The sequence below is a fragment of the Haemaphysalis longicornis genome, unplaced genomic scaffold (assembly GCF_048455015.1).
Source record: "Haemaphysalis longicornis isolate Haplotype H1 unplaced genomic scaffold, Haemaphysalis longicornis Haplotype H1 scaffold_7, whole genome shotgun sequence".
In the NCBI taxonomy this organism is placed as follows: domain Eukaryota; kingdom Metazoa; phylum Arthropoda; class Arachnida; order Ixodida; family Ixodidae; genus Haemaphysalis; species Haemaphysalis longicornis.
The window spans coordinates 72221824-72343913 of record NW_027526422.1 but is presented as its reverse complement, the minus strand read 5'-3'; the positions used below and the strand labels follow the sequence as shown (position 1 = coordinate 72343913).

Sequence of the window (122090 nt, the reverse complement as noted above, 5' to 3'; positions counted from 1 at the left end):
CGTGAGAAATTTTCCGCGGTTTTCTTAACTTTCTATTAGGAATGGATGGTAAGGCTTTTTGTTCGGTTTTCTGTTAATAAATTTTATTATCCATTCGGTGACAGCGTATCCTGAGCGTATGCAGTACGTGGTAAATGACAATTTACCACAATTGGCACAACCAGCAGCCTCGAGAGAAAGCGAGAGGCGAGTTGCTCGTGTACTGAGGCGTCCACGACACTGTCAAGATATAAAATGTCGAGGAAGATCGACAAAACGCACGCTACGTATACGTTAAATAAAGCACAGGAAGCTATCTCTCCACGACGAGAACGCAGGAGCTAAATAAAGGAAGCAGGAGCATTCAAACTTTTGTTCCTTTGCACGTGCAGTCGGTATCATATGGCTGTCATTGCACTGACCATTCTTTACTAAATCGGAGGATTATTATACATTATTATTATACATTATACATTATTATTATTATTATTATACATTATGCCACTCCGGCCACACACCGAAGAAAAAAAAAATAACACCGCCTTGCGTCGTCTGCTCCGTTTCAACCTGATTCTCAACGGTGGTGTCAACAGAGGTGTTATTAATCGCACTCAAATTGGAGTCGAGGCATTAAGAGCTTGGAATGTCCAACCCATATCATGTGCTTAGCACGGACAAGTACCGCCATCCCACAGAGCCCGACGTAACCAGCGACGGCCCATTCACATGGTTGCCTGCATGCGTGCCTCGCTATTGAATACAGGCTGTACGCTTGGCTTGACGACCGTGCGCTCGAGGCACGCGTGCAAAGCGCTCGAAATTTTCATGGTATTCTTCATAGAGTTTCATACTAATATATACTAGAGGGAAATCTGGCGCTGCATTCGCGTGCCGCCGTGGGCGGCGCCATTGCAGCTAGCGACGTTCCTCGCCTCCTTGGCTTGGTTAGCCACATGGCTTCTTTTTCGTCTTGAAGCCAAATCAACAAAAACTGGTAACATTGCTTTTTTTTTATTCAGTTTGTATGAACCTTCCAAATAATCCCTGACAAATACATCTTTCTGGACGTTTAATTTTAGAATACTAAAACAAATTCGATTCATCTTCTGCCGTAATATTGTTGCATTTTTGCAGCCAGAGGCGACTTTTCAGCCTGTTCGTGAGCCATGCCAAAGACAAGTGGAACGTGCCTGCCCGGTACATGACGGCACGCTCGCCGAAGCGCGGCTCCCCTAGACGGTGGCGCCACATTTCCCTCTAGTGTATATTAGTATGAAACTCTATGGTATTCTTAACTGCGGACACCATACACAAACTATTTGCTGAACAGCTTCGCTGTTAAAAAACTTTTGCCGGTCTGCAACTACCGGAAACCTAATTAACCCACGCACTACGGTTCCCACGGCGGAAATCATTACCACTGTGCCACGACTCCTTGTTGATGTGACGATGAACTCATGTTTTTTATGGAAGGTTTTATGACGTGTTATCAGCTTTAGGGGTGGACTTCGTGGCTTCTAAATTTTGACTAAACTAGAAATAGTCACGCAAAAAAAGAGACGTGTCTTTTCAGCCGCAAAACCAGGACCACGTACTCACACATGGCAATTACCCGTAGGATTGGCCACAAATGGCAAGATGAACCCATTTCTAGAAGTATCTGAAAGTCAGCCTGCTCCAGCCCCATACCCCCATATGCACAAATTACCCATGTAGGAAATCAAACTATACGGGTCGGCGTTATTCGGACCCCGACTTGTTTCCATGCCTACTATCGCGGAAGGCTCATTATTCGAATGTCATGCGACGACATTATCAGGTAAAGGTCAGCTGGGATCATTATGCCGGTAAACTAAGAACGTAATCATGTGACTTGTGGGCTCTGCGTTGACGTCAGCAAGGCTTTCGACAGCATTTGTCATGACCTGTTGCCATAGAGATCACCGTACCCCTGCCTGTTGCTAAATAAACTTTCCATACTTCGCTTCCGTGGTGCCTTCTTCTTGTTACTTCAAAATTTCCTTTAGGGCAGATACCAGTCGGTTAAGATCGGAGGATGCCTTATCGTTCCTGCATTAATAAAAGCCTAAGCTCCTCAAGGTTCTCTTTTACGCCCGTTACTGTTTAATATTTATCTGAACGATGTTATCCACCGAGTGCATCATTTTTCTTGTATCAGTTCGCCGATGATGCCGTTCTTCTTGCTTCAGCTAAAGAGTACAAGGATTCGGTGGTGCTACTTCAAAAGGCAGCAATAAGTATAATGGATTGGTTTAGAGATAGCTCAATTATAGTTGATGCGGCTAAGACGCGATTAGTTTGCTTTCATAATCCTATTAAAAAAGTGAGCCTTGATTATCTATTTTTATTACACACATCTGGTCTCTTCCGTTGTAAAATATCGAATGTTTGCCCGCTGTAGAGTGTCTCGAACAATAAATTGACAGTGACCTGTCCTGGAATTCGCTCCTTTCACGTGTGGGCAAAAAACTTCGAGCTGGGTCCGCTGTGCTTCGTAATATTAAATACTGCATGCCAATATCAGTACGAAAAGTTGTCACGCATGCCTTAGCTTACAGCATTTTGCGCTACAGAATAACAGTGTACGGCCAGTGTTCACTTTTGGAAGAATAGAATTAACGGAATTCTGCGATTTATTAAAAAAAATGTTGCGTATGATATACGCCATGAAAATAAGGCAGACATTTTTAAACTACTGTTATTACCAAATTTCGATCACTTAATAATGGAAACTGTCGTAAAACGTTTTCGGACTAGTGTATTCAAGCAGCAGGATATACCTGTTCGTTGCTTAAGACCGAAAGACCTTTACTGCATTTCTTCATTCCAAACTATAGATGCGGTAGAAGAGTGCATAATAAGTATTCCCCTTTCTATTTTAACAAACTGCCTTCCAGTATTTTTTCTGTAAAAACAAATCGCACATAAAAAAAGGATTGCGTCATGTTAGCACGCCAATTGATTTCTAGGTTGGGGTTTTATTGAAATTGTGTTCATCGTTTCGAGCACCTTTATAGCCTTGCACGCACTCTCTTGTACTTTTCTGTCCGCACAGTTAATTTTACATTCTACTTCTCGGCTTTTTTTTTCCTGTTGTTTTCGTTATCAGCTGTGAGCACTGGACGTTTCGTCAAAACATATCAAGCTGTGTGTGTTAAGCTGAGACAAGTTTAGTGAACAAGCCCATAGTTTCTATCTGGATTATTTTCCTTATGTCGATTGTAACCCAAGTGTTGTCCGCAGACCTGTTTTCTATTTTTTAAACGCTTAAAGGGGCCATGCAGACAAAACACAAGTTCGGTTCATTCGAGAGATTGCTCGTTAGAATCCTACTGACACCACTTTTAACACACACTTCGCTCAAATAAGCTACATAAATAGGAAAAAAAAAAGGGAATGGCCATGCGACCCACTACTTCATTTTCCGCGACAGAACCTATGATGTCATACCAGCCAGCTCTGCGATTGGCGGAGGCCGGCAAAAACAAACGCAAATTAGGCGGGGCTTATATGCATGATGAACGAGCTATTTGCGCTTAAATGGAATGCATAATCATTTTACAGCAGTAAGAATGGTGCGGTAAACAATGAAAGTTGCGAAAGTACACTTAAAGTACCGGTGCGCACTGCGGTTGGACTGGGTGCAGTATGCTTTTTTTAGCAGCACAGCACTCCGCCGCTCTGGAGTTGGCTTGCCCGATTGGCCGATTGGCGTAAGCGACGTTGTCTTACGTGACCCTGTTTGTCAAGTATACCCTATGTTTCACGAAACGATTACTTTCCTTTCTACAGCAAGAAAAACTAGCGAGGTGCAAAAACGGTCAAAAACAAAGCAACGACGGACAACGATCCGTGGATGAGTATGGTAGCGCCATCTGGGAGGACTGGCGGAAAGCAAGGCTGCAAAGCCGAAAGACGCAGTGGAAGTTCGTTTGAATACGCGCACTTATGACTTCATTGCTGACGTCCCGAAAACACACGATTTGGTGGGAGAATCAAAATTTTAATCTAAATGGATTAATTTCTCAGTGAATACGGCATCATTTGCTGCCGGACCAGCGCTGGGTACTATAAAACACGACATCTTTCCAATAAAACAAACTTGTATTTTGTCTGCATGGCGCCATGCAGACAAAATACATAAGTGTTCCACATAAGTGTTCCGCAATGAGTGTTCCACAAATAAGTGTTCCACAATGAGTTTCTTTGCACATGTTACAGTGTTTTTATCAAATTTGCCGTTTTAGTTGGCTGCTGGCCACTGCCGTTCAAGCCCAATGCGGCTTCGGCAGGCCGGCCTACCTGTACTGCCTTAGGTTTTGTGGAATAAATTATTATTAATATTATTATTATTATTGTTGTTGTTGTTGTTGCTGTTACAATTGGACGCGGAAAGACAGTGTTGGATTTCACCGCGAGTGCAGCGCGCCTGGAACACACTGCGACAGCAAGAAACACACACTGAAACTCACTGAGACTGATTATAGTGAAAGCCGAGTTCTAAGCTAAGCCCGTGATTTCCGCTGATGTCGCTACGCCTACCTGTCCGTCGTTCATTCACGTGACGTCAGAAAGTCTAGCAAGAGGCCATATCAGTGCCAAAGCAAGCATTTTGAAAGCTCACTGGCTGGAATAGTTTTCGGTATACTGTAGTGGGCGCTATCAGAGTGCTTCGATGCCCGCGCCGCCGTACAGGGCGGAGACACCCTTTGAATGCTCCCGTGGCGCCGCAATTGGGTCAACGTGCTCAACGCGCTGTTCTTTTTCTTTTTTTCGTTTTTCACGAGACCCAGCAACGCGAAAGAGATACGATGATTCAAACTTCGCCAGTAAACCATGGCGGCGTCAACGCGTATACGTGTCTCCACCCTGTACGGACGCTTGTGAATCGAGGCACCCTATAGGCGCTAAGCTTTGAAGCGACGCCAGCAGCACCCGGTCAGCCTATGCGTCTATAAAGGCTGATTCACACGACGAAGAAAGGTGTTTTGTGGGTCCGCGGCGGCTTTTCAAGTGACCAGCTTTAAGCCCCGACCTCTTGCGCGGGGAGCCCGCGGTTTTCTTTTTTATATTTATTTAGAAATTTTGTCCTATGGCGTAATGCAACACGGTTCTCAGGTACACGAACAAGTCGACTTCGTGTATAAAGTCCAAGTGTTTACGACGAAATGGTCCTCGAACCCAGCGCTGCAGGTCTAGAGGGCGGCCAGGGTGGAGGAAGCGTGTTGCACGAAGGGGCCGTAGACAGATTTGATGCAGTCCCGGGAAAGTCCACAGCAGGTGCTGCACATGCACTTCCTGTATGGCGAAGTTACAGAATAGACCCGTGGAGCCGTATGCATGGGCCGCGGTACTGCGATGGCCATAAGGCAGTCACAGACGTCGTAAGAACCATGCGTAGCCTCCGCAGCCCAACCTCCTCTTGCGAATTAGGTCACCTGGGAGGTCTGAGCCCCACGGTGGTATGAGAGCTGGCGTCGGAGAATTTCCTTCAGACGGGCCGGGTTCCCAATTGTATCTTTAGGGAAAGGCGGTCGCATCACGGTGTATACGGGTGACTAGCAATGTAGCAATGTGTACCTACCCACCGCCAGGTGCAGTTGAACTGTGTGCTCGTTATATGCGAATCTGCAGTAGAGTACTTCTTGTTAGGTAATGAATGTCATTTGCGAAACGATGTGGCCTGCGCCACGCGACGGGTATCGTGGATGGCTTGCGTAGAGTCGGTTCGTACAATTCGTGTATACTACCCTGCGTGGACAATAGGCAGTATTGCAGCCGTCCCATCGCGTGTATTGCCCTAGTTCAGCGAGATACGCTGGCGGTAACTGATTAGCCGCAGATAAGAGCAGGTTTGGTCAACCTCCGGTAGCTGGGGCAGACGAGTGCAGTGGGCACCATGCGATTGTTTACCATCTACACATGCAATTGCCGTTTCCGTGTCTGTGCGAGAAACTTGGGCCGTGGTCTGGCCAGCGGATGCTACGAGCCAGAATGCCGGCGTCTTTTTCTCGCGCGGACATGCCCGAATTTTCACCGAATCCGCGGTGGCCTACGGGGCGGGGCGGTGGCTGAAGTGACATTAGCGGCGGCAGGAATAGAGAGGCGTCTCGCTCCCTCCGCCCTGTTGCCTGCTATACTCGGGTATTCTAGGTACAGTGAACTGGAAGCTTTATTCTAGGAGCTGTTTCTTCGTATGTGTGGTTGCGCCACTGAGCGGTCACCGATCATCCGGTGACGTTTTGAAACGGCTAACATCCGTCCGCCTTTGGCGGCCTCTTCGAACGTCGTGGGAACACCGCAACTCGCCACAACCGGAAGTGACGCCATTGCCGCTGGCGCCGGTGCGTTGCGGTTATGCAGAAGTTTGCGCGGAACTAGTGGATGGTGCGGCTGAAGGCGACGGAAAAGAGCAGGGAAGGCAGGACAAACACTCAATAAGCGGTCTACTTTGGAAAGAAAGATCTGGCTCAACTTTTAATGCACCCTCGGAAACTTCTGGCGGTCGTTTTATAATCTCATTATTGTTGTTTTAAGGGTAACATTAATTATCTGGAACATATTCCACTGTTAGTTTGGTGGTACAACTAGGAAATACAAGATTTATATGGTGTTAATTGCTGGCCAGGATACATAACACAAAATTACCCTGGTTTCTAGGCAACGGCTGAATTGGAAACAATGGTTTGTGCCAGCACTAGTACTACTACGAAGAAAAGTTTGACATTCACCTCAATGCCGCCGTACGGCTACAAAGGAAAGCTGTACAGCTCTCTCAGAAACATCGCAGTTGAAAAATTTGTCCTGGTCCAGGATTCGAACCCGGCACCACCTCTTATTAACCGGAGCAGTCACCCTACCAACTGAGCTAACCAGGAGGCTAGCAGTTTGTGGCGCGAGAGCGAATTGATCAACAACTCGAACTGATCGACAGGTGTTCATCGACCAGACTTAGGGGAAATAACCTAGGTGGAGTAAGTTCAACTGCGAAGTAAGTTCAATTGCGAGTAAGTTCAACTGCGAAGTTTCTGAGAAAGCTGTACAGCTTTCCTTTGTAGCCGTACGGCTGCATTGAGGTAGATGTGAAACTTTCCTTCGTAGAACTTACTTCACCTAGGGAACTTGCCCTAAATCTTGTCGATTAACACCTGGCCATCACTTCGAGTTGTTGATCAATCCGCTCTCGCGCAACAAACGACTGGCCTCCTGGTTAGCTCAGTTGGTAGAGCGACTGCTTCGGTTAAGCGGTGGTCCAGGATTCGAATCCTGGACCAGGACGAATTTTTCAACTGCGAAGCTTCTGAGAAAGCTTTCCTTAGCCGTACGGCTGCATTGAGGTAGATGTGAAACTTTCCTTCGTAGAAACTTACTCCACCTTGGGAATTTCCCCTAAATCTGGTCCACTAATACTAGTGTGGTCCACGTGAGCAAGCCGTTGAATTCAGAACAGTGGTCTCCTGATGGTGCTGCGTGCGCGCGTTCTTCGATAAATCGTGATTTTCGGAGCGCAGTGCGACTGTATGACATGTAGCTCATTTAGTGGCTCATAGGTCACACCATGCCGTATTTTTCGAGACGTCGCTGAGCTGTATAGCTTTTCCGGCGAAGTTGCCTAAAATGCATGATTTCCCCTTCTCCATTTCAGCTGCAGCTCGTTTATGCCAAGGAGAAGCCCGATGGCCGGACTGCTTTGAACACCGAGGATGGCGTTGCCATTATTGCGACGCTATACGAGGTAATGTGGCGTCTTTTTCCGCAGGCTGTCATGTATACGAGGAATCAAATGAGCGCAGAGTACGGACAAAGTTTGGCTGGAAATGTTACCTTGGTCGGAATAACCAGCCCACCGTACATTTATTCTTCACCGTGGAACCGGGTAAAATGCAGTACGTCAGTACACAACGCAGTACGCAACGAGTGAGAATTGGGTGGGCTGCCCGATACCAGAAGTTCCGTGTTTTCAGAGAACCCTTCCTTACTTTAAAGCTTTTAGTGTATTTCAAAGCTGATAATTTTAAAGCTTTTAATGTAATTTTAGATCTTTTAATTTTAAAAGCATGTAATTTTAGGTATTCAATAATTTTTAATCTTTTAATAAAGCTTCTAATGCAATGTAACGCTTTCAGTTTAATGCTTTTAATGCACGCTGTGTACAGTAACGAGGATCATCTCGACGCGCTTACCCTCTCGATCTTTCCTCGACCACGTGACGTAGGATGCCGTCAATTGCCCTTTGATACCGAAGGTTGGGTTGCCCTATATCATCATCACCATCACGCACATACAAATACACAGAATAAACTTTGCTGGCCTGTATAACCAAGTGAGGATCACCCGAGTTGCTTCCGCGACACAAGCCTAGTGCCCTTTCGACATCCGGTGAAGTCGCTGTAAAGTTAAACGATCGAGTGTCTATGTATAGGGCCGGAAACGGTGAGATGAGGTATAAGTGGCTGAGGTCGATTGCAAAGCCACGCGTGCATCAGTGGTTGTACAGATGAGTGATATGTATGCATGAGAATTCCTCCCAGGCATGCAGGCATAGCTTGATCGTAAGTCTGAGTGGTGAAACACGCGTGCGGAAAACGACGCGTTTCACAACCGCTGGTTTTTTTTTAAAGACGATAGTCTTTCTTGGGCTACTTAAAGGGGCCCTAAATAGGCTTCCGAATGTCGCCATTTCAATCGCGCAATCGCTAGAGTACCCCTTCACGACAACGTGTACCAAATATTACACCTCTGCGTAAAGCAGGGGCCGCACAAACACGAAAAAAAGATTTCACTTCCTCCCCTGGCTCACCAACCATACCTTGCCGCCACACTTGCGCGCTCTGACGCAGTTCTTTCCGGCTCTGACGCGCCTCTATGACGCACGAGACACTGCCCAGTGCGGCGCCGCGAACGCGAACCACAGCGACAGCGCTCACCGTGCAACCGGAATCTGGTGGGCGGAGCATGCGCGTCGAGTGCTAAAAAAAAAAAGCGCGCGCAGGGCTTGGCGCAGCCAATGACGGCACGTACATCAAGGAGGGTGATGGATTGCCCTGTTTCTCTCGGTGGTCTTGCGCCGGGTCGATGACGTCGCGGCTTCCGCAGTGCTTCGGAGGAGCTACTAGAGGAGGAGAACCCCAGGCCTTATGGGTGGCCCCTTTTAATGAGCGATAACTCGGCTAATACTTAACGCATTTAAACAATTTTTGCGGGATGACGTTCCTTGGATAGTACTCCAGTGACCGCGCACACAAAATCGTAACATTTGGCAGCCTATTTAGGGCCCCTTTAAACCCAGAAATTTTGTTCTGTCTCTCTGTCTGTACGTCTGACTGTCTGTCTGTCTGTGATTCGATTCAGCCACCCGGCCAAAGTGATAAAGGTCTCCGCAATAGTCTTATATACTCACAACCAAATCTGAACGGTTAAGTCCGGTGTCAATGTTCATACCTGTCAGCATAGCTGAACAAGAACAAGACATTACGCAAATATAAGGCAGCAAATCAATACGTAAGGAATATTTGCAGTGTTCCTTTATAAAAAAAATCAGGGATTCTCGGTTTTTGCAATAGCGAATGAAATATCACATAAACTACAGAAAATTGTCGTCTGCTGTTGCCCGCGCCACCTCCTGGCGGCATTAAAGAAATCAAAGGGCAATAGAAGCGAAAGGTTCCACTAGATAGTATCCGCATTCCGCTTGGAACGCTCGTAGAGTAGGACAACGAGGTTCTATAAACGTTGAAGTAGGGCATTTCGATTCACGCGCGTCTTTGCCGTACGGCAGCGCTGGCATCGAGGCACCTGGCCTGGAGCAGTGGAACGCGGTAAATTTAAATTGACTTGAGCAAACTTTTTGCACATTTACCTTGGGAAGAGCGTGACGGAAGAGGAACAGCATGAGAGGTAAGCGGGAAAGGGAAGGCAGGCACTTACTTGGCAAATTTCGATAAAGACTATCGTCTTTTGTCGACATTTGCGACGAAAGGAGCAGATACGCGGCCAATTTTTTTCATCCGTAACCGGGTCCGGCAGCAGCCTTCCTGCGGGTTCATAACGGCTGCTGGAGCGTTGGGTAGCTCAGATTCTGCGGTGAAAGAAGCCATCGTCTCTCGGGAAACCGAAGTCAATGGGGGCCACCCTCGCCCGGTTACCACACATCCCCTGAATTCGCCCTTGCGGCAATAAAAGCTCTCTCTCTCTCTCTCTCTCTCTCTCTCTCTCTCTCTCTCTCTCTCTCTCTCTCTCTCTCTCTCTCTCTCTCTCTCTCTCTTTGTACCGGTTTCTTATTGAGGGAATTCGCGTGCGGGAACGCGTCGCTTTCCGCACGTCTGTTTCAAATGCGTTTCTTTTAACACGAAAGTGTTTTATGCCGGGATACACCAAGATTTGAATGACGTCATATCCGTCACAAAAATGGCATCGCCTGAAAAACGAGGCCACGCCAGGATTCGAGCCGGGTGCTCCGCCGCCGCAACGGGAGAGGTGCCACGTGCTTTACCGACCTCGCTACGAGCTGAAGCGCGAACAGCCGTATGAACGCGGCTTATATCTTTCCTATAACCTTCTCTATTTCGATAGTGCTGCCGTCTAAGAGAGGCGAAGCGAAGTAGTGCATCACGATGCTAATGAGCGCCGACAGTTGGCGCCAGCTGAGCTCGTCGCAACGCAACCGTCTGCCGTACACTCCACGGAGCAGGCACGCTGTGGTCGCACATATGCGAAAGCGACGCGCCAGCAGGTTGTCGCTCGCCAAGCACATCCACAAAACAGTCCCGCAAATCATGCTCTTTCGCTGCAGCGGACCGTGAGTTCACCGAACGATTCGTTGGCAACTCGTTCGGTTTCGTTTGCATGGTTTGCGAGCGCGTGTGGTTGCATTCGGATTTACGCAGTGCTCCGGTGCGTGCAATACAGTGTCTAATGTTGATAAGTCTGGCGGTGCCATACCGACGAAATATAAATAGCGATGTGCAAGTTCATATCGATGCAGTATAAACATTCAACCGATCCTGTGAAGGCACATTTCACTTTCGTGTTTTACCGATTACTATGAAAGCGGGATCAACCACAATTTTTTTCATCTTGCAACGACCCTGCGTTAATTTATGTGTCGGGCTGAGTAGTGCCCACAAATATAGCGCATAACTAATCAGCACTTCCTGCTCAGTGCACCAGCCATCGCGTGAACGGCAGCATAAAATGGTCGTGCCTAGAAACAGATAGTTGGAAACTCCCGTATATGAGTCAAATGAAAGAGAGCCCAACGGGTTCACCACGGTGTCCTGGTTGGCTGACGACGCAGGTGTCGTACGCGCCCTTCAACTCGGTGCTGGCGATGCGCCAGGTCGTGTCGGCGCTGGAGGCCAGGAAGAAGCGTCCGAGGTCCCTGCGGCGTCTGCTTCCGTGGATGGCGCGCCGGCAGCCGTCCGACAAACTGAACTTGTCGCTGGAGCATCTCCTTCCAGAGCGACGCGACGAGTTCTACGCGTACCAGGGCTCGCTCACCATGCCGCCCTGCACGGAGCCCGTCCACTGGATAGTCTTCAACAGGCGCGCCTACGTCACCGAGGCACAGGTACGCTTTGGCAAACTCGTAATCTTATCGGCGCTGTGACGATCTGGACGCCTTGCAAGCGTACAGTTCCTCCAGCCTTCACGCTTGAAGCGATCACATCCAGAACGTTCCTTTATTTCGCCGCAGTACACATCTACCAGTAAAGGCCGTTCTACATAGCGCGAATTTACCCGCGAATTCGTATCTGCAGCGCCGCTCATGCGGCGAAACGAAAAGCACGGACACGCAGTGGCTATAGGGAAGACTAGAAGGCTAACGATGATCTATGGAAAGAACAGTGGAGAATTCAAAACAGCCAAGGTAACCAAAACAGAGTCAAGGCAGATAGAAACGAATAAATGGGGAGCACTCTTAATAAAAAAGGTCGTAAAAAGGTAGTAACGGCCGTATTTACTAACTCCTTACGAACCTTACTACCCCGCGGTTTCGTACGTAGGCTCTGGCACTAACAACGGCATGGTTAGTAAATTAACTGAGTGTAGGAAGTGGTAGCACTAGATTAAGGTCGTGCTTATGACTAGGCTGTACATGGCCAGTTAGTAAACGCGTGTAGCTCAGAAAAGTGCTATCGCTGGGACTTTACTAGTGGGGGTAGTGGTGCTTACTGCCTGCTTCGGTTAGTAATTTTGACAAGTGCTACATTTACTACCTCCAGTTACTAAGTACCTAGTGTATACTGGGACAAGTAACTTGTTAGTATTCCATTAGTGAATGCTCCGACCTTTTTTTTTAAGAGTGAGAAAAAATGGAAGCTAAACCATCGTTAGAGATGTACAGGGCTGAGAAATTGGACAACAGAAAGGAAAATTTCTACGATAATTCCCAGGGCAGTGCTTTGCTTTTTGAGGCTAGATCAGGTTGCTTGCGAACTAAGAGCATTGTGGGGAAGTATTCCCAAAATGATGGGGTATGCGTGGTCTGCGGGAAAGAAACAAACTACGCGGCACATAGTGTTAGAATGCGAGGGTATCCATCCAAATCTACACAAGGGAAATACTCGGCTTCCAGAAGCCCTATAGGATTTAAGGGTAGCATAGAGGGAGTTAACTTCAAGGCTGTAGAGACGACGAAAAGATTAGAATGCTGGTGGACGAAAAGCAGAGAGGGGAATGAATTCGCAGGTAAATTCGCACCATGTAGAACGGGCTTATTAAGGTGTTGCAACTTTCACTATGGGGTGAGCGTATCAATCCAACAAATCAGCTTCACTGCCAGGTGGGCAGGTTTAGCGATATCTCGCTATAATGGCTCTTTTGTGAGGCTCTTAGAAGTCAAATTCAGGGCAGTGATGACTTTGGTTCCTTTTTTTTTTGTTGTTTTTTACATGACTGTATACAAGCCAATACTAGCCAAATTTCTGAACTAAAATTTCAGCTCTGTAAACTATTCTTCTGAAGCCAAGTTTCGTTATATAAACGGCCTCTTTGTCAGGCGTATGTCATTCTCAATGGCTGATGGCGTATTTACGAATAAAGGTGGTGCGAAATTATTTGAATTCGCTGGTCCAATGATGGTCCCGCGACGCTGAACATCATTTCATCGCAGCACCACAATTCAATTGGCACATTATTATGTGCCAATTGAACTGTGGTGCTTTCGCAGGCATTCACAGGCGTGCCATTCGTCCTCACGCCTTCGGGAGACCGATCTCGAAACCCTTAATTCTTCTCAAGAGGGGACCATGCCATGGGCTCAAGTTTCACGTCAAGCGGCCGACATAGATATGAAATCATTGTCTGCGCCGTGAACACTTAACACAAGCAGATGGTATGCTCGAACTCGCAGATGCCGCGCGTACGAACGAAGTGACGAACGTAGCTGACGACGGTCATGAAAGATCCTGGCAGAAGTGACGCTAAGAAAAAAAGTGACAGCAGGCGTTGAGTTGCTTCCTTGTCGCGATCCACGCTATGATTTCCGCTATTGGTGTTCTCCTGACAGGTATTGCGAGCACATGTTCTGGAAGGAATGGTAGCTTTCGAGCTGTTTCGGAAATCTTTTTTGCCCTTTTTTTTCAGAGGACCTGACAACACTGTTCACTGCTTCTTAATAATCTAGCGGATTCCAGCCTTCCAATCTTCACCGCCGCGTTAGTTACAATTCCTGCTTTAATACTTTAAAGTTCGAATTGTAGGTGTTTAACGCGACGAAGCTCCACCCGGGCTATGAGGCGCGCCGTAGTGGACGGTTCCGGATTAATTTTGACCACCTAGGGATCTTTGACGTCCATGATTTGAAGCGCAACAAAAACACACGGACGAAGAACAGAGTATACGTCCGTGTGTTTTTGTTAATCATGGCATCTATTCACCAACTAGCCCAGGAAGAAGTTATTCTAAGCTAGATCTTAAACGTGCGCCGAAATCTTGACACACGGCGTTTTAGCTTTTCGCCTCCGTCTGAAAAGCGGGCTCCGCGGCCGGACGGTATCGAACCCGCGTCCTTGTGCTCTGCAGCACAACGCTGAGCCACCATGGCGGGCCCTGCTTTAATCTGGCGTTTGAGTCGTATAACTACAATAATAGCTAATGACGACATTGACCGCGCATGTTCGCACCGAGCTAGCGGAAACTGTCTGCTGAGAGCAGGAACGATGGTGGCCTCAATCGCACGCGATCGGCGTCACATGAAGACGATTCTGACGCAAGCGCTTTCCTGTTTCGGTGTGTTGGTGCAGCTGTCCGAGTTCCGCCGGGTTCCAGGCTGGACGAAGATCGGGCTCCTCTCGGACAACTACCGGCCACCGCAGAGGCTCAACGGCCGCCCAATCTTCTCCTCATTCCCAACCTTTTGACCACTTCCATTACGCGCAATCACCCCAGCCTTTTTTGCCGCTACTTGATATATACTACGTGATGCAATAACGAAAGAAAGATGCCTACTCGCAGAACCCATGACATCATAGTGCTTGTTATATAGTATGGACAGAGCTTGAAAATGTGAACCACAACACAAGGAAGTGGATTTCGCGCCGGTCAAATATCCGCGCAGTTCTGGTATGTAAAGTGCTATCGGTGCCCTTCGTTCCTGCGAGTAATCCATGCGAAAAAAATCGGCTTGAAAAAAAGAAAAGCGCGTAATCTGTGTGTTACGTTTATGGTTGTATCGACTAATTACTTAGGCTGGCCTGCAATGTTCTTTGGAGCAAAGCTTTCTACCCTTACCAGCCAACGGTTCTTTCGCTGCGTGGGGGCAATAAACTTTCAACGCGGTGAAGGCGGCGGCGGGGTGGGGGGTCACTCACGGAGCACACTGTAGATGGTGCGGCGAATTTGCCCGGCGTTCCCCGCGCGGAGGTGCCTGCTCACACCGGCGGGTGCGTTGGAGGAATGGCTTTGTCGTCTGCTTTAGTGATGGTTGTTTTTGGCCTGTTCTGGCCTGCTTCGCGTCCATTGCGCGCTTCCTTCGCACGGCTTGATTAACTTGTTGGACAGCACCTGCTGGGTATGTAACCCGGACCCGACGGAATTAAGTGGTCGTACGGCGAAGATAAGTTAAGGATTGGTTTGCAGGGCGGGAAAACAAAATGTAGAGACCACATACAGACATCTGGCCGCTAGACAAACACTACCTTTTGCGCACTGCTTGCCACGAATGGGACTCCGTTCTATAAATTGGTGAATACCAATTCGGTTGCGTTTTAATAGGTATTACAAAATGCGAAAGGAGCAACTGGTCTAAAAAATAGCGATTATATAACTTCCCTCAGCTTTCTCGCAATTCTCAAACTTACTAAACTAACTAGTTTAAATCGGTATAAATGGAAATCACTAAGCTCACATGCCGAATTGTTTCGGTGTCTACGCTTGTGTCAGGCGGTGGTGCAGCCCCAAGCTATCACACCAGGACGGCTAGGCTCGAAAGACGCTCCTCTCCGTTTTCTTTCTGCCGATGCACGGCCGGGCGACGGCGGCGGCGTCCACTTCTCTAGCAGGCCGTGACCGAGGCTGCTGCGATTGGGACGCCGCCCCCGCGAATTCCAGGTAACGGCTGGCAGAATCTCTGGTTTCACCCTTTGTAGAGCCACGTGTGTGAATTCAAGTGATGTCGCATGGGCAATAGTTGTGAGCTTTGCTTTCCAATCACCTCCACAGCGTAGATTGGAGCCGATTTTTTGGTTCGTTTTTGTAGTGCTGGTACCGGCTGTCGACCATAGACGGGCTAGAAAGGCGCGACCCGCCGCGGGTGGAAACGATTTTAGATGCGAAGCAGCTTATGGTCGAGCCTGTTCCCTCCGCCGTTGTGTGGGCGCCGTTGTGCGGCGTCCACACCCACACTGCGCATGCCTGGCCAGGCACCGCTCATGATGATTGGGGCAGGATGCCCCTAGGGATTGGCCAACCAAAGAATCCATCACGAGATAGCTTCGCGTTCAACAACCATCGTCATCTTCCCGTTTGGGAACCCTGAGTAGTATGCGAGGCATTCCTCCGCTCCTCTCCGACGCTCCTCTCCTCTCCGGGATTGCGCAACGAATGGCAAAAATTGCGGCTCCGCGTACGATAATGCGAAGCAGCTTAGGGTTAGATACGTGACGGTAGCCGCTGCATACTCCGCTGAGGGTGCCACTGTAGCTCCGCGGTATAAATGACGCACGCGCGCGCTCCGCTCCCCTCATTCTCCTCCCGCAACGCCGCGATCTAACTGAAAACTAATATAAACTTGAGTCGACTTCGACCCCGTGGCTGCTTCGCATACTACTCTGGGTTGCCCTACGGGAAGATGGTGAATTTTTTTCGAATGAAGTTGTTTTTGTTCTTTTGGGGGGGCCGCCGCGGACACCGCATAACGTTTCTGCAGTGGCGAAGAGCCGTTTTGCTCGCATTCTCTAAAGCATGCAGCGAGGCAAGGGCTGTTTTATTTGTTTCATTCTAAAGATTTCGTGTTTTGTAGAGCCCCCGGCGCTTGTCCGGAAGCAAACGATGCTGTATTCACTGAGAAATGAACCAATTTAAGCTAAAATTTTGATTCTTCCGCCAAATCGTTTTTTTTCCCTGACGGTTGCAAGTACATCACAGGAGCAGATTTTCAAGCAAAGCTAGTGTGCTGCGGCACGGCCTCCGCGATCGGCGGCCGGCGGGCTGCGGAGTCTTTTTACCGTTAGTCAACCTAGATGGCGCCACCATACCACGACGGGCCATTTTCTGCCTTTGCGTTGTTTTTGACCGTGTTTGTACCTGCCTTGTTTTTGTTAAGATAGAAAATAATCGTTTCGTGAAACATAGGGCATGCTCGACAAACAGTGTCGCGTAAGACAAATGTCGCTTACGCCAATCGGCCAGTGTCGTCTGAGAAAACGCCGCAGTGCTGTCAGAGCTGTGTCGCTAAAACAAGCATCGTGCACGTAGTACTGACAGAATTATGAGCTCCGCCTTTTGGCTGCCGTGTGGCCTCCGGAATTGTTCATTATGTGCCCCCCCCCCCTCCCCTGTCTCTTTGGTTCCGCCTTCCTCGGACTAAACTTAGTTCACCTTTGTTCATCTTAGTTATTACTCTCGATTTATCCCGAAAATCCCGAATTTATGAATGGTATTACAAAAAAAAACCCGATTTCTCCCCGATTATGAGTTTAAAGATAACACCCGATTTTTACCCCCGATTTTTTTTTAATATTAAACCCGAAAACGACCACCCTATAAATAAACTGGGCCTGACCAGGACATTGGGACGTCTGTCCTTCTACGGTGGAAGGAGTGGCAAACCAAGTCCGCTTGAGGATGCTGGCCACACTCGCGCATAGCGAGAGTGTGTTCGTACTCTATGTTTGTAAAAGAAGCCCGGCTTTCCCTGCAAAGTTCTCATACTTGTCGGTGTCTCCATGCTGTCAGGTATATAATGAACCATTTAGTCTTCCCTCTTCTACTTATGCTTCACTGATCACCAGGAACAACTCGTTCACGAGCGTCAGCTCACGCTGCTCAAAGTACCGAAATCAACTTCGGAACAATGTATATACAGCAAACCCTCGGTCTAACGAAAACGCTTTATGCAAACTTTCGCTTTGTTTGGAGTTTTTCACTGTCCCAAATGCAGTGCAGGAAGAGCAGATCATCCCCGCTTTTAACGAAATATCGCTTATAACGAAGGCAATTTACTATCCCAAGGACTTTGTTATGACAACAACGGTTTACTATATACTGTTACAGCCCTCGCTTTGTGGACACACGTAAATTGGTTAGGTCGGTGCTTGCAGCGCGCACGTGCACATTAGCATGTGCTGTGATGCCACTCCTAGCAACAGTGGCAGAGAATCTCTTGCACTGTTGTGAATCCGGATTCGGGAGTCAATTTCGGTAGCGTGACAGGTGTTCTGGAGAGATCGGGTATAGGAACAAATGGTCCCGGAACCTATGGCTCCGGAACCTATGGTCCCGGAACAAATGGTCCCAACCCGAAAGTAGGAGAAAATGGTCCCGGGAACTTATGGTCCTGGAACTTATGGCACCGGAACAAATGGTCCCAGGCACCTCTCCGGGCAAAACGATTCTATAAAATGCCACGTGGGTTCTCTGTTTAAATTTGTTGTATCTTGCTGGATTGCAGTTTATAATTTCTTTATTTTTGTTTTCCTTGTCTTTTTGTAGATTCTGTTAAACGGGCTATCTCAATTTACGCTATTATAACAATTAAACGCGTTATTTCTGCCAACCATGAATTTTTGTGCGGTGCAGGGCATTACCGACTATTGGCCCGTTTTGGGAATTTTTTTATTCGTATTTCCGCCGTTCTTCTCCGGCCTTTTTTATTTTAGTCTTCGTGTGGTTTATACAACACGTTGGTTTATACGTTGAAGATTAATGTTCTTATTTAGTACTTCTCTCTCTCTCTCTTTCGTTATTTTTTTAATATTTTCATTTTTTCTGTTTTGACTTTTTGGTTTATCAAAATATCGTTATGTAACGAATGAATGTGCTACTTGCAAACACAGGGGAAAAAAGAATCCACGTGGGAAACATGCGTCTCTATGATGTAAAGAATACGCAGAGGCAAGCCTCAGAGAGAAGCGCAATCTTGTGAGCAAGCACTTCACGGGTGCGTGCGTGGTGAGTTCTCCGTCCCCTGACCCCCCTCCCTCCCCTTCGGAAGTTTTCTCAGTCACCGCAACTATTTCCAGGCACGGCCAGACTCCCCGCTCCCTACCCCGTTTAAGAAGACAGTTTGCGAGTCCGCCAGTGTTACGGGAAGCCGCACCTACAGCCGCCGCACCTATCGCGAGACGCCGCGGTTGGTGACAGGCACAGTCTCGAGACATGCCGACGTCTGATCGCGAACATCGGCTGAGCCACTGGTCGAGCCAGGCTGTCACGACAGTCAGCACCATGGCCAATTTCTTCTAAAGAGGGCAATGAGGGCCATCTCAAGCAAAGAAAGATGCTACCGAAGCGAGTGCGCTAACCCCCCCCCCCCCCCCCCCCCCTTCCCCATCACCTTCTTCCTGTTTTAACCTTTGCTTTTTATGGGGCGTCGCCAAGGGGCTGGTCTGCCGGCGGTGGTGCATCAACCTGCAGCAGTCGTCTGCTTTTCATTGAACCTTACCGTGTGACTGTCTTTGGTTCTGGTATTTTTTGGCAGCGTAAAGCCGACAGCAAGACCAGCAAAAGCAAAAGCATGTTTATGTGTTTGCACGAATGAACTGCATATATTTGTGCTCAAATGCAGTTGCGAACGATAATGTTTGTTGTCGATGGTGGGGGACAAACTTCGAGTATGAGCTCACCTGCTGCCCTAAAACACGACCTCACGCTCCCGGAACACGGCGACAAAATGAACAAAGCGTGTTAGCCAGCAGTCTTCTAAACCTGGCACCATAAGAGAAGGCGTGATAATAGCTAAGTATTGCCTATTTTCGGAGAAAAACAAAAGTTTCTAAGCTGCAAGATGCAAAATTATCGAGGTCCAAAATGTCGATTAGTGTCGCTCCGCTAAAATTATGGCAGCTCGTTATTGTCTCCGCTTGCTGCCCAGTACACACAGATTTTGAATGAAATGTCTGCCACTGGTTTGCCTGGTATTCGAAAAAAAAAAAAAAAAAACGGCGAGCAAAGGAAGCATGTGAGGGCGTACACGTGAGACAAAAAATTTGTATACTGCATTTAACTCAAGTTAAAATTGCATTGGCGGCAAGAGCAAACTAACACGCGGACAGTAGCGCCTTGTCTCGTCGGTGTTTTTGTTTTCTTCTCTAGTCCCCGTATTATTTTGCGCTTACCGCCAATCCAATGTATTACCAACTCGCTCAAGCTTCCGCTCTTGCAACTCAAGTAAATTCAGCCTCAGCAAATATATGTGAACCGATGCAAAATACATTGTGCACACATAAATACATTGACCCCCTACCTTCCCTCATGCGCTCATGCATAGGTGCAGTAGTGGTGGGACCATTTTTTCCTAGTTTGAAGTTGGGAGCATTTGTTCCAGGACCATTTGTTCTGGCACCTTTAGTTCCGAGACCATTTGTTACGGGACCATTTATGAAGGGTGTTTGGATGTTTGGACCGATGAAGGAGGTTTCGATGATCTGTCTCGAATCGAATCGCACAACGAGCAACGCTCGGCGGCGCATAACACCGCCTTTTTGTTCACAGCAAGAGTCGCTATGGAATTCAACTCCAAAATTCTGGTCCAGTCAGGAACCCGTGGTTCAAAACACATTGGCTGCGCTCACGTTCGAAGCCCGCCGGAATCCTTGTCCACGTGACCACGAGGGCGAGAAGTCGTTGGCGCTGCTCAGACGGGGGGACCTTTTGTCCGAGCACGGTGCACACCTGAGTTCCTGAGCCACATATCTCGCCGATTACCGATTTCATGGCCCGCGCTGTCGAAGTCGCCTCCTTTGTCGGGCCCCCGTCGTCTTTCGTTCAAGAGTTGCACGTGCGGGGTTGACCCAGGGTTGACTGTTTGTTAAGCTGTTAGGAGCACCGCCGGCTACCAGCGTAGATGAGGGGGGTGTCACTTGTGCTTATCCATTGTGTAAACTGGACGTCGAAAACTTGAAGACGACTGTCGCAGCTCTCGTCAAACCAGCCTATTCAGTTTTTTTTCTTCTTAAAATGGAAGAAAGCGAGGTATGTCTGGGATGTCCATGGTATGCGCGACTTGAAGAGTTATTTGCCGGGGGGGTGACCGAAGGCGAAGCAAGAGGGATTCGTATGACCGCGATAGAGCCACTAGATAAGCTTAGCGTAGCTTATTTAGTGGTTCTAGACCTCCACGCGCGGAAGGGTGTATCCAGCAAGCTTGTTACTGGATGGGGGCGACAGGTGCCAACGATACTGGTCATTGTGTCCTCGGCGGCTTTTCGGGAGGCTTTTTGTTGCGCATTAGAGAAGATTCCATTGGTGAATGTAGCGTTTTTTTTCTTGCATCAATGCGGTGACGCTTCGGATGCCTGCGAGGTTTTCAGGGGATACTAAAATAATATGAGCGAAAAAGAAATCTACGGGAGCTGGTGGGGAGGGTTTGGGTTGGGGACTTGGGGCTTGGACAAAGAAATAAAATGAGAAGAGAGTACGCGCGCAAACATAAAACGGGGGTTGGTTTACCCGAATACGGGAATGAGTGGTATTTGTACGCGCAACCCGTACCAGCTTTATCAGCATTGAGCTCTTTTCAAAAAGGCCCGTTCTTCCTCCACGTGTTAGCTAGCGACAACAGTGATTGCAAATTCATTTTAGCGTGACAGCGCAGCTGTCACGCTACATAAATCTACATAAATCTTTTCATGAGATTTTCTGCATTTTTCGAGGCAACCCAATGTTTGTACAGCTGTTTTCTTCGGATGAGTGTGCCTTTCATTTAGAGAAAATTACATGAAAATGCATTACACCATCGTAAACACCGGCTAATTTGGTGGTTTGCGTTCCGCAAAAAAGAGCGAATATAAAGTAACGCCTTGTCGTAAATTTAAAAAAAGAAATGTGCAAAAGAATTCAATCACTGGGCTGCACAACAGCTGCCGGCGTGAGGGCCACCCCCAAGCGAAGTCGTCGGAGCAGGACCTCATCTAAGCGGGACGACTAGGTGTTGCCTGAACAAGGTATAGTAAACAAAAATATACAAATGTTCCATTTCTAACAATGACTTGCAAGAATCAAACACGGCATCAATGTAAAGATGCAATCACTGCGCTAGATTATCGTTCATTACTCAGGTTACGCGGTATTAAAAATATAACGGCTGTTGCAAGCAAGCAAGCATCGATAATTCAGTCGCCGAAAGTTTGCTCACCGAAATGTCCGCGCACCGAAATGTCCGTACACCGATGGTATAGTGCCTGGAATATACCGATGGTCCCGGAACAAATGGTCCCGGAACAAATGGTCCCGGAACTTATGGTTCCGGAACTTATGGCCCCGGAACAAATGGTCCCAGGCACCTGTTCAGGCAACATGTTTCTATAAAACTCCCCGTGGATTCTGTTTAAATTTGTTTTATTTTGCTGGAGTGCAGTTTGTAATTTCTTAGGTTTTTTTATGTTTGTTTTCTTTTTTTTAGATTTCGTTAAACCGGTTAGCTCAATTTCGGCGATTAGAACGATTAAACACGGTATTTCTGCCAACCACGCATTTTTCTGAAAGTGCAGGGCATTCATTACACGATTGGCCCGTTTTCGGAATTTTTTATGCGTATTTTATCCGGCCTTTTTATTTTAGTCGTCGCGTTTTTTATACGTTCAAGACGAACATTCTTATTTATTACTTCCCTCTCTCTTTCGGTATTTGATTTTTGTAACATTTTTCTTTTTTAGGTTTTCCACGTTTTGATTGTTTGTGAGTCCGGTCGTGTTCTAGGAAGCCGCACGTGTCGCGAGACGCGCTAGTAAGCGAGGGGGGTGACAGGCACAGTGTCGAGACATGTGGACGTAGTCAAAGCCCTCAGAAATATTACTTATTTTTATATATTTATTGCCAGAGACAGCATAAAACATAAAATAGCTGAAAATATTGTTTCTTTGCTAAATTTGAGGAAATTAGTGTGCAGATACAAAACGTACATACAAAAAGCTTTTCTTTCCCCTCAAGGGACACTACAAAACCGAAACCGAAACAAGACCTGCCTTTACTTATTCTCTCATCCGAGAGGGAGCAGCACGGTACTGGCCGTGGCTACTATTTTAAACCTAAGTGATCTTCTCTTAATATTTAACCGGTTTAATGCTGTTTGACATTATTTGTAAACACACTGTGAGTAAGGGGCCATTTGAATGCGTTATATCACGCTCTCTACATACTTTTGATGGTGAGACGAACCGCAAGAGGAGCAGCACACAAAGCGCTTTGAAATCGTCGTAGCAGACGACGCAAACCTTTGTCTTCGACATGTGCGTACACCACGTGCTTATTTCGCAAAGGTAGGTGTTCTTGAAACTTAAATTGGCGCGACTACCAGACGTACACCCGGCAGCAAAAGATTCCGGGGCGCAATTTCAACATTTGAAGTCAATTTCTCTGCTTACTGACGGCTTAGCCTTTCATGTGCTTTGCTCTAGAGAACATTTTGCAATTCTTGGATTGTGCGCATGGCTACATCTGTATGCGTGGTCATGTACGTTTTTTTTTTCTCTTTTTTGTTGCTAGGCGCTTTGTGGTTCCTCGGCATCAATCGCTCAACTTTTTACTCAACTTAATTTATTTAGAGCTTTATTTCTTGCATTTCGTTGGGTGTAATTTTTTATTTCTTTTCTCTTACACCTCACTGCATTGTAATCATCCTCATCTGGCGTATAAGGCACTGCCGCTAGTAGAGCTGACCTCTAGATCTCCAGCCAATATTAAAGAGTTCTCTCTCTCTCTAAGTGAAGCATATAATACTTCGTGGAGTTTTTTGAAGGACTCTGGTAGTATCATGGCCGTACACAATGTTAGTGCACTGCACGGGCCCGGGCCGGCCCGAAAGCCCGAGCCCGGCCCGGCCCGCGGGCCGGGCTCGGGCCGGGTAGCACATATTTTCTCGGGCCCGGGCCGGGCTCGGGCTTGAACGAAAAAGGTTTCGGGCCTTGCCGGCCCGAGCCGGCCCGAGTAGTGCCTGAGGCATGGCAGTGGTGTGACGCTAATTCTAAATTGTTGATAGCAAGACGTTTTCCCATTGATATTTGAGGTTAAGTGAAAAGAAAAAAAAAAAGCGAAGTGCAATGTCAATATGCCACCGTTAAAAAACATTATTTTTTTCTCTATGATTCCGCTCAGAAAGCCTGCACATCAATTATAAAACAGACAGTCTGGGCAGCATAGTGGGAGAGAGCAGGCCAGACGAGGGCACTCCAGACACACAATACAACATGACTGTCTTTTATTTCTGCTTTTTGAACTAAACCAAACAGAACAAAGGCGACATAGGCTTCGCACTGTTTACTGTTGCCACCTCCGTGGTAGCAAGCGGCTCCTCGGTCACGATGCTTGGCCCTGCATTCCAAGCGCCTGGGCCTCCACAAAAAGCGGGAGACTGAAGAATGGGAGTACAGCTCTTTGAGTGCACACGTCGAATACACTGCTGTGTACAGGGTGGGGGTTGGTGGAATAGGCACGAGAGAGGAGACGCGGGGAGAAGCAGTCATTCACAAAACAACGCAAACACATCCCCTGAGGCTGGGAGCCCTACAGATTCCGTCGCCGGGGTCCGCCTCACAGAAGTTCCACGAAGGGTCGTGCGGCCCGCGTCGTCGCTTTGTCTCGAACGGTTGCCGGAACCCCCCCCTCCCGGGGGTGGCGGGCTGGCTCGAAGTCGTGGTCGAACAAAATAAATGGATCAGTCACTGCGCACATGCGCGGCCACAGCGTCGTCGGGATGCTACGGGTCCGTGGAGGGCGAAACCAAACCCTACTGAAGCGGTTCCTCCACTTCGGAAAGCAAGCTGTCACCCAAAAATGCCGAGGCAAGGCAGACAAGATTTGTTGCCATCAGCTGCTGCCTTCAAGGTCCGCATATCCCCATTCTTTTGCCGAAAGTAGGAACGCCGGACGCCCACATGTTTTCGTATGGGCGGTAGTCTCAACCGTGCATAGTTTCGGGGACCAATATTCGAAGCAGAGCCAATGTTTCGGACAAAAAGTTTTAAAACCATGATTCAAGGCAGAAAAGAAAACAAACGCAGACAAAATAATGATGCCTTCATCACTGAAGGGAAAGACAGAAATGAAGTCATGAAAGGGGACACGTCTTCTGCTCAAATTTCAGGTGCGTTCGTGTATGTACCCGAATTGAACCCGTGGCGCAATCTCTGAGTTCCTTTAGCAACAGATAGTAAAAGCAAAATGCTGTCAAATATTCCAGCAGTAAATGTACGTAAACGTAGTCCGTTGAGTCAACACTAACAAAATCCAAATTATATTATTGTGATCACAGTATTTCCCATTCATTGCTTTATGTAGTCGCTTTATGCTTACGCCTTTAGATTAAAAACAGCAAACGTTTTCGGGCTCATGTTTATAGCCTTTTGGACTCGGGCTGATACTTAGAAAGTCTGGCGGGCGCAGGCTTATTTCATTTAAATTCTACCGGACTCGGGTCGGGCTAGGTCTGATATTTTAATTTTTTGTCGGGCTCGGGCCGGGCTCGGGCTCACATTTTAAAAATTTGTCGGGCTCGGGCCGGGCTCGGGCTCCCGTTTTGAAAACTTGTCGGGCCCGGGCCAGGCCCGGGCCGTGTTTCTACCGGGCCGGGTCGGGCCTAGAAATTCCGGCCCGTGCAGTGCTCTAGTACACATGGCAGGAGCCACCAGGCCGCAGAGAAATTGACTTCGGTTTTCCGGAAAGTTTTGACGTCGGGTGTAGATACGCTTGTTTTCCTTTGCAAAAATGGCATGCATTCGTTACACCATACCAGCCATTTCATCGCCACGGTTCTGTCTTTAGCGTTTCGTGGAATATGTCTCTTACGGAGCCCGACGAGAATACCCGAGCGCGGCACGTCAAAATGACCACTTTATAACTGAACGATCCTTTGTTAAAGGAAGGCGCTTAGATGCACCTAACGATAATAGCAGTAGGATAGGACTGTGCGCACGTGGGGTAAAAAAAACCCGCGACACAAAATGTTGTCAGTTCTTTCTTGAATGAACGTCCGCCGTTCATGAATGTTCGCATGAAGATAACCCCTGAGCAGGCAAACGGCTTTTCGTGAATGGAGCAGAGGGAAAACGCAGCCGCCTCCGAAGCGGGGTCCCCTTTCATTGCGCTCCCACCATGCGTGCGCCTAAAGATTCCGCTCCCATACTTGGGCCTGCATTGAGCGCGCAGCGACAAAAGAGGAAGTACGCGCAAGATTCACGGTGCGCGAAGTGGCGCCTTGTCACGGCTCAGAGGAGAGAGGTGCGGAAGCGCCTAAGGCTCCCGCCTTCTCCGTTCTCGGAGCCCGAACCGTGCAGTGGGAAAAAAAGAAAGTGATAAGGGGTACGCTAAATATAATAGCCAAAACGCCCAAAGTTCCCCTCCGCAACAGCGTACGGTACCCTCGCCCGGGGCTGCTCGAACGCCGAGGAGGCGCGAACATTGAACCCTCGGCAGACGGAAAAGGGTCGCAACCACCGCTCGGAGACCCCGAACCAAGTCGGGTGCGCGCTCCCCCCTCGTCGGATGTTCTCGCGAATTATGACTCTCCAACTGGTTCATTCCCCTAACCACGCACGAAAAACAACTTGTTTGAATTCTCCGAAAATAAGGCAGGCCCCCCTCCGCCGCCGAAGAGCAGGTCTCCGCCGTGGCCCGCGAGCGGCTCTTTCGCCCGAGGGCCAATGCCCTGCTCTGCGACGGCCGCGAGCGCGCAGCGGCCGCTCCGATTGGCTGCCGCCGCCCGTAGCGTCGCCGAGGTCGCTGTTTGTTGCCTGCGCCGAACGGGCCGCTTTTGACACGCATCTGCGCAATCGCTCGCGCAAGGAACAGCTGGTTGTCGCCTCGCGACCAAAACAACGCAGTGTCTCCCGCAGAAAACTGCCTTTGTCAGTGCCCAAATCGTCCGGATACGCCGTTTCTCCCAGCAACCGCCCATGGATTTACACTCAGACAAGCTGCTGGTAAGCGACGGGCCGTTGCGGAGCCGAGCGGGCTCTGTTTATGCCCGGATCGAGCCCCTGCGAGCGGGTCTTTGTTTGGTTTCGCGGGGTTGACCTTTGTCTCGTCGATTCAACCAGCGTCTTCGGCGATCGCGGCCAGCATTGGAGTTTCCACGGGGACCTCGCGACTGCCTTTGTGCGGCTCGGATCGAGACGGTTGAGGCCATGATCGTTCGAAACTGGCGAGGCGAAACCGTTATTGCGAGAATAGCCATTTGCATCTTGGCGTTTTCTTTGTTTAGTAACGTCTGCAGCGGTTCTACTGTGTTGTGTTCGGTGCCGAGACAGTGTGTAGCGATCGCCTAAATCGTCGGTGTGCTACGAAGCTCCCGTATACACTGCTGCTTACCGCGCGAAGTGCTTTGTTGCGGTTCCGGATATCTGCGTAGTATGCAAACGTGATTACGCCCGTGCCGCGACGGCTGTCGCAGCCCCGATTTTCCGACGCACTGCCCCCGTATTTCGGACCTTCCAGCGAAGCTGCACTTCCGCATCGTAAAGTCCGATCTAATTTTGGGTCTTCGTTCGAGGATATATATAAATAAGAAGAGAGAACTGGCGTCTCGTCGCTGTCGCCTTTGTACTACGCACATCGGCGGGAGCGATCGCAATCCCCGTTCGCCAAAAACCCACTACGCACTTCATTATCTTGCTCGGAAATAGCACGAACGCTCCTGCTTTCTGGCCGACATTTCCCTCGCGATAAGGCAGCAGATCGCGATTTCCCAGAAGTTACAAAACTTCCCCTCCCGCGCGCTTCTGGCGCCTGCCTGCTGCTTTGTTGCTAAGTGCCTTCCTCACGTTTAAAACGAGCCGGTTTGGCTGATGTTGGCGAATAGCGCCGTGGCTGGACGATTTATGGCTCGAGCCCAAAGTCTCTCTGCTTATGGGTCTTCAAGGAGAGCCCATTTGGGATCGCTCATGTGGAAGCGGGAACGGATAAACCCGTCCATCAGCTGGCGTGCCGCGGTCGTCTGCGCAGTGTTCCGACGTGCGAAGACGTTCGTCCCGTGTCAACAGCGGCCTATACCTGTACGAGAAGCTGTTTGGAGGTGACAGAATAAACACAGGAAGTACACCTTAACGACGCCCGAGGAGAGCGACGTAGCGTGAAGTTCGGATACGCGTTTGTTATCGGCGATGTCGAGCTTCGCTTCCCGCTTGGCGGGCGATAAACTCCGCGTCGCAGTTTTTGCCGTCCACGAAGCACGACTGCGGTGGTAGCCCCCGCAACGTCCCAAAAACGGCTGGCTGCAGCACCGAATAAAGAAAACCAGCATGCTCCCACACCGTAACTGTTTTTTTTTTCTTTATTTTAATTTCGGGGCTTGCGCCTAGGCCTAATGAATTCACCGCCAGTTCGTGCAGCCGTGGTGGTGGTAGTAGTAGTACCTGTTTCGGTTTTCGCTTCGTCGTGCGCCTGACTGGGACCGTTACACAATCCCGCTCTAAGAATCGCGCCGCCTGCGATGTAATCTCACCCCGCGCGAGGCTTTCTTTTGTTGCACATTTTTCGCAGTTGCTAGCGGACAGCGCAAACTGCCGAGGCGCGCACTGCTGGCGCAAACCGTGACTGGTGGTGATGCAAGCACGCGAGCACTGGCAAATCGTGTTGCACACGGTTTGTTGCAGAAGCCAGAGGGTTGCCACCCCGTCTGTTGCGCCCCTTTGATGAAAGGGCGCCCCCGCTAGACTGTACCAGAGTCCTTAAAAAGTTCTTTAAAAGTCCCTTAAAAGGCCGTGCTCGTTCTTTAATTGCGACGAAAATCTCAAGACGCACCGCTAGCGACCGACGGTCGGGGCGCGGGGCACCCAGACGACGACCCCACAGAACAGGACGACCCCTTTGTTGCTGGCGATACGCGCGCGCTCCTAGCACGTGGTCTAGGGGAGAAGCTCGTAGCAACGCAAATCTTGTGCAATGGTTGGCCGTGTAGCTGCGCGCGCGTGTCTAGGCACGTGTGCATGGGGCGGCCAGCAACCGTGGCGGCGGCGTCGCCGCGCAGGCGAGCCCCGGGTCGGCCGCCGCGTTTCCTGGGAACGGCGTCGCGTGCCCCTTGTTTACTTTGGGGTCGTTGCGTCGTGCACGGAAACTCGTGTGTCTGCAATGAGCTCATGTCGTGCCTCGTGTGGGGGCCGCCGGATGCTTTGGCCGCGAGCGCAGTTAAAATTAAAATGTCGACCTTCGGTTGTTTTGTCTGTTCTTTGTTTTGTTTGGCGGGTGAGGGTGTTTACCGCGGTGATTCAAAGCAGGAGGGTGGCGAGTCAGTTCGCGGACAGAATAACTAGAGCAGCAGCAGTTTAAACTTATGATTCAGTACAGCAAAGGTAGCATTTCGGCTGGCGTACCACCGTAAGTAGTTACTAAAAATCTGAAAGCAACGATCGACATGAAACGTCATGCGAACGTGCTTTACACCTCACTAAAAAAGAGACATCCATGACTTCATAAGCCAATTAATGGAACCTATTTGCCCTCCACATTAAGGCCGTGCGAAAGGTCGTAATCACTGGCTCGACGATTGTCGGTGCTCGTATTGCGATTGATCAGAGTGGGGCTGATATTCTATCTGTAGGCAATAAAGTGAGCAAACACTCCTAACATTGGGAACTGACATTTGGCATCAGGTGTGCGTTCACTTCTGTTAGCTGCTATCTCTTTGCCATTCTGTTCTGCTCATCTCTCAATGTCGTGGTGTAGGTGAGCCAATAGCGCTACTGTTGTAGCCAGCTCGTTTCCATGTTGAGGGCGGTCTCGTATAAGCCAGAAGGCCTGACACATTTTTGTTGTGTATGTTTCCTTCCTTCCTGTTTCCTTGCCAGCTGGTCATCGTCACATGCCTGAGGGGCAGCGCAGAAAAGGCCTTGACGTGCGCTCACTTCAAAAACAAAGGCAATGCTTGTTGGTTCAGAGCCGGGCTTTGAGGGAGAGTGCCCTATTTATATTTCCACCATGTTTTCGCAAAGCTGGTCTCTGGTTCTGGTTCACTTATTTTGAATGTTTATAACTGACGGTTCTTTCCCATTCAAATGTCCATTAAATATCAGGCAAGCACACGAATGTAGTTAGGTCTTCATCAGTAGTGCGATACTAATGGCTAAAGTTGGCAGTGACGTCAATCAAGGAACATTGGAATTACGGCCTAGAAAAATAGAGTACGTGGTTCAGAGCCCTTGAGCATTTGTGTCTACACGAGGGAATCGAGCCCAGGGAAACTTACTGCCGACTCTGGTCGAGGTAAATAGAAAAAGCAAACCCATTTTACGGACATGTTGGAGAGTCATTACAAATAGTTGACCCAGATGAAGAAATAAGTTAGTCTGGAAGAAGACGCATCTCCAAGTTGCAAATTCAGGTGTTTTTTGCAGTGGAATCTCTTTGTTAGCATGAGTCGGCAAATGGTGGTGGTGTGTCTCCTGACTGGTTCTTTTGATAGTGCTTCACATGGGATGCAGTCGGCCCACATGAGTTCTACTCAACAGTCAAAAAAAGTCAAATTTAGAACTAGAAATTAGAAGTTTAGCCCACTCAGGGACCTTCAAAGGCACACTCAGGGCTGAATAACTTTATTTTAACATAAAGATCATGTCTTCTGTAGTTAATTTGGCCTTGGTTTCATGATAAGTGATGCTATGCTTGTTTAACAAGAAATAACTAAACTGCCATTTCTTTCCCTGATTTTTTTTTTGTAATGTAAAATTGCATGTCGCAAAGCGTAGTGACCAGAGCTGAAAAGGGAACATGTAAACTATAAAACCGACTCAGTACTTGGTTACCGTATCACTTCCACTAACTATATCCTACTCTGGTCGCTCGCTGTTGTAGATAGGTGGAATTCACCAGCAGTGAGAATGGATGAATATGAAACAGCTTGCTTTTACAACTTTAGTGTTGCCCCCAAACACTTTAGGGTTTTTAATCTTGTCGGTAGTGGCCACCGCTGGGAATTGAACCTGCAAACTTGTACCGGTAAGCTCGGTGTAAAATTGTTCCAACATCTGATTTGGGAAAGTCCAGTAGTTTTCGGAAAGCTGATTTATCATATCGAAATTTGTGGTTTAAACTGGGGCTCTGGGGCATCAGTGGGGTGGGGGATATAAATAATTTTAAATAAATGAATACACCAATAGAAAAGTCCATTCACTCCTGCCAATTCTAGGCATCTATCTGAGTTGCTTGCTCTCAACGATTCTCTTAAAGCTCTTCCAACCTTCCTCAGTAGCGTCTGGCATTTCATAACATTCAAGAAGTTAAAAAAGGCCTTGTTGAAGTATTCAACCTTAGAAACTTTCGTTAGTTGCTAAGGCTCACAGGGTATATTGTCTTCTCTTGTTGTAGTGAAGTATTGCAAGTTTCATGTTTTATTAACAAAAATTTCAGTTTCTTTTTCTCTGTACACTCACCTTTAATGCATTTCTCTCTACTTGGGTGACCGATTGTGCGCTTTCCAGACGTTTGTTTTCGGTTGCCGGCACACATTTTTATTCTCTCTCTAGTAGGTTACGTATCCCTTCTGACTCATCTCTAATGCTATTGTCTGCGTTCTCCATTGTTTGAATAGTACATCACACTCATTTCTGTTTTATTGCTTTTTTTATGCCGGGTTTCAGAACAAAAAAGAAAGTCTTGCATTTTTTTTTTTTTTTTGCTTTTGCAAAACTGTTTTGGGGCAGCTGACATTGCAAGTATTGGAGAGTAAAAATGCCAGAATGGGTGCTTAGTTCTGTTGAGCGGCATCGGACTGAATACCAAGCTCTGCTCAAGCTGCAGTTGTACGAGATAAATTGCCAGTTTCCTGCGTGTGCAAGTTTTCTCTCCCTGTCTTTTAAAGACGATAGTCTTTCTTGGGCTACTTGAAGGGGAAAATTTTGGTCTGTCTGTCTGTCTGTCACTCGATTCAGCCAGCCGGCCCAAGTGAAATGGATGCTGCGCAATAGTCTTTATATACTCGCAGCCAAATCTAAACGTCTAAGTCTGGTGTCAGTGTTCATACTTGTCAGTATTGTTGAACGAGAACAAGGCATTACGCAAATATGAGACAGGAAATCAATACGTGAGTGATATTTGTGGGGTTCCTTTATTAAAAGAAATTGCGGATGCCTGCTTTTTGCGATAGCAAATAAAATACTACATCAACTGCAAAAACCCTTGCCTAAGCTGTTACCCGCACTACCTCCTGGCGGAATTTAAAAAAATCGAACGGCAACAGCAACGAACGGTTCCACTAGATAGTGGAACGTTCCGCTTGGAATGCTCGTGGAGTAAGGCAACATAGTGGAACGCTTGGCGTTCCGCTTGGGACGCACGTGGAGTAAGGGCAACGTGGTTCTATAAACGTTGAAGTAGGGTGCCTCGATTCACGCGCATCTCTGCTGTACGGCAGCGCTGGCATCGAGGCACCCGACGTGGAGCAGTGGATGGTGGTAAATTTAAACTGAGTTCAGCAAACCTGTAGCGTGTTATCTTGGGAGGAAGGAGACGGGAGAGGAACAGCATGAGAGGTGAGCGGGACAGAGAAGGGAGGCATTTACTTGCCAGAGGCGCCAGTTGACCATCGTCTTGCGTCGACATTTGCAACGAAAGGAGCAGATACGCGGCCAGTTTTTTGTGAGCACACACTAGGAGGGTCAACGGCAACAAATCTGTGCTCGTACTCTGCAGCCTGTGCGACAAGTGAAGGGATGCAGAAGATGAATGGAAGGCCATACAGTGGGAGCACCAAGGGAGGGAGAAGGAATGAGAGGGCAGTAGAGAACCCAAGGGGATGCGTTGTTCCCGCGGGGAGTGAAAAAGTGACGTGGGAATTTCGTGCCTGACTTGGTGCGTGGGCTGTGTGTGTGTATGCGGAAAGAAGGATAGGCGCAGGAAGAAAACAGTAACACGGCAAATCTGATGCCATTCGAAGTGAATGACATTAGCTGGTAATGACATTTGGTTCGACCATGCGGGTCTACGCGGCGAAACAAATGTCATTCGATTGTGATAGCGGTGACGATTAGCGAGCTCGCAAAACCGCAAAAATATATTTCAAGCGCATCCAGAATGTTTTCACACATTTTTAAAAAACATAACAAAGGATTATTTCTTAAAAATAAAAATAAGAAAATCACCGGTTTTGGTGACATGTGTACACATCACAAGCCGAGACAACTCTGCAAGAAATCCGTATTAGGGTAGCGCGCGCACTGGGGCGAGATTTTCTTTTTTGTTAGTACTTGTTTGTCTTTATTTATTTGAACAATGCGAAGAGGAAAATATAGGTTTTCTGACAGTCTTTAGAAACAGTATTCTTTGGTTTATAACTCAACTTTCTTCTCTACTGATGCGCCACTGCTGTCGAGGCAACTCATTTGGCCGCAGGACCTCAGTTAGCCGCTAAATGTCATTCACCTCAAATGTCATTCGGTATTCTCGTGTAGCGCTGAATTAAATGACATTTGCTCTAAATGTCATTGGATCTGCTTTGTGACAGGGGTATTATGCACACATATCACATGGCACAAGCAAGAACCATTTGGACCCACTTGGTGGTACAAGTGAACCAATTACAAGGCGTGCTCGCGCACCTAGAACGAATCTGTGTCAGATTGTTCCGAAACTTTTTTTTAAGTATGTCAAGTTATTATCACAAAAAACAAACTGTACCAGCGTAAGCAGGCATTCGTTCGCTCAAAATTATTACAAACGTGGGGCCCTTGCTAAATATAAATGGCTTGAACAGCTTTTGTCTTAAACAAAAAAACTATGTCCTCAGAGTAGCTTGGTTTTGTTTATGGAAATTCTCAGTAATCTCAATGTATTCTTTGCTTTCTTCAAATGTTTCTTAGGGAGGTCACGCTACATATGGAATAGAGTGAAACATGCAACTCTATGCACCGTATAACACTTAACGTGTGAATGCCATTCACTATACTGTTAATGTTCTATGTATGCGCTGAGCACTCTAGTAATACTGTACAAAGAGCTTTGTTCTTGTGGCTATTACTAAGATTAGAACTTTACTAAGATTTTTACTAAGATTTACTAAGAAATTACTAAGATTAGACTCAGCTGCCCTATTACTCATTCCTTCTGGCACGCATTTGTGTTGCGCAGTTGTAGGGGCTTTTTTTTTTCTAACACTAGAAGTATCACTGGCTTACTTTTATAAGATTTATGGTCCGTGTTGTCTTGAGTTATAAATTTTGCGTAGCTTCCAATCTCAATCTGCAGTAAATGTAAAACCAGAGCATGAATGCAGCCCTAGATGTTCTCAATTAAACAATAATCTCGCTTTAGCCACTTTGGATAAAAAAAAAAAGGATAGATCAAGAAACGGCATATCCTAGCAGGCCTTCTATAGAGTTTGTGTAATAGCCAGGGCATTCGTACTGATCTCAATTTTTTTAGAACACTATAAGGATACTACTTTTGCTGGATCTGCGATCATTTTGTCCTTAAAACTCTTTTTGCATCCCCTTCCTCAGCCTGACTTTGATGCCTCCTAAGCTTTGACAGTCGGTTTCGTAACAAGTTTTGCTAGTGCTTTACTGAAATAACGATTTCTTGCTTGCTTAAATTTAGTTGGCAAACTCTCGTAAATTGAACGAACTAGGTGGAAGGGATTTTGTTATTAATTCCGAAGTGCTTAACTTTACCACGTCGAAATTGTTTGAATGGTTTGTTTAGTTCCCAGGAGGCACCAATGATTAGTAGCCCCAGTTGCCTCTTGTTCGACAGTTTGTTTGCACGCACTTATCTTGCATGGATCGACTTGTCGCATTGCTCCATTTCGGGAGGGTGTGCGTGTGGGAACGCCTCTGTGAGCAGGGTCATGTGTTCGGAACAACGCGGCATGTGCGCTTTGTCTTGTGATGCGCAAACAGCGGATGAAAAGGAGGAGGTTCTTCTCCCGAACCTTGGAGTTGCTTAATCTGGCTTTACTGATGGGGCCTTCGCATTATCTCTTGGCTTGTCGACCAGCCAACTCTGGCTCCCCAAAGCTTTTTCTCGCTCCCACGAGGCAGTGGGAGGGTCACTATTTAAGAGGGCTTGGCTCCGAGCACATGGCCAGCAGAATACGCTGCTTCGTGATCTTGCAGTCACCCAAATGGTTCTTCCCGGGAATCGTGCTGAGGGTGGACAGGTTTATTTGCTGAGTGTGAGTCGGAATAATTATGAAACCTTTGTGCTGTCGAATGAAGGCTCCTTTTTTGCGGGCAGTTTTGTGGCATTGCATTTGTTGCTGTGTGAACTAGAGTTTAGGGTGCAGAGGGGATCCGTGGAGTTTGGAAAGCTTTCAGTGTCGGAACGTCGCTTCGTCCCCAGACGTAGCCGTTTGTTCGAATAGCGATTGCTGCAACTTGGAAGATTTTTACTTGTTGTTTCTAGTTAAGGGAGGACCACGTAGTGTTAAGCCAATTACATGGCGAGTTCACGTGACGTTTTTGTCCTAACTTGATTTGGATTTGAACGAAACAGGTCAGGCTTGTTGCCGTAAATTGTGGATCATTCTTTCCTGATTTTGTTGCTCCTTGTTTTAAAAGTTCCTAGACCAGATTGCGGCTTTGCCTCAAATGTACTTGAATAGTTTAACCGGTGCTGGAAAGCCAGCCTTTGGTCATTCGGATCCAATTTGCCAACAAGCAGCTACAGTCAGGCTCTAAAGAGGCAGCACTTGTTTAATTCTGGACTCACCCTTGCTTTCCCCCGCTATGTTGAGGAGGGTGCAAGCTGCTTCAGTTAGCTTGCACGCTGAGAGCCAGATACACAGTTTATGGCATCGTCAGTGCTTGCGTACAGTTTCGCTTTTTGATTCTTGCGCGCGGCGACTCTCACTGCATGAGAAAGTGTAACTGCGCTCCCAATTCTTTCATGGACTCTTGGTTGTCTGGATTGGAAGTGCATCCCTTGCAGTTGTCATAGGGTGGTTTTAGTAGTTTTAGCATCCTAAATCACAAATTTGAGTCGGGATGCGGCCCGTAGTGAGAGCGACCCCGTACCGTTTGCCCCATTGCAGCAACAGTAGCCCCGGGGTGGCCCCTGCCGCGGTTCTGCAGAGCCCTGGCCGTGGGACAGTGCACCACTAGCAGCAGCAGCAGCGTCCCGCCGCAGCAGGGCAGGAGGAGGAGGAGAAGGAGGAGGAGGGGAGTTGTCGGCTGGCGGCAGCAGCAGCGGGAGGAGGGAGGAGGAGGAGGAGGAGGGTGGTGGGAGGAGGAGAGCCTTGCGGAGGAGTGCCTGTGCAGCTGACTGGGGGCAGCATGGTGAAGACTTTCCAGGCCTACCTGCCCACCTGCCACCGCACCTACAGCTGCATCCACTGCCGGGCACACCTGGCCAACCACGACGAGCTCATCTCCAAGGTGCGCCCCTGTTCCCGCTGCTGTTCGGCTTGAGTGCCTGGACCGCGGCTTGTCTGGCCCGGCCCAGTTCCACTGGGAAGCTTGAGGGAATAGTACTGGAAATGGCTCCAAAATTATGCCTGGCGGTTAGTGTGCTGCACCTCTGCGCTGTGGCTGTGTTTTGGAATTTTTAATTTGCACACCCTAGTATTTGGTTTATGTCAGCATTACAGAAATAGGAGCTTTAGACAATGACTATTATACAGCTTTATTGTTGTGCACAGCTGCTGGTATGACGTAGCCTTTTCTTTCTTGTCGTAAACAGTAATGATAAGGTCAGCTCCAGGTTATGCACTTAAAAAGGTACATATACACGCACATTTGTGTGTGTAAATGTGTGCATGGGGGGGGGGGGTAGAGAGAAGCTCGCGCTGTTGATAACTGGGCAAAAGAAGAGTCATCGACACAAAACAAAGCCAACAAAGTGGGTTGTTTGGTAGGAGTACGAAAACAAGAGAGAAGGGTAGGAAGTGGGGCTGTAGAAATTCGTTGCAAAGTCATTTGGTGTGCAAAGCATTCTTACCGCGCGCTTCTACAGGGAGATATATGCGAAGGGAGAAGAAAAAAAGCAAGAAGTTTGCATTACTATGCAACAGCCTTCACAGCAGTAGTGATAGGGGACACCCTACATCTGTCCAGCCGCGGAATTACTTTGGTTTTTTTCTTCAGGCGCCAGTGCGGGCGTGTTTACCAGTGCAGCGTTTCAGTGTACACTGTGCGCATCATCATTCAAAGGGCACGCTGTGCCCAGGTACGGGTGTTCTGCCGGCAGAGAGCGCATTACACTTGCAAAGTAGCCCCCAAGAGAGACAGAGAAACCTTGCTACGGTCAAGAACAAAGGGGCCAGAGGAAAAAGCCTGTCGGGCGGGCGGGCCTTTAGGAGAGCCGGAACAGGTTTCTCAATGGGTCAGCGGCTTTGAAGGGGAGGACTGCTGCCCGCCCCTTCTTCTGCTGCTGCCTCTAATCTCATCGGGGGCTGAGTGCACAGCGAGCGCGCCTCTTCTCTCCTCTGCACTCCTGCACGTACAGGAAGTGGAGATTGGGGCACTGGCTGATGATTGCTTTCCTCCTCTTTATTCTTCCTTTCTTTCTTTTTTACCCGTGCCTACCTCGTAGTGGTGGTGGTGGCAATTTATGGGCCAATTAGAGGGGAGAAAATGGGGGCCTATAATTAATCACGTCGGGGCTTCCTGCTTTTTCTATGTGGGGTTACATAATTGCACTCAATGGCGGGGCATTATGACTTGCGACATTGCGCAAATCGACGTACTATTTTGTGTTTTGGGAAAGGGGGGAAGCTGGACGGGCTTTTTATGGAAAAGAGCTGTGGGGCTGGGGTAGACGTGTCACTTACATGTGGTGATTGTAGTTAACTCAGTGCATTGCTGAGATATGCTGGTGGGTTTCTTTTTTTTTTTTTTTTTTGATGGTTTGGAGATTAGTGGGTTCTTTAGTTTGTAGATCACTGTAGGTGCATTTTAATGTTTGCTTACATGAATGTGTATATTGACAGCTGTTTGTTTGTCATAAAGAAGGTTGGTGGTAAAAGTTGAGTTTCCCCTTTTAGAAGGCTGCATTATGTGCCTATGCGATAGGTGATGAACTCCCATCATCTCGCTTTCAATTTACCTTTCAGTGGTAGCTAAAACTTGTAAAAGCAAAAAAAAAAATGTATTAGTGCAGTGCTTAACTCATTATTTAGCTTCTAAAGTAGCTTTTTCCAGAGTTCCCAAATCTTTGTCTTCAAAAGAGCGCAGTTCTTTGGTATAAAAAACTTGTGCTTCCTGGTGCAAAAAGCAAACTTCATAACGATGATTTCAGTTAGAGCAGTTGCACTGTCTGTAATGGTGTTGCAAGTAGGTTTCCTGTGTGCAGTTGTGCAGCCATCGTGAGGCAACAGGTTTTAAAAAGTGAAACAAGGCAAGTGCATAGTATGCTTAATGTTTGTGCTTACACTGAAATGTCATGCACTCTGTCCTCAACCTTTGAGGGCTGCCCACAAGCTTGCCTGCGAGTTTCGAATGATTGATACCACCAATAATAATAAAAAAATGTATTCACCAAACTTCTTTATGTCAAATGCTGTTCTAGTATCTCTCTCTCTCTCTCTCTCTCTCTCTCTCTCTCTCTCTATATATATATATATATATATATATATATATATATATATATATATATATATATATATATATATATATATATATATATATATATATGTATGTAGTTATGCATGCATCTCTCTCTCTCTCTCTCTCATGCTCCTGTGCTTCAGTTGAGGTATGAAAGGTACATGGCTGTCAACTTGCCATTTACTCCATCATACTTTGTCAATGGGCCTGTGTTTCCTTTCTTAGCCCTTGGCCCAGGCAGCCGGAATTAAGGTCAAGTGCAAGTGGATTGTTAGTGGGGCCTCAATTAAGGTCAAGTGCCACTTTGGAGCAGATCACTCGTGGGGGCTTTCCAGGGGTGCTGTGCTGGGAGGGAAAGGGGGGAGGGGAACTTGGCCAAAGCATACAGAAGACAGAATCGCTGCTTCCGCCATCTCGGCGAGGAGCATCAGCCAAAGGTCACGGAAGGGGCCGCCTCCGAACTGATAGGCGTGGGGTAACAAGGGTCGTGTTTTCCTCTGCTGTACACGAGTCAAACCTTTGTTGGGTGGGCTACAAGTGAGGGCCTCTGTGCGAAGCAGTGTGTGCTTTTCTGGCAGCTGTCTGTCGAGACATAAGGAAGGGGCCTTATCAGTGCTGCAGTCTTTGCAGTCTTTGTTATCAGTTCGGTGCGGTGGAAGCGTCGTGCTTCTCACTGCATTTGTACTTTGTTGTGAATTGGGCTCTGTGCTTTGGTGTAATGGGAAAAGGTGGGAACGTGGAAGAATGGAGGTGATTCATGGGAGACTCACTGCCTGCCATATACGTGAATGGCTCTTCTGTGTGCGTCATTGTTTAGAGAGAGAGAGAGAGAGAGAGCTGATGGTGGCGTGTTTGGCATGCAAGGGAACTGAAGTCATCACACCGTAATGTTTGAAGTATGACTGTAGCTTGCATTGTTCACTTGTAAGCCTTTCTGTGTGCTTCGCAGGAACAACACGAAATTACGAAGTTTAGTATCTTCGAAAGGGGTGGGGAAGCATAAAGATGCGTACTCAATACTTATTGTCAATTGTTCCATGCATGTGGTATTGCTTTCTTTATTTTATCATTATTATTTAGTTTTTTTTTTTTGGGTTCCCAGTTTTTTTTTGTTTCTATGGCATCGTATTTTTCGTTGGCGTAAAGTTCGTAATGGTAGCAGGTTCTATAATGTTTTGGGTGGTTTCAACTGCTGCATTGACAAAGTTGTGGCAGGGTGGTAATGACAGGTGACATCAAATCAACGTTTGCTTGCTAGATTTGCATACAAATGAGCAGCATTAGGAAAACTGCAGTCGTACTAGATCTCGTCTTGCAGCAGCTCCAGTGCCCCGTTCCTTGGTAATGATAGTGAGCAGAAGGGTGCAAACTGTCATACTGAGCCTTGTCTTGCGGTACCCCAAAATGTTAATTTTCTGTTCGGAGGGATCAATTTGTGACGCATTGATTCAAAAGCTTGTATGTTTCCCTTGTATATTGTATATTGTGCCTCGCTGTTTAGCAGACTAGGCCTTAACAAGAAGATATGTTACTAGGTAATGCTAACATTACACAGGATGAGAAGTCTGCAGTCGAAAACACCTTTTTCAATGCTGGGAAACATTTGGCAAGCGTGAACTTGTCAGTTTCGTAAATGAGGGGTTTGCGAGTTACTTTTTTTGTTTTCTGGCCATAATTGATGTCTTTGTTTCCCTTGCAGTCATTCCAAGGAAGCCAAGGGAGGGCTTACCTCTTTAACTCAGTGTGAGTGCCTTCTGCTGAATACGTACCGTGAAAACTGGGTTGTGCGTCAGTGACAAGCAGTGGCAAAAGAAACGGAACGAAAACTCCTTCTTTGGCAGCTACAAATGATAGTGCTATTGTCAGCAATGAATTTGTTTTAGTATGATGTAAAGTGAATGATAAAAAGTGAAATTTATTTGCATTGATGAGCATGTTTTAGAATGTCGCTAAACACTGTCGTTGATCTTCAGAACTCGTGTTTGATGAGGAGTGCTTCTCGCTGTCGGTGCTATCACAGGGCGTTGGCCTTTGTGGTGTTGATTGCATTGTTTGTGCCTCACTTACTGAACCACTTAACCATCCTTCAGCTGATAACGAGATTATAATTCATTTTTATTTTAACAAGTGATTTCATTGTTGAAATATACGGAGTAAAGCAGCAGCAGCTGCGCATCAACAAGATAGTCATAGCTTTTGTAGCTGGGACTGGTGTACTAGTGAAAGTAGACCTTTCACTTGTAAAGAATTCTGCCTGCATTCCTGCCTTAGCGACAGTTAAAAGCTGCACTACCCCCTTTTTGTTTGCTTTGAGCTGAAGCCCCAAGCTAGACTTTATGCTAGCGTGAAGCTAGCACCATAGGCCTGTTTGCTTTGCTGCAGTTGATGTTCTCTTGCATTAGTGGTTCCACCGGTTAAATATATTTTTTTGTAATATCCGTTACCTTTTTCTATTAAAGGGACACTGAAGTCAAAATACAAGGCACTCTAGATTGATAGATTAGCTCACTGAGAGCACAAGTGTACCACCCTAACACATAGTTTTTATTTAAAGCAAGGTCGAAAATAGTGAAAGCGTGAAGACTGGTGCTGCCGCCACATTCAACTTGGACCGGAAGTGCTTCTATCCTTGTGAGCAACGTCTTTCCTGGCTGCCGCTGGATGGCGCTACTTGTCCATGTTTGGGGCGGCGGTATTGCTTTTTGAAGAAGCGTAGGAGCTACACACAGGCTGTTGGTTCATCGCCAACATCCGTGGGTCCCCAAAAAGGCAATATGTTTTTCTTCAACAAGGCGTCAATGCTGATCACGGGTCCCATGAAGGATGAAGGAACATTTTGCTTTGGGGTCCGAACCTGCAAAAGGCGTGAGAGTTTGGGAAAGCACGACTGATTTAACCGAAACTGACCAAACTGCTCGGTACATGGTAGCGTTGTATTCGGTTGCTTCTATGCTGCTATCAGCTATACATCACCGCTGCCTCGCTTGCTTCCGGTTGATCATGACGCAAACAGTGACGCAGTTGCTGTTTGCGTCACGTTTGATTGGCAATTTCTCAGCGATTAAGGCGTCTTTCGACACCGAATCATTGCTAAGATGGCTACAGGAACGTCCGACTTTCGTTTTAAACAAATTTACTGGTTGCCTTCAGTGTCCCTGTAACAGACTCTTAGCTTTCTTTTGTGTTCTCATGTCTATGCCGTTTGGCTAGCCGTGTTCGGTATGCATTTAAAGCCTGTCTGCTGCTATTTTCGCAAAATTTGAGCTTTTGTCTTGCTTTTCTGCCCTTGCTTGATGATGCATGCACTGGATAACAACGTCCCCTGAGAGGGTGGCGCAACACTCTTTGCAAAACGTTCTTTCCTCTACAATGCAGGGTGAATGTCGGGTGTGGTCCGGCGGAGGAGCGCTACCTACTCACGGGTCTCCATGCGGTGGCCGACATATACTGTGAATGCTGTAAAACCACCCTGGGCTGGAAATATGTGAGTGGCGCTCGAATCGTGGGCCATCGTGGTTATCGCGGTTGCTTGGAATAATGATCTTTGCTGCCTGTGATAACCCCTCTTAATAAAGGGGCCATGAAGGCAAAATGCAGCTTTGTATAATTTGAAAGACGTAGTAAAGCGGCCCATAGCTGTGCGCATAGTTGAAGCTTTTTCTGCCAAATTCGGCTGATTTTGCACCGTCCTCATGGCGTGTGCCCCCCTTCCTCTGTGATTGCAGGAGCACGCCTTCGAGTCCAGCCAGAAGTACAAGGAGGGCAAGTACATCATCGAGCTGGCGCACATGATCAAGGAGAATGGGTGGGATTGACAACACGCCCCCCCCGCGGCGGTGGAAGAGGAAGAGGATGCGGCTGCCTCTTCCTCGGCCCCCTCCTCCCCCGTGGTGGCCCCCCTCCTAGAGCGCAACGGCCACCCTCAGCACTTCCCCCCCTTCTGAGGAGGAGGGGAGGGGGAGGAGAACCACCACCAGCTGGCCCTTTCCCGGCACGCCCACTTTGGACCGCGCTGCACAAACTCGGGGGGGCTCAAAATTGGCGCCCCGTTTACATTTGGCGCTGGTTAGTTCAGGGCACGCTTTGCCCAGGTTGCTTGTTGACTCCAGCTTACATGTTTGTTGGCTTCCCTTTGTTTTTGTTTTCTTGGTGCTTTTTTAATAGCATAGTATCGGCTCGAGCAGCATGGAAAATTTAGGGGGACACTGCAGTTCTCGTATTTGTTGCTCAGCGCTGCGAGCTGGACTTGATCCAACCTAATGTTGTCATTTGAAGCTAATGCTGGAGGCTTTGAAAAAAATAAAAGCGTGACCACACGCCCTTGTCACGGGTTAGGTGAAGGGAACATTTTTAGCAGTTTTAATGGCACGTGGTGAGTAGCATAGATCAAGGAGTCACGCTTCGAAGTGGACTTTTTTGTATGCCAGGCCTGCTTGGATTAACTTAATTTTTTTTAATATTGAATGCAAAGCACACCAACATGCTGGTTACGAAGTACTTCGTCGGAGAAGGTTTCAGCTCGTTCTAAGCAAGCATTCAATGCTTCAACGAGCAGTGAGCACTGTTTTAGAACCTGGCAGCTCACGGAGGCCTGCGATTTCTATCTCGGCCATGTTTCAAACGAGAGCGGGAAGCTAATTACGACCCTAAATTACGCATTGCTAGTAATCTTGCTGACAGATGTTAGCGTTGGTACCAAAGTGACGGGGTGTGTCGGGGAAAGGGCTTCGAGGAGAAGCCTGCCTGCAAAGTTTTGACGAACCACGAAGCGCCGGAACTACGAAGCGCCGGAAGGACCTTGTGCTATGTTGCGGGACTTGGACGCAGTGTTTGTGACAAGATCGCCGCAAGAACTGTGTGGAACCTCTTGTCGTCATGTGATCACTCCAAGAACACGGGGAGGCCTTTCTTTTCCCAAAGGGTCGGTTGGGAAGGCGTCGGGGACACGTGCAGTGACAGACTGGTTTTGCAGTGTGCCGGTGGTGTAAGGAAAACAGCGGTATCACTTTTTTTTTTTCTTTTTAGCCAACCAGGCTTGGTCGGGTACCGTGGGACCTAGGGCTAACTGTTGTCATTTTTTTTTTTCCCCGTTACTCATTATTTTCCCCGAGATTTTATCGAGTGTGTGCGAGTTGCCTTACAAGGCTGGGGGTGGGGAGCGAGAAAAGGTTATACAGGTGTTTTGTATATTTGTGTGTCTGTGTGTGTGTGTGTGGGCTTGGGAGTAATTTAAGCCACTGTCCTCAAAATGTTGTGAATGGGTGCGTGGTTGGGTGTGTAATTTAAACCATTATCTCTGAATGGGTGTGCAAGGGGGCAGATGTGAGTTTTTCGCCTTGAATGTGGCTAGACTGAGCTGTATGTGTGTGAGCTTTGTTGAAGACTATGCTTGGGGTCACAAGATGTCCTTGCTGCGTGTGTAACGTTTTCTATGTGTTGACTGCAAGTGTGGAGTTGTGCCTTTCAGTTAACTTTTCTCCTGAGGGCTTTGTTTTAGCAGTGCTTGCGTATTTTTCTGTGTGCGCATTTGCCCAGTGGTCTCTTTTTGTTGGGCGTTAATTTTTTTGTCTTCGCTCTCTGCATCTTCTAGTCTGCAGTTGTTTTTGTTTTTGTTTATCTCTCGGCATTTGCTGCAAGTGCTCCTTGTGAAACAGCAACAAAGTTTTATCTGTGATTTAAGTCCTTCTTTTGTGTACGCTGTAATTGTCGCGTTGTGGGAGGATGAGTTTGCGGAACGCGTGGTTCGCTGTTTGTGAAAAACTGTACAGTAGCATCGAGGATTATTATTGCACAGGTTATTTCACCATTTTTGTCTTTCTCCATTAGCTCGAGGTCACCAAAGGCTGCAATTGACCTTGCCACAGTGGGAATCTTATCGTTTTTGTTTTTTATGTGATTTATTTTGTCGCCCTACTTAACTTTTTTTGTGTGATTGTATCGACTGCTCACCTCATTCGTTGGTATCAGACGGCGGCGTTGGTTGATGATGCAGCTAGGCCGTGAAAGCGAGGATATTCAATGCGTTACTTTTTCAAGGTTGCTGACGGCCTTTGCCATCGTAAGCGAGGCAGTTTTCGACAATCCTTTTGCTCGTAAAATCCAAGGTGCTCGTAAAATCTCGGTATGATCGGCAATTTGGCTTCCGAACGTCGCTGGCATTCTCTTAATCGGAAGGAGCTCTGTATTGACAGTATTGAAGGGCACATTGTCTTTGAAGTGGAGGTAGTGCTTGCTTGTTTGGTCTTTGGGCAGTCAGGGTATTGAGTAAGTAATCAACATCGCCCTTAGTGGCTAATATAGCTGTGTGGAGTGAAGGGCTTGCACCATTGAGGAGCTATGAGCGTTGTGGAGACGCCTTGTTGTCAGGGTTGGTGGTTTCTTTACTTTGGCGGTACTGTTCTGACAGCCGGTTTTGCACCCCGGTATTTGTTTTGCGTTGTTGCCTGGACAAAACCCGAGTTTTCTTGTTGTTTAGAGATCAGTGTCTTTAAGTTGTTGTAGGGCTGTGGAAGTAAGGAAGGCATTTGGGATGGGCAGAAAGGAATGTCGAAACAAAGGAGCGTCTATTGCGTTTGGGCATGCTCAAAAACAACCGTCCATTTTATTCATTACGACAGCCGAGGAAGGCAAGCTGTTAACTGCAACTTGTGAGAGTAGCAGTGCTTAAAAAAAAAAAAATTTTTTGTCGCTGCTGTGCAAGTGGAGCGTAACATCACTGTACAAAGGGGGGGGTGGAAACAAGAGAACTTGTGAACAGCCCTGGTGGTGAAAGCATTGAAATTCCACACATTCTCCTCTGCTTTTGCACTTCCCAGAATTCAAAAACTTAAGGGAATGCAGCTCAACAACTGAATTCACCCTGGCAAAGTCGGTGCAACGACAGGTACTTACGCACGGTATTGGTGCATGCAGGAAGAAAAAAAACAATCGCTTAACTTTGTTGCGTGCAGTGCTCATTCATATCGGCGTTGTTCAAAAAAATAAAGCATGGCCTTGCAGTGGGAGTGTGAAGCCTATCTGTTGTGCATCTAAATGAGAGAAAGGTTGTTCTTGCTTTTAAAGCCTTGTGAAGACTTGCTGCATTGTTAAAGCTGTATTACCGGTTGAGATGCTAAAGACAGCAGCATTTGCTAAGACATTGGCACGTCTCGCACCCGTGTGTTTTTTCGTACAACTCCAGGACGCACTCTCATTCGGCATGGAAGTCTTGCACTAGCGCCAAAAAATTGTCGACGCAATCACTTTTTGCAGTGAACTGCTTCTGCCATCTGGCTGTTTGGTTAAGTTCGGGCTAAAGTTCTTAATAGCTACAGAACATACTGTCCTTTGGAGGACTCTGTTTAGTTTTTTTTTTTTTTAACATTGATTTTGTACATTTACAGTTTGCTCAGACATACAGCAGGTTTGCTGCTGCAGGAGGATTCCTTTTCTTGGTGAATGAAAGAGTGACTTGTGCTACGTACGGCCAATTTTCATCTTAGAGTAAATAGTTTCGGTTATGCGAAGTTCTTTTCAGTGTCGCAGAAAACTAGTTGGATTTGTTGAATGTTTTTCGTATTGAATGAACTAGCTGCTAAGCTGTGGCAGCTCTAGCAAAAAAAGAAGCCTTTGGTGAAGCAGTAATACGGAAAGCATTGTCGGTAGTTGCTAGTGGGGGGGTGTTCTGCTGAGCTTTGATAGGCATTCCGTTTTTTTTTTTTTTTGTTTTTAGCTTGCTTTTCACGTACTTGCTGTTCCTTGGTGGGACGCGCTCTTCGTCCTCTTCAAGGTGGTTTGAGAGCACGCCGTCCAGCGATGAGCTATGGAGATTGTTGAGTTGCAAGAGTTAAATGATGGGTCAGTTTTGTTCCTTTCTTTTTCTTTTTTGCATATCAAGGCCTCTGAGGAAAACTAAGAAGTGTGAGAGGTACGGTATTTTGTATGGTCAGTTGCAATTGAGACATTCCATGGAAGGAAGCATTGCGTGAAGGCTGTGTCGTGGTGGATTCTCCTCGCTCTTTTTTCGTGAGACAAGTATCATTGGTACACTCTGTTATTCGTATCTTGAGTTTTTTGCACAACGCAGCAGTTTCTTTCATGGCCATGTGCTGGCAAGTTGGTCGCTACCTTTCAGAGTTTCAGCCTTCCTTTATGTTCTCTAGATTCTAGTTTGATGAAACGGTACTTGTAATAGCTGTTTTCACTGGTTGAATTGCTGACATTTGTGCCTCAATCCCTCAGCTTATGTAGCCTTCCTTTCTTTGCCCCCTTTAAACAAAACTTCTTTTACAACAAGAAGCTATAAAAAAATTTGGAACTAAACTTGTTAATTGCTGTTTAGGAAAACCGAAAATTTCGGCCTGTCGTTTGTGTCTGCACTCTATTGTATCAACATGTAGAGGCTGGCATTGATGTGTAAACTGAATGTGATCATTTTTTAGCTCCTCGGTATTTCATTTTTTTTTTTTTTTTTGCTCACTGACCCACTTTTTGACTGAGTGTTAGAGTTAATGGTACTCCTTTAAAACACCGTCTCTCTCTCTCGAAGGGTTTTGTTTTTTAAGGTGTAGTGGACCTATACCGTTCTATGTTACAAGCTGTAGCTGGCTACAAATCTGCGCGTTTGCTGTTTGTTGACTTAACTTGTGGTTATAATAATTATCCACTGTTACTGCTGGCTGTGTATCCCAGCCAAACTGCATCTTATTATCAGAGGTCATGCTGACGCGAAGTGATGATGAACTCAACTTTTTGGTCAACATTGCCAAAGTACGCATCAGTTGTTAGGACAAATTTCGCTTTAAACGAGGGCCAATGCTTTGTAGTTTGCGCTATTTTAGCAGGAAAAAAAAATTTATCTTCTGCTTCCCTCAACTAAATTCTCGCAGTCAACTGGACCATTGGTACCAGTCTAAATTCAGTCGTTAGCGAGCTTTCACCGTCAATTTCATCATGCATGGAAGCTTGTTTTGTTTCTCTGATATGTTTCATTTTTGATGACTGAACAGTGAGCATTGGTCCAGGAAGGTCAAATTGCTTGAATTTGCTGGGTGATCTAACGCCGTATTCATTTAATGTTTGCACTTACGTTTAGCATGCATAGCTGCACACAATTTCAGCAGTGTCATATGCACTGATACCTGTCAAAGGCCAAACTGTGGAGAGAGAGAGAGAGAGATTAAGAGAATGGCTTTGTCTCCAAACGTCTGCAGTGGGGGAGTTGCAAGTTGCCATGCAAGTTCCATCATCGTATCTAACTTTCTTTCATTTCGCTGAAAGTGCACTGCAGCTGCTGAGTTAGCACGTGTAGTCCAAAGGAAACCACACTGAATCTCTCCCTCACCTCTATCCCCGACGCGTGTTTGTTGTGTGCGTGCAGAACTTGCATCACTATGTCGCCCGAGGGCTCATGATCATCATCATCATCTCCTTGCCACGCTTCGAGTTCGTAGGGCGCCCAACCGTTGCACCGGTGACAGCACGAGTTCACAAAAACTTCGTCACTGGAAATGGAATTGGGGAGTGCTGCTTTGGAAGGACCCCAGTCTTGGCGGGGTGTTGTGCATTCCTCGAGAGTGCGGACAAGAAATCGACCGGAATCTCCCCATTCGTGCGGAGAAGAAATGCTACCCGTGAACGGTGTCTGTAGAGCTGGTTTGTTGATCGTAGGAGCTGTTCTAATTAAAAAAAAAAAAACTGTGGTACATCTAGCACAGCAAGGCGACGCTCTAGCATAGTGTGCGCAATTTGTCACGTGTTGTCTGTTGTGTCAATAACGCCGACGGTGTGGTCGTGCGGTGAAAAGCAAGTGCGTGTAGTTGCTCCGGAACTATTTGTACACACGAGCGTTTGAAGCCCGCTCGTTCATTTCACCTTTTGTTTTTCCTGCCCTGTGGGGAGTGATCGCGCTTTTGTGTTTTCAATCCCGTGAAGCTTGGTGTTATTCACTACCGCTGTAACGTGTGCAAGACGTGCATATTTTATATAGACACATCAACCGAGTCATCCGTGCTTTGTTTACTCCATACCAATGTGTCACGTCATCTGCTCTACAAATGAGTTGCCTTCAGCCATCGTCACTGTCGTTGAGAAATCGTACGTGTGTATACACTTAGCGGAAGACCAGATGAAGAGAGTGTTTGAGCCTCGAGTACTATGGCTAAGCGTATTCTGCTGTTCAAGTCATGTCTTCAACTTTTTTTGCATAAAGCAGAGCTGCTCTCCCTGTACTTGCTTGCCTTCTCTCATTCATATGCATGGTTTGGGGAGTGGTGGTAGTGGTTGGGGCTACCGCCTAGGGGCTGGCCACGGCCCTGTGCATTTGTAAAAGGTCATCAGCAAGCTTCTGGTAACAGATATCCTTGATTAGCCATGAAAGCTGTTGGGTGTAAAGCTAGTGGAATCTTCGAAGGAATGGCATTGGTTGGCATAATTTACGTGAGAAATTTTGGCGTTCCTGCATTTTGGTTAGCCTTGTTGCAGTGCTTGCGTCATGAGTCAAGGAAGGACGGCTCGGAAAAAGACTGAAGGAAAACCTGAAATTTGGCAAAAACACTTTTGGTTAGGCTTGAATAACTGATTTGAAACGTGATTTATTTGTGATCTTGGTTTATATTCAAATAAAAAGCGAAATGTGTTTGCACTGGGTCAGTCAGGTTCGATGAAAGCTGCACTAGCGCGGTCGGAAACGCTGCAGGGTTTCTGCTTGTCGGCCACACTCTGCTTGACCTGCTTGTCGGAATCTTTACAACAGAGTTTAAAGGTCGGAGAAATTCTTCATTACTTGGTGGTAACCGGAGCGGGGTAGCACTCGGAACATTGTTTAGCTTTAAATGCGACAATTCACACCGGGGAGGGGAGGGGAAAGGTAGCTGATGAGGAATCGTTATTTTTGAACGCGGGAGTGGAGGAAGGAAAAGGTTAACGCAGGCGCTGCAATGACTTTTACAGTATTTCTTTCTCTATGCTTTTACTCAACGTGCACGTTGTAGCGTGGGAGGGATTCGTTCCACATTTACCAGGACGGCTGTGGAACTGTAAAAAAGCATGCACAGTATTCGCGCAAACAATAAACTCAGCCTGAGTGCGCTTACTACATCAATAAACCCGCATTAAGTTTTAAAATCAGCGGGCTTGCAGTGCTTTTACAAAAAAAAATATAAAACAACAAGCTCGCACTGCAGCTTATGTGCTAAACAATTTTAACATAAGGGACCGGATGTGATCCTCACTAAAAATAAACTATAAGCTATATTATGTTGACATAAACGTCGCGTTGAAAGCTTTGTGTTTGCGTGCTTAAAAAAAAAAAATCTTGCCGGATTGCAGCGCCGCGTGTCGGGACGTCTCCGGGTTTCGGAGCTTGCGCAGCGCCGGCAGCAACAGCAACTACACAAGCAATAATCGGGAGTGTTTCTTCAGGGGCGTATATGCACTATTTGCGAGAAAGTGTGCAAGCGATTTCGTGCATTGAAGAGCCGCTTCATTGCCCAAGCAGCCCCGCCAGCTATCCAGTATCCAGGCTGGTTGATTATGGTGCCGTCGGCCCAGTGAAAACCGCGCCGATTCACGTAGGAATCGCCGAAAGAGGGGAGCTCCATTACGCCTAAATCACGCTCTTTTCGGTAAGTCGCCCCCTCACCTTCGACGTTACCTCACAATTAAAGCGACGATTGCGGCCTTACACGTAACCGGTATCTTTACCTGACGTTTGCAATAACAAATCCTTCCTTTTGCTTTTACAGAATACTGTGCACCGCTACTTTAGCCAATCATGACTGACGCAAAGTACTTCACAACGACCAAGAAAGGTTAGCTTGGGCACTTTCTCGCCTCGTTTTCAATCCATGCGGACTCTGAAAAGTGCGAATGGTTCGTAGAGGAGGCCGTATAATATTATAATAGGCCAGTGTGACTTACGAGTTAAACCGCAGCATTTTAAATGTCGTTCCGAAGGGGGCGGCAACGCAAGCCGGCTCGTGTTCCCGGCCGTAACAGCAGGTTTACGTTTCCCCAGCCGTCGGCTGACCGTTCTTCTCCGATTCCAGGTGAAATCTTCGAGCTGAAGAGTGAACTGAACAGCGATAAAAAAGAGAAGAAACGTGAAGCCGTCAAGAAAGTAATTGCTTCGATGACAGTCGGAAAGGATGTCAGGTGGGTTCGTAGCTCGATGACCTTTGCGGTTTCACGGTGCACGCGGATGAACGCCGGCGTGCTTGTAATTACACGTGCAGGTGCGAGCGGTTTTTCGCTTAGCTCGAAGTCAAGATCGCAGTTCACCGATGATTTGTAATCTGCATGTGGTGAGCCCACGGTAGGCTGCCCGGTCGTAACCGTGGCAAGTGTCGAGAGGATCGAGCGAGTATGTATTGACGTTCGCGTATTCTCTGCGCTGTGCCGTGTTCGTTGATCGAGGAAGACTGCGTCAGTCGGCTAGGTACATCGCAGTGAACTGAAGCGGCCTTCCAAAAAAAAAGCTGAGTAACGTTCGTTCACCGGCTACTACACGTTCTGTTCACCCCAAATAAAATCTTCTACTACTATTCCCATTCGTACGGGGTTATGGAACGGAGTGCTTTGCAGTAGTTGTGTGAAATGCTTCAGATATAAATACTGAGAACAACCTTCAACACTTTCAGATACAGTGGTGAGCTCGCTTAGGGTGAAGACGGGAGCGCGTGGCTGCTGATACTATGAGCAGAACTACCGGGGGCTGCGCGAAACATTACACATGCGCTGGGCCTGTCGAGCTAGAACTTGCCTTCAGCGCGCGCATCGCGTCATCCGAGCGCCTGCTCGTGTTCTGCTGTGTTGCCCGTCGTCTGCTAATGATGTCTCGCTTTGAACCTCGAATCCTCGATAATTGTATGAACATGCCTAACAAACATCGCAAAGGTGCTTTTCGACTGTAAATTGAATCGAGGCTGTAGTGCCCGAGCTCACTTGAAGCTCTCACCTTATTCCTGATAAACGTTGTTTATGCGCTCCTTCGGTTTCCGTGGCAATCACTTACAAAAAGTGAAGTGCTGTTAAAATGAGCGTCATCTCTCTATAGAGTCTGCTTGAAGCAAGCTGGCAAGTTGCGATGTGACGAACCGATTGCATTGTATCAAGCTAATGAAGCTGCTCCCCCAGAAACATTTTCCTTGCAGATTCCAGTTTCCAGTTATACAGCGGCCGATTACTCCACCACTACAAGCAAGATAAAGTTAGCAGACGACGTTCAGACTCTCCGATGACGCGGTGCGCGTACTGAAAGCATAGCCTCGCGCGACACACACAGCGCATGCGTGCCGTTTCGCGCATACCACGGTAGGCTGCTCTGATAGTACCTGTGGCCACACGCTCCTGTGTTCACCCTAAGCGAGCTCACCACTGTACATTGGCTTTGAGCTTTGTCGGAGCGCTAGTTTACGGATAGCTTTCTCGCATGATGCTCTCAATAGTCGCGGTGCTTAAGACATTAATTTTTCAGATCCCTCCCTGCATTCATCTAGTGCATGCACGCAGTTCAAAGGGGCTTCCTATCCGATCCTTGTAACCTGAGCTTGTTCTGGTTCTCTGTCCATAACTGTAAATTCTATGCTCTATTTCAGTGCCCTGTTTCCAGATGTGGTCAACTGTATGCAGACAGACAACTTGGAACTGAAGAAGCTTGTTTATCTCTACCTGATGAACTACGCTAAGAGTCAACCTGATATGGCTATAATGGCTGTGAATACATTTGTAAAAGTGAGTGGCCTTAATCCAGCATATTTCCGGTCCTTCTATGCTACTATAATGCGGCCTGTTCAGTTCAGTAATCTTGGGACGTGCTACTAAATGTAAATTGCTGTTGAAAAGTGAAGGCTGATTAAAAAAAAGCTGTTGTGCTGCAGTGGTAAAAGCCGACTGTGCAATACATATTCGTCCTGCACAAGTGTACTAGTTTGATTTTTGAAGATCCCACTCCTGTTGCTTTTTATAACGTCATATTCTGGAAGCAAAAGAGCGGCTTTGCCACAAAGAAGGTGTAAATTTTTAGATGCAGAGCATCTGATTCACTCGCCTTGTCCCTCCGGCGTCGTCGTCGTCGGCGTTGTCCACCCCTCCCCCATTCTCCTCGACGCGCCAGCTGCGCTCTCCGCCGCTCACCCCCTCTCCTCTCCGTTAGCGAACACACTCTCGCGAGGGGCATTGGATTGGATTGGCTTGGCTTGGATTGGGTTTGCATTGGATTGGATTAAAGTGGATTGTGTTGCGTCATAGCCGCGGCACGTTGCGTCATAGCCGCGGCAGACGCGCTGGGGCCGGCGCATGTGCAGTACTCTCTTTTCCGCGGTTTCCTCTCCTTCGGGCGCGCTGCGCATATAACCGGTGTGCCGTTCTCCGGCGAAGCAACATCCACGCTTGGCTCAAACACCTAGAGTCCACGCAGTGCGCGCTATAAAACGCGGTCCCTTCGCCGCTCCGCCTATGCGTCGCATCTACACAGGGGTTCCCGCGAGGGGAGGTGGGAGTTTCTTTTTTCTGCTTGAAATGGCCCTTAAGTTGGCTTTCCCACATGAATGTAAAAATTGTGAAAAGAAGCGAGACTTTTGCAGTGCAAGGAGTCTTCAGGTGTAAGAGAAATTGATCACTGTTGTGATAGCTTGGCTGATGAATTACTCCTCCTCCTCCCCCCAGGACTGTGAGGACGGCAACCCCCTGATCCGGGCACTGGCCGTGCGCACCATGGGCTGCATCCGCGTGGACAAGATAACGGAGTACCTATGCGAACCCCTGCGGAAGTGCTTGAAGGACGAGGACCCGTACGTGCGAAAGACGGCTGCCGTGTGCGTCGCCAAGTTGCATGACATCAACGCGCCCCTGGTGGAGGACCAGGGCTTTCTGGATCAGCTGCGAGACCTGCTCTCTGACTCCAACCCCATGGTGGTGGCCAACGCGGTGGCCGCCCTGTCCGAGATGAACGAGGCGTCGAGCAGCGGCCAGCCGCTGTCCGAGATGAGTGGCCCCACCATCAACAAGCTGTTGACGGCCCTGAACGAGTGCACCGAGTGGGGCCAGGTGTTCATCCTCGACTCGCTGGCCAACTACACGCCCAAGGACGAACGCGAGGCCCAGAGCATTTGCGAGCGGGTGACGCCGCGCCTGGCGCACGCCAACGCCGCCGTCGTGCTCTCGGCCGTCAAGGTGCTGATGAAGTTCATGGAGATGATGAGCACGGACTCCGACTTTGTCACCACCCTGACCAAGAAGCTGGCCCCGCCCCTGGTCACTCTGCTCTCCAGCGAGCCCGAGGTGCAGTACGTCGCCCTCCGCAACATCAACCTCATCGTGCAGAAGAGGTGAGCATCCCTCTCCCTCCCTCCCTGGGGCTCACTACGGGGGGAACGAAGGCGGCATCACCACCTCGGTGCTTGCCATAAGTCGCTGCGGTGCTCAGCATAAATCATTGCTGCGCTCGTTGTGTAAAGTGCTACAGTGCTCTTTATAAATCGTCATGGTGCTTGTTATAAATCGTCGGGGTGCTCGTTATAAATCACCGCAGTGCTCTCCATAAATCTGTTCTCAGCACAGTGCTCCCATAAATTGCTGTGGTTCTCGCCGTAAATTGCTGCGGTGCTTGCCCTAACATCAATTGCCACACTGCTGCCATATATCGCCAAAATTCTCACACATAAATTGAAGTTGTGCTTGCCCTAAATTTCTGCGGTTCCCACCACGGTGCTACCATGAACTGCTGTGGTTCTCGCCATGAATTGCTGTGGTTCTTGCCATAAATTGCCATGGTGCTTGCCCTAACATAAATGGCCCTGATGCTCCCATATATCTCCATGATTCTTGCCATAAATTGCCATTGCTCTCGCCATAAATCGTTGCAGTGCTCGCCACAAATTGCTGTGGTTTTTGCCATAAATTGCCGTGGTGCTTGCTCTAAGATCAATGCCCTAGGGCTGCTGTATATTAACAATTCTCGCCATAAATGGCCATCGCTCTCACCATAAATTGCTGTGGTTCTCGGCATAAATTGCCGTGGTGCTCCCATAAATTGCTGCAGTTCTTGCCACAAATCTGTGGTGCTCATCATAAATGTTGGTGGGAAATTGTAGCAGTTGGTGTCACAGCGAAAGTGAGTTGTCCTCTAATAAAGGAAGCGAGTGGCACCTGTCAGCTGTGCTCCTGGCACTGCACCCCATGTCACCTACCGAAATTGTGTAGCAAGTAATAGCCATGATGCAGGCGTTGATAGTACTGCAGATGAGCCACACTTGTTTTTTGTATGTTTTTAGAGCGTAGGTCCTATAACATGCTTTTAAATGGAATGTTGGGAAGGCTGTGTTTGCAAAAACATTTTAACAGTGCGGGAACAAATTGCTGTGCAGAGTTTTGCTACCACAGTAAGTCTTTTGTCATGTGGCTGTTTTTGTGAAAGAGAAATTTTCACTTCTTTTTTTTTTCTGTGTGCCAGGCCTGACATTCTGAAGCACGAGATGAAGGTGTTCTTTGTCAAGTACAATGACCCCATCTACGTGAAGCTGGAGAAGCTGGACATCATGATTCGTCTTGCGTCGCAGGCGAACATTGCCCAAGTCTTGGCGGAACTGAAGGAGTGGGTTTCGGGGCTTCCTGCTCCTTTTCTTACTTTGCATCCAGCATTGGGCTGCACTCTGTTTTGATGTGCTTGCTTGTGTATTTGGAATGCGAGGAATTAATGATTGCGATGATGTCGTGGGATTTTTCGCTTGTTCGTTTTTGCGTAATACTTAGTAGGGTGGGTGCTAAGTATCTGGCACCCACCCTGCAACACCGTGTGCAGTAGTCAACGTTTAAAAAATATGCCTCCTGAAGGTGCGCTAAGCTTGAAATTCACAACTGCTTTAGAGTATGAAGAGATTCTCATCATTAGAGAGTTTTAGCTGACCGTTTCTGACGGTCCGCTCCGCTCCGATAGCAAGCGGGAACGCCATTGCGCATGCGTGGCACGCTAGCGCGCTACCGGCGATACCAGAGCGGGGCCCCACTCCGCTAACCGGGGCCTCTTAGCGGACCGTCGCGGCAGCTTACGCTACCGTGCGGAATAACAACATGGCTGCCCCTGCGATGCGAGCCCGCTACGGCGAACTTCGCTTCTTAAGTTGAAACACGACCGACGAAGCCGCGAAAGCGCTTCCGAATAGGCAATGGTGCCACACACCTGAAAGATCTTTAGAACGGAAGCGAAAAACGTCGACCGAAGCGCGGGGCTGTTTCTATGCAGCGCCGAGAAAGACAGCCTTGGCTTGGCTATGCCAAAATTCATCGGCTTGTTTATAGTTATTTAGAAAAATTATACCATGTCAGCGACTACATTATTCAAAAAAAAGGTTAAATGAGGCCAAGAAACACGGTATTTTGCTTTGTTTGGGCAACCAAATACGAATTCTTGTTTCCTTTAGGATGAAGTTTCAGTTTTCATGTGCGCGCGAAACGACCAGTCACGCGAATCATTCCCTGTCGAGGGAGATACGGTTATCGCTTAGCTAAAAGCCTTTCGGCTGCTGACGCTCCGGTTGTGCTGAGCGGAACGTCGGAAGCATAGCGGAGCGTCAAAAACGGTCAGCTAAAACTCTCTATTGTTGTACTGCATGTAGTAGTTTCAGCAAGCCAGAATGGCTACATTGGTGCTGCTACCTCAACCCAATTTTGCTGTTCAGGGTGTGCCTTGTCAGCAGCGAATTTTGTTAAATACCACTGCATTGGCTCAGTGTCTGAGGTTGTGCACTAAAAAAAATCTGCTCCGGTATGAGATTTCAGCTCATGGTAAAGACCTTTAGAGTTTCCAAATTAATTTGGAACTGAGACTCAAATTTTAAAGCAGTCAGGGTTTCAGTTCCCTGTCTGCCCAGTGCAGAGCAGAAGGGATCTGCCTGAAATGAGTTGTCTGCTTGCTTGCGGGAGTTTCTTCTGATGTTTTTTTCTCAGTGCTTCCTTGGGAGCTTTTTATTTAGCTTGTGGGGTCTGCTCACAATAGATCTGCATCTTGGCAACAGGCTGACACTTGTGTGCCTAACCTGATCCCCAGTGCATTTTCAGGATCTAAAAGTACAGATAACAGAGCACAGGTGTGTTGTTGTGACTAAGTTTGATGAAAATTATCGAAATTATGCATTTTACCAATTGGCAGTCATGACTCGTTTAAAACCCTTAACTTTGTACATCAGTGGTTCACAGTTCTAAATACCGAGGCAACATAGAATTTTCTAAAATCTTTTTGCAACCCCTTTAACTACTTTTAAATATTGCGACAGATTTAGAGCTAATGGTTTGAGATACCTGCTTATTAATTTTATAGTGACTTTATGCGTTGACTGTGAGACGATGCGACTCAAAACGTATGGGCAGTTCTGTTTCAAAACACGGGGTGCTTCCCGGGGGGCAGGTATGCGACGGAAGTGGACGTGGACTTTGTGCGCAAGGCTGTGCGTGCCATTGGCCGGTGTGCCATCAAGGTGGAGCAGTCCGCCGAACGCTGTGTGAGCACGCTGCTGGACCTGATCCAGACCAAGGTCAACTACGTCGTCCAGGAAGCCATCGTGGTCATCAAGGTGGGGGTCGCTTGGGGTCCTTTCCTCTCTCTGGGGGCGACTGGGAGTGCAACTAGAGAGTCCTTGCAAGTTGCAGGGCTAGAGTCTTTGCAAGTCAGAGAGGACTCAAGTAGTTCTAGTGAAGCATTGCATCTAGTGAAATGCATCTAGTGAAGCAATGGCATAGCATAGTGCTCGGATGCTTTGGCATCTGTAAGCGACGTTTGTCTATGTTAAGCATGCTTGGGTCGTTTGTCCCTCTAGGGCCAGCCACATTGTGCGCTATCCAAAGCGCTGCGAGGCTGAGTGGAAACCCCTGCCAGCTGAATTTGCGTGGTAGCAGTGGCGGAAGTGTTATGCCGAGACAAATTTACCTTAGCATTGTGTCTGTCTCAATGCTGTTCTTAGAGGCAGTCCTTTTCATTGCTGTTTGTTCAATATGTTTCACAATATTCGCCAATGACCTCCTTGGGTTGCATCAGTGATGTTTTCACCTCTAAGTGCCATGTTGCATTCTTGCATCTGCTTTGAAGACTCCCATAGCTGTTCCAACTGGTGTTTTTCCTCCTCCAAGGCTTTTTCTTTTTTTGCTGCAAGATGTCAATGCTTGTTCTATCAATGTGGTATGTGCATTCTAGTACAAAAATCTGCCTTCATTACCACACCTATTCAAATTTGTCATTGATGATTGATGCTTCTTGTTGCCGATTTCGACATGCAGTCATTTCTCGCGCACCTAATGCACCCCAGTGATTAGTCTAGGCACTGCACTTTTAGAATCGGTTAAAATTTTCTCGCTGCGGCAATATTGAGATTTTTGACAGTGTCCTTTGCGAGCTGAGGTGCGTGTGTTTATGCGAAAGCGGACCTGGCTGTTATGCTTGTCAAAAAAGCATGCCTTTCGTGGTTGTGCTGCATTACCATCAAATTTTCTTGACCAAAACGTTTCCAGGAAGTCAAATACCAAATTATGTTGTCAGCTTTGTAATCCGACAGTAGTGAGAGGTGATAATTACCTGAAAATGACACCAGCTATTCACGAATGAGCTTTGATTCGGAGAAAGGGTGGCTTTATTTTGCCAAAGCTTATTTCTGAAGGTCCCCCACATGTCTAACAAGTGGACCTGGCATTTTCAGCCAGTTTTCTGCAGTTTCAATTTCATTTTTGCGTTGCAAAATTCATATTTGGCGCCACTATGCAGTTGCCCAACTTGAAGTCGATTTGCCATGCGCCTCCTTCACCTGCCACTGTTAAAAAGCACGCCATTCGTTATTTCATTTTACCCACACCTTACTTCTGCGATAAAAGCTCCAGATGAAAGTAGAAAGATAACACCAAGTCATCGGATATCAGTTCAGACAAGGAGAGCGCTTCCAATCAGCCTTTAACACCACCAGCTGTTCAACGGCCAGTTTCGTTTCCGTACGAGGGTATTGCCTGAAATCTAATGTAGCTTATTAGTAGACCTGTCTATTCTGACGAAGTCTCCAACAAGCTTGATATTGTTTCTTTTTAAAAATGTTAGGTGGTGCTGCAATGTAGGAGGCTTGTAGTACTGAACTCTTTTCGTCGTGCGACATCTGCTTGGTGAAAGCCTTGTGGGCACGATTATAGTGCATTGCACCTTATTCCTGCAAGCCTGCAAGCAGGGCTACCATAGCGAGTCAGAAGATGATGATAAATTGCAAGTGAAACTTCTGACTGATAGTGATCCCAAACATCAACAAGCATCCACCACGGAGTTCGGTTTTCAACTCCAGATTTCTTCGCATCACTTGCTTGCTCTGAATCTTGTGTTGGCCGTAGTCATTGACATGTTGTTTTTACATCACGCGGTGTGTAATTGGTGTATCTAATAATGTCAAACCACTAAATTTCTTCCAGAGAACCATCCGAAATTGCAAATTTCGAAATGAAGATTGTGCTGCACCACAAAGTGCTGGCACCACGCAGCTAACGTTTTTTTTTATATCTGACAAATTGTTCTGCGCAACTCGATTTCTTTTTCTAGGAGGGGTTTTTGAAATGTTTACCTACAAAACGTACCATCAAAATTTTTCTAGTATTGGTGGTATGTTATGCACAACTTTTTCTTTTCATTTTCTTAGGTGTATTTCCCGCAGTAATGAAAGAGTTAACGTTCTAGAGCTTCTAGTCTTCATAATCGCCTATTTTTCCCTTAAAAGGAAAAGCCTGTTTAACATTCTAAGGCTTCTAATGAACAGTGCATTACTTTCTTCTCGCATTGACTTGCGTTCCATGAGTGCTTATCGAAATCTTGGTCTCAGCTATTTGGTACCTGTTTGAATGCAACAAAGTGTACCATAAGAGGACGAGGACTAAATGAAATGCACGCCTCTAAATGTTGTCTGTTTTTTGAGGCGGTGTTTTATTGTTTCACTATTTTATTGTAATAAAATTGACTACAATAATTGGGAAGCTACAGGCAGCTTTTTTTATTTCGTTAGGTTGTCTGTTGTTTGCCACTACTAGTCATGACGGGAGGAAACTGGGCTGAATATGTTGTAAAATTGCTGCTCTTTTCTAATTGTTATGTTGTATGTCGGAACTCCTGCATGAGTACTCGTACACTTTTGTTGCACTTGAAATTTTTGCCATTTGCTTTGAAATTTGTGCGTTTGCTACATTTTCTTGTGCGCTAGTGTTTGCTGTGGTTGTTACTTAGAATGAACAAAGCACTAGTGGGAAGTTAAAAATATCTTGCTCAATCAAAATTGTGCACTTCTAAGTCTCACTGTCCGAGCTCTGCCACATAGCCTACATTGCATAAATGAGGCTAGAGAGTCTTGTGCTGACGTTTCCGTGCTTTCTCTCTTCACAAAAATGCAGGACATCTTCAGGAAGTATCCGAACAAGTATGAAAGCATTATATCAACACTGTGCGAAAACCTGGACACCTTAGACGAACCAGAAGCTAGGTGAGTAGTGCATTTGTTACTTCAGCACATTACCCGCCGCGGTGGCTCAGTGGCTAAGGCGTTGCGCTGCTGAGCACGAGGTCGCGGGTTCGATTCCCGGCCGCGGTGGCCGCTTTTCTGATGGAGGCGAAAAGCAAAAACGCCCGTGTGTACGAGATTATGGCGCATGTTAAAGATCCCCAGGTGGTCAAAATTAATCCGGAGCCCTCCACTGTGGCGCGCCTCATCGCCTGCGTTGCGTCGGCGTGTTAAACCCTACAGTCAATCAATCAATACTTCAGCACATTGTTCTGTACTGTAGCCCCATAGGACTAGACACACCGCAATGTGAAAAGTAGTGGAGTGGTGCAATTTTGGCTTACCCGAATATAATGCAATGGAGTACGTTTCATATTCCATCCCATTATGTTGTGTCAGCAGATGTATAGTGATAATAGTGTGCGGCTCGAGTGATTGTGAAAGGTACAAATTCTCTGAAAGGGGTGCAGTTATCAAATGTTTCCTGTGCACATAGCCTAGATAATGCTAAAGATAGTGACGGTTTTTAATATAGATAAGCTATAGATAAGTCCACGCAATTCTGTGTAGGTCTGCGGTAATGTCGTACCGCAGAGAACTCTTCTAAGCAGGTCTGATAGATCTTTTTCTTTTTGTGACTTTGAGCACACCGTTTCCCAGTACACACAAGTTTGTTCATTAAAAATTTTATTGGAAGTTAGTTACTCACTCTATCGCATTGTCCACTTTCCACTTTCCATTGCCTTGCATCTTTTGTCTTGCTACACTGTTTAAGTATTGAATGTTCCAAACTTTGCCTAGTTCCCCATTATTGAGGAACTGGGGCTCAAAAAAAAAAAAAAAAACCTTTCATGATTAAAGGGTCAAACACTTATATGCTCAACATGCCTTGAAGTTACAATAGAACCCCATTGATATGTTCCCAGTTCATACGATTTCCTGGTTACTACGCTCTAAATTGTGAACACTAAAAATGCTGCGAAGTACGTTTTTTTCCCAGATAGTACGTTTTCCTGGATTGTACGTTTCTCCGTCACATTTTTTTTAAATGTATCAATGAGGTTCTACTGTACATCGCTAACAAAACAATTTTTTTAACGACTCACCAAAGATGTTTCTTGGACGTTGGTGCAGATATTCCCTGAAAGCCTTTGATAACTTTTCCGTGTCAATACCCTTTTCCACAGAGCCTCCATGATATGGATCATTGGAGAGTACGCAGAGCGCATCGACAATGCCGATGAGCTGCTGGAAAGTTTCCTCGAAGGGTTCCACGATGAAAACACTCAGGTATGCTGCCTGTTCCTGCCGTTCTGCTTCCCCGTGATAGTGCGCGTGTTCAACTTTGCGTTTAGAGCAGTGAGGTCACCACGTGTTAGTGTTACGGTGAATGTGAACGTTCTCTGTTTTGGTCTTGTAGGTGCAGCTACAGCTGCTGACGGCCATTGTGAAGTTGTTCCTGAAACGGCCGACGGAAACCCAGGAACTAGTGCAGCAGGTACCACTATTCAGCCTTGTTTATTTTGTCCAGGAAGGGTTTTGCTCCTACATAGTGGGGAAAGCGGAAGCGTTATATTGGAAATCTTGCTTGCACCAGCTTCAGACGTGAGCTTGACTGCTTCACACTGTTCAGTGTTCTGCTATCATTTCATGAGCTGCACGGTCAACTAAGCCAGTTGAAAAAAATTTTAGTTTGGAGACATGCGCGCCTGCTTTCTAAATTTTGCCTTGTGCTGCATTTACTCTCAGATTTGTTGCAGCGTAAAGTATACGTTCTGCTTGGCAGTGAGGCGGGCCCTTTTAAGTGTGGAGCTCTTTATGGGCTCGCCTTGTCGTCGTAGCTTGCCCCACGGCGTATTGCCGTCACGGCGTCCCACACAAGCTTAGAAAAGCAAGCGGCTTAAATAGTCACAACCGCTTGAAACTAGTGAACCGCTGGCGCTTGTCATACATCTCCCCGTTGTTTAGCACAAACAAAACGGCAGGCACAATTGAGGCAAAATACATGTAATTAACCGGCACCTCTTCATTCATTAAACTAGGAACGCTCGCTGGGCTGGTTTTTGCCATAGTAAGTGGAAAAAAGTGAAAAAAGAAAAAGGAAAAAATGGCACGTTCCAAACTGTGCAGTAAGACGCAAGCACGTTTGGATCAAAAGCAAGCCCCCCCCCCAAAAAAAAACTCCCGCCTGCGCTGTTTCAGGCAGGGGGTAAGCGAGCACTGCGCAGGCGGGAAATTTGAGATGCATTGGACAAACCTTTGTTCAGTGCATCAAGAGAGGAGTGAGACAGGGCGGCGAAGAGGGTGATGGGTGGTAGCACTGAGCGGATAACGGTGCCCCAGCCCATTATGGCGAATCACTGCTCTGCACTTCCTACAGCTTCCACATTGAGTGGAACGGCTTCAACTTTTTATTTCCCCCCCCGTTGCTCCCACTGACCAGGTGCTGAGCCTGGCCACCCAGGACAGCGACAACCCGGACCTGCGCGACCGGGGCTTCATCTACTGGCGGCTGCTGTCGACGGACCCCGCGGCAGCCAAGGAGGTGGTGCTGGCCGAGAAGCCGCTCATCTCCGAGGAGACGGACCTGCTGGAGCCCAGCTTGCTGGACGAGCTCATCTGCCACATCGGCTCGCTCGCCTCCGTCTACCATAAGCCGCCCTCCGCCTTCGTCGAGGGCGCCCGCCAGGGGGCCGGGGGGCTGCGCCGCGCCCTGCCGCCCCGACACAACTCGTGAGTCGGGCCTCCCGCCCTTTGCTGCAGCGTACAGTGTCCCGGTGTGCCGTAACGGGAGGGGTGACTTTTCGATGCATCCACAACGAAGAAATGAAACCACGGAAGTAACGTGAGGGGTAACGTATTGTTGAGTAAAAAAAAGTAAGAAGAAACAAGAACCGCCAAAGTACTGACGCGAGGCCAGCAGAAGCAAGGAAAAGCGCCTTTATTTTTTAAACACTGTGACTAGATGCCCATCTGTCAAGCGACATAGTTGCTTTCAACACTGAGCGCCATGTTGCGCTGTTTCGTGACGAAATCAGCAACAGGCTTCTCCAATTTGACGTGGTGGCTGTAGTGAAGCCCCCGGAAATTTTTACAGCCTGGTTCACGCTTGAAAAGCCGCTCCCACTGGAGCTGCCATCTGCGGATGATCGATATATCGTCTCTTCGGGCAGCAGCTGAATTGCTGATCTCTTCACCCGTTAAAATAGCGCATCTCTTCCAACGGCCGTTGTACTGAGCGCAACGCCTTGACATTGCAAGGGGAACCGAAGAGGAGTCGAAACACTTGAGGGCAACGAAAACCGCCGAGGCCTCCACACACTACGATGGAAAAACGAAGGCAAAGTGCTGCGCATGCTATTGATGCTGCCACTAACCGCAGAAAAAAAAACGAAGAGAGCCAGTCTTGGCTTATAGTGGATCCAAATGGCTCTGGCACGTGTTGGCAACACAATCTTGAAATGGCCAAAACTGTAGCCATCGATGAGAATTGGCTGCATCATTGCACTTTTTAGACAACTCGAGTTTCAGTGTTCAATCTTGACACGAGGGTCGGCTTGAGGTTGCAGAAAAAAAAAAAAAAAAAAAAAAAAAAACTCTCATTACAATAGAGACTGTGCTTTGTGCATTTATGCAAAAGCTCTGCAGTGAAAGGAATAGGGTACTAAGCAGACAAAGATGAACGTAAAGACAAACGACATAAACAGGTGTTCTTGTAAATGCTGCTCTGTTTTCTTGTTTGCTGTAATGATGCAAAACTGTACGCAGGGAATGTTGTGATGAGAGGTGCAGAATGAAGAACGGCTCCTCTTTTTTGTGTTAAGTGCATTGATAACTTCACATAGCTATTTTGTGCTCTTAAAAAGTACACATCAGTGGCGAAGCACCTGACCAATAAGCATTGTGATCTTAACAGCGCTCTTCGAGGAGAGAGAGAAAAGCTTTTATTAAAAATATGCACGCAGGCCTGTTAAGTCCTCACATTCCAGAGAACCTCTGGTGACGTCTTCAAGCCGCTGCCTGATGTACGCCGCCAGTTGCCTTTGCTCTTCGGTGGTGCTTGTTGCGGTCAGCCATCCTTTGTTGGGTGTGTTTGTAGTGTTGTGTATGGTTGTGCAGTTCCAGAGTATGTGATCTTGGTCGAGTATGACGTTACAGGTAGAGCAAGTAGGGGGTGGTGTGTCAGGATCTCCCCATATCTTGTGTAGCCTCAACTGGATAGAGGGGCTCAATCTTTTGAGGCTGGGTGCATCCATCCTGATGCTTCCTCGATTTCCCCCCCAGGGTGGGTTCAGCGGAGGAGGCTGGTGTGACGGGTGGTGGCGACCAGTCGACGGTGATCCCAAGCGCTGACACCCTGATTGGGGACCTGCTGAGCATGGACATCGGGGCCCCGCCTCCCCCCGTGCCACCTGCGGTGGGCGTGCCACCCGTGGCGGCCGCCGCCCCGCCCTCGGCTGCCATCGACATCTTTGGCGGTGGTCTGGACAGCTTGGTGAGGGAGTGGCTTTCGAGGCTGTTCCTTTCTTTTTCGCTGAGTTTTTTTTTTTTTTCCTATCTGTTGAGGATTGGTTGGAAGACCTAATTTCAGAATTGGATACAGTGATGCGGTATGTGCACTTCTTCAGGACAGAAGCAAAGCTTATCAGGGTTTGTGGGGAGGACATGTTGGAGAGGATTGGTGGCCGGAGCATTCTGCTGTCAAGTGAACACATGCAAGTTGGTCTCTTCAGTGTGGTACGCCCGTGTGTACAAGATTTCGGCGCACGTTAAAGATCCCCAGGTGGTCAAAATTAATCCGGAGCCCTCCACCACGGCGCGCCTCATCGCCTGCGTTGCGTCGGCGCATTAAACCCCACAATCAATCAAATCAATCTTCAGTGTGGTGGCTGTCGTAGCGAAATACAAAAACTGTCCCATGTGGTTGGCGTTCCCTTATGCGTGCTGTTGTAGTAAATGTAGAAACTTTGCGGAAGTGCTTGGGCTTTACCCCCTGACCCTGTGCAATGCAGCTGGGCGACAGCCTGGGTGGAGCCGGGGCTGCGCCGCTCCCGGCGGCGCCACAGCCAGTGGGAGCCACTAACACCACCGGGCTGCTGGGCGACATCTTCGGCCTGGGCACCACCAGCACCTTCTACACACCGCCCAAGCAGGCACGTGGCCCCGCTCCGGGCTCTTTCACTTGGGGCACCATGGGGTCGATTGGCCGCCAGGTTTTAGGGCGGTCATAGGAACTTGAAGATGCCTGCCCCATCTGTGGCCAGGAAACTAAGCTGGCAGATGATTCGCACATTGGCCGAGTTCATTAAAGCAAACTAAACTTTTTGCGTGACTCGACAGTCCGGTGCCCTTCATAGTTGACCAGCTTAGGCTGCTGTCGAGGCTGTTTCTCTTTAGTGTGCAAGCATTTTGGTGGCCGCTGCTGTGGTTAGGCAGTGGCAATGGCGACAGCATTGTAATCGAGTGAGCGAAGACAGAAAATGCAAAGGAAATGAGGGGGAGGGCAGTAGGCTGAGCCCGCACGAGACAGTCATCGGAGCGACGGGCGAAAGTGAGGGGGAGGGCGGCAAGTGCTGCTGTGGCGTCATCTCTGACACTTCCTCCCCCTCAGTTTTGCCAGAAGCTGCTCCTCCATGCGTGGCCCATCCGAACGTGACATTTGCGCGGGAGGTTCAAACACGATTTGCAACACCATGCTTGCCAGCGGCAGCGACGCGCTGTGAGATAACGGCAGAGTAGTGCGCACTGCCGTGTGTTCACTGATCACGCGATCACTTCCTGAGACACAGCAGATATGCGCTGGGACTGAGAAGACCGCAGTTCTCGTTGCGCACAAATTTCACATTAGAGAGTGTAGTAATTGTCAGTGCTTCCCCCCCCCTCCAAAGATGTATTGGCATGGCTTTCTTGGCTTGCGGGTCATATGAGCGGTGCCTCATCCCCCGCCCTCCTCCCCCTCCTTTTGCAGGTCTGGCTGCCTGCCGCTAGGGGAAAAGGCCTGGAGATTTCGGGCACTTTCTCGCGAAGGAACGGGCAGATCTTCATGGACATGACCTTCAGCAATAAGGCTATGCAGGCCATGACGGGCTTTGCCGTGCAGTTCAACAAGAACAGGTGGGGCAGCAAGAGCTACTACCTTCTTTGCCACTACTCATTCTGCAAAGAATGGCCTCAAAGGGAATATTGCTTTGTCCAGTCGCAACTTGACTAGTTTTTTTACGGGCTGTCCTCTCAGTAGATGGAGTATATTACCTTAATGTGAGCTTGGTAGGTAGGCTTTGAGAGTCATTTTGATGAATCGATTGGTAGGTGGCGTATTTGAGCTTGGTAGTAGGTAGGCTTTGATAGTCACTTTGGTGAGTCAAGTGGTAGGTGGTGTTTTTGTTGCTGATCACGAGGCCATGGGGACTGTTGTCCTGGAGAAAAACGTGCACAACTGCTCACGTGTACGATGTTGAGCTGGATGCTACACCAGAGTTAATGTAGACAGCAGTGTTCAAGCAGTTTGAAAAGCAGGTTTCTGCTTGCAAGTTGGGGCTGGTGTTGCAAGTTTGTGGGTGGGAAAAAACAAAGGCTAAGGGCATTGCAGATAAGTGCCCTTGCACTCTGTTGTACGGGGGGTAGTGGCTTTGGGCGGTGGTGGTCTCCCACAAGTAAAACTGCTGCCATGCAAAGTGCCGTACTATAAAAAGCAAGAAAAGAAGCTTAACAGGTTAACGGAACTCAATCTCGTGGCTGAGGTGTACTACAATGTAAATGTGACGGTACTACTGTCACACGAGATGCGTACAAGGACAACGACTGACAGCGGTGTGCCTCGCCTCCTCTCCTCTCCTCCCCTGCCCCACAGCTTCGGGCTGACCCCCGCGCAGCCCCTGCAGGTGCAGGCGCCCCTGCAGCCCAACTTCCCGGCCGACGTGAGCCTGCAGCTGGCCACCAACGGGCCCGTGCAGAAGATGGACCCGCTGACCAACCTGCAGGTGGCCATTAAGAACAACGTGGACGTCTTCTACTTCAGCTGCCTGGTGCCCCTGCACGTGCTGTGCGCCGAGGACGGCCTCATGGACAAGCGGGTCTTCCTGGCCACCTGGAAGGACATCCCCGCCCAGAACGAGCTGCAGTTCGCGCTGGATGCGGGGCCCCTCACGGCCGACCAGCTGGCCCAGCGGCTGCAGCACAACAACGTCTTCACCATCGCCAAGCGCAACGTCGACGGCCAGGACATGCTCTACCAGTCGCTGCGCCTCACCAACGGCATCTGGGTGCTTGCCGAGCTCAAGTGCCAGCCGGGCAACCCCCGCATCACGGTGAGCAGGCGCTGCCGTACGGGGACGTACGATACGGGGTATACATACGTGTTCGAAGTTGGCAGCTTCCAGAGTGGCCGCGGTTGGGATGTATACGGGCATGATACAATACAATACAGGGTATACATACAGGTACGAAGTTGGCAGCTTCCAGAGTGGCCACGGTTGGGACATATACGGACATGATACGATACGATATGGGGACGATATGATACAGGGTATACATACGGGTTCGCAGTTGGCAGCTTCAGAGTGGCCACGGTGAGGGGACACATACGGACATGATACGATATGGGGACGATATGATACAAGGTATACATACGGGTACGAAGTTGGCAGCCTCCAGAGTGGCCACGGTTGGGACGTATACGGACGTGATACGGGGGAGAAGATATGGGGGATACGGTTTGAGGGATACATGTGGTGGGCAGGTGTGTAGCAAGCAGCAGTGTAGTAGCTTCATGTAAGGTTATGTTGCTGTGAACGAAGGTGTCGTTTCCTTTCTCTTCTCTCTGTTGCAGTTGTCCCTGAAGACGCGAGCGTTGGAGGTGGCGCAGGGAGTGCACCAGATATACGAACTTATTCTAAAAAGCTGAGAAGACTGAACGGGAATGTTTCTCAATGCTTTCTTTTCCTTTTCATTGAGTTAACTGAGTCTCTCTGCCCTGCGTTTTTTTTTTTCTTTTCTCTTCTTTTTTTGCATGCTGTGCAAAGCATAAATTGAACATTCCTGAGTTACGCGGCCTTGGCTCGCGTGAGAAAGAACTGCAGGGCCTAGTTGGCGCCTGGTTTGCTTGTGGAGTTTTCAAAATTCTTTACCTTTTTTTCTGTCTTTCGGACATTCCCGACCCGTACGTCGTCGCGTTGGATTCTATTGTACAGCTAAACAAAGGTCTTCGTAGCTTGTATTATGCTTTTGCTCTGTTTTCTTTGGCTGTTTGTTAAGTGAATGTGCGGACATGAATGCTTTTGTGTTGGAAGGAGCGAAGGAACTGTTAAAATACCCAGTATCTGAGGTTTGCTGACTAAGGATTTTCTTTTTCTTTTAACCAGTTCAACCTTTTGTGGCCGACAAAGCTTGCAACAAAATCGAAAGATTGGGGCGTACACCTAATCTCTCGGCACATTGCTTTCAAATGTGATGCAAACTTAAAAAATAAATGCTTCTGTTGCTATGTAAGCAATGGTCGAAGGCTTACGGGGTTTGGGCAAGGGTGTCTCTATGTGCCACTGTCGCTAATGTTATCATAGCACGATCAACTGCATATTCGCCACTACTGTTTGTTCAATAATCTTCAGTAAAACAGCGATACTAAAATGGTGTTGACTAATGGCTAAGCATTTCCAGCCTATCTCCTAAAAGGCCCCGATTTAATGTCTGGGCTTACGGAGCATTAGAGGTTGTTTGCAAAGGCTAAGCTTTGTTTGAAACTTAACCTGATGCTGCCTGGCATTGTGAATCATCCTTAACCTTTGCTTACTTAAATGGTTTTTTTTTTGACTGGGAGGAACTCTGTCAGACTGAAGCTAATGAAATGGTGGTATTGGGAGAAGCAAGAGCACTGCACACAGCGAGTGGTTTCAGCGTGCTAGTGGAGATCGGTGTGTTGTGACCTAAACAATATTTATTACTGCCATAACGCTTCGATGACGACAGCCTAGTGCTTTCCCTTTCCAAGTGTTGAGCTTATGTAAAGATTTGTAGGCTTGCCGTATGTTTCTTTGAAAAGAGTATGTGAAGGAGGGGTGGATCATCAAAAAATGCGTGCTCGAGAAAATTGGCGAACTGTTATCACACATTCTTTCTCTTTCAAACAATGTACAGTAGTGTGGGAGAGTGCTAAGCACAGCCTGTAGTTATGGCTCTCCGAGAGTGTCGAAACATGTAAATTTTCACGTTGTTCCCATTTTTAAAGAAGCTGCGTAAATTCTAAAATATCTGTTCTTCTTTCCTGCTGTAACAACGGTTGTATCTTTATGCTAAGCTTTTACTCATTAAAGGAAGAAGTACGCCTGCAAACACTCACACAGAGCAAGTCTGTCGGGGAGAGCTGTGCGTGCATGTGTAGTTTAGAGTCTTTGAAACACCAGCGCAAACTATACTGCGGAAGTATTTAAAAAATATTTTATAGGGATGGATGTGGCGAGCAATTTGGCATATTCACCAAATCCGGCATATTTAATGTTGCGAATGTTTGTTGCATTAAGATGAGGTTGGTTGGGGGGTGTTTCTGTTGAAAATATTTATAAAAATCTACCCAGTTGAATTTTTTTGCCTTTTCAAAAAAGTTCGCTCAAATTGTGATGGCACAAACTTGTGCCAACTCATTCAGTTGGTGCCTGGTGTGGCAGAAGTTGGAACATATGTGTGAAGTTTGTATGTATAAAAATAAAAAGCATTGAATTATTGGTGACTAACGTTACTCAAGGCTTGTGATGTTTCTCACTGTTTCGAGGTTTGCTTTGTCAGAATATATTGCAATGTAGTTGCTATTCATGAGCCTGCACCAGTGCATAACGCTCACTCTCCAGCTACTATTACACCGACAAAAGTTTGTTAGCTTATGAAAGGTGAACGTTTTCCCCACTCCCGTTAAAACCTACACCTTTGCACCATGTGTTTTATTAAAGGGGCCATGCAGACAAAATACAAGTTTGTTTTATTCGAAAGATTTCGTGTTTTAGTGACCTCAGCGCTTGTCCGGAAGCAAACTATGCTTTATTCGCAGCGTAATTAATCAATTTAAGTTAAAATTTTGATTCTCCCACCAAATCGTGTTTCCACGTCGTCTGCAGTGACATAAGAATGGGTCTTCAAGCTAAACTTGGTGTGAAGCAGAGACTTGTTTACCGTTAGTCAACCTAGATGGCGCCACCATACCACAGCAGGCAGTTTTCGGCCTTTGCTTTGTTTTTGACTGTATTTGTACCTGGCTTGTTTTTGTTCAGGGAGAAAATGGTTTTGTGAAACATGGTGCTTGCTTGACAGATATGGTCCCGTAAGATGCCGTCGCTTACGCAAATTGGCCAGCGTTGTCTGAGACAACCCCCAAAGAGCCGCAGTGCTGTGCAGGTAAAACAAGCATAGTGCGCGCACTACCAACAGCAGTACGCTTCAGTACTTCTATGTTTGTGTGCTTTCGTAACTTCCACTGTTTATCCCACCATTCTTACTGCTATAAAAAGAATGTGCCCTAAATTTAAGCACAACTAGCTTTTTTCGGCAAGCTTATAAGCCCTGCCTAATTTGCGTTTGCTTTTGCCAGCCTCAGCCAATCGCATAGCTTGCAAATATGACATCATAGGTTCTGTTGCGGGAAATGAGCTATACTCGGTGACAACTTAAGAACGGCACCAGAAGTTGCCTCTGTGCCTTATCGCCGTAGCCGGATGTTTCTCCGCACGGCGCAAGTAGGGCGTTACTGGGAATATTTTGAACATGGCGTGAGCCGTTCCCGTGATTTTTTGGACTTAATATGCTTATAAATGACTCCAGCGACGACAAACAAACTGCGTGAGACAAGGCAGACGATATCACGCATTCATACCAAACCCCTTTCAAAACGCGCGCGCACTGACGTCACGGGTCCGGCGCTTTGTCGGAGTGATGCACTACAATGAGGTGGTGCCGTTCTTGAGTTGTAACCGAGTATAGTGGGTTGCATGGCCATTCCCTTTTTTCCTAATTATATAGCTTATTTGAGTGAGGTTTACATTAAGAATGGTGTTAGTACGATTCTAAGGAGGCAATCTTTCAAATGAACCAAACTTGTGTTTTGTCTGAAGAGCTGGTGTGTTATTAGCTTGTAAAGGCAGACTGTTTCATTCGGTACGTGTCCTCAGATGCTGTTTGAAGAAAATCCAAATTTTTAAGGGACCTAATAAAGTGGTCAGTTGTGTGGGTACAGCGAGTTTTCAAAATTGGTTTGGAGTCTTGTGGGTGACTCAAAAATTCAAATTGTGCTTAACGCACCACAGCTACCCGTGGACTATGGGGCACGTAGTGGAAAGCTATGCATTTAGACCTCCTGGGGATCTTTAATATGCTCCAAAATTTCGACAAGCATTTTACTCTTCTGCTTTTGTCGGAAGAACAGCTGCTGCGACCCGAATTGAACCCTTGTCTCCTTGACCTTGGCAGCACAACGTCTTGGCCACTGAGCCAGTGTGGCAGAAGGCACAACGGGTATATGCATTGCCTGAGGTGGGAAGATGGGATCTAGAGATGAGATGCAACCATCATTAGTCTAAAGGCATTGGTGGCAATCAAATGTGGCCGACATGCTCTGTTGGTTTTGTCGCAAACGATCGGTACACCTAAAAGGTTTTTGAGGAAGGACGTTGTGGATCTGAAAGGAGGAAAGGTAAGTATTCAACCGATTTGAATATGTGGTGTCCAGGAAGCATCTGCACAGCAGTTAGTAACACACGAGGTGGAAACACTTAAGTTGCAAAAGTGTAAAACAAGTTTGAATCACTAGGAGAATGCAAAAAATGAATGTGCCATACTTAGAAATTGGTCAAATGACTGCATTCTAATATTCTCAATGCAATATGGTATGTATTTCAGTGCCTGGAATGCTGTCCCACAACACTGCAGCAACAGGTAGAGTTGTCTGATGGCACTAATTTTGAGCACTAGGCTGGCACATAGTGTCTGCAGTTGTGATGTAGAGGTTCCAATCTCAGCTTTCTAATAGCAGAGTCCTTAATTAAATGCTTTGAGGGGTTCTGCTTACACGTAGAGGGCGCTGTTTCGAGTCCAATAGTGACTTTTTTTTCATGTTTACTTTCTAGTTTTTATTGCTTAGAATAGTTTTTGGTCCTTAAACTTAATGCTTTCTGCTCTATGGTTTATGTTAGCTTAGGTCACGTTACATTATAGAGTGCGGAATAGTACCATGCGTCGCTTTTTTTTTTTTGCTAACAATGCTGCAAACAGCACCAATTATTCAGCAGCATAGCCAGTATCGGTACTCGCTGATTAAACTTTGGTGGCACCAGTGGCAAGGATCCATTTCAAATGCCCATTTCAAACACCTAAGTTTCATGAGCTGCAAAATTAGTTCCAAGTGGAGCACCAAAAAAACACTCTTATTGCATTCACCAGGGTTCATAGTATTGGAAAATATAAAGATTACAATTTTATGACCAACACTGTTCTGCCCATTGTTCCTCCAAGAATGACTCATTATGTCTATCTTGGGAACTAATTGACTGACTCGGAAAGTAATGGCATATTCAGTGAAATCAGCGGCAAAAAAAAGCACCAAGACTGACAAGTTTCACAGAGTTTACTTAAAAATTAAAAGAAATTGTTAAGAGCTGTGTCCCCCCCTAACTATGGTAACTTTCACACATAAACATCTGATTTGTTGCACTAACAACGTTAAACTTTAGAATCTATCAAATCCAATCACTTGACAGTACCAGGACATCACACTAACGCATTGATTGATTGATTGTAGGGTTTAACCTGCCGATGCAATGCAGGCGATGAGGTGCGCTGTAGTGGAGGGCTCCAAACTAACTTTGGCCACCTGGAAATCTCGTACACACGGGCATTTTCACCTCCATCAGAAAAGCAGCCGCCGCGGCCGGTAATTGAACCCACATCCTCGTGCTCAAGAGTGCAACGCCTTAGCCACTGAGGCAGCGCGGTGGTCGCACTTACACATGGTAGTTTTTAGCAACCAAAAAGTTACTAATAATTCCCTTCTACTAATTCACAATTATTTTTAGTCGCTTCAAATTACTTTAATTTCATAGCCATTGTAAATTGGAAAAATAAACACTGCAAATGTATCTGCTCTTGAAACGTCCACTGTAGAGGTAGAAAAATGGACTTGCTAACCCCTTAAAAGTCGTCTGTTATATCTGAATGTATGTTGCAACAGAATTCGCAGTAAAAGAAGTTTAATCAATGGCACAGATAGGAATATGAACCAAACACTGCAAATCAGCATGTTGTTCACTGACGAGGTTACACCACTGCAGTACACGCCATTTTATCCACCTTGAAGCCAACTTTTATGCTTCACCAAGTCCCAGCTTGGAAGGTATTAAAAAATAGCCGTTTACTCAAAGAATATACGATCAAAAGTAACAGGTGTAATATTCAAAACCGCCGAAGTTTTCATCCAATGGTCCATACACTTGGCAGAGGAGACTTAGTATGCTCTAGCTTTCAGACAGCTTACGCTGTGTTTCGCACAAAATACATTTGTTTTAGGGATGCTTCTGCTAAGGTTTGTCTAGGCTATCTGTAGCATTGCAAAACGAGGACAAGACAAGTTTGCATTTCTTTGATATTGCCGCAGGATTTGGTACCAACGTGCCCTTTATGTGCAGGACAATTATTGCCTATTCTGAAATGGCTCAATAGTATCCCTGGAGTCCTTGTTCAGACTGTCTGTGAGGAGCCATGAAGACAGATACAACTTAGTTCAATTTGAAAGAAATAGCCTTTGGCAACTCTGCCCTATTCCAGCCACGGAAGATGTTTTCTTTTTTTAACCTAAAGTAACGCAAGAAATATTGAACATTGAAATTTCACAACACTACAGCGATGAATATGGGCGAGAGTGATGCAATACTGGCCAACCCTAAAAAAGTAATTATCCGTGCAATAACTGCACATTTGTGTTTAGGCGGCACAATCACGGAGAACTAGAGGCCCCACTACAATTACTGTCTTGTTTCTTGCCAGTGGGGGGCACATGGCTATTAAAACAATTTCTTTGAATTGTGAAGTAAACTCTGGTAATTAAACTTGTCAGACTTGCTGCATTTTTCGCATTGATTTCAAATATGCCATTATTTGTTGAGTCAGTCAATTAGTTCTAGATAATTAGCCATTTTTCGAGGAACAATAGCCAAAACACTGTTAGTCACAAAACTGTCATCTTTATATTTCTCAGCACTATGGACCCTGGTGAATGCAGTAAGAGAATCAGTTTATTGATGCATCGCTTGGAACTAATTTGACAGCTCATTAAACTTTGGCATTTGAAATGGTCATTCGAAGTGGTTCCTTGCCACTGGTGCCACCAAAGTTTAATGAGCTGTAAAATTAGTTCCAAGCGATGCATCAATAAACCGATTCTCTTATTGCATTCACCAGGGTTCATAGTACTGAGAAATATAAAGATGACAGTTTTATGACTAACAGTGTATTGGCTATTGTTCCTCGAAAAAAGGCTAATTACAATAATCCCTTGTTATAACAAAGTCAGCGGGACGGCAAAAATTTTCATTATAAGCGGTACTTTGATATAAGCGACCACTCCAGAAAACTAAAGTACGTGAGCTGCTTTAATTGCGCCACAACTTCGAGGAATCAAAACACAATGTATTCAGTGAAGCGAAACTTTATTCAGGAGCAAAAAAAGGCAGTGAGCTTCGGCTGTCTCGTGTTGTTGCCGGGCGCGAACAACTCCCTCTCCAATTTCACCAAGCAGTGACTGGCATCCGAACGCCTCGCAGAGTGCAGAGCGAATGAGGAGGGGAAGGCAGTGGCCACTTTTATAGGGGGGGTGGGGGCATCATGGAACGCTACGAGAGTTTCGCGCTGGAAAGCGCCACTAATTCCACCGCTCGAATCTGGGGTTGTGTTTGTTGAGCTCAAAAAGCAATTAACCGCTCATTGTGGGTACACAGCGCAATCGTGAAAACTGGGCGGGTTTGCACTAGGGGCTTTGCATGATCTCTGGGCAAGTTTTTCTCGAGGTGTGCACCCGTTAAATTTGCAAAACGAGTTTTTCGGTGCCCCGCCTTCGACAAAACTTATAATTCTACGCTTCCAGTCTCAGTGTTCGCGCACCGTCGCGTCCACGCCATCAACGAATGTGTAGGAACAAAATTCAATCACCCTACCACGCATTTGGACCGTTTGTATTAAGTTGGATGGCGCAAATCGAGCATGACTGGCTAGAGAAACTCGCCGGGGAAACATCAGCTTGTTAACCGGCCATGTTGACTGCCTGACTCGCTGCTGGGTCGTCAGCACTCGGTGACGCCTCCGCCCACCACTTCGCTGTAAGCGGGTCCAGCTCTTCGTGCGCTTCGAGTAATGCAGCCTAAAATGCATGCGTTTGGGTTGGGACCAGACAATATTTCGAATAAAGCGATATTTCGAGTAAAGCGATTTCGTTATAATAAGGGATTACTGTATCTCTAATTATCTAAGGAACTAATTGACCTACAAAAAAAAAATGGCATATTAGAAATCAATGCCAAAAAAAAAAACAGCAAGGTTGACAAGTTTCACAGAGTTTACTTCACAATTAAAGGAACCTCTTTTAAGAGCAGTGTCCCCACCAACTGCACAAATCACTTCAGCCACCAATTGCACAAACCAGGTTCTGTGACGTCTCGCAGAACTCGTCAAAAGTGGCTGAAGCCACTGATTCATCTGTTTTCATTAATATCTCTATTATGTGTTTGAAATAAAATTAACATCATTGTTATTGGGATAAAGTAGTGTTTTTAAAGAACCAAACGTGTATTTTGTCTTAAAACCAATTTGCCAAGTGTTCACTCACACCAAAGGCAGACCCATCAAAGCGGACAGACACTGTGCATTCACGCAATGCCACAAGTGTCTTTAAACAACTGGCATGAAGAAGCAAGCGGGGTAAACAAAGCTCTACAACATTTATTCCACACTCCTAGAAGTACTGAAAAAATAACTTATAGTACATGGCCGCCAAAAGTGTTGTGCCCCACAATGCTCAGTCCAGCTTCTCTGCTTTGGGTGCTTTGCTCTTCCTGTAGTATGCCCAGAGGCTCCGAATGGACATCAGCACTGGCAGGCTTACCGGCAGGAAGAGGGGAATGTAGATGGCATATCTGCGAGGGAGCAAGGAACGCTCCATCAGAGCACGAAATCTTATCCGCATTAGAGCAAGAGAGATGAAATGAAAGCAAGAACCGTTCTCTTTACAGTTATCTCTAATAAATCTATGAGCAGAAAATATATTAGATTAAAGTGTCATGACTGCTATACATGTTTATTATATTACCATTACTCTCACAACATTCAACAGATGGATGGTTCAGGTGAATTTTGGCTAATATAGTATATAGCAGGGTGTCGAACCGGAACCGAACCGAACCGAAAACCGGAACCGAACCGGTATTTTTTCCGGAACTGAACCCGAACCCGAACCGTTATTTTTTGAGCACGCTGAACCCGAACCGGAACTGAACCGGAAAAAGAAATAACGGTTACCGGTTCATGCCGAAACGGTTCGACCCTCTGTTGTTGATATTGCACAGTCAATGCAATTCAGGCCTTTTTTTCTTTCCCGTACCATCAACTTCGTACTTGCTCGCGCACTTTCCCCTCCAGACAATTGAACACTATCACGCTTTATGGAACAACAGGGGAAATGAATGAGCACCAATGTAGCATTGGTCTGTTGCTGCTGGAGGCGCGAGCGTAGTGCAAGCTGACCAAACGAAATGTCATTCTCGGCAGCTTGCAGGTGATATAAAACGACTTTGCCCTTCCCTAGCTGCGACTTCATTGGAGAAATCAGGCTGCAGGAGTGCTCCACTGCGCAACAGCGAAAGCTCACACCCGATGTGTGCAAACTTTTTGCATTTCATAATTTCTTGAAAAGGTCCGACACCTGCAAATTATTAATACTTGACAAGTGTGACCGGAGGAGCTGCTCAGTGGCTAAGCTGTTTCCTAAGCCGTTTGCCCAACTCGCTACATTGCTTCTACTGCTACTCGTTCCGGAGGGGAGTACTGCTGTGGACGAATTAAAGAGCGTCTACCCAAAAAGTCCCATCTCATGCTCCACGTGTCAAATTTCCCTTTCATTTTGTAACCGCATTATCTGTTATAAGATTCCGCAATGTAGCACACGGAACGATGGTAGGGGTTCAGGCGGTACGATGACATACTGATTGTAATGCACACTTTCGGTATCGCAAAAGGAATTGCAGTGGTCAGAGCAATAATGCAGTGACTGAGCGTAACTAAAGCTTACTTTTAACAAAAGTGTGGCTAACACATTCGATAAGGTGACAGCTAACAAATTATTCAGGGTTACCAAATAATCTAATTCATTGGTAGTATTTATGTGCCTGTTGTAGAATTTTTCTGTTTTGTTACAAATATAAAAAATGTGCGCCATTGTTATTAAGCGCTGGTATTTGAACACGCCCGTACGCAGGATTAAATTTAAGGCCTCAAGGTTAGCGTGATGGGCGATTGCATAGCGACAATTGCGATTTCAACAAAAAAGGAAAGGACAGAAAATATATCCCACCATCATATCTCTTGGCGTTGGCTTTATGAATAGTTGCTAGGACAACAGAAAGTCTGAGCGATAAAGAAGGTGGTAAATCGTCGCCACTTCATGTGTTTTTCTAATATCTCCTAATTGTTTAAAGTTTCCTTTGCAATTGCGCCACTGCCCTTGGGGAGCAGCACCATTTTGAATGTCAGTTTGTGTTTTGATTTGACGGTCGTTTTAAACTAGTAAATGTTTTTTTTTCTAATTTTAGTGATAATTCAACTAATCGAACCGGTTCGCGAACCAGTTCAAGCTCCCGAACCGGTTCGCGAACCGGTTCGGTACGTGATTTTGTCGAACCGGAACTGAACCGGAACGAAATTATTTCACCCGAACCCGACCGGTATTTTTTTCGGTTCGACACCCTGGTATATAGTGTTACAGCACCTCAACTACTAATTGCTTACTATTACCATTACTCTAGTAATGCTTAACAGATCGATAATTTGGGTTGCAGTTTAGCTCATATATTTTAGAGCAGCATAACCATTATTTATTATTATTACCATTACTTTAATAACATTTAACAAAGGGATATTTCAGGTGGCATTCAGCTAATGTGTAATATTAGAGCACCATAGCTACTAATTATTATCATTGTTCCAGAAACATGTACAAATGAATATTTCTAGGTGAAGTTTTGCTGGGTGCGAATTTGCTGCAACTATTTTCAACTGTAGGAAGTCCCAATTTTCACATCCATTAAAGGGACACTGAAGTGAATTTGTCAAGCTCCTGTTTTGGCTTGCACTGTGTAGACTGGCTCAAATAAACACTTTTTATCGTTTATGCGGGCAATAAGGCGGTTTTTATTTTATAAAGTCTGAAATAAGAAAAACTACCATGCGCGGTTTGCGGTGGCCACACCAACTAACAGCAGTGACATCAGGTAAAGGTGCTACGTGATTGGACGATGTCCAAGATTAGAATTCAAATTTATTTCGGCTTTGGTTCTGTGACACAATACGCTGGCATTCGACGTTACTGTTGGATGGGCATTCTCAATATCTCGGTAATCGGCATACCGCGCTTCTGCCATGTTGTCGGCTGTAAAATGCACCAGATAAGCCTACCAGCACGGCTTGGAATCGTAGCAATCACTAGCCGAGGCATACACAGTGGATAAACACCCTCCGCGTCACCGCAGACACTCAAATGCGATGCACTTTTCCCTCATCTTTGGAGCTTGCCTGTATCGTAGAAAGCATGTTCGCACCAGGCCAAGGGTCTGCTGATTCTGGCCTGTGCCCACTGCCCGCAAGCAGTTGGTGCTTATGGCAACAGCACGCCAACGAGAACTCGCTAGCGTGTCAGAGTCAGCCTGCGCGCGTTCTGCGAACTTGCTCGTGGAGCAATCAACAATACAGCGCGAAAATGGCATATGCAGTATAGAAAACATTGGCCAAAAAATTAATTTCGGAAAAAAAAAAAAAAAAAAAAGCACTCGGGGATTCAAACTTGCGGCTTGCAAAAAAAGCATGCGTAGTGCTCCAGACCAATCGGGCACAAACCACTGCGGCTCTACTGAAAATATAACGTATACAAGGGTGAGACAGCTGAACCAGATTTGGGAGCAGCTTTTGGAGCAGCGAAATTTTTATTTTGGAGCAGAAGAACCTTGATTCGGAGCACAAGAACGACATTTATTATGTCACCTTAGAAGCCTAAAAAATCAAATTTTTGGCCACTCGGAAGGGGGGGGGAGTGCGCTTTTTAATTGGTTTTGAACGTCCATAACACTGAAACAGCCTTTCAATAAAGTTTTTTCTACCTGAGTATCACAAGGAATGAACTACACTACCTTTTTCAAACCATTTTTACATTCTTGGGCTCTATGCATAGATAACGCGGAGTTTCGTTGAAAATATCGAATTGAAAAACTAAGCAATTTTAAGGAATTTTTATTATCCTGTGAATGCCGAAGTTATGTTTGTAATCCCAGACACGGCGTTACGCACAACTGAGAGCCACGGCAAAAGTTGCGCAAAGCGAGGTGACAGTCGTCGCACCCCACCAGCCCTCCCATTTCAAGCCCCAAGGTGAGCGTTCACTACGATCGTAATTAGAGTATTGGTATGTTTAGTCACCTCCCTTTTGGCATTAAATTTCAATTGAGATAGATGAACCATTATTACTAGCGTGCGATAATAGCCAGTCCCACTATCGGACACTGCATGAAAATATGGTGGTGACGCAGCCTGCGCCGCCACTTCTGCAGTGTCTATCGTCCCACTCCCGCCGCTCGCAAGCTCACTGTCAATAGCAACAATAACTCGGGGTTTTATAATGCAGCAATGAGTCCCAAATGTCACTTCCAAGCACGCACCGCACCTCACACTCAAGGCTGAAACACGGCGATATCGCGGGTACCCCGTTGTTTTTGATGAACCCTCGTATTTCTAGTCGTGTAACTTCCCACAACAGGTCAAACGTAAACCCGGCCACCCCCATAACCAAAACCGCGGTAGAAATTGGCGAAGAGCACTCTGCCTGAACCACGAGAAACTGCTTCGCCCAGCGGTCATGTTTTCCAATCTTCGCCGCACCGAGATGGCGGCGCCGAGTAATGTCGTTCTGGAGATGCGGTGCTCCCAAAATTACCGTTTTAAAATCAACTTGCACAAGTAGTTTGTGAAAACTTTATATGGGAAAACTTTAAAAATTCGCACAATATAACATGTGCAACCCGACATTGTGACTTTCGAAAAAACTATCCCGTGGACAATTTTATGCGGGTTTTTTATTGAATGATCAATCAATTAAACCTTTACAAACAGCATCACATTCAAGGCACTGGAAAATTATGCCGTCAGTAAGTATTTTCCTCCACTGAAATTAACGGGAGTGTTAAATCCTTGGCTCTCATACTGTTTTGGAGCAGTTTGGCGCAATTTTTGCAATTTTGAAGCTTTTGGAGCAGCCTGGCGCAGGAAAAGGAATTTGTATCAAAACTGCGCAATATGCGCAGCTGTCTCACCCCTGCGTATATAATGTATAGCCAGTTTACATTTTTATTTAGTTTTAGCATTTCAAGCAGTTTAGATGACTATTTCTCGTATAGCGCTCATGCAGTGAGCCTCCCCCCCAAATTCCGACGTCTCATGTCTAGCGACTGCATTTCTCAGACGGAAAAGCGTTCGCAGATGTGTGGTCGTGCTGCTGAACACTGTGCTTGTTCACCCAGCGCAAAAAAGTGCTTCCTACATCAGGGTTTTATGCTGTACTGTAAAAGTTTCGGTTGATTTTATTTCCTTAGTACCTATATTACCTTCGATGACTTTTCTCCCACCTGCAATTGGCTTTAGGTTTTTCTACTAGTGTACTGGTCAGCGAAGCGTGGCGAAGCGCTTGTGTGGAGCTAAGCTACATGGACTTAGAGCTTGATACAGCCTACAAACGAACAAATTGAAAGCCCACTACTCCAGGCGGAAATCGTGTCATGGCTTAGTTTCAAATGAGCGAACAAATTGCGACGACCCACTGGCGGCCGGCGGACTAAATGCTGGGCCTAAAAAAAGGGTTGGCAAGCCATGCAGTAGCGCAGTCAAGCCAAGTCATTTTTTTGTGACGTCATACAAAACACCACAGAAAATGGGTGAGGATGCAGAAGGAGGACAGCATTTTCGAGTTGATTTTGCTAGTGAATACAGTCGTGTAAACGCAGCGAGAATGGTTGAAACATGGCCTAGAACATGGTTTCTCAAAGTGGGTTCCGCGAGCCACCGATAAATTTTCCCCCATTCCGCACTCTCAGTGCATATCGCAAAGGCGCAAGCTGCGCAATAAATCCCACCAGCCGCTTGTAGCCAGCCACACTCTGAAAACGGGCCACGTGATTAAACTGTTGCACTTGAATCTCGGCCTTATATAACCCCCCTGCGCATTTCTCCTGTTTGGAGGTAGGTGCCGCAAGCGTACGCGCTCGCGTAAAGTCGACATTCACGTGCAATAAATTCCAAAGCAAGCAAGCGTGCTTCCTTTTGAATTTATTGCACGTAAATGTAGCGTGAACGGAATGAAAAATGGCAAGGGGGGTTCCTTGGCAATTAACGGAGCTTAGCAGGGTTCCCTGGGACCAACATGCCTGAGAACCCCTGGCCTAGAGACTCCAGGCTACAATTTTCGCTCGTAATCCCGCAATGTTTACACATCACTTCAGTGTCTCTTTAAGGCGTGCAAAAACGTTGAAGCTTAGCTTAGGCGTAACGGCACGCGCATCTTACTACTTGCAACTTTCTCACGAACGCGTCAAACGTGTATCCCAGCTACCACGGTCCATAAGATGAATCCACCTGCCGCAAGGTGGTAACAGCGGGTAAGGATGGGAGCTCACTTTTGGTCATCCGGGAAGTACAGGAGAGCCAGCAGAGATGGGTCGAAGAAGGCCTTCTCTGAAAGGTGCCAATGACACCAGTGAGTCTCGGCAACATCCCTGGCCGAGGCACACTAATTCAAACTCAACTTACCAGAGGCCAAGAATGCAGCTTCAGCACTGCTGAAGGAACTTTCCAGGTCGCCTTGCTCTAGCTGCTCAAAACTGTGCCTTGCGTGTGATACAGAGGAGTACACCTGGGAGAAAAAAAAAAAAAAAAGCTGTTGCTGAGGCTCAAAATCCCTTTCTACTCTCAAAATCCCCAATCTACTTTGCTCGCCAGGCTTTACAAATGTCAGAGCCACTGGCGGCAAAAAGTAATTAATACATTTGAAACGCGTAGAAGTTATGGTGCTGCTGGTGGCATTTGTTTTGCAGCACCGTCAGAACTAGCTGCTAAAACTATTCTAGTCATAAAAGTACCATAGTAGCACAAGAGTTCAGTAGAAAGCTAGAAACAGGCACATCACTTTACGTGGACCATAAGATCACCACAAAATCACCACAAACAGTTTGCTGATTTGCTTGAAATGAAAATGTAAGCGGTTTCCTTGAACCAGTTTTATTGCCTGTGGGATGCTAAAAATTCAAACCGTACCCTTGCACATTATATACAATATTTTTCTTTGTAACACTAACACTTTAAAACAGTGTCACTTGCTGCACAAAATTGGTCACCCCAGGTTTTCCTTTGTTAGATTACAATACAGCAATAATAGAAGCTATCATCATAACCCTGTTACTGTCCAATGGAGGACATAAGCAAGCATACTTGCGAGTGAGCACATACTTCCCCATATGTCCTGCAAAACGTCAAACTATTCCTGTCCAACATTAGCTCAATCCATTCCCTGTCCCTCAAATGTTCCTACAGTCCATGCAGTTCCCTGTCTCACAAAACAAGCGAGACTCACCAGGTCTCCAATTTCATCCTTGATGACAATGTTGGAGATGGTGCTGAGCAACTGCGACAGGGAGTGCAGGGAAGAGGTGGACGTCGACAGGTAGTCCTGGGTCCGACGCCTCAGCAGGAATGCAATGTCCTGCACGGAGGAGAACACGCGCACAACCTTACACACTCCCTCCAAGAATGTTTCTCACGGCGCGGCATCCTCTGCTGAGGTTCAAGAAAGGACAAAAGTTGCGTGCCTCGTGAATCCGAGGAAATGACACAGGGTTTGGTGCGGCAGCCACTGTTGACTGCGCCAAGCACTCGCGTGCAAAAATTAAAACTGCCCGAAGCAGTTCAAACGTGGCTTGAGGCAGAGTTCTGGATATACTATTTCTATCTCCTGTACGTGCTTGCACTAGTCCAGCCCTCTGTAACGATTGTAATCAACTATGCAGCTGCTGGAAACAAACACCTTACAAATTGGCTACAGTGGCACAGACCCTACAAGAGGGGCTGGGAAGGAGACGATGTCAATTATGTGTAACACATGTAATCAAGGTAATTTTGTTACGCAGGTACTCAGTTTTGTACAATCTTGGCGCCTTTGTGCGACTTCACTTCTGCGCCAACTGTAAGGACGGGAGAAACTTGATGCATGTGTGTACTTCTTGCCAAACAAAATGTGCATCACCAGTGGCTTTTCAAAAGGAGGGAACAACTCCAGCAACCACGAAAACTTGCAGAGAGACGGAGGGTTTTTACACACACACTCAGCACACTCATCTGCATGCAAGCCTCCTTCGATATGAGGATCTACATAAAGGGACATTCTCATAGCGCAGTCCCCCATACATCGCCCTTCACAGCAAACAACAAAGTGTGAACTCTCCCTTAGGAATGGACAACGCCAGCCTTACCAGATCCGAGGGCAGTGGGCTTTCGAGGTAGCGTGCGGCTGCCTGCTTGGGGCTTCTGTCTGGCAGGCCGACCAACAGACCAAGCTGGGCCAGGAACACTTCGAAGACGGAGCGCATGTCGATCTCCACGGGTGCGGGCAGGGTGACGCCAGCCTTGGGGAACTCGGCAACGTTGTAGAACAGCACGCCACCCCACTTGGGCGAGAGGAACGCGTTGGTCTCCAGCTGGTTGCCTGCACCACGAGTGCAAAGGACAACTGAGACACAGCCTGCATCATCCCTCTGCGTGCAAGGTAGTCTTGTACGACTGCTTTAATTAAGGGGGGGAACTGATTTTAAAACGACCCCTTTTCATTTTCAAGTAAACTCTGAGAAACTGGTCAGTCTTGCTGCTTTTTTTTCTCACTCATTTCTAATATGCCATCTTTTTTTGAGTTGGTCAATTAGTTCCAAAGGTAATTAGAGATAATTAGTCATTTTTGGTCAAATAATAGACTAATTGGTCAAACAAAAAACTGCTTCGATAATTGCATTCACCAGGGTTCATATATAATCTTTCTCATTTCCAAATATATGAACCCTGGTGAATGCAATTATCGAAGCAGTTTTTTGATGCATCGCTTGGAACTAATTTTAGAGCTCATTAAACTTTGGTGGCACCAGTGGCAAAAAACCATTTTGAGTGCCCATTTCAAACACCGAAGTTTAATGAGCTGTAAAATTAGTTCGAATCAATGTATTTCGAAGCAAAGCATAAAAAAAACTGCTTCAATTATTTCATTCACCAGGGTTTGTAGTATTGGAAAATATAAAGATTACAGTTTTATGACCAACAGTGTTTTTCTATTGTTTGACCAAAAATTCCTAATTATCTCTAATTATTTTGGGAACTAATTGACCAACTGGAAAAATAATGGCATATTTGAAATCAGTGGGAAAAAAGCAGCAAGACTGATAAGTTTCACAGAGTTTACTTGAAAATTAAATCAAGTTGTTTTAAGACCAGTGTGCCCCCTTAATTAACTTGACTGAGTACAGGCACTAGGTGGGGTGATAGGTAGTGGTGTTTTCACACGTTATACAAACTAAATGGGACCTTGTTTTTTCCTTCTCCTGTTTGATAACCTTTATGCAGTTAAACCTTGTCACAACAAAGTTGAAAAGGGAGCCAGAATTACTTTTTTATAACCGTTGCCTTGGAGTAACTATGCCCTGCACGCACCACGAATCATACAAAAAGAAATTACGGATACTTTGTTGTATCAATCACTTCAGTACTGCCCATTTCGTTATGACTAGGCTGACTGTAATGGGAAGAGCGAGGTTAATGTAATCACAGTTGGTGGAAAACTATATCCCAGTGCTTTTAAGAAGGTAGATAAATTCTTGGTTGAATGGTAAAAAGTTTAACCCTGGCATTGCTTCATGCTCTTCAAGCGTTATATGAAAGGTCTTCTGAGCGGACGAGACGAATCGCCTACCGATTCATGGTAAAGTTTAGTGGCCCTACCTACAATTTCACTGTTTCATCCCGGGTCGAGTTGTGCCTGTAATCACACAAACAGGGTAAACTAACCACTATTCTTGTTCTAAAACTACGCTCGTCCATGGCGCTTGTGCTCTACTGTAGTCAAGCTACCCTGAAATATGCTAGTTTAATTTACATGTTAGTCATGTTTAGACTGTTGTTTGTCATTTTAGTTTATTTTGAACCGGTTTTATCCAGTATACACTTGTTTTTTGACCACCGTTTGGCAACTTGACGACAGGAGACGCCGACAACCCGAGCCCCTAAGGTCTGCTGTCGAGCACAGTCATGATATTTTGTACCAAAATGACCAGTGATGAGTATAGTCGCCATCGGTCATGACAACTATTCTCACCATCAACTATTTTCAAGCCTTGATGGCGCTTTTTTGCAAGACACCGCAGCCATGTGGTGAAGCCATCTTTGGGCAATCTTTTTCACACAATTAAAGAAATAAAGGAACGTTATTCCATCGAAATAATGGTGCCGTGTGAAGCCATCCTAGAGCAATCTTTTTTACACAGTTAGAGAAATAAAGGAATGGTATCTCATTCTAATAATCGTGCCGTTTTATTCAGAAAAAAAAAAAGCTCTACAAATTGAGCGAAAAACATTTTTCAGTAAATCTGGTACAATTTTTTTTTACTCACAGTACAGAAAGGGTTAATGTGTATGAAACATCAAGACCTCCTTCAGCCCCCAGAAATAAGCATAACATTCACTTTTGGAGGAAAAAAAAAAACAGTGAAAAAACACGCTACACACGAGCATGATGAACCAACAGGCCCAGACTTCCACTTTGCCACTTTTGGAGATTATAAGACCAAGTTATCATGTAAAACAAAAACGTACCTTGTTCATCGTATATGTAGAGTGGATAGTGAGTTTGCGGCAGAACATACACCACGAAGTTGAGAACAGGATGTACCGACGTGTGCAACCCTAAGACATAACAAAAAAAAGAAAGAATGAAAAGATAGCACCTGTGGTAAAAAATTAAACACTACAAGCTTTACCCTTGGAATTCTGTCAAAAAGTATAATTTGGCCTCAGTGAAACAAAAATTGAGGCGCATTTATGAACTATGCGTGTTCAACAAGAACACATTTTTAACCACAAACTTTTACAATTGGGGAAACTGGAAGCATTCACTCACTGGTGCTCCCTTCGATGGGGTTGATCATCAGCGAAAGCTGATCGGCTGTCACCACGTACGCCTTTTTGGTCTCGCTGTAGCGACGTTTTAATTTCAGAGGCAAGAGGTACAACACCTGTTGAGAGGCCGGGAAGAACACAAGGTGTACTCGTAACCCTAACAAGGCAGAAATCAATGCTTGATGCCAAATAGCTCATGTATTTGTCCGAAACTCTGCAAATCCCTAATGCTGAAGCCCCGTAACTGCAGCAGCGTGTCATGAACTCTGTTTTACAACTAGAGATTGTTGGTAGTTCACAATGTAGCGACAGAACAGGCAAGTCGTAAGCACGGGCTAATCTTACGCGCAAAAGCTAGTCCCACGGTTACATTGCATTAGGAAATACACCTCCCACATTAAAGTAGGAGTAAAAACTTGCAGCAAGAACCACCAGCTAGCACTCTCTCCTCAAGAAAAAATCACAGTACCTGGCTTTTGACGTGCACTCTTGCCACCATTGAAATCTTGTCCAGAAATGGCTTCAGGTACACTGCACAAGGGGGTGAACAAAGCAGCGCAGTATGCATTTTTGTTGTTTTCAAAGCAGATATAAAAAGAAGGGTACAACCACAGCACCGAGCCTTCGGTTCTCTGGCCACACACAAATTTCTTAGGTCTACTTGGCTATTCCTTTACATGCGCAAACGGTGAGCAACAAAAATTATTCTATGACCCAACATTGCCATCACGGTGAGTACAGTCATCCATACGAGCAACGAAAGCTACTTTGGTGATCCTTGGTGCGCACTCTTACAAGTGGGAGTTCACCTTAGGCATCAAGCATACATTTACAACCCAGTGCACTCGCATCTGCAATGCTGGCTGGCTTAAGACCCCCTCAAAATGACAGGAGGTCCTCTGCCAGCGAAGTCAAAACAACTTAGGTCTGTGGATCTTTATAGCGCATACCTGCCCCTTCCCGAGGTATTCTAGGCCATGAAATGTAGTGTGAGGAGGCACAGACACACCTTCGACTGCATCTTGTATCCGCCACGAGACGTCCAAGGTCTGTGGCTCGGGAACGACGAGCGTGAATGTCACGTCAAACTCAGTGGCCGCACTCAGGGGCCTCATGCGCTCCTTGTCCAGCTAGAAAAGGACATGCACCCGACAGCACAGCCTTCTCAATGTACATGCAACAACCACCACAGTGTCGCTTCACTTGAGTGAGGTCACCACACTCCTCAAGTGCTCTTATTGTTTAATTAGCATTGAGGTGGCTACCGGAAAAAGGCTCATCTTGTCACCTGGAATGCTACTACTTGGTAAAGATCAAGATGAAATGCTGCAAGTCACTACTTGGTAAAGATCGCGACGACTTACAAAATACCGCGAGGCTCTTTTCTGCTCCTGATAGCTTTGCTGATGTCCCACTCTTTCTACACTGTGAAATGCCATCAAGGATTCATAATACTGTAGCAATCAAAGCTTCCCTTGTACAAGCATAGCTACACCAAGCGGTAAACTAAACGTGACTACAAGGTGAGCGCTCCTCCCAAGCTTGGAGTCATGGCGAAACCCACTAGGGCCAAACATTCAAGCATCTCTTGCCTTTGCTCGTTCTGTCACTTTCTGTGAGGTCCACAGCCTTCTGAGTGCGCTCTCTTGGACAACATGCTTCCTCACGGCATCAACGATGTTCTTTGACAGTTGGTCCGGACCTGAAGGGGACAGCAATATAGCTATGCTTCTGAGACTTAAAAGAAAACAAAAATGTTGACTTATGGTCTGCACACATTTTGGCACAACAACGGCGAGAGCACGCTTTTACAAGGCTGCTTTTTTCTTGGAGAACGGTGAGGTTAGTAAGCGATTTTCCAGTGCTCTGACAACGAACTAGGAACAAATACATAGGTGAAAACTTAAGACACACATGGACGCTTGAGCACAAAGATAAGAGGGGGTGAAAGTAGCTCACCTGTACTTGCTTTCACGTAGACTATTTGATGCAGTCCAATGACGGTTGTTGCATCGATGCTTTCTTGCGGAACAATGACGACATATAGCCGGTTTCGAGAGCTGAAATGCCCTGTATTGTGCAGCGCCTCGTCAACGTCTGCAAGATGCACGAGCTTTGGCATCAGGACAATTCTGCTATGAAGCTTCAATCACAGGCAAAAAATAAAAATAGAAAAATAAAAACAAGGCCTGCCTAAAAGTCATTTCAAGTCTTCTGAAAACCAGAATCATTTGTAGGTTGAGAACCAACCGTAATTGAAAAAACAGTAACTGCAAATCGGTGTCCTTTATTCAAGTTTATTCCAAGCAGCATGCATAGGCGACTTATAATTCTAGTGCCTTCTTTAGAGTTTAGCTTGCATCATTAGAAGCCTTTAAAATTGTGTCTATCATAACACTGGCTGGATAATGCACACAGGGAAAAGTTCTCCAATCCGCAGAAGAAAAACATCTTGATGAATACTCCAGACATTACTCACTACTGTGCATCTGGCAGATTGTTCTCCGTCTCACTTCTTGTGGACCCCCTCACTTATGCATACAGGCTTTTGCATGGTCACTATTTAGACAAAGGAATTCATGGCTTTACTACTTTTAGTGTGCAGAACTTTGGAAGTGACTACTGTGGTTTGGTGGCAGCGGTGTAACCGAGCGAATGAAGACAGAAAGAAAACGGCAGGAGAAAGTATGGCAAAAGTGTCTGGGACAGGGCAGTTTACTGAGCGCACACGAGACGTTCATCAGCGATGATGCTTGGCAAAAGTGTGAGGGGGAGGCTGTAGTGAGACATGCTCCTCATTGCGTGGCTCATCTGAACCACGTGACGTTTGCATGGGAGGTTCAAAGACGATTTACAACAACATGCTCAGCAGCGACGACGTGCTGCGAGATAACGGCAGTGTAGCGCGTGCTGCCGTGCATTTGCTGATCACGCGATCACTTCCTGAGATGCAGCAGCTATGTGCCATGACCGAGCAGACTGCAGTTCATGCTGTGCACAAATTTTGCATTACGGAGTGTAGTAATCGTCAGCCCTTTTTTTTTTTAACCTTCACTGAACAGAAAGAAGTGTGTGAGAATGGCGCCCAAGAATGGCTTCAGAGATACATTTTTGTGAGCATCAATTACACACATAGCCTGAACGACTGTTAAAAGATAACTTTACCAACTAAAGGGCTGTTAAAAGAAAACAATTAAATTACTGCCAAAAGTATTAAACATAACTTTCCTAATTAAACCACTGTTAAAGGAAAACATTACCAACTATATTTGCATGTTCACACCATGTATCTTTATCAAGCTGAAAACAAGGTTCTACCAACACACAGAGTCACACGTGTGCTTTCTGCAGTAATATGCTATTAATTAAAAAAAAAAAAAAAAGAACATTCGAAGCAAGCAAAATTTACCTGTCAATTCCTTTGTAAACAGCCCCGTCTCATTTTGGTACGCCTCTCGAAAGGACCACTTGTACACAAACTGGACTTCGTCCGTGTCCGTAGCTTCTTGTTTGCAGGCTGCTTCAAGACGCCGAACCAGCTCGTTCGCCACCGGGGTTCTGGGGTCAGCATGAACCACCTCCACCTGAATTAAGTGTGTGGCCTGCACGACAGGTGTGCGCTTTTACTATGGAATATAAGGTGTCAGGTTCCAAGCAAAACATTGCTACAGAGAGGCAGGCAAAATGAGTCAAGCCATGGGATGAGTGAGGGTGAAGCAATCACAATGCAAAGGTGGCAATATGATCGCACTGAAAACTTGTGTCATTTTCGAGTTTGCCTCAATGGAAATTACCGTATGTACGCATGCATATAAACATTCCATCGAAATAGCTGTTCTTTTGATCGTAGAGGTGAAATGATATGGCGCTCAAAGCTTGGTCAAGCCATGCTGATGTTTCTGGCAATAAAGTATACAGGCAGCTCACAAACAAAAAATTTCCGCAGAAATATAAAAAGGTGCTTTGTTGACAGGTTCGAATTAGCAGAGTTAAGATATGTTCACAGTAAGCAACAAAGGCCGACTGGACTTACTTCGGTTGACTAAAGAAATTAATGTGCATCACTGAGAAACAATTTCATTCATAACAAGCCCGTCATTTTGTTCACGCTAAAACTGTTTTACATTTTTTTTGGAAGCTGAAGGCCTATTAGCGCCGTCTTGCATTGTAACATAACCTATGCAAACCTGTTTTTCTTTTTTGTTTTTGCGGCATGGTAAAAAAAAACGGAAATGCGTTGAGAAAACTTGAAAACGGTACAACTACAACTGTTCTACCACTGTTTTTCTCTTAGAAATGCAAACGCAGCAGCACACTTTAAACTACAAATTCATAGAGCGACTGCCTGCGTTTGAAGGAAGCAGGAGGCGGACGGCTTCGAGGTGATGACCACAGCGATCTTGTCTGCTTACCACCTTGGTGCTCATCGTCTCGATTTCATCGTAGGGCAGGTTAACCCGGTAGACTGTTGTCGTCTTCCACCACACTGGCAGGCCCACGAAGACGAAGATGAGGATGAATGAAATGCTCGAGTACACATGTTTCGGCCCTAGAAAACAACGATGACGAAAGAAGTACGCACATATAAAAAGCTGTTACGGTGGCCCACAATCATCCCTTCTACCTTTTTCGTCTGCTACGATTCGTTCTTAACCTTATGGCTAAGACGACGCTCACTATCTAACATAATTAACACTCATTATGCAGTCTTCGTACAAATGATCTCAACGCAAGTTAACCGAACTATCTACTGCATGTGCACAGCGATCAGTTGTCGGACAGGGGTAGAAACCCGTTAGCATGGAAGGAGCCCTGTTGGAGCTCTGCCTTCGCGTCTACCACACACGTTGGTGTTTTACCTTTTCTGTCTGCAGATTTCAATGAATCATCTGAACTCGCTGGAGTAGAAGGCATGGAGAATCGGGTATTAGAAACTGCGGTGGGCAGGACACGGTACTGACAGTACGCCGGCACTGTTTACATTTCACCACCACCACAAAACTCGTAACCGGATTGGATTGGCCGTTGTCTAATGGCTTGGTTAGCACCAACAAGCCTATAACTATTTTTTTTTCCAATGTTTGCTCAGGTTAGTATTAGCTTCTACGACAAAAATCGCCATACGTAGTACAAATAAATTAAATACGGATGACTTTAAAACGATTCAGCAGTATAGCAAGTACTGCGCAATGCATCGTCCTGCCTCAGATGTGTTTGCACTCTGTCAACATGGTCGCTGACGGCTGCGTAAACTTTACAAACGCGGCGTGCCATAATTTTGTCCATCCCATGCATTATTTGCACTTGGTGGGGCGACTTTGCTCAAGAAGGACCATCGTAAGCAAGCAAACCGCGTTGTTATGGCAGACTAGCGCCGTCGTAAGCGCGTTACGGGAACCAAGGCTGGCCACATTGACGCAAGACCTGCCGGAGTTGTGCCGAGGAGATGGGAGTGGATGCGACAAATTTGTTGGGAAGCAGCGCTGTTCGTTTCAATGGTTTCGTGCACGGTGACTACGGCCATTCGTAGCCATACTCGATGTGTCCGATCTTGAGGAGGCTATCATGGTCGCTCTCCGATGGACCTTCAAGAAGCTCCAACTCCAAGTGGACGCGGAGGGTCATCAGCCATGTTAACCTGAAGCTCCTCGGTGACAAGCGTTTAACTTATGATTGACTCGTAAAATTGCGATCGGGCGGCTAAACTGTCGACGAAGATGCCCAAATGCAAGTCCAAGACGAGGTTTCTCCCGGCGACATGTGCGTGGACGCTGTTGATCACGGCGACAACGCTGTTTTTCGTGTTTCCGTAAGTACGGGAGCTTCCCCTTTGAATGTTGGCTCATTAAGCCTAATTTCGATGTTTGCCGCGATATTAAGTATGTCAGGCGACCGACGAGGGGCCGGAAGGGCTGCAACACGGGCGAACTCATTAGCATTCAAGCGACGCGTGCTTCCACAGCCACACCTGGCTTTGTGGCTTCGAGGAAGCGCGGCTCATCCTTTGTGGCCCGGCCGCAGTGGGAGCTTCTCCGCAGGAGCTGAACCAAAACTTGTCACTTTGCTGCTTGCTTTTACGGCTTTATTGGTCTTGCTGTTTCGTGTCCCGTTATTCGTCGGAATCACACATTAACTTATAGTGTTGCTCGTAATTTTCCCGTGCCCAGGTATCTGCTGGGTGCACCGGACACGGCGGGTCGGTTGGCCCGCCTCATTGAATGGTTTCGGCTAGAGTATCTTTCCTCGCGCGATCTCGCCGCTCAAGTTTCGCGGCATGACGTTCTTCGAGGCTGAGATCGGGTGTCGCAGGTCTGCATTTCACCGAGCTGCTTTGTGGAGGCGTAGTCCGCCCTGCTCCACAAACCACGAGATTGCCGTGAGCGTTCACATTCTCACGTGCTTGCTTCGAGCGAACAAAAGTTATCAGATGCGGCCCGGCGGGCCGGATGCTTTTGTGGTGCGCCACAATTGTTATGGCTAGATAACCGCCACTACCGTGCGCCCAGGGAACGCAGTGTTTGTAACAGCAGTGAGCGCAAGAAACGACGCTCGTGAGCTTTTGTTTTTATGCGAGGTATTGCGAGCATTCTTTGCGGCAGTTGCTTGCCAAGACATGAGTTGCAGCACCACGTACTGCTAAGACAATTGCACATTCATAGCATAAGAAGGTTGGTGTAAAAGCAGCTCAAAGCAGCAATGAGGACGAAGAAGCCGTTGGCAGTGCCCCTTGACTGCTGTGACAGTAGTAAGGTAGCAAATTGGGCTTGTTAGATAGCATTCATGGTGGTCAGCGCGAACGGAAACAATACACAAAGAAGAGAATCAGCGCCTGTGTCGTCTATTCTCTTCTTTGTGTATTGTTTCCGTTCGCGCTGACCACCATGAGTGTGACAGTAGTGTTTGTTTACCGCCCTAGGCGTAGTTTTCAGTGGTGTGGGTCTAAATGTTGGTCGTGATGTTGCTTCCTACTTTGTAAAACACAAGCACTTTTGTTGCTTGATGGCTTGAATTCACTCACTCATTGAAAAAAGTTGTCAGGCTTATGCTTTACTGTGAGCGGTTCTGCCGTTAAACGCTGGAAGCATCGAAGTGATTTTGTGAAGCTAGTTGTACCGAGTTTAATTGTTCTGGGACATAGATAAGAAAGAGACCGGGCAACGGATAAAAAATTGCGGGGGGAATAGGTCTGTGTGGTGAGTTATCTCTGGTGAGACTGTCCACAGATATTGCTGTCGGATCATCGAGTAGTAACGATGGAGTAGGAGTTGCCTGAGAAAGAAATGGCCTCCACATTCTCTCTCTCTCTCTCTATTCCTACAAATTCGAGAAACAGAAATTTCCACACCATCGTATTTTCTTGGTTCTAAACAATCCTTAAGCTTCTAGCCTGACAAAAGTTCTGAAAAATACATTTTAATGCGGATGAGCTTTGAATCTAAGCACTCTCACCACTTTTAAGTGTCGTGGGTTCTCATAAAAAAAGGGGGTGTTTGGTTCAAGAACCGCAATGGTTGTTTTCCGGTCCTTGTGCTTGTTGCAGCAAAAGTTTGCAACCACGCAGCGGCCTGTTTCTTTTGAATGTTTAACCCATTTTACTGTTTTTCTTCAAAATGTTACAAGTTCTTCACTATGTATACTGTCACTGCACACACTTATGTCAAACAGTCTGAATTTTTTCTTGACACTTTTATTTTGCATAGTTTGGATTAGAAATTATAGAACTATTTCCAGTGCCCTTCTAGTTTGGTACATCTGGGCTTGACAGTAAATCCTTTTTTTGTCCGTGTATGTGTGTGTGCAGCAGTGTGCATGTGACCTGTGGAGGGGATTGCTGTATAGAAACATAAATGCCATTAAGAAATGTACTGTATGCTGTTCAAAAGCGGTTCATGTTGTACCTTAGCTTTTCATGTTCCCGGCCGCTTTGTTAAAGCAGGCTTTTCTCTGTACGACAAGGGCAGTTGTACAAAGGGCATTAAATGGCATTAAGGGGCGCTCTTCTTTGTCATGTATGCCTTGGCCTTAGAGGTACACCAATTTTAAACTTCTTAGGTATGTAGAGGCTGCAGGCAGATGGCTTAGGCTCTTTTGTAAGCTAAGCCAGGGTAACAAACTGGGATATAAAAGATAAGTTCTTTTATAGGGCATTTAGCTTGAAAAAATAGTGTCTGATTGTCTGATATTTCCCCTGTGCATAGTTTGCAGTGGCTTTTGTCAACTGTCTGTAGGAAGAGATTCTAGGAATGGTTGCAATGGAAATTGACTTTTTGACGGGGATTACATGGTTTTCTTTCTCTCTTTGTCCATGCAAGTCAAGGATTTTATGCATTTTGGGGGGGGGGGGATAATTTAAAACTTGAAGAAAAATGAAAGGGACCAAACCACGAAGTTTGACCAAAACGTTTTTTTTTTATTGAAATTACAGAAGGCTAAGTTCAGACAAAGGACTCAAGCTCGTTCAGTGTTTGTTGTGCTATATAGTGTCTCCCCACCAGATGTCGCAACATGGTTTTAGGGCAGGGCTTATGTTACACTTACGAATACTCTTTGAATTGAAGTCTAAGCATGGCACGCCAGAAATTTTATTTTGGAAACATCACTATCCCTCCTGAAGAAGTCACACTCAGTTTGTCATTTTCAGTAGTTGGTGTACATTCTCAGTTAAAGATTGCCATCCCAATGGGCATTCTTATTCGTTATTATCAATATGCATATGCGACCATACCGGCTGTGTTCACCATTTAAACTCTGAGCTTTGTTTCATAGAAGGCCAGTGCAGGAAGCAGCTGGCACAAGCTAATCCAGTGGGCAATAAAACACATAAGCAATAAAACACAATAAAGAACACCTTAGGGTGGGCAAGAGCTCCACATGCACATTTACACATCCAACGTCGACGCTTCCTGTAGTGTTGTCTATCTTATGTTGTTTTGTATTGCACGCTCACTGCAAAATAGTGTGCCCTGCGAGAGAACCAACCTGTCACCCTCTCGCTCTCTATTCTTCTCTGCTTTGCAGTTGTCCGGAGCTGACCGGTCGCTACCACTACAGCATCCCCATAGTGCAGGGCTTTGTGACGTTTTTTGTGCTTGTGAATTTCTCCCTGGCCACATTCATGGATCCCGGCATCATCCCGAAAGGTGACCTTCTCCTCCAACCACTGGTGTCTTCCCTTTGAAATGCAGAAGCAGTCTCACGAGAGTGCCAAGAAGCGTAGATTGGTAATAAGGCTGGGCACGGTCTGTGTTTATGACGAAGTGTATGGGAGTGGCGTTTGCACAACTCGTGATCCTGTGGCAAAGGTTATTCTCAATACCTGCCATGATTGCCGTTACTGACAAAGAGTTAGTGATGGTGTCTGTGCTGCGAGTTCACGTGAGCTTGTTGGCTTGCAGAAACAGCATCCTGTAATGCTGCACTGTCGGAGCACATATTTTATTCTGCAGCAAAGCTGTCTCCAGATGTTTTCTGTCACTTGGAGGCTGCCCTTTTTTTTTTTTTTTTTTTTTTCCCCGGTTTCTACTTGCCAGGGCCACTGCTAGCCAGTAAAGTTTTGCAGATTCTCTCCTCTTGAGGTAAATTAAATTGGTGCAAAATCAAACTGGGAAGCTAGCTTTGTCTGCATTGCTGCATGAGTTGTAAGACAAACCCTTGCGTACGTGCTTTCTCCTCTGCACTTACACTGCGGTTGCACGCTACAGACCGCTAGCACAAACAGAAACAGCTGTGCAGCTCAAATGCCGAAAATAACGACCGTTGCCCTTGTCTCGTCAAATGGTTGTTGCCCCTGTTTAGAGCATGCTGTATCTTCCGGCTAGCGACAAACTACTTCTTGCAACGAGGAAACGGAATACACGGCTGTAAATGATGCACAACGAACCCGTCATGAAGCGGGAGAAAACCGAGAGATAGTCTGTAATGACGTCAACTTGTCAAGTGCCCCCTGAGGGCCCGAGGAAACGCCGAGTGTAGTTTGTGAAACTCTCGGGCCAAACTGGAGCAATGTTTCAGTCGTTGTGACCCCGTCTGGCACTTTGCCAAGCGGTCTCTGGGAGTGCGGGGGTGCCTTTTGTGCTTACGTGCTTGCCACTGCTACTTTTTATTCCTACTGTGGTTTTGGCACGAACTGTGACGACGGCTGTCATCGCCTGCGTTGCAGCAGTGTCCATAGAGGAAGGGGGGAACTGTTCAAAGAGGAGGGCAGTCTTTGAATTGAATTACGCTTGCTCGAGCTCGAGCTAGCCGTTTCGAAGTGCCCCTCTTGGCTCGGGTGTACACCGTGTAGTAGTTTCCATTGCACCGTTTGTAATTTTCACTGCTTTTGATTCAAGAGAAAATCGATTCGGAGGCTCGTTCTATGTCGAAAGAACCCATTGCTTCTTTTTCATCCAGCCTACAGTGGTACAGTTATCGTCCAGCTGGCCTGGCTCTTTTTGTTTTTATTTGAACAACGCCATTCAGACAGCTTCTTTTGAAACAAGAGGCTTTGAAAAAAACGCCTCATTGCGTATTTTGTGGTTTCTAATGTGCTTGTTTCATCCAGCGAAGGCATTTTTTTACATTGCTCCAATTCGGTAGAGCTCAAATTCGAGAGAAGAGGTTTCCTTTTCTTTATTTTTTTTTTTGCAATGTACTCTTGTTCTGAGCTGTGCACAGCGGATTGCTGAGATGAAGTGGGAACCTTTTTTGCTGGCATGTGGATATCATTTGCAAAATGGGCTGGCTGCCAGGAATGCCTTAGAAAATGTAATTAATTCAAGGGCTGTTGTTGCAGTGGTAAAACAATTACCATGCCAACGTTCGAGAACAAAAGTCAGTGCAAACCTGCTGTTTCTTACTGTATGGCGTTACTTAGCGTGTAAGTAGCGCAGTGAAGCTTTCCAAGGGCTAATTATGTGGTCTAGAAAGAATGTGGCAAACATGGCGGTGCACATTAAAATTTTTTTTTTTTTTTTTTTTTTTTAACATTGCAAACATTGATTTGAACACAGGGAGCTTAGTTTGAGCTGTTTAGGAAATGTCCTCTAAATCAGCCAGCTTACTGCCTGAAATTTCACTCTTGGGAATTGACATTCTGATTATAATAAATTTATAATAAATCAAATGACATTATATATATATAATAAATCAAATGACATTTGATTATAATAAATTCCCAGTCTGGAAGACAAAAAGCATATTCATTGAGGAGTAAGTTTTTTTTTGTATTGTCAGAAAGGGCAGTAGGCACTGCAAACTACGGAATTCTAAGAATGCCATAAATTGCCTGAAATACTGAGTTGAGCTTTATTTTTTTTTTTTCAAGTTATCTAGGTTCTACCTTGGTGCTTCTTGTTGACATTTATTATGCTATTTCAGAACCGTCAATTGCAGGATGTAGTATTTCAGTCACTAATCTAGGCTCTAGAAGCTGAAGTAACTATACATTGCTTCTCTGTCTGAGATTGTATCTAGTGTGTAAAAGAAGGGAGATAGGGAGACCTTGTATTTTCTGATGTACATTCCTAGTGAAAATTCCCTCAAAGAAGCTTAAAGGAACCATGCAGACAAAATACAGGTTTGTTTTATTCGTAAAATTTCGTGTTGTGTGGTTGCCCCAGCACTTGTCCGGAAGCAAACGATGCTTTATTCACTGAAAAATTAATCAATTTAAAGGAGTACTCACACGAAAATTTCATGTTCTACTTTTATTGCTTTTATCAATGCTTAATGGTCTGGCGAACACAAAACAGCACTTTAAATACTTCAGCGCGCGATAATTAATTACATTGAACGGCCTGAAAATCGTTTGTTTCAAATTCCCGCGCTTTCATCCCGAAAGGCGCATATGACAGAATCTCGGCATGACCTCACCGCTTTGTGCGGGCATCAAAACACTTGGAAGGCCGGTGGGGGCGTTGTTTCGACTGCGCTGCCGCCGGAGCTGAACGGCTGAGCTGCCTGAAGGTGCTAGGCCTACCATTGCGGCGGAAATTCGATAACCGCTTTCAATAAAAGTCCTGATGGTGACTTCTATTGTGATTCCGGGCTATATTAACACTTCCTTTCCCGTGTGTGGAACTTTATTTTTGCCAACAGGGCCTTTCTGGGCAGCGGTTATGCCTCTAGCTCTGACTACGTGCACCCGTTTGTGAATGCGCCGGCACCCGCTCGCGGGGCCGCGCGCGTGAAGTGACGTCACGAGTTTTTGACGAGCGCTGTCGCGTCACTTCTTTTGGCTTTCACAGGATGATGTCACGCTGATGTCCATTTGCTGAGCGCCGCTCCGCGCGCTGCTCCGTCGGTGGGATAAATGAGATCCAATTGAAGCATGTTCTTCGCATCGCAGGCCGCTCGTATTTCAGCCAGGGTATTCTGTTGTGGGATATGAGGGGGGTACCTCAGGGGCCTTGCCAGCACTCTGGGGTAGGCCCCCACGCTAGCTCCCAGCGTGTCAACCACGCGGACTCCCATGCCTACGGCAGCCCATCGAGGTTCGCCGATACGAGAACACAGTAGACAGTAGTGCCAAAGCACAGCCGTTTATTTGGGGAATCCCAAAGCATGCGAGCACAAGGCTCGACGGTGTTCACGAATCACGCTGTCCGGATCGTGATCGCGAACGGGAGGCAGGCACTCACGGTGCGCGACAAAGTTTCCACCTGAGATACATGTATCCGCCGACATCGCCGCGCTGTTCCGCCGAACCAGCCCCGACCGGGTCTCGGCCGAGACTCTCCTCGTCTCCCGCGCGCACATGCTCGCGCCGCCTGCGTGCCTATGCCTATGCCCGCAAAGACCGATGGTGCCATCTCTCGGGGGACGCCGAAGAACCAGCGGAGCGCCGGACCGGTTTCAGCGCACAAGTCTCTCCTGAAGCACGTGCCGGCTTGGGATCGCGGGTCGTGGTTCTCCACGATTCCCGCACCGTTGAGTAAAGGAAGCGAACTGTGCAATAATATTAACGCCGAAAATTGGTGTCAGTACTCCTTTAAGTTAAAATTTTGATTCTCCCACCAAATCGTGCGTTTTCGTGACGTCTGCAATGATGTCATATGTGGTGGGGAGCCTTGTTTACTGTTAGGCAACCTAGATGGCACCACCATACCGTGGCTGGCTGATTTCTGAATTTATTTTTGACCATATTAGTACCTGGCTTGTTTTTGTTACAGTAGAAAACGATCGTATTGTGAATCGTGGGGTTCGCTTGGCAGATATGGTCACGTAAGACACTGTCACTTACGCCAATCGGCCAGTGTCGTCTTAGTCAACTCCTCAGCACCGCAGGGCTGTGCAACTAAAACAAGCATAGTGTACGCAGTACCAACAGCAGTACGCATTGGTACTTCTACTGCTTACCCCACCATTCTTACTGCTAAAAAGACTGGGCCCTAAATGAAAGCGCAAACAGTTTGTTCGGGAAAGTGTAGTCGGTATAGTTTTAACCGGGCAATCTTTTGAACGAACCAAAATTGTGTTTTGTCTTCATGGCCGCTTTAATTAAGGTGGCAGGCCACACAAAAAATTTTTTTCCTTCACTGGCCTGGATTGTAATTCTTTTTTTGCTGATTAAGTGTTTTTTTTTTAACTTTATCAACTCCTAAACGTACAGAAAGGAGTTGTTAATTTTTAAAAGTTAATTTTTTGTGGAAAAATGCCTCGCTAGTCATGCCAGCATTGATAACTAAGGAAATGCTCAATAGAAGAAAGCTTTGCCTCTTATCTAGCTAAGGGTCTGACCTGTGCAGTGAACTAGGATACATGTAAGGCAATGAATTGTAAGGAATTAATGGTCGAAAAACTGCATAAACTGAAAAAAAAATTGCTTTTTTTTATAGTTTTTTTTGCAAAAAAAATGATTTTTTTAATAGTTTTTTTTTTGCAAAATGAGCCTCAAAATACAAAATATCGCAGAGATTTTTTTTATCATATTTTATTGCACATATTGGTATGCGTAAACGAGTACACAAAGTCTGATTTCAAATTACATGTTCGAGAAAAAGTTATTGTTTGCATGACGCAAGTTGTTGCAAAATCTTGTTTTGAGAAAAATGTAAATAAAGGTTTGAAACCGCATGAAGGATAGGAAAAACAACACGTAAAGGCCTAAAATTCACCAAAAGTATATCTTGGGCTTCAATGGGATTAAAAAGTGTAGAAAAATTTGTTTATATACAAATGTTAGTGATCTCTAATACTGATGAGGTGTTGCTTCAGATTGGCACTATGAGGTCAAGAAAACCATCTGGAACTACCAAGATAATCGCAGTATAATCATAATTTTTATTGCAACTTATTTCTGAACGTTCAACGATACATAAATAGTACATAACAAAATAAATGTTGCAGTCGCAGGTTGTATGGAACAATACATGTGCAGACAAGAACAAGAATACAAGATAATAACATTCCTGACAGAATACAATAATAAAAACTTGGAAATAGGGAACATGTTATGGCAATAAGATGAAATTCGGGAGTGAATTTATTTTTGATTTTGTGAAATGAAGGCAAAGGTTAGAAAATTCGCTGTAGCTCCCAAACTAATCATAATAGGAATGTAAAGTTTGTTTTAACTTGTTTCTGGGTGCTTAGAGGTTTTCAAAACGAACAAAATAAAATAAGGGCTGACTTGAGCCCCTGCCAAAGTTGCAAAGCAATGCCCAACCAATGTAAAGAACATTTATTGAGCTAGTGGCCGATTTAGATTTTACAAGAATAATGATTGTGCAGAGGAGAATAGTAATACCTGCTAATAACTACAGATTAAAGAAAATCAGGAATATTCAAAATTGTAATTATCAACCAAAAATCACCGACTTCTAGAACCAGTGCAGTTAAGTTTTGGTTTCTGAATACCAGGGTTAAGGCTAGAAAACTCGCTGCAACTCTGTAAATAATTATGATAGAAACGCGGTTTTTTTTGTAGAGGGCTCATGAGTTTTTTAAGGATGCTCAAAATATAAAAACAAATAATTTGGATTTGTTTTAAAAAAAGTGACTTTTGAGAGTGGCCTGTCACATTAAATGGCATAGGGCACCAAGAAGGTGTCTTATTTCTGTCCTTAGGCCCATTGTTTCCAAGCTATGTAGGCCAAGAGGCCCGCTGTCTAGTCTGATGTCGCCACAATAGATCAACAATAGGCAGAGGGATTGAACGTCGGTAATCAAACCTTGAGTCGTTGCCAAATGCTGGGCACAATTTAATACCAGAGAAGACGTCACATCACAACACTGTGAGAGACCCCGCGGTCTTTGATGTAGCCCTTGCATCACAAAACACACATATACGTACATACGGACATGCAGTTTTTTTATGCTTTTGGTTAGACCATTACTGTTCCTTCGGGGAGCCCCTTAGTCCCAATAACTATTAGCTAGGCGTTTGAAATTCCCTTCACTAAATTATAACTATCTCATTTGCATGTGCGAAATAAGTGGTAAAGGTGACCAGCAACAGCCAGTAGGATGGCCACTGCTGTAATGACGTAAGCGCAATGGTGCATAATTCGGGAAACTGAAGAGAGCGTGGTTGGTTTTTCTGCGTCTTTCACAGTGATTTTTGAGCTTACTGCTTCACGTGCACGTGTAATATTAGGCTCAGGTATTCCTGGCAGTGTAATCTAAATGTCGTGCAGGTTTACTTGCACTGCTCCAAGTGTGTGGTGAATTAAGTGGTCAATTAAGTGGTGAACAAAACTGGCCAAAAGACACTCTATTTAACCTCACTGCTGTGGCTCGCTGGCTAGATCGTTATGTTATGCTGCAGAGCCTATGGACACGAGCTCAATCCAAGCCTTAGAATCAATTTTTATACAAAACACTTGAGTGTCGAGATTTCAGTGCACATTAAAGGGGCACTGAAATGAGTTGTAAACGTCTAATTACCTTGCCAGAATGAAGTCTAGAGTGCATAAGCCATGGTTTAAGTTGTTTTAGTCTCAGTTTATCCACATTAACTAGAAAAATGTTTTTGAAATTCTCGATTTTCTCGGATTGCCCTCCCCAGCTGTTTGCTGATTTCGGGTGTGACATGATAGCAAGCCTGCAGGATGAAATTTAGTGGATCCCTGGCATGTTTAAGGGGGCTCACCTGCTAAAGTTCCGATGGGACTTATTTATTTATTTATTTATTTATTTATAACATACTGCGGACACTAGGTCCAAGCAGGGTGGGTGATACAAGTGAACACAGTTCAACAGCAATACACCACTTTATGACAGCACATTTGTGGTGGCTAGGTCATTCCACTCACTGATAGTGCGTGGAAAAAAAAAAAACTTGAAAAGGTTAGTTCGTGCAAAGTAAGGAGTAAGCGCGTGGGGTTGGCGGTGCCGGGCAACTCTTGTTGTTAAGGGCAATACAAATAGTGCAGGGTCGAGTGCTAATTTGTTACCTACGAGTAGGGAAAGAAAGTCGAGTCTGAATTGCTGTCTTCAAATTTTGAGTAAAGGTAGGTCGTTAATTTTCATTAGTTCGTAGGGTGAATCAGTTTGGGAAAATTTGTTATGTATAAACCGCACAGCTTTTCTTTGAATTCGTTCAAGTTTATCAATGTTAACTTCTGTATACGGATCCCAAATGGTGCATGCGTATTCGAGCTTGGGTCTTATTAATGCTACGTAAGCTAAAAGTTGAACGCTAGGCGGGGCACTTTTAAGTTTGTGTTTTAGATAACAAAGCTTTCGGAAGGCAGAAGAGCAAACGTTGTTGATGTGAAGGTTCCAGGACAAGCTATATACTCCATGACTAGCGGGTTTAAGAACCATCGTGCACCAATACGAAAAGTTTTGTGAATCTGTGAAAATTCTCCAAACAGCCTGGTGTGATTATTTTGGAAATATTTCACTTTGGTGGAACAAAGATATGAAACTCTCATTGCTAAACAGCTAGTGCCATCTTGTGAAAACTAGATAAACCAAAATGCATTTCTTGTTTACTTTTTATTTCAGTAAAGAAATGATATAGTATTTCTAAAAGAAGCAAACTAAGCTGTTAGGAACATTTTTATGCATCTGAAACTTTCTGTATCTGTACAGGATGCTTTTTAAAAGCTGGGTTATGAATAGAGGGCAGATTTTTTTGGCATTAAAAATCCGGCCTCTCATCAGCACTTTCAGCAGAGGTTGGACGCACTTTTAGCTTTTGCGCTTCTCTCAACTTTTCAGTTGGCGGGAAGCGCAAACTGACACAGGCGCAGGAGGAGAAAACAAAAACATCGACAAGATGAAGTGCTTGCAAACCTTTGATTTAGGGAAGAGCTATCTGCTATTATTAGGCTGTGGGCTCTGCCACAATTCTGAGGTGGCCTTTAAGTGAATGCCACAGTCTTGAACACTGCTGTTCATGTTCAAAGCACATTTTTTTATACATTTGTGGTGGCTAAGCGCAGAAAGCCATGTTTTTGTACCTACTCTAATCCCTGCTGCCTTTAGTGAAAGGGTTCCTCAGTTGTTTTACTATTAATATAACATAGGGTTCCGAAAAATGCATTGACTGCTTTTGCGCGTGTAAATTTGGACGCGTGCTCATAATTCAAGCTAGACGCACTTGTTTTAAGCAGAATCATAATATTTAATGTCATGCATGCAATTAGCTGCTTCTATATGCAGCTGTAAAAAGACCACTCGCCAATATCAACTTTTTTATATGTATTTCAATTTTCAGAATTTTTTTTATATCTCATAGTACAACCAGCTTGTTATTCTGTCACCATTTTATGATTGAGGGGGGGAGGTATCTTGAGCAATGAAGATTTATTCTTATGTCTAAGCATTGCAAAACTTGCTAAATAGAGGGATTTGTATGGTGCCTCGTCATCTGTACACCAGAATACTTTAAAATTAAAAAAAAAAATCTGTCACAGGCTAATATGGTCATCACTGACATAACTTATGCTGCCGCTCACAAAATATCACCAGATTTTTGTAAAAATAAGGGCAGACATCTTTACATTATTTGTTGGTATTCATTCACAGTAGTTGTAAAGATGTTTTTTTTGCTTTAGTTAATTGGATAATAATTGCTGAAATAAATTACACCAGAAATTAAATAATTAGTAATGTGGATTTAAGATCATTTGATTTGAATTCATATCGTGCTGTGCTGCTCTTTAAAGCCATTTAGGTAAACAGGCATTTTAAATTGAGCTTTTTATATATTATTATGCCATGTGTGAGGGGAGTCATCTAGTCTTATAGGGAGGTCCTGTTTGTTGTCTACGTATTTTATATTTAAAGCATGGTTCTATCCTTGATTTCCTGTTTTGTTTTGTTTCTTCCTTTTTCCCCGGCATAGAAGAGAAATGCACTCGTCAGCCGTCATACGCTGTGAAAGTGATCGAGGATATTGCTCGTGAATGTGGGTCTCTCTCTTCACTTCCGATGTGCTTAGTAATTCGTGTCCCGTCTCCTCGTTTGTCCCTCGTTGGTCATTACGTCCGCTCGTTATTGCCGTCAACTGCTCTTGCAAATGTCAGGACCTTGTGCGATCACCTGAGGTGTGGCGCTTGTTTTTCGTGAGCCTGAAGGTCTGGTTAAACAACTTTTTACTGCGGGCATCGTACGTTCGGTGGCGTTGAAAACTGACGTGTACATTGCAAATAGGGAGGCTCAACACGAGCGCTGTCCCCATAGCCATGAGCCAACTATCCCAAACCCGTACTGTGCCGCAACTTGTACAAGGGCGGCTCTGCAGTTTGAGAGCTCCAGCAAGTATACTTTTAGTCACACAAAAGTGAACTGTGCTGTGTTGTTGTACTTGTTCGCACCTCTTCTTGGGATACAACAGGCAACAGTGTTGAAAGCAGCAAGCTCTTCAGCTCACTTGCTAATGGAAGCATACAAAGCTTGTGGATATTCAAAGCTACGTCAAGGAATTGAGTGTTCAGATCCACAGGTGTACAATATCTTATTCTGTGAAGAACAGCTCAACATTGTGAATATTTGTTTTTTGTAGCTACAGCAGGCTTATGTTTATCGGGTGATAACTGCAAGAATGCTGCCACAGTGCTGTCGCTGTTTACAAACCTAACTTTGAATACTGAATGGGATTTCAAGGCCGCGTTATTTTGGCTTGTGCGTTTCCCGTTGTGTTGCTGTCTGTTGTGTTTTTGTGGGGAGCCAAGGGCATTTGTCATTTTTTTTGTCTGTCTGGTTTTTAGGCTAGCCTGTGCTACAGTGTGGTAACCGTACTGTAACGTCGCTGTGTTGATTTCTGTTGCCAATTTTTGGACAGGGGGAACCGCAGAAAAACAAACAAGAAATGGCTCAGCTGTACTCCCTAGGAGAGCTGCACTGCTCTCTCTGATTGAAGGCAACAACGCTATGCAGGCTGAAATTTGTTCACTGTGTAACTGAGGCAGGAAGGGGAAAACGGCATGAAGCATACGAGACAAGTATAAAAGGGGGATAATCAGGGCACGACAGGACAATAGAGTGGGTTTTTGTTGGAAGGTTTGGGGATGTTTTTGCCCGCTGTGGTGCTGCCAAGCCCTGAGGTGTGGGTTCAATTCCCAGCCGTGGTGCCTGCTTTTCAGATGGAGGCAAAAAGTGAAAACGCCCGTGAGTGGAGCTCTCGGTGCATGTTGAAGATCCCCAGGTGTTCGAAATTAATCTGGAGCCCTCCACTATGGCATGCCGTTAAGCCCCAAAATCTTGAATTTTGGAGGGGATGTTTTGAGCGTGGCAGGGTGAAAAGGTCGACGATGCCTGTTCTTTTTCCCTCCCCTCCCATCCCTTCCTTTTTTTTCCAGACAAGCCGCACCAGGAGAAGGAGGACGACTTCCGGTTCCCCCTGTACAAGAACGTGGAGATCAACGGCATCACGGTGCGCATGAAGTGGTGCACCACCTGCCAGTTTTACCGTCCCCCGCGCTGCTCGCACTGCAGCGTCTGCAACAGTTGCATTGAGGTCAGTCCGTCTGCGCGCTGCCTTAAAAGGGGGATGTGCGCGCGGTCTCCCTGCGATCTCTCGTCATAGCTGCTTTACTTTGGGCCACTGCACCGTGTCTGGGGAGGCTGTGACATTTGTAACCGCGATGGGACTATTGAACAGTTTCTGAAATCAACAGTTTTTGGAAGGAGACAGGCACCATTTCTTTCGTCTGTTGCCTGTTGTAGTCTCTCTCTCTCTCTCACAACTGCAAGAAGCTATTTAGGGACGCTCTGACAAAGAAAAACAAGGACGTCGACCACAGGTTAGCTGAGTTGAGTTCAAAAGGAAATTAACGTCTTGGCTCCCACACGAAAGCCTTGGTCGCAACAAAAGCGTGAGCAGGAATGTTTGCCTTATGTACGTTTCACAACACTGTGCAGGCTTCTTGCGTAGACTGGTGGAAGGTTTCTGGCGTTCCGACTAAGCATGTGCTCTATTGTTTGTATGTGAACTGATTCTAGATACAGCTGTGAGGCAGCAATCATTTCTTTTGCGAGGACGGGTGCAGCAGACCAGTTGATTGTGTGTGATGTGGTTATCGCAGTGCTCGGCAAGGGTGCTTGCCGACACGTGGTTCTTATTTACATCGTTTTGATGTTGTTGCAGGCATTTCGTAAAGTTTTCTGGCTCTCCAATGTACATGTACTGGCAATCTGTTCAAGGAATGACGTAGATAACTCCTGTGTACCTCTCTTTTTGCAGTTTGTCCTTCATGTTTGCAAGTTCATGCTTTTGTTTGCGAGACGGCAGATGCGCAATTCACACGTTGTACAAGTGAAGTATGCGTGACAGAGTCTCGCTAATGCGCCCTTGACGTCCGATGCCGACAGCATGTGCAGGTCGAGTGCTCTGCCGCTGAACAGAGTCAATGAAGGCCTCAGGGTAACTGCGCGATGAAATTTAGAGTGTGTACATGAATGAATGGGAAGGGTGTGTTTCGAAAGAGGTCTCAGAGCCCTCGCAGTTGTGACTCCGAACAAAGTGGGAGATTGCCCTCTTTCTGACCTCGCTAGAGCACCCTCTCCTCCTAAAGGGCTGTGTGCTGTCATGGCAGAGGTAGGTGCGCTCACTGTACTGGTGTCAGGTGTTTGCACACAACATTACTGTTCAATTAAATTGCACAGCCTGTTTGTTCTTGTCCGAACCAAATGGGGCAACCAAAGTAATGCCCAAGCATGAGGAGCTGAGGTGTGTCCATGGCTGGGAGAAACGTTGATGGATCTACAAGGTACAGAGTAGCGGTGTGCGCTGTAGAAAAACACTTACTGTAAGGACTCGGCCTTGTTTGCTGGTGAAATTGGTCCAGGTGAAGAATGCAGCTGCGCATGTGTGCAAACGAACAAAGCTACAGAGGCATTTGCACATCTTGTTCAAGAACGTGCTCAATTCAGCTTAGGGTCATTTGTAATTTCAAGTTCACACCACCTTAACCACGGCTGTGCTGTCGCTTCTTATGAAGTCGCAATTTAATTGCCTCAGTTCTTTTTTTTTTTTTTTCGTCTGTGCTTGCCATCTGCGCATTCTGCTTCCCCAACCTCAGTGTTGGGTACTGCGTGCATAGAGATTAATGGTCACCATTTCTTTATAGGTTCACACTGGTTATGTCACATCTGTATGCTTTTACTACTTCCACTTTTCAGAAATGTGCTACTAACAGAAGCCAGTCAATTCGGATACAGTGAGCATCACTGTAGATGTTAAATTTACCACTTTTTTGTTGTTGCGTGCCCTTATTGCCTAGGACGACCTAGCCTCTATCAGACAAAAACAGAGTCAAGACCACAGCAAGAGCAGCTGTTCATGGTGACCAGATCAACTGGCCAGAGTGCTATACTCGGGAACAAGTTAAGAACGGCAATAGCTCATGTACGGTATCACTCCGCCTAAGTGACGGACCCAGATGTCAACAGGCCCACGCGTTTTGAAAGGGCATTGCTATGAATGCGTAATATCGTCTGCCTTTTCTCACGTAGTTTGTTTGTCGTCGCTGCAGTAATTTATAAGCATATTAAGTCCAAAAAATCACGGAAACAGCTTGCGCCATGTTCACAATACTCCCAGTAACGCACTACTTATGCCGCGCGGAGTAACATCCGGCTGCGGTGATGAGGCACAGCAGCAACTTCCGTTGCCGTTCTTAACTTGTAACCGAGTAAGTTAGCTAGTGAAATTGGAGCCGGAGCATTTGTGGCCAGGCGCCATTCCTTCATCTTCTTTTTTCTTCTTCAACCTCGTTGCAGACGTTTGACCACCACTGCCCGTGGGTGAACAACTGCATCGGGCGGCGCAACTACCGCTACTTCTTCCTCTTCCTGATCTTTCTGAGCACGCACATGATCTCCATCTTTGCCCTGTGCCTGGTCTACATCCTGGACAACAAGCACCGCCTCAACTCGCACCACAGCATCATCACGTATCCTCCGCCTGCGATTGGGGACATCATTGGTGCGGAAAGGAAATACATGAGTGTAACTGCAGGCTGTGATTTGGGTACATGATGCAGGAATTCAATCCGCCAGACCGAACCTATCCAATCACTGCCAATGGACTTTGAAGACAAAATAGGAGGCTGTGTAAATATGAAAGACATGCTCATTTGGTAGCTTCCAAACTATAAAACGACGTCGGCAAAATCACTATCTGCTGGGCACCTAGACAACCATTTTGATGGAGCGAGTTGTACTTCAGGTACTGTACATGAGCAAACACTGGTTAATTGGTACTGCAAAGAACCAAAGCGGGCACAATCAGTCTAGAGTTTATTGTAATGCAGGCCACAGGTTAGTTCTTGTGCTAGCTTGTAAAACCCGCAATGTAAGCTGTTTGTTTTTTAACACGAAAGTGTTTTGTTCCTGGATACACCAAGATTTCACTGACGTCATATCCGTCGTGGAAATGACGCCAAACAACGGAGCAAGCGGCCTGTAAAGGGTGCACCCCTGCACACAGGGTCTTCTTGCGGGGAAGCAACCCTTAGTACTAAGGAGTATGTTATACTTAGGGTTGTTCGTTTTTGGGTTTTATATTTGAACACGAAAGTATTTTATGCCGTGATACCCCAAGATTTCACTGACGTCATATCAGTCACGGAAATGACGTTGGTACACCTTTGCTGAAGCGACCCGTCAGTGGGACGTCGCTCGCCAAGCACACCCACAAGACAGCTGCTGACCCGCAAATCATGTTCAGCTGCATATTTCGCTGCACATTTTACTTTCGTGTTTTACCGATTCCAATTACAGAGGAATCAACCACAGTGTTTAGCAGCTTCAGGTGCTTACAAAACGGAAAAATTCATGTAGATATAAACAATAACTTCTTTTATTCTTTCTAGGGCTGACTTACTAGTGCCGATTGTCTTTTGTATCTGTTATCTCACTGTGTTGAGGGGAGGGGAGGGATGGATACTGACTCTGTGGAGCGACCTTTGGCCTTGACCCGAGCCCCCCTTGCTACCAGCATGGCCATCATAGTGATCTGCACCATACTCTTCATCCCCATCTTGGGCCTTACGGGCTTTCACATAGTTCTAGTCTCCCGAGGACGAACCACAAACGAGCAGGTGAGTTCCTGCAGTGCTCCCATGCTTCCGGTAAGGGGCAGGCAGAAAGAGAGAGAGCGCTGCACCTAAAGGCAAGTGAGTCCTTACTGGGAAGCCTAATTTCTCTGCAATCTCAATATATAATGGTGCTATTAGTGATGTTGGGGATACATTGTAAAGAACAGCTCCTTGGTAATGTGAAAGTCGTAACTTGCATGTCACTGGCATATTGCGAAACAAGATAGTACCAGCAGCGAGGAGCAAAAAAGAAACCTTGAAAAAAAGTGACAAATCTAGTACACTGGTGTTGTAAAAGTGATGTTTTGCATTGCTGTGGTTGCAGGCTAAAAGTGCGGAGCTGGGCCTTCAAATTTTCTTGACTCGCCTTTGTATGAGAAGCATTTTCTGTCTTTTTTTACCCTTTCCTTTCCTTTTCCTTTTTTTTTCCCCCTAACCCAGGTCACTGGCAAGTTTCGGGGTGGTTACAACCCATTCTCGAGAGGTTGCTGGAACAACATTTGCTACACAATATGTGGGCCCCAGTATCCAAGGTGAGCCACAAGAACGCCGGATGCACTATAGCTGCGCTAGAACTCGTTATTGATTCTTCTTTTTAACCTCTGGATTCGTCGTAGACTTAGCACTCTCGATATAAGCAATTGTTTAAAGTTGTTTACGGAGGCTAACAGTTTTAAAATATGGAATTGGGGGTATGTTTTCGGACAGTCCCACTTGTGGCATCACAAATGAGGAAGGGAAGAAGCACTGAATATCAGCGAGACAAGCAACTTGAAATGCGGCATAAACATTTGTAGACACTACAAAACCGATTGCTCTCTTAACACCACAGGCATGCGTTTAGGTTTCCACGGTGTGTTTTCCTGTGGTGACCCAGTGTGGTTGCTTAGTGGCTGAGGTGATATTCTGCTGATTATGGGTCAGTTTGAAAATGTAGCAGCCGGTTTTCCCGTTAGAGGTGAAAACGAAAATCCTTGGTTGTATGAGATTTCTGCGCTCATTCATTAATGAAAGCTAGGCTATTTGTCACTTTATGGTCACCCCCAAGAAATTACATGAATTTTTTTCTTGAAATAGATTCATCTGAAGAATTTAAGTCAGCAATAAAATAAATCGACCCTGGGGGTGTTGCACTTGGCAAGAAAATTTGACCCTCAAAGGGTTAAAGGGCATTTCAGGCCATATCATTTCCATGGACAACCATAGAAATACACACACTTGCACACATAAATGTACAGGTGTTTAACCAAAGTCCTTAAAGGACGGCTGTTGCTTCTGAAATGGTAGTGCACCTCTAAAGTAAACATTGACCAGGGTTTGAACTGCGGACAACAGAATCCTGGGCTGAGTTATCGAAATAAGCAAAACAATGCAGATGCTGTGGTATCAGAAAACATGTCCCTAAACACCAAGAAGCATGTTTAACCAATTTATTTCGACATTACCTGGAATTAACACCAGTAGCTTGTGTGGTTTGATACTCGGTCAGATAATGTTGATACACTCACTACAAACTGTTTGATGCAAACTCAGCAAAAGAACAAATTCTGGTTATTTGTTTCAAATATGCAGCAGCTACTCCACATAGTTGTAGCGCAAGTAATTACAGTAGCCAACCATTTATTCAGACTCCAAAAATTTGGACTTGCTGGATATTCCGGACTTTTCAGTAGAACTGCCAGTTGTCCCATAGGAGTAATGTATATGAACAATCGATATTTCGGGCAAAATAAAGCCGAAAGTTCGATTTTCCGGACTAAATCTTCCGCGACAGAGCGACAGTGTGACTCTAGGATGGCGCCTTTTTGAATCCTAAGCCACATGGCTAGCTCCAGATTGGATGAGGATTGGCAGTGGCATGAACTTTCCCACTCCCAAGCAACCGCGCTGCCGCAAAGTGACTCTGATTCCGATGAAGGCACTCCCACCTGCCCGAAACTGTCAACGCAGACGTAGCCAATGGTTTGGCATTGTTCAATGTTTGCGAAGAAAATGTGACGCTTCCAGCGATGCAAGCAGACCTTCTCACATGAAGGAGGAATTGAAGGCAAGGAACTATTAGATAGGACTTCTGCAGTCCTATTTAAATGAAATAAAGTTCGTTTTTGCTACTCGCGGATTTTTGGGACTGCTGCTTTATTGAGACTATTTATTTGGAGCGACTGCTGTTTTATTCAGACAAGGTCCGAAAAATTGGTCGGCTACTGTAATTTTTTATTGCAGCCTGTGAGAATGGATGAACACTGCCTGTGCTACCAAGGCACTGAGGTAGTAGAAAAAGGCACTTGAATGCCATAAAAACTGACGCTGCAGGGAAGGCTGCAGGGAAGTTTCGATTGCTGCTCACGGCCGGCTGCTACTTACCACTTGTACTGTGGTTGGCTTGCTGTTTTGTTCTTTTGGGGCTCCTTTTGACACTGAGCAGCACCACTTGTGACCACCTTTCTGTCAAAGGCCCTTTGGCGGAATGGAGCCACCTGCTCTTTCCACGGCCTTAGAAGTGAGAGGACCTCTGTCTACCTCGAAGAGCTCGCTGGCTACCGTATGTCGCGACTAAATTATTTCAAGGGCTCACGTTTTCTTCCGGCATACACCCATAAGGGTTTTGTGTCTGGATATTTTGACAAATTCTTTTGTTTTCAGCGTCTTTTGTAAAAGCAGGTGAAGACCTGGAAGGGTTAGAGCTCTCGTTGGGTGTACGGTGTGCTTGGCTGTTGATGCTCAGTGGGTGCGTTGCGCTTGCAGCTATGCCAGCCACCGGAAGAGGGCCAAGAAGTCCGTCGCCACCCCTCCCTGCTCCAACCTCCTCAAGAAGAACGACAACCAGGTGAAGATCTACACTGACAGCAATGCTACCAACATGCGCAGCCCTATGGGCAATGCCTACAATAAGGTCAGTCGGTGGGCCACCCCTCAATTCGACTGCCGCCCTGTGTGGCTTGCACATGTGGCTTTGCCGAGTCTTGGCACCGCACTGGCTTTCGGGGTGTAATGAGGCACTTTCGTCACATGGCAAGGAATAATTGGTCACGTTTGCTGGAGGAGCACAGCCCTTGGGTTAGCCACCTAAAAAAAAAGTGCCGCAAAAATACATTTCCAGCAGGGAAAGCTCATTTAAAGGAGATTGGGCACTGCAATATTTTCACGAACACTTTATCTTTTCTCTGTTCCATTACGTAACTTCCAGTGTACTTTTCCCAACGCCACCAAATTTCATAATATCTGTGAATACGAACCTTGTTTGACGAGCCTGTCTTTTCTCGATATCGTTGGGGAGATTGTGAATGACGAGTTGCACAACGCTCCTTTATACGCAAGAAGCTTGCGCTCGTTTGCAGAAATTTTTCGGGAAAAAAAAGCATACAAATAAATTTTTGGTGTAGTGATAAACCAGCGGCGGACTTCATTTACAAAGCAAAAGAAGTTGCAGGCCCTAGCGTCGCGTAAACTGTCCCCAGAAGTTGCAGGCCCTAGCGTCGCGTAAACTGTCCCCACCGTAAGATGCAACTCAATGCACACCTAGGTGGCTGTCAATGCAAGCTATGTAAAATTCAAAAAAAAAAAAAAAAAAAACACTTCCACACTCGTCAAATACAGCTCGCAGACTTCATCTGCATGTTTAACCTTGTGTCAAGGAAAAGGGCTACACATGCGTATGGTATGAAAGACGGTGCGCGGAAACTGACTAATGAATAACGCAGCTTCTTTTGCTCTTGCTTTTCAGTGTGACTGTGACGTAAGCAAAAGCACGAATTTCAGCCCAGCTGTGGCCAGCTAGGTGCTGCAAACCTTGCACAAGCACTTCCAAATTTTTCGCATGTTACTAAAGGAAAGATACAAATTGCGTTTCCGTGTTTGTCTCTTGCTCATTGCATTTGTTCAGTATTGTATGCAGCTGCTTCTTAAAAAAAAGTGTTGCCGTTTCAGATATACATATATTACTGTGGTTTGTGTGGACTGTGTATTGGGGAAGAAGGTTGATAAATATATACCGCACATTACCTTTACGTATGATTCGCAGTACCAGTTTTTTAATCCTGCGTGTTGGAAGAAAGGTTTTGTTCCTGCATAATTACCAGCCCAGGGCAAGTGCAAACTGCTTCCAAGAGAAGCTCGTGTTCATATCTGACAACAAATGCTGACTTTGTAGCCTAAGGGTTCGAGAGATTGCTGTGCTCGCCATGTTCGTTCGCTCACCACGTTCAGTTTTATGGGCAACCCCTTGTCTCGTCGTGTGTACTGCAAACTTGGCCCCTCTTATCCAGATGACTGCAAGTTCTTGCGATTTAAAGATGCTGGCCGGGCATCGTGTGCTGTAACTAGAGGATGAGGGTATAACGAGAGAAATAAAATGCCAGTTTGAGCAAGATTAGAGGTTGCGGAGACTGTTGCCTCAGTGTCAACGCAGGGAAGCCACGCTGTGTATACAACACACATCGCATTGCCTGAGCTTCCTCGCAAACATTTTGAGGAAGAAGTCAAGCTCAGGTGAAAGCAAATTTTGTGCAAAAAGTCCAGTTTTTCGTGCATGTCGGGTTTCCTTCATACTCTGTGCTTGAGCCCTTCAACTGTGAAAAGTCTTCACATATAAGCTACCTCTGCCAGCTGAAACGTAGTGTGCATCGTAAAAAAAAAAAAAAACTGAGGTACATTCTTTGCTGTCAGAAAGATGGGCCTGTTAACAACAGTTCGATTTTTACAATTTCTACTTTCTTTAGGTGTGTAGCACGTGTCCCTTACCTGCAAGCTTGGATTTCGTTAAATTTGATGAGCTGTTTCTTTGTTTTCGTGGCACTGCTATGTGGGGAGTGGGGACTGCTCATAAGCCAGAATGGGAGTGTTGCAGTGTTGCCAGGTGCCCCCTCTTTCCTTTCCTTTAATTCTCAGCGAGAGCAGGTTCAGTTTTGCTGACATCTTTTTCTTTTATTTTCTTCCCGTCCTCCTCTTTCTCTCTCTCTCTCTCTGCCCCTTTTATTCCTTCCTTCTCTCTTCTAAGATATATAATGTCACGCCTGTCTGATTGGAACACTGTTTCTCAGGTCAGCACCTACCATAGATGGCATTGCTCTCATCTTTCTACATGTCGCTGACTGCCTTTCTTTTTTCTCTTTTTTTTTGCATTGTAGTGCTTTGTTTTCAGCCATTTTATTTGCTTGCTTGGCAATTGACAGATGCATAAGCTTCCTTCTTAATTTAGCCTTTTAGGATACTAGGCCATGCATGGCTTGCTTGGCTTGCTGTTGCTACGGTGCTCGTACCGCTAACTTTTACTTTCTATTTTCTACAGAGCTTGTTGCGCTAGTGACACAACGCTGGTCTCTGTCCAGCTCCAGTGATACCCATTGGGGCACGGCTGCTGATCTTGCAGTTTGGGGTCTAATATATTTCTAATCTTTTTTTTGATCGAGGCGCTCGCTACATTTACACTGCTCTTTTAGGGGGTACAGTTTAGGCAAGTATCATGACGAGTATAGTAAAGCACTTTTGAAGCTTACTCAGAAGAGACTTCACAGTGTGTAGTTCGTGTCTCAATTAGTGGCATTCTGCGGCAGTTAAAAAAAAATGAATAAGAGGGAGCTGAATCTCGTTTTTTTTTGCAAATGTTGGCATATTTGTATCGAACTTCCAAAGTTAATTGTGTTCCAGAGTTTCATCCGATGTAGCCATTTTTGCGTGTGCCTTGTGCATCTGCTCACTGCTGCAAAACAAGCCACTAACCGTTAATCTTCCAGAAATTAACCTTTCGTCTTGACGTCAGCTTTACAGAGCATCGCAGCCTCAAGTTGTGGCACTAACAACTTTGACTTGTATCGATCAGGCCCAAGGGACACACTATGTATTCACTGTTTTGTCCAGATTATGGGTTTGAATGCCAGCTGTATCTAAGGTGTCCGCGTCTTCCCGAAAAACTGGTGCCTCAAACATGCCACTGCTGTTCCATCAAACCAAGTAGTGGTGTGTGTGCTCTATGTCCAGAGGTAGTGTAACGATGTAGAGTCAGGCAGAGTTGCACGTGGCACTGATAATAAAGGTGACTGCGGTCGTCTCGGGTGCACTGCTGCAGCTGACAGGCCTAAGGTGCAGACCTCTCTGTTGCGGACACTGCTGCCTTGGCGTTGTTGTGACGCTTCATATTCTGGTGCGATCTTCATTTACGTGATCCTTGTCAGTGCAAGACGTAAGGGGTGATATTTCCGCGCCACAGCTAGCCATGTCATGCTTCTTAGAAATTGCAATGAGTCTACTGTCTCCGGAGTGCTTTGTTACATGCATGAGGGATAACTGCATGAAGGATGGTTGTGCTGTGCGCTTTGGCGTCCTGGCTGCCATATTTAGCAATAGCAGTGTTCGTGTTTCATGGTTCGATTTGCGGTTTTATAAAAGAAAGCTTCTTCCGCTTCACAGTCACGTACATAACGCAGTGTGGGCTTCCGTGATTTGCGAGTCCTGAATAGTCTGTGGTCATTCCGGAGCAAATTATCACGGAGGGCCCAGCAGCGTTGTGTTGCGAGATTACTCCTGAAGGAGTGAATTTGGTAGCAAAACCCGCCGCGGTGGCTCAGTGGCTAAGGCGTTGCGCAGCTGAGCACGAGGTCGCGGGTTCGATTCCCGGCCGCGGCGGCCGCTTTTCTGATGGAGGCGAAAAGCAAAAATGCCCGTGTGTACGAGTTTTCGGCGCACATTAAAGATCCCCAGGTGGTCAAAATTAATCCGGAGCCCTCCACTACGGCGCGCCTCATCGCCTGCGTTGCGTCGGCGCGTTAAACCCTACATTCAATCAATCGAATTTGGTAGCAAAGAGGGGCAAGTCAGACGTGCAAAACATGCTCTTGCTGGTGTAGAAACTCAATTTGGTGAACATATTGTGAGGAAGCTACTAGTAACGTTTACTGCTGTGTTTGGATTAATTGCAGTCCGAGTGCTCTGTAGCTCCCTTCGGCTGGCCAATGTGTGCTTGAACAGGAGTGGTATCTGGCTTTGTGAGACAGCCTTGCAATTATCGGTTTGGATGAGGAGAAATTGGCTGCTAAGTAAAGGGGGGGGGGGGGGGGGGGGGAATACGCTCGGCAAAGATTTGTTTCCTGAAAGGGTGCCCGGGCCTGCTACCCATGACCAGCCTTTATTATTTACGAGCTTGCTAGCAGTGCTACTGCTCACGTCACTGTTCCTAGATGGTCTCACCCTATGTAATGCCTCTGGGGGCGGAAAGTGTTTGCAGTACTGTCGGGAGCAAAAGTCGGGAGTCCCACCCAAGCATCTGCTGAAACGCATTGCAGCGCCACACCGCAAAAGTGTGCCTCCTGCTGCCAAGATGATGGCAGTGCGGCCTATTTTAACTCCGCGCTGTTTCATTTGCTCCTATGAGTTGCTACGCTGTTGGCAAGCAGAAAAACCGAACAAAATCGCTTCGGCTGCACATGCTATGCTTCTTTTCGAAGGTGGTCCCGGTGAGCGATCGAATTTGCAGTTGCGATCTGTGGAGGCATTGGCTGTCGGCTGTGTTTTTGCTCGTTTTGGCTACTCCTGGTTATCCTTGTCCTTCCAGGGAAACCGAGGGCTTAGCAACAAATACATGCTTGGGCGGCCTTGTTTGAGCGGAGCATGTCGCGTGTCTCAGGTAATGGTAAGGAGTAACAAAAAAGGCACACTCATTCAATGCATCTCTCTGCGCTAATTACACCGCTCAGCTTGGCTTGGACAGTTACAAAGGCGCGATACATGCACAGCTGAAGTGGCAGCATTCACTCCTTCTGTCTGCCAACAGTGTATCAACTTAAGTGAGCCAACAAAGATGCATGCAGTTAGAATAGGCTGCACAACCAGTGTCTCAAAAACAGATGCTCTTTCCCACGGTGGCGCTGCAATGCTTTTCGGCTGCTGCTCGCGTGGAATCCAGACTTTTGCCCCCAACAGTACATGTAACATGCACGTACCCGATTACATCCTGGGCGGTCTGCCAGGAGCCTTGAAGGGTGAAGTTGTGGAGAGGGTCATTACGAGACTCTCTCACTTTGGACTGCATAAGGGCTTGCTTCAGGCGAGGGTCGCACACGCGTCTTCTCTGCGCAGATGTCACAGGGCCTGGTTGAGCCGTCGGACATCGAGGCCTTCGAGGCGACGCAGTCGCGCGACTGCGAGCCATCGCCACCACAGCCGCAGCACCACCACGGCTCCAAGACCAACTTCTTCAGCCCGACGGGCAGTGGCTTCCTGCCAGGAGACTCAGTACTCCCGCACTCATCGGCACCGGCGGGTGTCCTCGGTGCCCCTTCCAACAGCATCCCGCTGCAGCCACTGCGCTGGCCGCAGAGCCCCTGCCGCACGCCTCCTCGCAGCCTGACCAGCCCCACGGTGGGCTCGCCGCTGCGCCGGCCACCGCTGCCATCCCCCGGCTCAGCACCGCGCCGCATGGTCGGCGGAGCGAGCCCGCCGGGTCGCCGGTTCGTCTCCGAGAGCGAGCTGGACCAGGCCAATGGCAACTACCCACCGTGCGTGACGCAGCCACCCGAGCTCGGTGGCACCAACCGGACTCTGCTCGGCTGGGAGACGAGGCAGCAGCACCACCCGCAGCAGCCCCCTCCGAGGCCCGGATCGCGCGGTGACGTCCGGGCCACGCCGACGCCAGCTAGCGGCGTGGCACGCAGACTCAGCGGCGGAGGCACCCCTCCCCACGGGGCTGGCGGCAACAAGGGCTCCGCTCTCGAGGGAGTGCACCCCGGCCGAGCGGTGGCCCCCCGCCGGCCAATGTCGTTCGTGAAGGCCCTGGAGATGACAGACTCTCTCGAGAAGGGCTCGGGCTCGCGGCCGCAGCGCAACAACGCGACTGGTGTCGCAGACGGTGCTGTGACTGCATCGGGGGAGAGGCGGTCGGTGTACGACATGAACTACGAGATTTCCGTCTAGCCGTCTGGCTCCCGGAGACTGCTGCTGGCGTGAATGGTGTGTTGAGGAGTGCGCGTTTGCGGGGGCTTCGCCGTCAGGGTATTTTGTAGATGCCGGGAAGGGGACACCTTTCATACTCGAGTGCTGCGTATCACCGTGCCGGGTGTGCGTTGGTTGCCTCTGCAGTTGGCCAGCTATGTGGCGCACTCGCAAAGCTCATTGCCACAAGCAAGAAGTGTTTGAAAGCTGCCACACACTCTGTGCTGCAGACACGCACGTGGATAGCATTTTGGGCGCAGAAGCCTGCGGTGTGAAGAGGCACCAAACGGGCCACCAAGGCTCAGAGTCACTAATGAGCCAAGCTTGTGTGGCGAACACTTGGCCTGCCCCTTTTGCCATATTGCCCAGTCACACCTTGCAGTGCACGGGGGGTGGGAACATGTGGGGCCGTTATGTACATTCATTGTGCGCCCCTGTTTTGTTCATTGGTGTTTTGTGTTCATGGCGGTCGCTGTGTTTCACGGAGCCACGTCCGTAGAGAGAGTCAGTGTTGGTGTGCCAGTTACCCTGCGTTTTCATTGTCACACTTTAGTCTTGCCCAGTCCTTGCTTAGCCTACGAAATTAGTTCTTGCTTTTTTGTTCCTCCCCGTGCCTCATTAACTCGTGAGTTATTTATTGACATTGAGTGGGGTTTTTTTTTTTTTCTTTTTTTTTTTTTTCCTTTCTTGTTTTGGCTCTCTAAGCTAAGCAACCTGCTTCTGCCCTTGGCAATGCGGCCACTGGCTCAAGTTGTACAGCCAAGATTTCGTCACGGGAACAACCAAGCTAACCTGTTGGACGAACTTTTTTTTTTTTTTTTTCCCTATGCTTGTGCAGGCAGTTCCGAAAGCCTGCTCCTCTACTACTGTATTTAAATCCTCGATGCTGTACATAACTGTGAATATGTCACGGGTCTTGTTGATCCTCTCAATGCACTGTCGCACGGGTAGCGTTATGTGCCGCAGCCCTGCCATTTTGGTTCGAGTCGCTGCCAGGTGACTTTGCCGGGGGAAGAAAAAAAAAAAAAAAACAGACCGGTTATTTGTTCGGGGCCTAGTATTACCATTTTTTTGTCCAAGTGCCAATTCGGAGAGCCATGGGAAATGTGTTGGTTGCACTCAAACCCGAATGTATTTGCGAGTTTTTGTTTTCTGCGGTTCTCAGTTCAAAGCAATGTCGGTTTTGTACGTCCCCATCTTCCTCCTCTTCTTGTATCCGTTATTGGCATTACTTTGGTAACTGTTTTGTTTTTGATTAGTGTGCTGTCGTCGTCTTATAATTCTTTGCCTGTGTTTAAAAATGTTCTCTTGCATTCGAAATGGATCAATTATATATGTATGAGCAAATATGAACTTCATCGTCACATGTTAGGTGCAATGAGTTTGGTCACGTTTGAACGCCCTGGTGGGATTGATTTCGATATACACATTCTGGCAGAGAGACCCTTGCTGGCAGGGCTCCCTTTTCTCTTCCTTTCGTTGTTGTTTTCCTTTTTTTTAATATAACTGTGTGTGTTTGTGTGTGTTGACTGGCTGCTGACATTTTAAAGGTTAACGCATCGTTTTAATCGGGGTTTGTTGAATAAATGGATTCGTTTGACTGATGTGAATCTGCGGGAGTGTTTTGCAGTGGTGAGAATCTTGTGGCTCAAGTGATTAGGGTTAGTCACGGACTGGAGAGCGGGGATTCAGTTTCGTCCACGGCCCATGTACATAGGCAGTTGCAAGCGGAGCATTTGTCAAAGATCACACTTTTGTTTGTTTTAACTCCGTGCACTTCGTAATAACATGTCTCCAGTCAGATGCACTCAAGGAAAAGGAGAAAAAAAAAAGTATAATTTACGAACTGGACTTGTGAATGATCAATTGCTGCAGTGCAATTAAAAAAAGCTTTGAAATAAAGCCTGCAAGAAAAGTTTTTTTTTTTTTTTGTCGTGTGTACGAATCATAACATTCTTGTGCTGGCTATTACCCTTTTGGCAGTGGAGATAAAAAAAGCCTCTGACCGAATGCAACCCAGAATTGTGGCAAATGGAACACAATCAAGCACACATATTAGGAGACCGAACCTTCATTCTAGAGATGCCAAGGGCTATAACAATGAAACTGGGGTACCACAAGGTTTCAGCCTGTCTCCAATGTTGTTTAACTTAGCGATGGCAGGACTAGCGCACAGCTTGGAGCCACAGATGGCGTCATGCTGGGGATGGCGAGGTGCACAAAGCACATCTGGAGTACCAACCCTGTTGAACGCTGCGAACAAGGGGCACGTGTACATTTTTCTCCAGTCCCTGGTTGACAACAATGGCCGTCATTTTAGTGTCAAATGAGGTGTGTTTTACGCTCCAAGCAGAAAGTTGTTCGTAGTTGAAAGCCTGTACATGGATTATGACGCAGTTCAGATTTGAGAATAAAATTTTGAGCCAATGTAACGATAGTGCGCATTGCAGATTTGAGACGGTGCGCTACGCGACAGCTGTATTTAGCAGTTGAAAACTCCTGCCATGCACCCTCCCACAATGCGCGCAAAGCTCGACGGTGTGTCGTGTGCGCTGCGCCCGCGAAGCCATTCCCACCTTCCTCTCGCTGCACCCAGCACACAGCAAATGCACACGGCACGCATGGCCGCAGCGCACTCGCAGCTGTTGTCGATTGCCGACATGGCTGTGTTAAAGTAGTGCGCGTTTTATTTATTTATTTATTTATTTTTGAGTGCTAGTCTTATCCCACTACGCGCGTGATTTGAGCAGCATGAATGCATCAGGTGGGAAGTGAAAGCGAAAGACTATAATGCTAGAGCAGCTAGACCAGAAGGTGGCCATGATTAAAGCCGTCACATCGGGCATTAAGCTGAGTGAGCCAGCGTTCACATCAGAAAGATATATCAATGTCACGGACTTATTTGCAGCAAAGTCTGTCTGAAACGCGAGTTTGAATTATAGCAGGTGCGTGACTTTTCCTTTTTATCTCCGGAATGTGGTTAGTTTGTTGTGCACTGCCATGCAGCGAAATCCAATTTCGCCTGCTATTTGTTGTGGGTAAGTTCAGTGCGCAATATTTGCAGTAAATGCCCGCTTCGGCTATAACGGAATATTGGTTGTAACAAGCAAATCGTGGTGCCCCTTCAAATTCATTATAACAAGGTTTAACCATATTTCACATAACTTGAACCGAAGATTAGAATTTAAATTGTCCAATTTCTAGCACCAAAGTACTTAAAAATCCTTAGGGTGGTATGAAATCTTGCCTTTCTTTTCAACTGATTGCTTGGGGAACAAGTTGAAATAAAACAGCCAGCTTTGTAATTAAGGAACCCAGCAGAAAATTTTTGACAAAAATTTTGAAAGAATTATTCTGCGAGAATTTTTTTGCGCGAAGAACGTTTATAGCGCTTGAATGAAAAAATCCATGACGCCCAAACATTTCTGTGTAAAATTCAAGAGCACATCACTTGTCGCTGCATTTAATGTTGCTGCAATGTTGTTGGAGCTTTCCGTGCATGCACTTTGCTTCTTTGCATTGTTGGGTGGGTGGATGTTGTGTTACTGTAGGAGGCCACTTCACGTGTCTCACACTTCGTCGGAGTGAACCGGCACTTCCAACCA

At 46.4% G+C, this 122090-nt stretch overlaps 5 protein-coding genes across 8 annotated transcripts in view; 4 read left to right on the top strand and 1 right to left on the bottom strand.

The window, feature by feature from the left end:
* The window catches only part of LOC144146343 (carbonic anhydrase 1-like), a 28773-nt gene extending 13543 nt beyond the window's left edge, over positions 1-15230 (top strand). The window contains exons 4-6 of the mRNA XM_077678299.1: positions 7646-7735; positions 11297-11569; positions 14247-15230. Of these exons, the coding sequence (XP_077534425.1) occupies positions 7646-7735; positions 11297-11569; positions 14247-14363 (480 nt within the window). The 3' untranslated portion in view covers positions 14364-15230. The remainder of the gene's footprint in view (positions 1-7645; positions 7736-11296; positions 11570-14246) is intronic.
* Positions 15231-26390: 11160 nt separating this feature from the next.
* Positions 26391-48334, top strand: Ypel (Yippee-like). The gene is made up of 5 exons (XM_077677790.1): positions 26391-26576; positions 35615-35957; positions 39826-39869; positions 41502-41610; positions 41852-48334. The coding sequence occupies exons 2-5, from the start codon at positions 35856-35858 to the stop codon at positions 41939-41941; spliced, it is 345 nt and encodes a 114-aa protein (XP_077533916.1). The 5' UTR covers positions 26391-26576; positions 35615-35855; the 3' UTR covers positions 41942-48334.
* A 1125-nt stretch (positions 48335-49459) lies between these two features.
* On the top strand, positions 49460-69338 carry Ap-1-2beta (adaptor protein complex 1/2, beta subunit). The gene is made up of 16 exons (XM_077677789.1): positions 49460-49729; positions 49850-49915; positions 50153-50258; positions 51701-51836; positions 52770-53431; positions 54556-54696; positions 56506-56671; positions 59502-59590; positions 60796-60898; positions 61029-61106; positions 62052-62341; positions 63893-64103; positions 64621-64761; positions 65577-65722; positions 66459-66915; positions 67437-69338. Exons 2-16 carry the CDS (start codon positions 49879-49881, stop codon positions 67509-67511), a joined length of 2838 nt encoding a protein of 945 aa, XP_077533915.1. The 5' UTR covers positions 49460-49729; positions 49850-49878; the 3' UTR covers positions 67512-69338.
* Positions 69339-75551: 6213 nt separating this feature from the next.
* Positions 75552-91111, bottom strand: Pig-s (phosphatidylinositol glycan anchor biosynthesis class S). Of its 2 annotated transcripts, none has more exons than XM_077677787.1 (14): positions 90949-91111; positions 90502-90638; positions 89499-89691; positions 88049-88186; positions 87682-87791; positions 87099-87219; positions 86559-86620; positions 86091-86205; positions 85787-85876; positions 83407-83639; positions 82512-82640; positions 81692-81794; positions 81559-81616; positions 75552-75765 (listed from the first exon to the last, which is right to left on the bottom strand). In XM_077677787.1, the coding sequence occupies exons 1-14, from the start codon at positions 91001-91003 to the stop codon at positions 75648-75650; spliced, it is 1662 nt and encodes a 553-aa protein (XP_077533913.1). In that variant the 5' UTR covers positions 91004-91111; the 3' UTR covers positions 75552-75647. The 2 variants fall into 2 exon arrangements, with proteins under 2 accessions (XP_077533913.1, XP_077533914.1); XM_077677788.1 differs by having other exon boundaries at positions 88055-88186.
* Positions 91112-91345: 234 nt separating this feature from the next.
* LOC144145929 (palmitoyltransferase ZDHHC8-like) lies at positions 91346-120404 on the top strand. Of its 3 annotated transcripts, none has more exons than XM_077677786.1 (9): positions 91346-91898; positions 95108-95229; positions 104367-104429; positions 105823-105980; positions 108245-108417; positions 109464-109566; positions 110005-110096; positions 112309-112390; positions 117634-120404. In XM_077677786.1, exons 1-9 carry the CDS (start codon positions 91807-91809, stop codon positions 118465-118467), a joined length of 1719 nt encoding a protein of 572 aa, XP_077533912.1. In that variant the 5' UTR covers positions 91346-91806; the 3' UTR covers positions 118468-120404. The 3 variants fall into 3 exon arrangements, with proteins under 3 accessions (XP_077533912.1, XP_077533910.1, XP_077533911.1); XM_077677784.1 differs by having other exon boundaries at positions 91353-91898; positions 112309-112456; XM_077677785.1 differs by lacking the exon at positions 104367-104429 and having other exon boundaries at positions 91360-91898; positions 112309-112456.
* The last annotated feature ends 1686 nt before the right edge of the window (positions 120405-122090 follow it).

Coding starts and splice junctions, on each gene's coding strand:
- Pig-s (XM_077677787.1), bottom strand. CDS start 91,003: ATGCCTTCTACTCCAGCGAGTTCAGATGATTCATTGAAATCTGCAGAC. Junction 87,792..88,048: donor CTACGTGAAAGCAAGTACAG/GTGAGCTACTTT, acceptor TGTCCCCTTCAG/GTCCGGACCAACTGTCAAAG. Junction 75,766..81,558: donor TACTTCCCGGATGACCAAAA/GTGAGCTCCCAT, acceptor GCTCCCTCGCAG/ATATGCCATCTACATTCCCC.
- Ypel (XM_077677790.1), top strand. CDS start 35,856: ATGGTGAAGACTTTCCAGGCCTACCTGCCCACCTGCCACCGCACCTAC. Junction 35,958..39,825: donor ACGACGAGCTCATCTCCAAG/GTGCGCCCCTGT, acceptor TTTCCCTTGCAG/TCATTCCAAGGAAGCCAAGG. Junction 41,611..41,851: donor CCACCCTGGGCTGGAAATAT/GTGAGTGGCGCT, acceptor CTGTGATTGCAG/GAGCACGCCTTCGAGTCCAG.
- Ap-1-2beta (XM_077677789.1), top strand. CDS start 49,879: ATGACTGACGCAAAGTACTTCACAACGACCAAGAAAG. Junction 60,899..61,028: donor TCCACGATGAAAACACTCAG/GTATGCTGCCTG, acceptor TTGGTCTTGTAG/GTGCAGCTACAGCTGCTGAC. Junction 65,723..66,458: donor GTGCAGTTCAACAAGAACAG/GTGGGGCAGCAA, acceptor CCTGCCCCACAG/CTTCGGGCTGACCCCCGCGC.
- LOC144145929 (XM_077677784.1), top strand. CDS start 91,807: ATGCCCAAATGCAAGTCCAAGACGAGGTTTCTCCCGGCGACATGTGCG. Junction 95,230..104,366: donor TCCCGGCATCATCCCGAAAG/GTGACCTTCTCC, acceptor TCCCCGGCATAG/AAGAGAAATGCACTCGTCAG. Junction 104,430..105,822: donor CGAGGATATTGCTCGTGAAT/GTGGGTCTCTCT, acceptor TTTTTTTTCCAG/ACAAGCCGCACCAGGAGAAG.